The 144179-nt window shown below is 40.9% G+C and overlaps 2 protein-coding genes across 3 annotated transcripts; one reads left to right on the plus strand and one right to left on the minus strand.

Annotated features, from left to right (window-relative positions):
- Positions 1–15161: 15161 nt before the first annotated feature.
- Positions 15162–69383, plus strand: CXADR (CXADR cell adhesion molecule). 2 transcript variants are annotated; one of them, XM_037055556.1, is made up of 8 exons: positions 15162–15340; positions 37277–37443; positions 41342–41546; positions 47078–47233; positions 48169–48291; positions 48820–48958; positions 50471–50654; positions 68999–69383. In XM_037055556.1, the coding sequence occupies exons 1-8, from the start codon at positions 15298–15300 to the stop codon at positions 69038–69040; spliced, it is 1059 nt and encodes a 352-aa protein (XP_036911451.1). In that variant the 5' UTR covers positions 15162–15297; the 3' UTR covers positions 69041–69383. The 2 variants fall into 2 exon arrangements, with proteins under 2 accessions (XP_036911451.1, XP_036911450.1); XM_037055555.1 differs by lacking the exon at positions 68999–69383 and having other exon boundaries at positions 15163–15340; positions 50471–54733.
- Positions 69384–69510: 127 nt separating this feature from the next.
- BTG3 (BTG anti-proliferation factor 3) lies at positions 69511–85426 on the minus strand. The gene is made up of 5 exons (XM_037055557.1): positions 85224–85426; positions 82311–82488; positions 77070–77207; positions 72576–72786; positions 69511–70195 (listed from the first exon to the last, which is right to left on the minus strand). Exons 2-5 carry the CDS (start codon positions 82481–82483, stop codon positions 69953–69955), a joined length of 765 nt encoding a protein of 254 aa, XP_036911452.1. The 5' UTR covers positions 82484–82488; positions 85224–85426; the 3' UTR covers positions 69511–69952.
- Between the last annotated feature and the right edge of the window lie 58753 nt (positions 85427–144179).

Here is a 144179-nt window from a genome sequence, read left to right on the forward strand (position 1 = left end):
ATCTCTTGGCTTCTCAGTGTCTAAAGTTCTATGATATAGTAACATATTTGTCAGACAATAACATAAGGTGATTTAAAACTGTAAGAGGGGGAAACACAAATTAAATACAGTAACCGGTTACTTCATCTAACAAGACCGGGCAGACTTGGTAAATGTGGCACTCACATCCTCCCATAACCACACCAAAATTACAATTGAACTAAACCTGCCGTCATTCAGAACTGTCTCCAGTCCAGCTGAAAAGAAGTCCTGTAACTACAGACGTAAAGAAGTCACATCAAGACTGGAAGGAGAATCAGAGACCCGAACAGGCTGTTCCCACACCCAGGAGTGGCAGTTAAAAACTGGGAGGACATCGGGCTGTGGAGGTTCCTCCTGAGGAGGAAGGGGCCCCAGCCCCACAGTAGGGTTCACATCCCAGGGTCCCAGCGCCAGGAAGAGAAGTCCTGTAACTTCTGGCTGTGAAAACCAGCAGGGATTGGGCTGAGTGAGACCAAAGCCTTCTGGAGGAGTCCCCAGTACCTCTGGTAAAGGGCCTGCACAGACTTACCTGAACTCACTCCTGAACGCCAGCACTGGGGCAGCAGCTCAAAAGGTGACAAGAACATACAGGCAGGAACTGAGTTGTCTGGCTCTGGGACAAGGGCTAGAGGGGCAGCCTTCTCCCAGGCTGAAGTGCTGGCAGAGGCCATTGCTCTTCATGCAAAAGGTATGGGACACATGAGGCCAGCGCCTTTGAGAGATTTTTGGAAAGTCTGCAGTGTAAACCAAGACGAGACATTTGCATGGAAAAGCCACTGGCAAGGGCATGGGTGGGCCTGTAAATTGGGTTGGGGCAGTGTCTCGGGACTCTCCAGGGCAGGACAACAGTGTTCCCAAGTTAATGGAGACTCAGATATGGTGCCAGCTGACTCTGTGGAGTTGGCTTTGTTTCAAGGTCACGATGACATCATGGCAATTTCAGTAACTGTTCGTTTTCCTAGGTACGAGAAATCTCTCCCCCACAGCCATCAATACTAATGTGTTAGAAGTGATAAGTCATTGCTCCCGGAGGAATTCCAAATAGCTGGCAGTCAGGGCACAAGGGGAGAAAATCTATTTTTATATCCTTTACAGCAGGCATGTCAGACTCATTTTCACGGGGGCCACATCAGTGTCGTGGTTGCCTTCAAACGGCCGAATATAATTTCCATTCCACAACAGTTAAGGAGTAGTTACATTTATACAGTCCTAAAATTATTTTGGCCCTTTGAAGGCAACCCCGAGGCTGATGTGGCCCCCACAAAAATGAGTTGGGCACCCCTGCATTTACAGCAACTAAGGTGGGAGTCCACACTCAAGAAACAAACAAAATGTAAAATAAAACAGACTACTGTGCTCTTCCTATAGGACTTTTTTTAGATGGCTTTACTGGGATCAAATCAAGGTTCACAGCTCAATCAATTTGGGAAGATCCTTCTCGGTTTGTTTGGGCTGCTACACAAAACAAAAACAGCATAGACTGAGGGCCTTAAATAACGAACAGTTCTGGAGCCTGGCTAGCCCAAGATCAAGGTGCAGGCACGTTCCATATGCGGCAACGGCCCGCCTTCTAGTTCGCAGACGGCCTCCTTCTCACTGTGTCCTCACGTGCAGGAAAGAGCTGGGAAGCTCTCTTAGGCCTCTTTTTTTCTTACTACTATTTTAAAATTTTTTCAATTCCAGTTGACAATTCAACATTATATTAGTTTCAGATTTATTCTGTGGCCTTTTTTATAAGGGCACTGAGTCCATTTATGAGTGATACAGGGTGCAGCCAAGAGCGGGGCCCGAAAAAGGGATTTGGAATGGGGTCCAGAACTCAGGGTGTCCAGGAAATATTAGAAAGACATATAAGATGTCCTCACTCCTTCCCCATGCCCCCCGACCCCAGCCCTGTCAGGTATGAGTTGGGGGAAGGGACAAGCAGAGCTGTTTTGTACAGCCACAGCTTTGTGGCTAACCTCTGTCCTGGTCATTTAACATATCTATAACCTTTAACTGGCTGCATAGATATGTTAAATAGCTGTGGCCAGTGCTCTGAGCCAGGGGATGGAAAGAGACTTCCACCCAACAGGTAACTGGGGGGCAGGTCCCCCTAGTTACAGCGCCTGCATGAGAACTTGGAGAAGACTGGCTCCAGGACATGGGGCCACACCTGCCCAGATTCACAATGGCAGCCCAATAAACCTGGAAGGATACAGGAATGCTGGCAAGTGTAGCCGGTTGTCGGAGGAGTCAGAAATGGGACTGCAGAGGAGGATTGGAATGGAGATTTAAACCCAGACAGACCTAGCAGCCACTGAGAGAGAGCCACACACTTCTGGCAGAGTGGGGACCCCCACAGCTGGGGTAGAGAAAACCACCATGAGGCTTTAGCAGAGAATTGCCAGTTGGCTTTGCCAGAGTGGCGACCCTACCCACCCCACAGCTTTGCCCGGAGAGCCACGTGCTTTTGGTCAAATTAGGGATTCCCTCATTGCTTTGCCAGGAAAAGAGATCCACGCAGTTTGGCCAGAGTGCAGACCCCTGCAGTTCTTGTGGAGAGAAGAACCATGCAGTTTTGGCCAGAATGGGGACCCCTGCAGCTTTGGTAGAAGAGACCCATGTGGCTTTGGGGTGCTCCCTTTGGCTGCATGGCCTGGGAAGCAGGAGAGACTTTGCCTGGAAGAAGGGTGAAAGAATTCTTGCCAGTAGGCCATGAGAAGGTGCCACATGGCTTTGGATTAATTAGAGATCTTGCCTGGATGACGATACAGCTGACGGTGCCAGCGGCCTGAAACACAGACCTGTGCTTCTTCTCCAGAGTTATGGTACCCTGAATTAAGGCAGCGGGGAGAAGGAAGCACTGTGGGCATCTGTGGGTATCCTAAAGGACTTTGATATTTTAATGAAGACATTAGGTCACTACTTTAAGTCTGTATAGCATTAAATAAACATTTCTTTTCCTTTTCACAAATCTCTGGCATTTAGAGACATCTTTCCTATCTGGTGACGGACAATCGAGCCCAGTAAGGGGTCCTTTCAGTAATAGTATATCATGACCCCTCTTGGCCCTGTATGTGTGCCCTTCGTTCTGTAACAGTTTTCGGTGCCCCTGGGTGGGCCAATAATTGCACCCCCCCACCTGTGTTCTGTAACATGAGGACTCATCCCTCATGACCTAATCATCTCCCAAAGACCCTACCTTCAATACCACCCCATTAGGGGTTAGGACTTCAACATCCAGATTTTGGGAGGGACACAGACCTTTAATCTCTGGCAACGCTATTCTTCAGTCCCCAGGTCTGTCTCTGACACAACATTTTTACCACCGTGTTCTAGTTATACAACCTGCTGCAAGAACACCTGCCCCTTCCTCCTTCACACCTGAGGCCAGCCAACAACGTCACCCATTCCTCCACCAAGAACATGGTGTTTTAATTTAACTACGGGCTCGCCATCTGAATCTCACAGTATTTTCTTCCAGAAGGCTGTCTAAAGTGGGTAATTCCCTGGCCTCTTCCCTCCCCATGACCCCATATTCACTTTCTAGTAAGCGGAGACAAAGTAACATTTTTCCATAGAACAGCCTAGATCCTCAAAGACAGAAAGTGCCTTTTGGCACTTCAGGTGGAACTTTTGGATCCTAAGAAATCAAATGCAAAATCATGTACACACATGTACTCCTTGCTTTTTCCAGTGAGAGAACCCATAACTTGAATTAAATTCTCCATGTGGCTGATAACCAAAAAACAACAGAAGCTATAGAGGCATGGCCCATATTCACTCGGCATTTACTGTTCCTGTGTTTTCTATGGGTCAGAACCAAAGACTGGCTGACTGCCTGGAGACTTTCTCCACCTGTAGGAGTATGCTGGACCCCTAAAGATGGGGAATGCTGGAGAGTTAATATCCCTGGGAACAGCCTTCAGCCATCGACAGATAAACACCCTCGACAGCTCCTCAGACTTCACCTGAGACAACTCCACAACTCACCCTATGTAATCTCCCAGGACCTTACACTGGGAATGACCCATTACCACAGAGTCAATCTGCTCATCAACGTACTTTCTATTGGGGTTCTCCCAATAGAAGGTCTCTATGGTCTCACTTCCCCACTTCTCTTCTTGTGCTACTTGGAATCACCTTCTAAATGAAAACATGCACTCAGATCTATACCTCAGGGTCAGCCAGAGTCAAACCTCTGCCCTTTCGGTTCCCATATAGGTCAACCATTCTGGCTTCACTTAGGTTACCACACTCTGCGCAACCAATACTAAAATCAGAATACCTGCTTCTATTCATCTTTAGAAACATCCTTGTTAAACATCCTTCCTGCAATGGTCACATTAAACCCTCACTAAAACCTCGCTACACTACATACCACAGTAGAGTAGCTTAGGAAGAAAAATACACTACTTTTTCTGGTATTTTAGGCATTGTTACTTAAAAACGCTCAGCAACCCTTTGGGGTCTCAGGGGAAAAATAAAAGAAGTCAAAAAGGATTTGACTCAAGCTATCAGGAGGCTGCATGTTTATTTCCTCAGTCTGTTGAAGATTATATACTACTTCGGTTTATTCGTTTTCTGACTTGAACTGAGGGCCTTCCTGCTTATTACCTCCAGGTAATAAGGACTCTCATCCTTCTCAAGAGCAATCGGCATTTCAGTGGTGTTCTAAGAAGTCAGGCCCTGGAATCTGCAGGCATATCTTTAGGCAGCTGACTTTTTGCAGTTGTGCAGACCAAACCCAATTAACCATTTTGAGTTGTCATCTGAGTTTCTGTCTGAGTTGCCAGTGTTCATCCGTTTGATTCTTCTCCCATCCGCTGAGCAATGTGAGCGCATGAAGGAGCATCGGCACAAAAGGAATGCTGGGAAGCCCGCCGCCCTGGTCGAGAGCCATGTGGGACCACTCACCAAAAGTCCATTTCACTCCTTAATCAAGCAAGTAGGAAATGTATAGTAATGAAATAAACAACTCAAGAAAAGTATGGCCTAACATATCTGCAGGACACAGTGTGGAAAATTACTACCACGTTGCCCTGGCTGGTAAGGCTCAGTCGGTTGGAATGTCATCCCGTGCACTGAAGCATCGTGGGTTCGCATCAGGGCACATCGCTGGGTTGTGGGTTCAGTCCGGGTCAGGGGACGTAGGAGAGGCAACAGAATGATGTTTCTCTTTGTGTTGATGTTTCTTTCCCCTCTTCCTCCCTTCCCCTCTCTCTAAAGTCAGTGGGCATGCCTTCTGGTGAGGATTAAAAAGAGAAAATGAAAATTGCTATCATGTTAACTACCCCCAGCTATGCATCCAATGCATTTCTACTAGGTCAAGCCAGAGTGTACTTCCTCTCTGTTGGAATTACACGAAAACTAAAATGCTACAAACTGCACCTGCCTAAATGCTTTTTTAAAAAAGATTTTATTTATTTACTTTTAGAGTGGGGAAGGGAGAGGGAAAGAGAAATATCAGTGTGCAAGAAATACATTGGTCTGTGGTCTATCGCACGCCCACAACTGGGGACCTAGCCTACAACCCAGGCATGCACCCCCAGGGTGACCCTTCCATTCATAGGCCCACTCTCAATCCACTGAGCCACACTAGCAGGACCTAAATGCTTTTTAAATGAATTAATGTTAAATATGTTTAAGTGTTCTTTCCTCAGTTTTAAGTTGCTACAAAGGGTCAACTGACATCCCCACCTCCACACAACCTCCCTTGCCAAACTGAAGTTTGACTGACTGACAGAACAGAAATTAATAGCCCGTAAGTGACACTCACTGTATTCCGTGCTCGCTTAGCTATAGCAGCTACAGGGAAATGGAAAATAAAAAAAGCAACAAAAAGAATCACCAAATCAGCCACCACGTATTTTTATATGCAAAAAGGTTTACATAAAAGTGAAAGTATAATGCTCAGCAATGACAAGAATGCTTTTTAATAAAGAGAAACTTCTGACATCTTTCAAATGCTTTTGAATTAGGAATGCTTAACTGACCTTTAAACTCTAAAAGTAGAAACAGGTAAGATTACCTTAACAACATGCCCATCTATGCAATAGGAAATTTCTTCCCTACCAGAGATTTACAAATTTCCTAGTGCTTCAGAGCTTGAATTGTGAGTTGGGATAGTATGTTCTCACTTTTAGCAATCCAAAATTAGGAAAATCCAATATCCCCATGAATGGCTGTCCTAGCCAAGAAGTCACCTGGTGGTCCAAAGAATAGCCTTTCTGTGCCCACTCCCATTGCCCCTGGGCATCCACCCCCTACCCAACACCTTCACACACACGCTTTACCTTCCTTCTCCTTCACTACTGATTGGCAGAATGCATGGCTGACAAAATTTCTGTTCCTCAATTCCAATGTGTGTATTGTGTGGGTGGGGATGTTTTTTCACAGCACGAAGCAATTCTCAGACATCAGCTCAGTGTCCTACAAGTCATCTCAATTCTGATACTATCTATCCAGGGATTATGTCAGATTCCACAGGTTAAGAGCTCAGTCCTACAAGATGCCCTCACCATCACTGCAAACCACTTTAAGAGGCCAGTTGCAAGACCAGATTATCTGACAAACTGGCTGTAAATTGGAGGCTCCAACAACCCCCATCTCGGGTTTGTTTAATTTGTTGGAACAGACTTCAGAGGCCAGCTGCGAGCCTGGCTGTCACCTCATTAACATAAGCCCTGTGGTGATGAGAAGCCTGCTGTACAAAATAAGATGTCCATTGCATATTTATGGCTCTAAAGCTTCTCAGAAACTTAGGGCAAGAGATCAAGTATTATAACAAAAGATGTTCCCATTGCTCTTATAACTCAGGAAATTCAAAGAGTTTTGGGATCTGTGAGTCAGGGATCATGGGTGAAGATCAAATATATACACAAACAAATAACTTTTGGTCATCTGAATAATCAAATGTGTGTGTCTGTATACACAATTTATACACACATATATCTATATCTATTTTATAAATCACAGTATCACAGCTGGTATCTTCCCAAACCCATTAATAAGGCTGCCAAAGCTGCCTGGGATATGTGGTCTCGGCTTTTCATTCTTGCCGACTCACCACTCCTGCTACTCACTCTTTCACTCCAACCAGGGTCCTTTGCTACAATTTTCCCCATCAGCATCTATCCATGCTAGATCCCTTTTCCCTGCCCGAAAGATCTGCCAGCTCTCCCTCTCACTTCTTTAAAAGCCAGCATAGTCCCATCTCCCTAAAGCTACAAACAATACTGCTTCCTCATGTTAATATATGCAGCTTGCCCTTAAACGTTCTAGGCTCCATTGTTCCTGGGAAGAGGATAAGGTTTGGCAAAGAAACCCGGGCTCCCAGTTCCACATTTGAGAGAGAGAGAGGTTGCTTTTGGAGTGCAGAGTTGGCCTGATGAATGCAAGTCCCCAAAGAGGGATTTTCATGAATGACATTTCATCTTCTCTGTCTGCAACATTATAGTCTAGATGGGTGTGTACGGGTTTCCTTGGAAAATTAACCACATTTGCAGCGTGGCTGCAATAAGACTTACAACCGATATACAAAGCAAACTAATTCCTCAAAGGAGCGTGATCTAGGTTCCGAAATCTAGATCTCCAGCCAGGTCAGCTCTCTTTCTGGCATCGCTACTTGGATGCCCCTCAGGCGCCAAAAACCTAACATTTACACTCCAGGAAACCTGCTTGTCCTCCGGTCCTACTTAGTTAATAGCACCCTTATCCACGGATTGCCCGAACCTAGAAACCTAAGAAGGCTTTGATTGTTTCCTGTTCCTCACGGTCTATATCCAATGGAGCTCAAATCCTGCTAGTTCTTTCTCCAAAACATCTCCCCAACCCTCTCACTGCCACAACTTGAGTTCCGGCCCCATTCAGCTTTTACTATAACAATGTCAATAATGTTTCAATGATCTTTCTTTTGTTTCTTCCTTCTCCAGATCTATCCTTGATACTGCCTCCACGAGGTTTTGTTCTGCATTCCCTCCCCCCCCGCCCCCAAACACAGATAGGATTATGACAGGCCCTGTTTAAAATGAAAAACAACACAACAACGACAACACACACACATACCCCAACCTTGGTTGTTTCTTCTGCTAAATCGAAAAGCCTGAGGAGGGGTTCCTGCCCAGCATGGGTTATACTTGAACCACCACCCGGTACATCCAAGGCTTTGGCTGGCAGTGATTCTCCGGAAGCCTCAGAAGTGAGCCATTCCATAAGGCAGGAAACAGACTGGTCAAATGCATTAGCCCTCTCTCAGTCTTCCTTAGACACCGCAGAAGAATCTATAGTGAGCCCTTCCTGACCATTCGAGTTAACGTGTGAAGGTGACGAGAAGCTGAGAAGCCAAAGGGACATATAAAGAGAGAAGTCCATTTCTTGGGTTCAAGTGGGTATTCCTGCTATCAAAATAATCCACTGGCTTCCCTGTCTAACCTCACATTTCCAAAGAGCAGAAATAAATTTGGTGATAAATTGCAGTAAATCCCCTGAATCACTGTTTTTATTGAGCTCTCCTTCTTTCACTATTTTCCTAATTTGTCTGTTTTCCTCTCACTAGAGTTTTAAGGGTTTTAATTAAGTTATTAAGATATTCTGTACATTCTCTTATTCAAATATATTACAATAACAATTTTTAAAGATGATCATTTTCTTCCTGATTATCACTCCAAGTTGAAGCTCAGGATTTGGGTTCAAATTCTAAAAGAACACTCTTTCTATTTTTTTTAAAGATTTTATTTATTTGTCTTTAGAGAGGAAGGGAAGGAGAGAAGGAGAGAAATATCAATGTATGGTTGCTTCTTGTGAGTCCCCTGCTGGGAACTGGCCTGCCACCCAGGCATGTGGCCTGACTGGGAATCGAACCGCGATCGTGTGGTTCGCAGGCCCGCGCTCAATCCACTGAGCTACACCAGCCAGGCCCACTCTTTCTAAAATCTGAATTACCTCCACAACAAATATGTTTTGAGCCCATACTTAACATCAAGCACTACATTAGGTGCTGGGGTGACAGTGGGAAGGAAAACAGACATGCTCCCTGCCTCATGGAGCCTACAGTCGGGTAAGTGGAATAGGCATTAGTCACACAGCCAAATAACACCTTCAAGCATAAAACTGCAACAGTGGCAACTGCTGTGGGAAGGAGAGGTACCTGGTACTTTGAGAGACTGTAATGCTAGAATTTGATTTAATCAGGCTTCTCTTAGGGACACTTGATCTGAAATGGGAAGGATGGCTAGGAGATATCCACCAGGGGAGGTCAAGTATTACAGGCAGAGGGGACAGCATCTGCACAGTGTCCCCCGCCTACAGGGGTCAGGGAGTATGCGATGAGCTTGGAGAAGTGCATAAGACACCCGAAGCCCCTGAAGAGCACGTCTTCACTGGGAGGGAATACACGCTACTCATTACGGTCTAATCCAGGGAAAGAGAGACTCATTCTGAATCCCATCTGACTCTCAAAATGCCTCGTTAACACCTTAACACCTCCATGGCTGTAGTTGCTGTACCTATAACTGGTTTAATAGAGATATTTTAAGGAACAATGAGTCACAATTGCTTCGTTCTTTGAACTCCTTGGGTGAAAGATAGTATATGGCCTATAAATGTAAAACATTGTTATTACATATCAGACAGAGAGCCATCTCCAGCCAAAAAGGAACCAGCAAGACGTAAAATATATGGAGGCTCCATCCACTTCTGTAATATTAAAGTTTGTAATCTGGGTATAAATGAAATGGGCTTAATGCTGGGGTAAGCACAGCATCTTCGATCTAAAAAGCCCAGAGCACTATGCAAACATTGTCACCTGTTCTCAAAACACCCTGTTGTTACATCGCTAACACCAGCCATTATAATTCCTTCTTCCTGAGGATTATGATAGTCACAGAGTTTAATTCTCTTTCTAAAGGTCACCACCAAAATTAGTGTAAAAATCCCAGAAAGAGGACAAGCTCTCCGGGCTTATTCTACTGGTCCCATGTCGTTTCATCCAAACAAGCCACCAAAGCACCTCAAAGCCAAACTACACACTACCGAACTGTGGAGACGAAGGAAGAGCTTAAATAAAACAAGCAACACACTTTTATTTCGAGGTAAATCTCTCTCTCTGTCTTATCTTTAGTGCAGGGAATATTTAGTACTTCGTAACAGATTGATTTGGCTTAAGAAGAAAAGCAGAGAAAAGAGACTAGAGATGAAGGCGCCCTCAGAATAGGGAATGGGCCTAAAGAGGTGAAATAGAGACAGAGAAGAGAGGGAAATTTGTAAGTTCACTTTTTCCCTTCCTTTTCAAAAGAAACCTTTCATATCATTGGCATCATCAGAACAAACTATCCCAGGGGCGGAGAGAGGGAGGGAGACAGGCAATGCCCAGAGCCAGCTTATTCAGAGCCTGTAACATCATTTTCATTTCTTTCAAAATCAAAATAAACAATGTGATCTGGTGTGGCGTAAATTTGCCTTTGCACCAACATCACCATGACAGACCATTTTAAATCTTTTGAGATGAGAGAGGTCCACAAAGGCAAGAGTACCTAGGGCCCCTGAAAGTCAGAATATGGCTCTGGAAATGCCCTACTTTAGGTATTTTGAGGAATTTGCATTATTAAGAATCTCAAAAACATTCTGGGTCACTGGCTAAAGGTTGATTTTAAATAGTACATATCTGCCATCACACTAAAAAAGGTTTGTATTTACAAGTTCATTTGCTTAGAGGTAAAAAAAAAAAANACACTACCGAACTGTGGAGACGAAGGAAGAGCTTAAATAAAACAAGCAACACACTTTTATTTCGAGGTAAATCTCTCTCTCTGTCTTATCTTTAGTGCAGGGAATATTTAGTACTTCGTAACAGATTGATTTGGCTTAAGAAGAAAAGCAGAGAAAAGAGACTAGAGATGAAGGCGCCCTCAGAATAGGGAATGGGCCTAAGGAGGTGAAATAGAGACAGAGAAGAGAGGGAAATTTGTAAGTTCACTTTTCCCTTCCTTTTCAAAAGAAACCTTTCATATCATTGGCATCATCAGAACAACCTATCCCAGGGGCGGAGAGAGGGAGGGAGACAGGCAATGCCCAAGAGCCAGCTTATTCAGAGCCTGTAACATCATTTTCATTTCTTTCAAAATCAAAATAAACAATGTGATCTGGTGTGGCATAAATTTGCCTTTGCACCAACATCGCCATAACAGACCATTTAAAATCTTTTTTGAGATGAGAGAGGTCCACAAAGGCAAGAGTACCTAGGGCCCCTGAAAGTCAGAATGTGGCTCTGGAAATGCCCTAATTTAGGTATTTTGAGGAATTTGCATTATTAAGAATCTCAAAAACATTCTGGGTAACTGGCTAAAGGTTGATTTTAAATATTACATATCTGCCATCACACTAAAAGGGTTTGTATTTACAAGTTCATTTGCTTAGAGGTAAAAAAAAAAAAAAAAAAAGGACTTGGATGGTATTAATCCATGAAACCAATGTTCTTGGGAACCTATGTAGAACACCTGGTGAGAAACCTTCATTTCTTGCTAAGAACAGCACTACCATTTTCTTGAACACATGAACATCATCCGGGGAGGCATGAGAGTGAACCCAGAAAAGTCAGAGTCGTGCTGCCTGTCACTACCAGAACCCGTAAGTAGAGACAAGGATTGCGTCTTTGTGGGCGCTGAATCACCTTAGCACCTCTTTTCACACTGGCCTTCTTATCAGGCCAAGGAGAGGCAGGTAAGGGAATTGGGGAAAAGGCTAATTGGAAAGGGATGGGGGATGGTGGCGATTTTCCTTGTACTTCTCTATCTGTTGATGGACAACTCAGAGGCCATCTCCATTCCTTATAGATCCTCGGGCACAAAGGCTGAATGGCTTGTGGTTCTATTCCAGTTCCTGAAATAACAGCTTTCCACCTGCATTAAGCACGGAAGCCGATTAACTAAGGCTAAAATCTTTAACTCCTGAGTTTCCCTATAAAAAGAAAATTTCTTTTAAAAAAAGTGTATTGCTTCTCATGCCTTCCTATTCCAGGCTGAGAAGAGGTGAAAAATCCTTAAATTCTTCAATATAAGTCAAACTTTGATGTGTGGGTGTGTTAAAAAAAAAACATTACTGATGAGAGCTCTTTGGGAGGACAGATGCTATGTTACCCTGAGTTATTTATGTCTCTTTAATTACTACCTTCATAATGGGCCAGGAATCACCTTTCTGTTGGTTTAGAGGCTATATAATGAGGAGTGCCTGGTGCTTTACTAAGACAGGGCCATTCATTTACTGACTGCACGATTTGTTGGTTTGATTTGAGGATACCAACCAATCAATAATGCATGTTCCAGAGTTAAAGAGATTTTTCTATTGCAGCTTCCAAGAGATCATTTCTTTTCTTTTGTTCTTATTTTGAGGGTACATGTATTAAAAAGCTGGGTAGCGTGAAATAAGGAAGGACCTAGCACAGAAGAAGCAACGGGAGTAAACTTAGGCAGGGCAGCTTTGGCTCTCTAGAAACGTCATAGGAAAGAAGTGAGCCAAGGCAGGGCTGCTGCTGGCTCACTGGGGAGTCAGGTAAAAGGGGCCTTGGGGACAGGTTCAGGGGAGTAGCCTGGGACAGCTGTTGCTGCCCACTGCTCCCCTGGCTGCAAGTCTCTCGGGGTCCCTTAGAGTTTAGGAGATGCATGCCTGTGGGGGAAGGGAAGGGTGCTGGCATGCTCCCTGGAGGGAAGTTGCTGAAACATGCTTTCTAGACTGAAAATAGCTACAAAAGCTTATTAAAGTGTCACTAAGAAGTTTCAGACAACTGCATAATTTTAGCTACTGTTTATACGAAGTAGTCACAAACCTAAGTCCAAAGATGACTTTATGAAACTAATTTGTGTTCAGTAATATGAAGTACAAAACATTAGCACTGTAAAATTTACATTTTAAAAGTACATTCTAAAACAATAAATTAAGCTGTGGCCGAGTAGCTAAGTTGGTTGGAGCATCGTCCCCATATGCCAAGGTTATGGGTTCAATTCCAGGTCAGGGCACATACAAGAAAGAATCAACCAATGAATGCATAGGTAATGGTACAATCAATGGTACAATAAATCAGTGTTTCTCTTTCTCTCTCTCTCCCCTTTCCTATCCCCCTAAAATCAAAAAATAAAAAAGAATTAAAAGAGAAATTAAGATAAAATAATTTAGATACTTTAGATACTATTTAAATACTTTAGATACTATCTAAAAATATTTAGATACTTTTTATAACACAGCAATGTGTTAATATGGGGGTTGGTAAAACTAGGTTTACAGTTGTGAGTCTGTGAAACAGAGTTTATTCTTGTACTACTATTTTATTAATTATTGTATTTTCCATATGAACAACTGTAAACCGACTTTTGACCACCCCGTATATGAACTGAATATACGCAATTCAACAAACACTAGGGAACCTGTTGTGATGGGCTGTGCTTCCAAGACTGCCAGAGATAAATAATGTGCCTTTTTGGCCTTCTAGAAATATTCAGTCATAGAAGTGATGGAGAACTATGAAAATGTTTACCACAAAAGGAGGCAAAGGGTAAGATTGTTTTATTTCTAAAGTACCAGAAGGAGAGAGACTCAGGAGAAAATCCCTTTAAGTGATTTCTGAAGATTTCCTCTAGTGAGTGGTTGAGATGATCCTGAGGTTTGGGTTTAATTTCTCCCCAGGAGAGGAGACACTCCGGGTGGTGGCACCTTTGTAACAAACATGTAGTGTGCTTTGAAGTGATTCATGTTAGAAAAGTTTTTCATAAAACTGTCTGAAATGGACGGGAACAACTAATGCTTCATTAGAGAACTTCATACAGTATAATACGGCAAGTAAAAATTCAAGTTCCAAATATTTTATACCACCATTCATGTCCAGGAGAATACCTGTGTCCTCAATCAATAGGAAGTCCCTAGCGGTTACCGTTCCCTTTTCCTTAATCAGGGCTCGTGGAGTGCGGCTCAGGTATTGGTACTTTGTAAAAGTTCTCCAGAGAATTTTAACATGCAGCGGGGTTTGCAAACTACCAGGCTATATTGCAGTTGGTAGTTTTGGTTTTCCTGATACCTACCTGACTTCTCTTTTCCAGTTCGGCTTCCACTTTCCTACTTACTTACCATTGTAGCCGACACACGGTTCCAAGCATTCTTTTCTGCATTATCTCATCTAATTTTCATAACTACCTCTGAGGCAGGCGCTGTTTCTAAGTAACTTACCCAGTCATTGCCCCATTTCAGAGCCCGGGAAACCACCCAGCGCACAACGCTGCTTCTCCCCTGAACTTCATTCGCGACACGGATCTGTTGGGAACGCCAATGTCTCAGCAGCTAGAAGTAAACGTTACCTGAAAAGAGCAACCCAAGATCAAGCGGCAAAATGACACAAGAAGACTCACAGCAGGCACCAAAAGGCTAAAGGGGCGTGGCTGGGTTGACCCGGCGACTCGAGCTCTCTTATTCCCCACTCCAAAAACCCCCAGCCCCCCAAACTTTAACCATCTTCGGCCAATTTCAGGGCTAGAAGAACCTTTAAACACAAGTCGGGGAAAGCCAGTCCGGGTACTTCCCCCAAATCCGTAGCTGAAGTTGAGAGGTTCGATCATCCCTGGAAATGGAGAAAAGCCTTTCCGAGGCTTCTCTATCAGCGCCCCTGCCTCAAAGAGCTGGAAGCAAATGCCGGGGCCGCCAATTCACTCCCCAGGGTCCCGGGCGGTAGCTCTGGTCCCTGCAGCAAACCGCCAGAGAAAAGGGACGCGTTTCTCTCTGCGCTCAACCCGCTCCCAAGGGAGGGTGAGCGCAGGCGGGGCCGGATGAGAAATCAGCCCAGCGGGTGCCCAGGCAGGCCGGCGACTCCGGTCCGGTGTCGCCCCCAGAAGCAAGGGCTCACAGTTAGTTGTCTGGGGAGAGGGGCTGGCCGGGCCCTGGGACACGAGTCCCCGTTTAGCCGAATGTATGGAGGCGGGCACCGCAGCTCAGGCTTGCACAACGGGCTGCCCGCGCTCCTCTCCACCCGGCGCGGTGCGCCCGGGAGTTCCCGATTGGGAGGGTCGGGTTCAGCCCGCGCGGAGCCCGGCGCCCGGTTGCCATGTCAACCCCACGCGCCTGACCGAGCCCTCGGGTGCGGCGGGACTCCGCCGCTGCCGGAAGTGACGATTTCACCTGCGGAGCGGGGCGGAGAGAGGCTGCGGTGCAGAGGTGCGGCAGCTGCCAGCCAGTCCGGAGCGCGCCAGGCGCCGGGAGACTCGGACTCCGGGCGAGAGCCCCCCACCTGCAGTCGCCGCCCACGGCCGCGCCGCCACCATGGCGCTTCTGCTGCGCTTCCTGCTCCTGTGCGGGGCCGCCGGTGAGTGGAGGCGATGCGGTCCCTGGTGTCCCCACTGCCCGGCCACCCCCCGGGCGCTGGCTGCCTGCAGCTACCCGGGAACAATGCGGCGTGGGGGAGGGGGCGGGCGCGATTTGGGGTCGCTGCGGCAGTGGTGGCCGGGCGGGCGGATTTGCAGGGTGATTTTGCCCGGCTGGGTGCGAGAGCCGAGAAGGTGGAGGGGCTCGGAAGGTGGAGGAAGCCACGCGGGGGCGTGAGGGGTTTCGGGTGGGGAAGGTCGGCGGAGCGCGGGGCTGAGCCCTGGGATGAGGCGCGCGGTGGGTGGGCGCGGCGTGCGGGGTCTGCGCCTGCGGTTGCTGCCGCTCCATTCTTCGCCGCCAGTTCGGGCTTTGCTTCCTTCGCTCCTGCCCTGCCCCTGTTAGCAGCCGCGTGGAGCCCGTGCAGGGTTACCCGATTGCCAAAGCCTTGAGCGGCGAGTTTTCAGGTGCGGAGCCGTCCAAGCGAGGAGACTGAATTACAAACGCCATGATTAAATGGTCACTAAGCCCGAGGCCGTCCAAGCTCCCTCTAGGAAAGAGGCGCGGAGGGAACGGCGCCCGAACGTTCTCGGTCTGGACGGGGAGGCGAGCCTCTGACCGGGCGGTGACTCAGAAGCAGACGTTGTCCTAAGCAGGTCCCTGCAAAACTGCGGTCTCGATTGGCGCAGTCCCGGGGCAAAGTGCGAGGGGGGAGTCGGTAACCCCGATGAGGTCGTTCATTTTGGAGATAGCACGGGGTGACCAGTATAGGGTAATTTCTAAAGGAATAGCTAAATAGTACATTTTTCTGTTGTGCCTTTATTAGAAGGGAAAAGGAGGCATTTAGAAAAATCTGTGGAACATTAGGAAACATAATCATTTCGTATTTTAAAAAATCGGATCCATTTCCTTGTCAGTTTTTACACAACTGATGTTGTTTGTAAAAAAAAAGAATTTGTCTCATTGTATATATAAAAAAATACCCCTAAGTGGGACCCTAGGAGGCACACAGTAGCCTCTGGAAGGATAGTTTGTTTTTTTTTTTAAGCGCTCCAAAGCAGGGTCGGGCAGCCCTTTCTGTTGGGATGGCTCTGTACGTCCTGTTGAAATGGCAATGCCATTGTTGGTGCCACAGCTGCGAGCCTGGCTCATGGGACCGACGTTCTATTACCAAGTCTAATCATCAGTCTGAGTCTATGGCACTACCTTCACCTTTTGGATACATGTCATTGGGACTTGGCTGAAATTTGCAAATCAGTCTTCTGGAGAAGATGAAGGGTCAGCAGCCAGTTTACCCCGCACGTTCCCGTTTCTGTTTTGTCAAGGACTAACCCGAAGTTGAAACGGAGACCACGAAGTTTGTGTCCTCTGTGGAAAGAAGTCTTTTAGTCTTGCATCTGAACCGCAGAAGTGGAAGAACAAAAACCACGAAGAGGGATTTTTTCCTAGGAATATCGGGATAGCGGTCTGGTTTTTTTCTGGATGCCTCACTTTGGTAGGCACAGTCTCAACCAAGGACATCTTCATTCTTACAGTTATGGTGCTCCTCAAGTGTGCAGCGGGAGACAGTGTACATTCTCATTGCAGGTCTATTGTCTTTAGCTGAACAAGACAACTGTGTTTAACTTTCCAGCTTAGTAGATGGCTCAAAAGCTATGCGATTGAGGCATGGTCCTGACTGGTTTTTTCCTGCCACTCCTTGTCCCTTTAGAATCTGTTGCTGTGAACTCCAGTGAGTGTTGGCATGACCCTACAATTGGCAAAACAAGGAGGGGGCTTACATAGTTTAAAAATCGCGGGGTTATGAGGGGTAGAGCTGTCTCTGTGTAGGTTGTAAGGAGGTTCTGGCAAACTCTTGTTGCTGGTGGAACTCCTCCTGATGCCCTTTAATTGCCAGCCTAGTAGCAAGTCATACTGCAGTGCTAGTGAAGGTAGTAGAAGTGGTAGTAGAACATTAGCAATGGTGGTGAAAGTAAAGCCTTGATTGAGCAGTTGTTGAATACCAGGCATTGTTCCGGGGCGGGGGGCACATATACTCAATCTACCTAGCAATCCTAGAGGGTGTGTGTTATGATGATCCCCATTGTAGAGAGGGGAAACTGAGGCACAGAGTGGTTCTATAACTTGCCAAGATCACAGATGCCCTCCTTAATCCTTGCTCTTGTGACTATGCTCGCCTGCCTCTAAAGCAGCTACTGTCTGTACGCTTTGATTACCTCTAATCCACGTCCTAAATTTCTGTTATGGGGTATGAGTCATTTATTTGGCATGGCTGTGTGCCACGTACAAAAGTTTTTATTACTAGCCTTTTAAATCCTTTATCTTTGTTGAAACCTGGAGGATCCAGGGCTTAGACTGGTGCTGTCGCCTGATGTGGCTCATGTTCTGGCGGTGGCAGCGGCAGCAGCTGGGATCCTGTTAGAGTTTGGGGTGTTGCTATTTTTTCACACTGTCGACATGAGTGGAGCTAAAAATGTACTGGCCACTTGTGATGCCCGCTGATGGCAGCGGTCCCCTGTCTTCTCCGTGTGCCTCAGTTGCATTATGTGTCAAGAATGAGGGTCCTGCTGTCTCAGACTTGTTGAGGAGCAACGTGAGATGTGAATCTTTCTGTTTTGCTGAAGTCTTTTCATTCGTGTATGTACATTGAAGATTATTAGATGTGAACTTGATCCTTCCATATACCTCTCTCTTGATATGTACGTTCCTGCCATTATACCAACCACCAGAGCCAAAGTTGCCTCTCCTCCGAGGCCAGCCACTTTCTGTTGGCTCCTTAACCCATCGGTTGTGGGGTCTCCATCAATCACTCCACGTATCTCATTGCACTAGGTCAGAGGGCAGGGGGCTTACCTGTGTTGTTTCCTGTTACAGTCCCAGGCAGTGTTGGCTCATGGCACGAAGCAGATAGCTAAGTGTTCAGCAAGTGTTGCCGACTGAAAGTTTTCGGCCACTTTGCCAGGAGGCCCATATGTACGATGCAGCTCTTGTCCGTTCCATCTCTCTCTCTCGGTTTTTGTAGGGGTCATTTCACTAGACCTGCCTCCTTTGGTTGTTAGTCTGGAGAAGTTAAGCAGTCCCTTTATCTCTGGCCTCATTGTTCTGTTCCACACCCTCCCGCCTCTGCTTGGGTTGCCAGGAGTGATGATGCCGTGGGCCAGATCCATTTGTTTTTAGGAGCTCCTTAACACCTACTGTGGCTCTTCCCCACCCTGTTAACCTGTGTTACACTGCCTTCTACATTAGGACCCTGCAGTGTCAGCCTTCCCCATGATTTGGCTCATAGTCCTCTTCTCAGTCTCTGTCTTAAAACTTGGTGACCTTGCCTGTTCATTACTCTACGCTCCAAATCATTGCTAGTGACTTAAAAAGATTGCAGCTCAGCCCATCTTTCCTTTGAGTCATGGGCCTTTATTTCCGACTGCTTAACGTGCAACTTCTAGCTGAGTACACTGCAATACCTCGGGCTCATCCGTTAATTAATATATTAAGTGATCCAATCCTTTACATATTTACGGCCTCCTGTTTACTGTGCTTGCCCCAGGGGCTCTTACATTAGTCTAGGACCTCTAGCTGCAGGTTTGATGACCCCAGCAGAAGGTGCAGCTCTTGAAAATCACCAAGGTCTGGAAGGATGTGATGTCCCTTGGGAGTCAAGAAGTTCAGTGCAGACAAGTGTAAAGCATCTCTCCAGCACTTCGCAAACTTTTGACGTGCACTGGAGTCATCCCTAGAAGGAAATGTGGGGCGGGGCCTGAGATCTGACATTTTAACCAGTTCCTTATATATCACTGCTGACCACACTCTCGGTTGGGCAGAGATGTAGAGGCTGTTCCAAGAGCTTATAAGGGGATGAGAAATGATAGACATCCATCAGGTTAAAGTGCCTCTCCCCCTCCCCCACAGTGCCACCAAGAAGTGAGGTTACACCCTGATACCATTGTCTTGAATGACGCAGAACTCCAGAGCAGTTCCGGAGGCAGGCAGAACTGATGGATCCAATGCAGGTCTCCATCTGGGATGACCTGGACATGAACAGTTTCTGTTGAAACGCACAGCAGAGTGGTGTTGGGCTTCCTCTTTGATCTGGAAAGTTGTTTTGGGGGAGATGCAGTAGAACCTGATAGGACTGGTTGACTGAGTGGCTAGAAAAAGTTGGAGAGAAGCCATAGGATGTTGGGCTTGAATGGATGGTGATGTCACCACCCTACAGGGGATAAAGCAAAGAGGAACAAGTTTTAGAGAGGTGACAGTAAGCTTAAGTTTAAACAGGTTGTATTTGAGGTGCCTGAGGGGAATGAAGGTGGCAATATCCAGTAAAGGAGATTTACACAAAGGACTGGATCCAGGAGAAAGGCAAGGATCTGTGATAGAGAATTGAGAGTCACTGGTGATAGATAGCATCTATGGAAGGTTGGCCAGGACAAGCCAGAAGGACTAAAAGACAAGAGGAAACAACAGGCACATCTAGCAAGTAAACAGAAGGTGAGCAACAGAGAACTGGAGGGCAAGGGGATCTCAGACAACTCACACGGAAATGAGGCCAGTGGGTCTTCCTGCTAGGAGATTGTTAAGAAAAATCGGGACATCCATTAATTCCATAGGGAGGACAGTTTTGGCGGCAGTGAGAGTGAAGCTGGGTTGTAATAGATTTAGGAGGGGGCATCTGGTAAGTGGAGAGTGAGAAATGCACTGTCTGTGCACTTGCAGTTGTCTTGACAATGATGCTTTGCTCATGTGGCCATAACTCCAAGGGCAGACGCAGGCACAGGGGAGAATGTAGAAGTCAGCAGGTAGGGACTCATTTAGCTGCCAGCCACCCAGGCCAGGAACCTTGTTCTTCCTTTCCCTCTGTGGTCCCAGTTTCCTCCATTTACCCAAACGTTGGAGTTTCTCACTGTATGATTTCAGCTGCCACTGAAGTCCTTACAGCCTGCAGTCTGTCTCTAGACTGTTCTCCAAGCTTCGCCCGTAGTTTCCAACCACCCATTTTGGCCACCTCTGTTTAGACTTGGAACAGGCGCCTCTAGTTAAACCTGTCTGCATACCACTGTTGCCTCTCACATTAAATGGCATTTCATCCACCAAAATGCCCAGGCGGTCGTCTTTCTTGTCTCTTCCTAGCCTTCCACCTGTTTGTAGTCAGTCAGTATTGAAGTCGTTTATATCTCTGCAGCCACCCTTCAAGGTTATACCAGCATCTCTTCGGGTGGTTAAAATAGCTCCCTATCGGCGTCCTACTGCAAGAGCACTTCCTGATACTGGAGTGTGTGGTAGCACGTATCGAGTATGCCTTTATTGGGATTGTTTTCCTTCACCAAGGCTGCACATTTTGTGAGGTCGGGGGTTGTCTGTTTATTGTTCACTGCATTCCCGGTATATGGCACAGTGCATGGTAATGAGTAAGTGGGGAAAGGTGAACTAGACGGTTCGGGTTTGTGGGCTTGAGAAAAAACACCTAGCGGGGAAAGAGCATTTGAAGATCAAGAATAGGTAGGTGGTGGAAGAGGTGAGCAGGGCTGGCCCCAGTGTCCTGCACAGTCAGCTTTGTCACGTGTCCTCCGTTCAGTAGTGGAGAGAATTTATACCACTCCAGTTTCATTTTAATCTCTTGTTTGCAGCCTGTAGTCCCCACCCCGCCTGTGTTTCCAACTTTCCTCTATCACGCACAGATCATTATTGGGTGTAATTAAATAAAGGCGAGAATTGAAACTGAGTTTTTGATTTGGTTCGTTTGGTGGCCAGCAAGCAGTGGACGTGAACTTTACAATAGTTATTAAAGTAACCCAGCAAGTAACTAAAATTTATCTAACTTAAATGAGCTATAGCTCTATTTTACTGTCTTTCACCTATCTTGTATTATTTAAGAAAACAAATCTAGTATTCTGGAATCATTGTTAGATTGGTGCTGGAATTGGGTTTGGTTTCTGTTGATGAGTGTGGTGCTAGGTGGAGGTGAAAAGCAGTAAACTTTCTAGCTCCAGTTCCCTGCCTTATTTTCTGCTGGGTTTCCTCAGTGGGGCTGACAGTACAAATGGTGGCGTGTGGGGGTCGGGCCTGGAGGCGCCACCTTGCCGCGGTGAAGTGTTCCGTACAGGAAGCCGATGCAGAATTCCTGCTTTGCTTTTTTTTCTCTTGGGGCTCAATGAGTGGTATTTCTTTGTAATTTGTACAATTTGTTAAATCCATTCCTATCTCCATGTAAAATAAATCGGGAAGTTGAAAATATTTCTACATTCAGGGGCCAAGTGTGACTTCACGAGATATGTTATCTCTTTTGTGGTCTCCCACTGGCCTTTTCTGAGGCCTTTCGTCCCTCACCTCCTTGACTCACCCATTCTGGTTTCTGATAGTTAGCTACCGTATTTTTGGACTAGAGACACACTTCCTTCCCCTGCCCCCCAAATTTGGGAGAAATAATGGTTATTAATGCTGCTGTTGAGTGTTGTTTACATTTGCATTGGTGAAATATTATGTCATTTATGTTATTAAATATTTTACCACACTTTTTGCTTCAAAAATTTTTTTCCTACTTCCCTCCTCTAAAACCAAGGTGCGACTTATGGTCTGAAAATAGGGTAGTTAGAGTTTAAGCCTTAAAGTCCTTAACTTGACTCAGCAGTATTTGCTCTGCATTTCAATGGTTAGGCTGCTCTTGGAAGAAAAGACTATCGTGACCTGTGGACAAATGGAAGGAGATAGTAAATCTATTTTTAGGGTGGGTGTGAGAGCAGTTCCATGGCTTAGTTTGCCCCTTGATAGCTGCTGAGAAAAAGAATTAACAGTCCAATGAACCTGCGTTTGTACCTACTGAGGCAGTGCAACTTTCTTTGGAAACTGTTAAATTATTCTCATTCTTTTGATACGGCACCAGTTGGAATGGGAATGACTATTGTCATTTACTTCCAAGAGCTGAAAGTGTATATAGATTTAGTGAAGAAACAATATAACTAATTGTTACTTTTTCACCTTCCCATAAGGTAGATCAGAAATTTTCAACTGTGCTACAAGAATTTCTAAAACGTGCAGCACCTATTTATTTAGTCAGGGCCACTGACCTCTTTTAACTTAGATTTTCAAATTTAAAAAAAAAAGCCAACACAACAGTAGCCATCTGGTGTAAAAGAGTTATATCTTTTTTTTTTAGTCACATTAGCAAAAAATATATTTTTTGATGTGCTGCAGAATTTTAGTAATTAGTTTATGTGTGCCATGAGATGAAAAAGTTTGAAAACGACGGGTAGAGGTACGTTCTCTGTGAGTTTTATAGCTTTGTCCAAAGGAAGGGTGGAGTGCTCTCAAGGAATCTCAAGGAACGTTCAGGTACCGTGAACCAAAAGTGTTCAGCCACGTCTTTGTTAAGTCATTACAGCAGCTCTACCTGACCCTACTTAGTCTCTCTGATTCCCAGTGAAGAGCGCTTTGAACTCCTGAATAGCAGACAGTTCCCCTGGGTGTTTTCTCTCATAGACCAGACAAAAACTTTCGAGTGTTTTGTTTGGGGTGGTTCTACAGCAAGAATTGAGAAGACTTGTTAACCTACTTGGTAGTACAGTGTGAAATCCGAGAGTTCTGGAATGAACTGGTAACTCTGGGCTAGAAAAGCGATCTTATTTTTTTTAAGACAGTTTCACACGCATCTCATTTGTCAAGTGAATCCACTCTCCTGATAACCTTGAAGTAGGAATAACACTTCATATTAGTCTTTTTTATTAATATTTTTTCTGTCCTGCCGTAAGCAGCTCCACAGATGTTATGTGAGTGGTGGGGTTCAGGTGGAATTGGAGTTCTCAGGCTCCTCCTCACCCCCAACAGGTACACCTGGTAGGAATATTGAGACCAGAAGTGGGAGACATTCTAGATTTTCAAGAAATTTTGTTTAACCCCAAATGAACAAAGTATTCCCGTGGGTGATCAAAGTGAACATTAATGAGATTAATTTTTATACTAAGTCTTAGAGTTCTGGTCAATATTTGACCTATAGCGCATCTCAATGTGCACTGGCCGCATTTCAAGTGCTCAGTAGCCGAATATGGCTAGCACCTCCTCTGTTGGTCAGCATGTGTCTAGAACTTGGAGTGTTAGCTCCAGGTGCCTTCCAGCATAACGGGTATCAGAACATCCAACTAACTAAAAAAGCGTGGGTGTGGTGTGCTGTCAGAATAGCTTTGTCAAACGGGACATGCCTTCAGAGATGCTCTGCTGAAATGGTAACTCAAAAGCGATTATTTGGATTACATGTGGTTCCTGTTGGCAGTGAGCTAAATAAAATCTCTTGTTTCTTACTTAGTTTCTTGTAATTATCAGAGCATTTGTAACTTATACACAAAATTATATCAGCTGTCCTTATGGATTAGTTATATGCATTTACATTTTAGGTATAAAGCAGAAAAAATATATGCACAGAAATCCCATTTTTAACTTGCCTTTGGGTGAATAAATTAATTTATGGGAAAAATACAGATGGAATGGCCTGTGGTGATGGTTGCTAGGGAAATTTAAATTTACTTTGGGATATTAGAAAATAATTAATGCAAAAAGAAGAGAAAGGAGTTAATGCCAAGATTGAGACAATCAAGTCAGACATGCTTATAACAGGGGTGGTTTTCTTATTGTAATTAACCCTTCCTTTATTAACTTTGGGATTTTCCATAAAGAGATAACATTATTTACTCATTTTGCTCTTATTTCTGTTTTCTGTGTTCTCATCTTCACCTGATTTTTTTTCTTCTTTTGCACCAAGTACTCAGTCACTCACTGTTCCCGTCTCGTGCTGATTGAAGGAAAAGAGCCTGAGCTTTTTATGGGCAAGGAAGAAAAGGCAGCTTTCTTAAAATGGAACGATGTGGATTATCCTTTGAAGGTGGTGAAAATATTCCCCATGGCAACGGATCTGTTTTACCCATAATGCATAGTACCCTATTTGCATTTGTTTTGCCTGAGAATTTTGAAAATAACAGCATCTGTGTATTAGAGAACATGGGGAAGATAATATGCTACACAGACTGAAAAAAAAAGGCTGAGACTTAATTTTGATCAGAATTGAAATTTTAATGCTTTCCTGAGATGAGTGAGGGGAGTAGGAAAGGGGTGGACCCCTATCCCATACAACCAATACTTGAAATCTGTCTGCATGTTCAGATTCTTAACTCCTCTTGTCTGGCTTTTAATTATAATTTATATTTTCCCTGGCCCTGATTTACAAATTACATATTAAATATTTCTTATGGAGTACCTCAATCTCTGTGGGTGAAGTTTGCAGGTAAATAAATGCACAATGTGTACATATGGACAAGGTGTTGAAATAAGTCCTTTGGGAGATCTGAGGCAGATATTACAATACTGTCAGCAAGCTTCAATCTGGAGGCAGGAGTCAGCAGAACAGGGAAGGGGTCAGATTGCTGCCCGTGAAAATGGGTTCTTGTGGTGTCACGAGAAATAATTTCAAAGGGCACATGCATAGTGGAAGTTTAAGCATAGTGGTAAGATTTACTGGAATGAAGGGAAGTGATATAACCTCAGGCATGTAGAGGGTGTGCAGGCTGTAGCAGCGACTGCCCCGAGATTCCTGATCATCCTCAATATATTCTCTTGTTTCCCAGAACTAGTGAGCTCTTTCAAAGTACCCAATCCACTTCCTGGCCGCCCCCGCCCCCGCCCCTCCTTCCCACTTGGGTTGGGCCCTCCCCTCAACCAGTCTCTCTCCTGGACCAAGGGTTCCAGGGCCTCATCCAGTTGGATCCTTTTCCCAGGCCCGGCCCTTCCCCTTTATGTCACCATTTTGGCTCCTACTGCCCTGCCTCAAGGTAGAAGGACTTCCCCCACACCATCTTAATTTCTACTGTGTATGTGCCCAGTAAAGAAATTCCACCCCACCCCCAGTAACCCCAGTACTGGCCAGCAGTCCTGGGGAGATTTTTCCTGTCTGCTTTGGGGATTAAGTCCTGAGGGTGGAGACTGTGGCGGCCTCCTGGGGAGCCTGTGAATGCTTCAACTTCCTAGTGAAGCAGGCTTAATGTCCAGTTCAGCTCCCTAGTAGATTGGGCTTGATATCTGATTCAGCTCCCTAGTTTATGAGGCTTAAAGATGTCTGATTCCCTTTGCTTTTTTCCTTTGTTAATAACTAGCTAACTACCAACACTAACAAGGTCACATGTGCTATGTAGTGTGAAAAACATGGTTTTCTGATTGTTATCTTGGGGCCCCACAGGCTTCTGCTGATCATTTCCCCGTCTACCTTGTTACCGACTCCTCTGCCCTTGAGTCTCCTGCTTGCACCAGAATTCTGGTTTCTTCTCCACATTGACCAAGAAATGCCTTGCCATTATCAGGGAGGAGGGAACTTGCCTCTGTCCTCAAGGCTCTTTAGGCTGGTCTCACAGGTATATCCACCTGAGACATATTAACAAGACAAAACCCAATTTAATACCTATGTATGCACCGAAGCCCCACATGTAAGAGAGTCAGAGCTCCCATATACATGATTCTCAGCAACAGAGTTAAAATGATGTATGGATGGCATTCAAAGGATGTAAGGATAACATAGGGTGCTTGTGGCTTCAGACATGCTCTACGCTTCTTATTTTAGAAAAAAACTTCTTTTCCTTGACCGCACATCACAGTTCACTAATCTTCTCCTGTTCCAGACGGCCTCAGAAGTTCCTCAAAAACAGTAGTCACTTCTGTCTTTACTCCTAAATGTCACCTCCGTAGTCAGATACTTCCCATTGCCCCTTCCCACAAAGCCTTCACTAAGTCAGGTCAGGCCTAGGTGACCGATGGTGTTCTGATTGCCAAACCTAGTAGATACATTTCGGTGTCAGTTATTTACATAACAGATTTTGAATTCTTCCTATGTGGAGTAAGTGTGAGAGGGCAAAGGTTAGAAGATACCTTCCCAATACTACAGGAGTTTATCCTAGTGGGAGTGGCAGGCTTATAGAATGACAGTGAATTATCACACCAGACACTGTTTATTGAAAGGATCACACAAAGCTAGGCTGGCCATTCTAATGCTTCACCCCCATTTTTTTAAAATCTAATCCCTGCTTCTAATGAAGCAAGCATTATTACTATTCATTCCCACTGTAAAGAAAACCTTAATACTTAAAAAGGCTAGAAACTTGCCGGTGGCCAAGCAGTTAGCTCAGTTTGAAATCGAAGCCAGATCTGACTTTACAGCCCACGCTGTTAATGGGCAGAACAGCGTCCATCATTCAGTTTGCCACTGTTTCAGAAATGTCTGCACTTGTGGGGTGAGTTCCTCAGAGAACTGCTGCCGCTGCCTTCGAGGTCTGGGCGGAGGGGCGGGGGTGGGTGTCAGGGGGAAGCTTCTTGTTGGTTGATTTATTAATGGTCTGACTTCAGGACATATTTAGATGTGCAATAGATCATTCAATTCCACACCCTTCATTTATGCTTGAGCCCTAGAGAAGCAACGTGTCCAAAATGATCAAGCCTTGCTTGTGAAAAAGTTGACAATGGATCCCTAGTCTGGTATTTATTTCTGTATGACAAAAAAGTTCACCCAAACTCCTGAACCATGTGCTACCTAAAATGATGTCTCCTTATACACTTTAAGTAAAGGAGAATAGTATAAATTCCAAACCCACATCCACCATGGTGATTGGAGTGGGATCTAATAACATACTATGTTTTATAGTGATTTTTAAAAGAGATTATATTTACTTATTTTTAGAGAGTGGGAAATGCAGGGAAAAAAGAGAAGAAGAGAAACATCAACGTGAGAGAGAACCATCTACATGATTTCCTCTTGTATATGCCCGACTCCTAACTGAACCCGCAATCTGGCCATGTGCCCTGACCGGGAATCGAACCAGTGACCTTTTGCTTTGTGGGATGATGCCCAACCGACCCCCATCAGTCAGGGCCACAGTGGTTTTTCAAATGAAATCTCCCGTGTCCCTGGGTGTGTACTGTCACACTGCTACTTACAGGATGATCGCGGCTTGGGAGCCTGGTCACCTGCATTTCTATCTTGCTCTCTGCTTGGTAGCTTGAATACCTTTTGGTGTCTCTGTTCCTTCATTTTATAATAGGGGTAGTACTAGTACCTCCCTCAGAGTTGTTATGAGAATTGAAAGAATTGATGTGTTTGAAGCGTTTTGAAAAATGCCTGGCACATAAGTACTCAGTCACTACTAGTTACTGTTTATTGTTAAGGTGATGGTTTCCAGCTCAGTTGATTTCCTGGGTGCCTGCTTTTTAATTTCTTTTTGTAGGTAGAGAGCTGGAAATTTGTATTTTTAAAAAAATTCATAGAAAATCAAGTAAGCATATTAATGTAGCTTCTCATTGTTATTAATTTATTTCTACATACGGATTAACATACTATACTGAGTTAGCTCTTAGACAGCAAAGACTACCCTGGGTAGTCTAACATACTACCCATACTACCCAGGGTAGACTAACATACTACCCTGAAGTTAGCTCTTAGACAGCAAAGACCCTACCACATTTGGCTGTGTATAATGTGCACTTTTTGCCCAGATTTTTGAGGAAAGAATAAGGATGCGCATTATACATGGGTATAATGATTTCATGCAATGGGTGCATTAATGGGTATGATAATCCTGTGCATAATGTACACAGAAACGTGGGCGCGCATTATACATGGCCAAAAACGGTCACTTATACCTTCCTTAAGTGTTTTCTTTACTACCCCCATAAAATGAAAGTTTATTTGGAGCAGTTAATTAGTATTAACATATGTAAAGTGTCTTACTTTTTGCTTTTTGCTTTCTGGAGACACTCACTACTTAGGTGACTCTTAAAGATGGCTAAGCTCAAGAGTACTTCCTGGTGAGAGTGAAGTCAGCACAGGTTGGAGTTAATATCTGGTGGAAAGAGAAAGGAAATGATCCCAGTAACACGGTGGTTGCATTTTTAAGAGTTTGAAATATCCCAGGGATTTGCTTGCTAACACTGACTTCTGCCATATTTATCAAACACACGACAAAATTATACTTGTCCCAGTTAATAAACATACCAGTCTGATCTGTGCATTTTATTTCTTAACATTTCTCTAGTGGATCATTTCTTACCATTGTATTTTTTGTTTTTGTTTGTATGTTGACATTTATTTTTGCATACTATAGAATATAATATACAAGCTATTATTTTATTCTAAAGCATACAGAATATGTATAAAATTTATAAACTGAAACTAATGCATTTCAAACACAAAAGTTTGCAAACGTGTTACAAACAAAAAATGTACGTCTAGAAAATGTTATCCATACATCATTTTAATATTAACAGTTAAAACTATTTGAATTAGTCATGAAAATAAGTCCCTGCCCTCGAGGAAGACCTCAAAGTTATAAAAAAAAAGGTAGGGTTATTCAAATTGGAGATAGAGAAAAAAATTATTATTGTGTTTGTTCGATATTCTCATAGATCTATTTTTTCCTTTTTATTGGATTTATTGGGGTGACACTAGTTGACAAAATTGTACAGGTTTTAGGTGCACAATTCTATAGCACATCACCTGTACACTGTGTTGTGTGTTACCATACAAGTCAAGTCTCCACCCATCACCGTTTACTTCCCTATATCCTCCTTCACCTCCCCTTCTCCCTTCCCCCCTGCAATCACCAAACTCTTGTCCATGTCCATGAATATTTTCTTTTTTGCTCAACCCCTCCACCCCATCCCAGTCCAACAGCTGTCAGCCTACCCTCTATCTATGAGTCTGTCTCTATTTTGCTTGTTAGTTCATTTTGGTCATGAGATTTCACATATGAGTGAGATCACATGGTATTTGTCTTTCTCTGGCTTATTTCCCTTAGCATAATGCTCTCCGGGTCTATCCGTGCTGTTGCGAAGGGTAAGGTTTCCTTTCTTACGGCCTAGTAGTGTTCCACTGTTTAAATAGAATACTACTTTTTTATCCGCTCATCTACTGATGGACATTTGGGTGTGCTGTCAGACACACCTCTGGCTACTGCAGATAGCATTGCAACAAACATAGGGATGTATAGATTTTTTCGAGTTAGTGTTTCAGGTTTCTTCAGATAAATTACCAGAGGTGGAATCGCTGCATTATAAGGCAGTGTCATTTTTAATTTTTTGAGGTAGCTCCATACTGCTTTCCATAGTGGCTGCATCAGTCTGCATCCCCATCAGCTGTACATGAATTTCTCACTTCTCCACATCCTCACCAACACTTATTGATAATGGCCATTTGCAGGTGTGAGGTGATATTTCATTGTGGTTTTAATTTGCATTTATCTGATTAGTGACATGCACATCTTTTTATATGTCTATTGACCATCTATATAGCCTCTTTGGAGAAGTGTCTATTCAGGTTCTTTGTCCAATTTTTAGTTCAATTGTTTGGTTTTTTGGTGTTGAGCTTTATAAATTCCTTATAAATTTTGGATATTAATCCCTTATCAGATGTATCAGCAAAATATCTTCTTCCATCCAGCGGGTTGTCTTTTCATTCTGTTGATGTGCAAACACTCTTTAATTTGATGTAGTCCCATTTATTTGTTTTTTATTTGTTTGCTTGTTTTCCTTATCCAAGGAGATATATCAGAAAAGATTTCGTTATGAGAAATATGTGAGATTTTACTACCTCTGTTTTTTTCTAGGATTTTCAAGTTTTACTTTTAAGTCTTCAATGCATTTTGAGGTGTTTTTTTTTTTAAGATTTTATTTATCGTTTAGAGAGAGGAGAAGGAAGGAAGGGAGGGAAACATCAATGTGTGATTGCCTCTTGCACGCCCCCTACTGGGGGCCTGGCCCGCAACCCAGGTATGTGCCCTGACTGGGAATCAAACTGGTGACCCTTTGGTTCTCAGGCTGGCACTCAATCCACTGAGCCACACCAGCCAGGGCATGAGTTTATTCTTGTGTATAGTATGACAAGGTGGTCTAGTTTCTCTCTCTCTCTCTCTGTCTTCCTCTCTTTTACACGTATCTGTCCAATTTTCCCAACACCGTTTCTTTAATAGACTATCTTTACCCCATTGTATGTTTTTGCCTTCTTCGTCACATGTTGACTGTAAAAGTATGAGTTCATTTCTTGGATCTTTATTCTGTTCCATTGATCTATGTCTGTTTTTATGCCAGTACCTTTACTTTGTGTTTTTATGTAAGTTTCCTGTATTCTATATGATCTGAACTCAACAGTCCAAATGAATGTGCCCCATTTAAAATAATAAATCCTTATGACATTCTTTGACATTTCTCAAAATTCTCAATATCAAATCAATTTTTTATTGCAACTGACATTAAGGTCCTAATATACAACTTTCCAAGAAACCAAAGAAATATACAGGACTTTAGGTCTTAAATTGTTATTTTTATTTCTAATTTTTCTTTACTTTCTCTTGGTTAATATCTTTGGAATGACTCCAGATGTGTTGAGAAACCACACTTCAGTTTGTAATAGTTTTCTGTTTCATGTTTGTTGTTCTAGAGATAGCTGAAAGACAGGCAGCTTTTCTTCATCCATGGTTTGTGAGTCCAGAATATTCACACATGAATATTTTCCTTAAGGTCATATTTCGCTCATGTTAGCATAATTGTATATAAAATTGCAATAAAATGTTAGCAAATTCTCACCAGATTTGCTAACATTACCTGTAATGTGGATATTAAAATAACAAGGAATCCTCTGTTCTAATTAGCACGTGACAGGCTTGCTCACCTCCCTCTGAGCCGTAGCTCCTGTCTGCTGGGCTTCATTGTTCCACCTCTGTGCTTCCCTGGACACAAGGTCTTCCCCTGGCCCCCCTCTCTGTGCTGTGCCCACCAGGTCTGTGGTCTTTCCTCTCCCACCAGTACTCCCCTTTCAAGAGCTCCTTCACCTTCCCTCTGCTCCCAGTGCCCGCCCTCCCTCTGCTCGCAGCTTAGCGGTTAACCACAGGTCCGAAGGGCTTACTAAACAAGGCTTAGGAACCTCCCCTCCGGAGATAACGCCCTGAAAATCTGCTGAGTGATCTTCTGTGCTCCAGGGCAGGGGCCTATAAACAGCTATATACAAAAGAGCCTTTATGTAATAGGGGGGCTAGGGAAACCCTAGGAGAGGAGGTGGTAGGTAGGAGTCCATAGGTAATGGCTGGAGGTGATCTCAGGGGGAGGAAGTGGGCCTTTTAGATCCGGAAAGCAGGCCCGGCACTAGTGCTCCACAAACAGGGACTTTGCCCTTCCCCCTGAGTGCTTTCTCTGATCGCTTTGATTTCCTTGTATGATTGGCCCCAGGCCTCCAGAACATTACAGTCCCATCTTTAAGAGGTAACAGTCTTACTTTATTTTCACCTGCTTTTAGACACATCACAACTTAATTTTTCTCCGCTGTTTTCAAGTGGATCATCTTTCACCTCGGGTAGCTTCTCTTTCCCATCTTTGATATGAAGGTACTTGTGCCCCCTGACATTTTTATTTCTTATCTATTAACTAAGTTGCTGAAATCTTGCTTTGCTAAAGGAAACCAATGGCAATCATGGTCTTTGGCTTCAAAATCGTATGCGAAATACTCACTCTGGGCACAGGGTGGGAAAGACCTCACCTGTCACCTCTTGCATTCTGTGCACAGACGTGATTTGACTATGCACATGCCATTGCTGATCAGACTTCGCATTTTTCTGTCTTGCGGGTGCAGGTAAATACACAGAAAGCATATTTCAGAGCCTTCCTTTTGTTTGTGTCCTCAGTGATAGAATAACAGAAAACCTTCCTTCATTCAGCAAGTGTGTGTTGAATGCAAGCTGGTTGTTTTTCTAACCTAAAATATTTTAATATAGTTAAGTCTCTTTTTCCCATCATAGCTTCTGTGTGATTCTCCTCTATTTTTCTCTAAGGCTTTCCTCACTCAAAACATTATTAAGAATTCTCCCATGTTTCCTTCTCCCTTTTTTTTTATACCAATCGCCGTTTCATGAGCACTTTCTATAATGTTAAGATTGTTATAAGGGGGAAGAAATGCTGAAGACCATCCCAGCTAACACGTAGCTTAGACTTGAAAATAGTATTAAAGAAATCAAGGCAGGTGATCTGTTTCAAGCATTGCCTTTTTTCTCCCGTTGTAGTTAGTGCTTTCCAGGATCTCCAGTTCTCCATTCTCAGGGTAGAAACATCTCTAAGGCCTTAGTAGTAGATGGACAACATGAAGGGCTAAAAAATGCATTCATGAAATTGTCATTTTGATGCTCAGATAGAAGTCAGACTGGGTGGAAGAGAAACTTGACAGATCCAAGATTTGGAGTTGGGCGATGTTACTTAGGTGTGTCCTGCAAGGACTTGTTGACAGTGTGCTTGTCATACTCTGAATATAAGTTTGAATAAAGTCATAAAGAGATTTGTTATTTGATTAATTTTCAGACTCTGTTTGATTGTACAATTTAAATGATCATGTAGTTTCATAAATAGATCAGGAAAGAATTCCCAGAGACACTTCAAGGAGACCAAATGTTTGCCTTTTGAATATAGTCACTAATATTGTAATAACTGTGTATGGTACGAGGTGGGTACTTGAAATATCGGGGCAATCACTGTAAAGTGTGTGATTGTCTAACCACTATGCTGTACTCCTGAAACTAATACAAAATCATATAGAATGTCAACTGTAATCGAAAGATATTGATACAGTTTTTTTTTAAAGTGCTTTTTGGCTCCTCCAGTGTGTCTGTTGCGTACACATCAACACTCCAAAAACGGCCTCAGTGCTGAGAGGCCCCTTCAGTGTTGCTAGGAAACCTTGTAACTACTTTGTATGACCTTGAGATTTTAATTCATTTCCAGTGTAATACATTGAAGAACAGTCAAATGTTTGAAACATTTTTTGGAAAAGACGCACTGAAAGACATTTAAAAGTCTGTTTAAAATTTCTTTAGCAATGTACACGTTAAGAACTTCTCAGTCTAAAGCAAGAATAGGCAAGCACCTTTCTTAAAAATCTCAGTTCTCAAAAAACATCGGCAGTTAACAGTTTGGTATATAACTTTCCAGATTATTTTTATACCTGTGTAACTATTTCCTAAGGTGCTTTTTTAAAGATAAAAAACACTTTAGGTGCTTTTTAAAGATAATTTTTATCTGTCAACTAAGAACGAAGGATACTATTATGTAAACAAAGTTGTGTTTTATTCTAGTGACTTGTGTAGGTAGAAATATTGAGATCAGGATTAGGGTTTGGATCTAGACACATTTAAATATCTTTTGTCATTAAAGTTTTTAATTGGAGTTTTACAAAATAAAAACCCTAAAGTACAGAGTAAGCAGAAAGTTTTCATTGTTTTTTTAATAGCAAGTTTTCATTTTCATCTTTACCCCTATATTTTGGGGCAATGCCTTTGTTCATTTTGGAATGAAATTTTCATTCTGGAGTGTACTCAGATTGTTTTCATCTTACCTAACACATCAAGTGTTACTACTGAGATTGATTAAATGCAGGTGACAAATCGTAGTAGCTGTAGAAGGAGATCTTCAAGTGGCAGGAGTAATGGAAGGCTGGCAGACTAGTGCTCCTTCAGCATTTCTGAAGTTGATCAAATGTATGATCTAGTCACCAATTCTTCTCTACCAATGTGCAAGGAACTACAACAGGACACAGAGGCACCCACAGTTCTCCCAACCCTGATGGAGCTAAGAATGATTTGATGGTAAATCAGCATTTATAAAAAAAAAACAAAACAAGGTAGCCCTGGCTGAAGTGGTTCAGTGGGTTAGCACTGGCCTATGAACCGAAGAGTCACTGGTTCAATTCCCAGTCAGGGCCCATGCGTGGGTTGCAGGCCAGGTTTCCAGGAGGGGGTGCGTGTGAGGCAACCCCACATTGATGTTTCTCTCCCTCTCTTTCACCCTCTCTTCCCCTCTCTAAGAATAAATAAATAAAATTGTTAAAAAAAATAAAAAAACCAAGGTGGGTGCTGTGGGCAGAAGAGAGTTAGGTACTAAGCCCATCCACATCTAGAAGCTGTGACAAAACTGTGGAGGCCACCTGAGTTGGCTTCACAGTAAAGCTTGTAAAAGAAAAATACCCAGAATAGTGTATGTAAGGTCAAAAGGGTGCTGTGGAGAGCATCAAGTAAAGTGCATACTGTGCGCATTTGTAGAAAAACAGAAATCACTGTACGCTGGGGAAGGAGCAGAATGCTCCCTTGGTGAATGAGGTAGGAATTGAATTGAGTTTATTAACGATGATATAAAATATCTATTCAGAGGATTGAATATTAGTTCAGGAGAAACACTTGAGATCACACACATAAATATCAAATCACATAATTTTAAGAAGAAAGAAATATGGGTATGCAATGCAGATTGGAGTAGAATGGACATTTCTGGCAATATTAAGTAGTCCCTTTGGGTTGAATAGGCGGATCTGGATGGTGTATCATCAGGCTTTGCTGTGTAACAAACCCACCCAAACTGTAGAAACTCAAAATAAAAATGCATGTTAGTTCCTGATTCTGTGAGTTGCTGGTTTAGTCCAGACTTAGAGGGGAAGTTCTGGGCTCACTCGCGGCCTGTATAGACAGCTGTCTGGACCACGGGAGAGTTGTGGGGAGTTGCAGCTGTTGTTCAAACACATCAGTTCTCTTCCATGTGATAAGTTCATTTGGTGGCAGGGGTTTGAGAGAACCAGAGTAGGAGCAGCAAGGCCTCGTGAGGCCTAGCCTCAGAATAGCAGCACTTATGCTGTATTCTGTGGGTCAACGGGCCAGCCTTTGATTTAAGGGGGCACAGAGTCTGTGTCTAGTTTTAATGGGCTGTTTAAGGGGTGCTCTTAAATGTGATTAAAAGCTTAAGATGGTGCTTGAATGTAAATGATCTTGACTGTAACTTGACTTCACTTTTGTTTTCACCCTTTTGGCTTCAACTTTATTAACTTTTTAAAAAGAATCCTTACCCAAGGATATGCTTATTGCTTTTAGAGAAAGAAAGAAAGGAAGAGAAATATCGATGTGAGAGAGAACATTATCAGTTGCCTCCTGCACATAGCCTGACCAAGGATTGAACCCACAACCTTTGGGAGTACAGGATGATACTTCACCACTAAGCCACTGGCCAGGGCTATTAACATTTTATTACAAGTGATAGTGTGCTAACAGAAAAGACCATAGGGTGGCTAGCAACTTAATTCTTCATTCGTGGTTTATTCTGTCAGAATTTTTTGTGGAGAATTAGGATTTGGATTTACTTTAAATTTTTCTCTACTGCTTTTATTTTTATGGTGAGAGCAGAGGAAGAGCCAGGATCTGTGTACCACCATCTTAGTGCTTCCGGCCTCTTGCTGGTCATTGTCCAGCCTTGGAAGTTAGTATCTGCTGTTTAGTTGAAACTTTGGTTCTGCATACATTAGATATTTGAATCATACATCAGAAAATGTCATCTAAAAGTGCTATGCAGACTTTTAGGGTGTAAATAATAAAAAAATTAAGTTTTGTGTGATAGTTGATTTATAGACAAAATCTTCATTTTATACCCAGTTAGCTTGTTGAAACTTCAGTCGCATTAAGTTGTGAACAGACCTATGTTTATGTGTAAAGGCATATGAACAAAATTGCTTTTTTTGAAAAACACAATGTGAATTGATTAAACTTGGTGTTTTTACTCTTATACAGATCAAGAAACCGTGCCATTGTGCTCACAGGTTACTTTTACCTTTTAGGCATGGAAAAGAAATTAGTTTTGTTGTAAACCATTAGCAGCCAAGAGACTTATTATTTTAAATGTTTACTTTTTTATTCAATGTATTCGGGTGACATTGGTTCATACAATTACATAGGTTTCATGGGTACAATTCTGTAGTACATCATCTTTATATTGTATTGTGTGTTCAGCACCCCAAGTGAAGAGGAAGACTTGTTTTAGTTCTTATAATGTTTCAGTGGGACTAAGCCATCTCTTGAAAACTCAATCAGAAGAGTATTGTGGAATTTTGTTTGGGGCTCAGGACATCTTATTTTGCCTTTTATGTATTTTTCAAGTATTGCTCTTTAACATTAATTTTCCTTAAGTGTGATCTAAATGGAAGTGTTATACAAATTTCAGAATGTTGGAATTTTAAGATGTATTTTTAAAAATATATAATAAATATGACTGACTTTTTCAGAAGGACGATAGAAAGGAATGAAGAAAATATCTTAAATATAATATTGATATCCACTATTTTGGTGAATTTAAACTATATAAATGGACAGCTTACCCTTTTTTGGATTGTCATCAAAATTTATTGCTTAGAACTAGACAACAACTTTTTCCCAGTTCTATTGAGATGTAATGGACATACAGCATTGTATAAGCTAAAGACGGTCAACGTGATTTGACATGTGCATATTGTAAAATAATCACCACGATAAGTTTGGTTAACATCTATTAGTTCATATAGACACACACACAAAGACAAGAAAAAGAAAAAGATTTCATTTTCTTGTCATGACAGTTCTTCAGATGTACTCTCTTAGCTTAGAAATATTTTAAAGCACTTAATAAAAGTTACAGAATCAAATTTAATAAAAATCTAGAATTAAAGAAGTCTTGGCAACAAAATGTGTCAAAATTCTTCAGCATGCCTCCCAGCGGTGGGGAATTCCCAGCGTGTGTGTGGCACCCAGGCAAGTGCGAGGAATGTGGCCTTGAACTCATGACACAGCTGGCCTTTCAGAGACTCCAGCTTAATTCAGTTTTAAACAACTGCTTGGATATAAGGCACCCTCTACACTTAGAAACCTATATTCCTATAAAGTTGGCAAGTTCCCAGTGCTCTGTAAGGAAATTTTATTGAATGACATAGATATTGTCATTCTAATTGTATAAAGGCACAAACTAAAAACCGGGCACCGCTGAGTGTGAACTCTTTTACTCCGGTCCCAAGTCACCTCCTGTTTCCACCACATCCTGTGTTCCTTCTGAACAGGCTGGTGTGCTGAGTGCAGACATTTAGTCCATGTGCATATTTTTTCCCCAGATGTGACCAGCAGTTTGAGTATCACCAGTCCTGAACACATGATTGAAAAGGCCAAAGGGGAAACTGCCTATTTGCCATGCAAATTCACCCAGAGCCCGGAGGACCAGGGGCCATTGGACATTGAGTGGCTGCTGTCACCAGCTGATAATCAGAAGGTGGATCAAGTGGTGAGTTTGCGGCGTGCTCGCTCACGCGGCAGATGTTTCTGGAACTTGTCTTCAGTGCCCATCACTGTGCTGACCACAGAGGTGTGGGGGGACATGCCTTGTGAACCTTCTGAAAATCTGGATTACAAAGTGTAGGTATGTCAGGAAGTTGTGGGGCTAACATGGTAGCGTGGCGGAAACATGCATAATACATGTTAAGGAACAGTGAGGAAGCTGGAGTTTTGAAAAGCTGAGAGCATTGAATTTGTAACTTTAACTCAAGGATTCTGATACCAGTAAAAGACTCTTCAGGTATAACAGTACACGGCACGGTTACATGCTGTTGCAAAGTCTGCTCTCTATGTTATTTCAGGTAAACATCCTGTGTACTGAATTTCTTTAAAAGCAAAGCAAAGTGTTCTTAGCAAAACAGCAATTTATGAAATATTTAGTGCTCATTTAAAAAATTAAATATCAAAATATTGTTACAGAAAATTTTTAAATTACAAAGTAATAAGAGACAATGTAAAAAGTTGGAAAGGCAAAAGTAGCACAAAAGAGGAAAATTGCCTCCTTTTAATTGTACCAGAGTAGTTTACTTAATGTAGAATCTTGTGTATTAGCTTCATTTGGCACATTGAATTAAAAATGAACTCAGTGCTAATAAATTATATTAGATCAGGAAGAGAAAAATAAATCTGCATATTTGAGGAATATGGTAATTTAGTTGAATCTTGGACAGCCCAGGTTTGAACTGTGTAGGTCTGCTTGTATGTGGATTTTTTTTTTCAATAAATGCTCTAAATGTATTTTCTCATCCTTATGATTTTCTTAATGACATTTTATTTTCTCTAGCTTATTTATTGTAAGAACATAGTATATAGTACATATAACATACAAAATATGTGTGAATTGACTGTTTCTGTTACAGGTAATGCTTCTCAGTCAGCAGTGGGCTATTAGCAGTTAAGTTTGGGGGCAACCAAAAGTAATGTGGAGATTTTCAACAGGGGGGTGGGTATACGTACACATATTTGTGTATATGTGTATGTGTACGTACGTGTTTGCATATATATATATATATATTTAGAAGAGAAGTTTTATTTTTACTTATGGTCCACATAAAAGAAGGGGTTATTCAGCTATTTAATGGCTAAACAGTGCAGTTAAATAATTACTATTATTGGCATGTTTTCAGGCAGTTTGCCCATGATGTCATTGTAAAGGAAATAATTAAGGTGCTTTCCCAAGTTCAGAGTGACTAGGGCCACACCCTCCAAGGGCATACCTTTGCCCTGATTCTGCTCCTGGAAATTCTTTCCATCTCCCTACGCAAAATAAATTGAAATTAGTCACTGTGTCTGCTCAGCCCAGACACCCTGTTCCCTCCTTCCTTGCCTTGCTCTTCCCATCCCCTCCCCCGCCACAGCAGGGCCAGCACCCAGACCGCAGGCTTCTATCCAAGGTCCTGCGTACCCTCATGCCCTTGGCAGTGCAGGGTCCATCTCCCTTTCAAGTCCAGGACTCTACTCATGGTCAAGATGAGTAGATAGAGAGGGCAGGTGTTAAATGCCTCTGGCTTAAGAATTATGAGTGAAGCCATAAGCAGGTGCTTCTAGAGACTGAGACACCCAGTGTGTGTCTGTAGTCTTGTGTGTCCACTCATGGGAGGGGGACCTGAAGTCTTCTGTTGAGTGGTAGACACAGCCTTGCTTCCCACAGGACTTACGGGTTAAAAAACTAGCCTCGTGGTGTAAAACACAGTAACATCTGGTCAGAAGAAAGCTAGCAGGTTTAGGGAGAGACTGGCACAGAAGAAAATGCTTTCATAGACTTGAGCTACCTTATGTGTTAGCTAAGCCCTTATTTTAGTATATTTGCGCTAGTAGGCAGTGTGGTGGGGGACTGGGCTGGAGCAATTTCCATCCTTCCTCCCTGTGTGATTTCTTTAGTCAGCAGACCGTTACCATGTACTGTGTCCTTACTGTGTGCTCTGCAGTGTTTCATATACTGAAATTATATATATTTAAGCCTTAAAGCAGCACCCTAAAATGAGAATTATTGTTCTATGCATCAAGAGGAGAAAACAGAGGCCCAGAGATTTGAAGGAACATGCCCAGAGCCACACAACTGGCAACATCACAGCTGTTGTTTGAACCCAGGTTTCTCTGCCCCTCCCCACCCTCAACCCGCACCTCGTTATCCTCGGCAGCATTCGGTGCTGCCTCCCATGTTTCGGAGCCTTTGTTTCCTCAAATGGGAACAAAGACACCTACCTCTTAAGACTGTAATGAGAATTCACTGAAATGCTGTGTGCACAAGTGTCTTGTAAGCCTACACGTCATCTCAAAGGGATGTGGTTGGCCTCTTAGCTGCGTGACCCTGCACTAGCTGATGTGTGAGCGCTCTTTCCTAGAGCTAAAGGCAAAAATGTGGACAGTACCACCGCCTGCAGGGTTGTGAAGGGGAATCAAATGCCTCCTAAACAGCAGTTCCGCATTTCTTAATTTCCCCTTTTTATAACACTGCTTTTGTGGGAAAATACCAAGAGAGTTTACAAAATGAACTTAACAGCGGGGACACAGCTCTTATTTGTCAGGCCCTCTTCTAGAGACTGTGAAAGTGTGTGTGTGGCAAAGTGAGGGATTGAAAGTGCAATAGATTGGACTTTCTGGGGCGTCCACAGTTACATACCAAGAAAGACAGGGAAGCCTCTGCTGAGGAGTTCTTGGTGTTGCTGTTGACACGTGGGTGTGGCGAGAAATGCAGCAAATGCAGTCCCGGCTGTTTCCAGAGTTAGCTGTGGACCCTTCCACTGTTTACTTAGCAAACTGCGACTGAGTGCTTCCTAGAAGCAGACACTTAGTGTTTATATAAATAAAAGATCTTTAGTGAATTAAGACTGGGGGTCAGCATGGTAGGGAGGTGACAGTACAGAAAAGAACCCAAGTCCCTGCCCTCAAGAAATTCCTACATAGGACATTTATTCTGGTTGTACGGTCATTCATAATTAACATCTGGGATAAAAAAAATTATTTGCCGAGTATAGACTGTAGTCTGTTTTCTGATTATTGTTTGATTAGCACCACTGGTCTTTGGGCCTCGGGTCACAGGTGACCAGAATGAAGGATTTTGTTAGCAAATGTGAAAAAATTATCCAGCATATGTTAAATTCATTTTAGTTGTAGTTAGAGGTGACTCTTATACCAGTAATTCTCTTCCACGTCAGGTTTACCACAGAATTGATTTTCCCACTAGATTCAGCCTTTAGTATTTCCATTAAAGCCTGTAACTGGCTCGGGAAGCTCAGGGGAATCGGGGAAGGGCCTCTGCTCTTACTCACAGGGGTTCACTGGAAGGTCCTGTTAGCCTGGGCACGCATCTTAGGAGGCTTATTTTAGGATTTTTATTTATCAGGGTCTAGAATGTTCAAGTATTAGCTATTAACTCTCCAACTTAGTATTCAGGCAAAAAAAAATGACTTTTTTGGCTTTTGTTACATGTCACAGGTAAGCCCTTTTGGGGGAGTGGTGGTGGTGTGTACTTAATTTCATACCCTTGATCAGCACACATACTGCAGCCTTAAGGTCACTGAGAAATAGATCATACAGCAATTCACAAGCCCGCGTTCTTGTCCAGTTTCACGGATTCAACTCTAATTCAGGGCTGTATCGCCTAATCATGTTGGATCTTGGTTTCGGTGAAATGGGAGTGTGGCCGTACTCAAGGATCACCTTGATGTCTTAACGTTTCCTTAATCTTGCTTTGAATACTTGTAGATTTCATCATGATAGGTGTTCCCATTCTTTTCTTTTCTTTTTTTTGGATCCCGTAGTAGCAATAGTGTCTCCAGAGCACCTTTAATGAGGCAGGTTTTGCTTTGTTGTTCTTTTCCTGTCTCACTTTGGTTTTCTTTTAGATTATCATATATTCTGGTGACAAAGTTTATGACAACTACTATCAAGACCTGAAAGGACGAGTACATTTCACGAGCAGTGATGTCAAATCCGGTGATGCATCAATAAATGTAACCAATTTACAGTTGTCAGACATTGGCACATATCAGTGCAAAGTGAAAAAAGCCCCTGGTGTGGGAAATAAGAAGATTCAGCTGGCAGTTCTTGGTAAGTTCTTTCCATGAATGTTACTTATTAACAGGGGGGGCAGTCCCGGTAGGATAGTAGCAGCATTTATGTGAGACAGAGCTTCATTTTTTAGAGTGATAATTTTAAACATTTGAAGTAATACTATATTTGAAATAACATTTAAAACGTGAAGCTAGCAGACTTTTTTTGGATCGACAAAATAAGCGAAGCAGCTTATTCGCGAAGTGGATAAAAGAGTTTGAAAGTAGATGAAAAGGTTCTTTGATACAGAAGAAGAGCCCCAAGCCAGGAGTCAGGGGGGCCAGGTTTTGTTTCTCTTTTTGTTTTTTGTGTTGTCCTCAGATTTGTCCTGAGAATTAAAAAGCATCTTCATTTCCTGGGCTCCAGCCTACCTTTGTAAAGCACCGCAAGATGTAACTATCATTAAATCTATACTTGATCTCACTCAGTTCAAAATTGTTACGTGGACCAAAAACTTTTTCAAATTGCATTGCCCAAAGAATAGATGAGGTTTCTATGACGACTAGTTGGAGTACTATAATGGAGGAGGTGGAGTATGTTAGAGGAATATTGAATTGGGATAAGACCACTGCACATCAGAGTCATTTATCCTCCGTGAGAATCACAGATTTTCATGCTGAAAGTAAGGGGATTTGCCACATGGTCACTCGGGTGGGTATCCTGTAGCTCTCTCTAGGAGATAAGTGTTAAGATTTCACAAACTCTCTAAGACTGGGAAGTTTTTTGCCCCTCTCTGAAATCAAGACAGGTATCCCCCACATCAACTTCTCCCTCATTCCTTCCGTATTAGAGAACTAATTGGGGGGGGGTAAGCATATTGGGTTCCAGACTCATTTTGAACATCACTGTCTTCTAAAGAATGACTGTCAGCGCAGGAACAAGAGTGTAGATTTCCGTGCGCTCCAGCGGCAACGTCAGGGGTTGTCTTGGTTGGAAAGGTGGCCTTCCGCTGGCAACATCATTAGTGGGCACACAAGGGTCCTGGTAAAGGTAGTTCATTCTACATGGCACCCATGCAAAATACGTCCTGTGGTGTGAAAGCAAGTGAACCTGATCAAGAAACCAGGAAAAGGAATATTATAATATTGAAGATTCTGGGTTTCTGTGTCTACACCCAGTGAGCATGGAGTTACCTTTCTTTTTGATAAATGTGAAGGCAGTTACAAGTTTAATAAGTTGTCTGAACTCATGTCTCAGACCCAGGCACACCTGGGATTATAACCCTGACTATATATCTTCTTTGAACACTACTCTCCGAAAGCACTGAGTTAAGATATATATGGAACTTTAACTGGTTCACGATGTACCAAACAGAGTATACCAGTTTATCAGATTTTTTCTTGTGAAATTCCTGTTTGATGGGGGCAGGGATACTATGGGGGTAGGATTGGCACATATTCCCAGAAGGAGTGTAAATGAGCTGTGTGTGTGTGTGTGTATGTGAGAGAGAGAGAGAGAGAGAAAGAGAGAGATTTTATAAGACCAGGTTCTGGGTTGAATTCACAGGTTTCCACTGAAGGGACTGTTATAGCACGAGGCTGCTTGTGACCCAAAAGGAACCAGATTGGACAATGGTATGGCCAAGCACACTGGTGGCAGCAGCCGTGACTGTCGGGCAGGAGGAATGGCTCTTTCGCATTAAATGTCACAACCCCAACATTTAATTCCTCAGAACGGATCGGTGGGAAGCACTGACTCAGTAACGTCTTTTGTTAACTCTGTGGGGAATCACCATGGCCAAGTAAACCCTGCTTTCAGACCAGAGAGGAGACAGAGAAGGGTTAAATGTGGGTAAGAAGAGAAAGCAGGAAGTCACCCCTAAGAGCAGTGGAGATGACTAACACTCAAGAGGACAGACTTGCTTGCAGCACCCTCTTCCCTGTTTTCACATGAGTCATGCTATTGGAGAAACTACTAGAATTTTCTCTTGAAAGTGACACTTGGACGGAAGTGCATCTCTTAGCTTTTCCTGAAGATGCTCCTTAGGCAGTCTGTGTGGGGGGAGACAAATGAAGTGCCCTTTAGGAACCAGACTGAGTGCTCGTCCAGTGGAGCTCTTGCTGGGTTCCCTCTCGGAGGCTCTGCATGAACTTGGATACGTTTGTGGGAAATCTGGAGGACATGCCACCCCTCTGCTGTTTGCGGAGGAATGAGTCATGGAGCCCCATGCGCGGCTGTGGACATGACCCGGAGGTGACTGTTAGCTGCCTGGGAGTGAGGTGCGACCTGTTATCGCAGCATGCTCCACTCCCCGGGCCGTCCCTGTGGGTACAGCTCAATAAAGAAGCCGAATGGGGGTGATGGTAAGAAAGGGAATTAGTGGAGAACCCGCAGGAGTAGCTGGTACTGCAGCCACACCAGAGCCTTTGCCTGCAGCTCTGAAAGGGCTTCTTCCTGAGGCCTTTTGGTATAAAGAGGCCGGGCTGTTTAAAGGGGAGAGCGTTCCTAGCGAACGGTCTCCAGGACGGTGCCTGATGTCGAGTCTCATTGTTAATCATAATCACTTGGTTTATGTTTTATCTGACGGGTTAGTCCACTGCCAGCATACAATTTTTCCTTCCGTAATTAAAAAACAATTGTGGGGAACCACTTTGAGAACATACAGATAGATGCCTTGTTTCTCCTCAGACTTTGCCCATTGATTTTTAGTGTTGATGCATGGAGTTTTTCTGGAGTCGGTGTTTTGAACCAAGCAAAGTAAGCATTCTTAGACAAGGGACACAATGCTAAAAGTGCACAGGGTGGGGTGAAAGTAGGTTTACAGTTCACATGGGAAATAATACAATAAATAATACAAGAATAAACTCTGTGTTTGGCGTACTCACAACTGTAAACCTACTTTGCCCCACCCTATATATCCTGTTTCATACGAGGACTTAGGGTGTGTTTTCTGTAGACCACTAACATAGAGGGGTGCTGATGCGATATATATATGAAGCACAACCTTACTACATTGGTGAGCCATTGGCCAGGCACAAGTTGACGGTCAGATACCCTTCCCTCAGTAGAACTATTATCTAAGCTAGTGATCATAGAGAAAGATATTCTGAAGACAATGGCCCGGGTATCCTGGAACACCAGACCAAAGAAACATTAGGAGATAAAACTTTGTTGTGTCCCTTTGTGGTTTTCTGTTTTTCAATCCAGACAAATGCCATGGGTAAAGAGTGAGTCTTTCCAGTAGCATAATGGTTAGGGTTGGAAAGCGGGGTGGGGGAGGCTACTCCCAGGTGACGCTCAGAAACCATGTTGGCAAAGTCGTGTTCTATCTGTGGATGGAGTATGTTGCAATCTCAGACTCAGTGGGGCCTTGGATTTCCCAAGCAGTCACTTCAGGTAACTGCTCATTGTTGGATGTGTTTGGTGTATGGGAAGGGGTACCTTTAATAGAAGAGATGAGGGTTGGGGTTAATGCGCTCTGTCACCAGTAGATACTTGGTGTACAAAGCAGTGCTTTCATGTCCCAATACTAGTTTATGGAATAAAGGATTTACTGGTAATTTGTAGAAATGAAGAACAAAGTTCATTTTGTTGAAGATTCACAGAATGAAATAATTTGCAAAACCCGTTTAAATGTCCACCTCATATGGTCTCCAGGGCAACTGATCAATCTAAAAAAAGAGACAGGTTTGCTTGGGAAATCCACAATGCAGTTAAATCCATTTGTTGGTCCTTAGGAAAAAGTACAAGTGGTAACAGATGAAGGGGAGAAATCCATCAGATTGAAGAATTATCAAGAAGTGGGTGATGAGATGAGATCATGACTGGCATCAGTGGTTAAAGATGCCCCACTGGAGATGATAGCTCCTGTCGGCCAGATTTGGAAAACAGTTTCTTTTAGAGCCAAACATACACATCCCATAAATGACCCAGCAATTACTGAGAAAAGGAAGACATTCCAGTATTTACATGAGTGTTCAAGCAGTGTTATTCATAATTGTGTACAACTGCAAAACCCATTCTCGTTTATTCCTAGTAGTAAGAGTGAAAACCCATCCAGGACTGAAAAGAATGAAAAGCAGTTCAGGCTAAAAAGAAAAAAGAAAACGTCCTGCCATTTATTAGGCTGTGAGGACAGATGCAGATACGGCCAGCGGGAGAGTGTAGCGGGGACATGGTTTCTCCCAAGGTCGTGGAGCTGCAGTAAACTATGGCTGTAGACAGATTACTGCTGTCTCCTCGGTGTCACCCCAGACCCGCCTTACACTACCCATCCCACACTGAGGAGGGTATGCAGTTGCTCAGTGGCCTTCGTTGCCAGTTCTCCTAATCCAGCCTCAGAAACAGCATCGGATTCAGAACCAATCTCTGCTTCTTTTAGAGTCTCCTAGAGTCTTTCAGAACCCCTCCTCTCTCGCTCCAGTGACACCCCCCAGCCCCTAATAGTGCCTTCCTCACTGGTCAGTCAGTCTTGTTTTGACAGACTACACACCTGTTCCTGGTCAGTTCAGTGAATCAGGCTTCAACAGCAGCCCAAAAGCTGGAATCAGTGTTCACCGACAGATGAGTGGATAGCTCAATTTGTGTTGTAGTCTGTGGAATACAACTCAGCCCTGAAAAAGAATGGACTTTTGAAAGAGACGACGTGAATCAATTTCTAAAGCCTTACAATGAATAAGGGAAGCAAGACTAAAGTAATACTGTGTTATAACTCTACTTCCACAACTCTAGAAACAGCAGAACTAATCTGTGGTGATGACCATCCCATGGGTGGCTCCTGGGGCCAGAGTCGTGGCTGAGATAACTGCACCCAGCACAAGGGCGGCTTACGAGAGGACCGGGGTGGTTTGCTTAACGGGGCGGGGAGTGGTGTACGTGCATGCACACACACACGTTTGTCTAACATGATCAACGCACACTATTAAAATGTGTTCATTTTATTGTGTGTACATTATTCTTTAATCAAATTCAGTAAGAGTATGAAATGCCAAGGTGTTAATCCAGTGTTGGGGTGAATTTCAGGTCATGGGGTTAACAGCTTCTTTAAACAGTGACCCAGAGAGACCTGGACTATAGTCTCCAATTTACGTTTTTGTAACACTGCTCTCTGGATGGTTTGGGGTTAATGGAATTGTGGCATATTAGTTGGTCCTTAATTTCACCAAGTGAATTGTCCCTGTTAGCAGCATTATTTATTATAAATCCCCTGACGGGCATGGTAATGGCGCCAGAGGGATGTGACCTGGCACACACTCCCATGTAGAGGGACCGGTTAGGACTGGAGGGGAAGAGGCCTGCTTGCTTTCCGGCATGTCCCGTGCAGTCAAGGGGCACAAAGCGGAAGCCTGAGACCCTGCCGTTCCTCCCCGTGCGGTGGCCGCTTGCCTGAGCCCAGTCTTGCCTGTGTTGTGTTGGACGAAGCTGGGAAACTGTTGTTGACACCCTGTGGTAGTCGTTCAGTCTTGTCGGCTCTGAGCCTGGAACACGTGATGAGGCGTCGGGGGTTCTGCAGCTCCATGTTTAAGTCATCCTCGTAAACATAAACTCTATTCTTTGGTGTAGAGTCATCATTTCTTTTCTTTTCTCAGTTAAGCCTTCGGGTACAAGATGTTATGTTGACGGATCAGAAGAAATTGGAAATGACTTTAAACTGAAGTGTGAACCAAAGGAAGGATCACTTCCGTTATTGTATGAATGGCAAAAGTTGTCCAACTCGCAGAAACTGCCCCCAGCATTGATAACAGGTACCGCTGATGAGATAGTTCGTACAATGTGCCATTGATTTGGGCTTAAACCTAATGGGGGGGGAGGCGTGTGAATATATATTTTTTAATCCCAACACACTTTCCCCTTTCTATACAGAGCAATCAGGATTTCATGGAAATTATTCAGTGTTTTATAATGACAACATACTATCATGTAGTATAAATAGATATATTTTTATAACAGTTTTACAGTTTTGGAAATTATAATTGGTTTCTTTGGAATGTATATATTTAATTGATGGCAATACTGACAAAAAATGTTCGTGATTGTAACTTAATGACTAAATTGTAGCAAGTCTTGGATCTTGAAAGTTTCTTGAGCCTAGATTCATGTTGAAGATACTATAATTTGCCCATGGTGTTTGTTAAAACAAAACAAAAACATCTCAAAAACACCTCTGTGACACTAACTATAAAGTTATGAATTAGTTGCTCTGTTATAACTGACCTGTTATCCAAACTGATCTACACTCTCCCCACCCTGGCTAGGTAGCATTTCTCTCAGCCTCTGTTTCTTTTTTTAAATTAGGACACAAACTGTGTGACCTCTTCTGGCTTTTTTCATGTATTTCTTTCCTCTTGGGGGTGGATGAAATGGCTTTTGCAAATCTTTCTATTGCACCAAAGAGCCTTTATGGCATGCAGTATTTTTTTATAATATGGCTCTGCTTCAGCCGAGACTCTCTGGGTGGAGACGGAGGTCGTGTTTATTTTTGCCTCGATGCAAATGACCTGGAGGCACAGTTGTTCGCATTCTGGAGACGTGCATGTGTCTGTGTGGCAGCTGGTTCTGCACCCAGCTTCAGCCTGTCACTTTTGCCTCGATTGTTAAACTTCCTAGGGTTTCCCTTTACTGAAAAACTCAGCCCTCCTGTAAAAATGGGCTTTGCTGCGCCCCGCCTTTCTTTTCCTAGAAATGAATTCACCTGTCATATCTGTAAAAAACGCCACGACTGAGTACTCTGGGTTATACAGTTGTACAGTCCGCAACAGAGTGGGCTCTGATCAGTGCGAGCTACGCCTGGACGTTGTTCCTCGTGAGTATCTTCTTTCTCTTTCTTGTGATCATGTTCGTTTCCCTTATCTCTGTATGGCCCACTTTGGTTCAGTCCTCAAGGGCATAATGAGGACAAGGGGATGCACATTGTGAGCAGAGCACTTTATGGTTTGGTTATTAGCTTTCCTAAGTCACAAAAGGAAAAATTACATTTTATTAATGAAATGAAACCTTCATTACTGTAGCACCATTAAGAAGATGGGTTGTCAGATCAACTCTTACACCATATTTTGCCATTACATTAAAAAGTACAAACTATTCAGAGCGTTCTTATATGCCAACTCAGATAGCTGGGAATAGTGAAGTCTTTTAATCTGGTGTGATCACATTTATGTTTGAAATAGATTCTACAGTTCTTTGGTGGATTTTCCCCTGGACCAAAACACTAATTAATTTGTCCTTAAAGTTAATATGTGGAATGAAATCGATCTGTCCCTGTGTATCCTTATCTTCAATATGACTAAATATGTTTTTTTAATATTATTTTCTTATGAACATACTGTTCTAGCTTCAAACAGAGCTGGGACAATTGCAGGAGCTGTTATAGGAACGTTGCTTGCACTGGTGATCATTTTTTTAATCGTCTTTTGCTGTCATAAAAAGCACAGAGAAAAAAAATACGAAAAGGAAGTTCATCATGATATCAGGTAATTAAGTAACACAAGAGTTGACTGGCATTTACTAAGTTTATTATATCTGAAGGCATTAGTTCTCTTAACCCTGCAAAGCATGTACCCCTGTGAGAGTTGAATAAAAGCTATAGCTCTTCCCATCAACACATTTGAAAACTTCTACTTCCAATTTCAAATATGCAATTCAGCTAACCTCCACTGTGTCTTTCCCAAGCCCCTTTCCAATTCTGGACCCTATTTTAATAACTACTCCGTAATGGCTTATCTCACGACCGTCTTCCCCAAATACAGTGTTGATACGAAGTTTTCAACAACAACAAAAAAAGAACAAGATGTTGAGATTTTTTAAAAAGACCTGATTGTGCCCTGGCTGGTTTGGCTCCATTAGTTCGAGTATCAGTCTATAAACCAGAAGGTCATAGATTCGGTTTCGGTCAGAAAACATACTGGGTTGTGAGTTTAGTCTCTTGTTGGGGCGCACACTAGAGGCAGCTCATCGATGTTTCTCTCTCACATTGATGTTTGTCTTCCTCTTTCCCTTCCTTCCCTTATCTCTAAAATCAATAATATGCCCTCGGGTGAGGAACTAAAAAAAAAAAAAGACCTGATTGTATCAAGTGAGATAAGTAGTATTTTTTGTTAACATTCTAAACCAGTAGATCTTAACCACAAGTATATGTTGGATTATAGAACTTTAAAAAATAACAACATATGACTTAAGTAACGCCCAGGAATTGATATTTGGTGGGTACAGGGTGCAGTCTGGGCATATGCAGTCTATATTTTTTAAATGGCACCAGAGGTAATTCAGGTAGATATTCTTTGTCAGTTTGTGGTGTAAAATTTCTTATGCCTGAATTCCCATTTTTTGCAGACTTGAATCTGCTGGGTATTCAGCTAAGGTATTAGATAAGTACCTTGCATAACAGGGATTTTTTTTTCTTTTTTTGGTATAACTATATCTAGGTGTCAGTGCTTTATCAACTATAAAGTGTTATATGACTCTAATTAGATTATTTTGATTAGTTGTACTGGAATATGAAAATATTTGAGGCCTGTTCCTTGTAAGACAACATAATAGAATAATAAATTACTGTAAAAACTACCTTTTAGTACTCATGAGGATAGGTACTCTGTAAATCTTAACTTTGGGAGAAACACACAGTTAGTGACATTGTGTTTTATTGCTCTTGCCCTTTTGTGTGCCACACACACTTTTTTAAAGGATTTTATTTATTCATTTTTAGAGAGAGGGGAAGAGCAGGAGAGAGAGGGAGAGAAACATCAATGTGTGGTTCTGCTGGGAACCGGCCTGCAACCCGAGCATGTGCCATGACCAGGAATTGAACCGCGATCCTTTGATTCGCAGGCCCATGCTCAATCCACTGAGCTACACCAGCCAGGACCCCACACACACTTTTATATACTTAACACTTAAGTAGCTTCTACCCATGAGTCATAGGTTACTAAATTGTAGGTTTCCAGAAACTTATTCTTGGAGCTTTTATTGGGATCTTTGCTTTCCAGGGAAGACGTGCCTCCTCCAAAGAGCCGGACGTCCACCGCCAGAAGCTACATGGGCAGCAATCACTCATCCCTGGGGTCCATGTCTCCTTCCAACATGGAAGGCTATTCCAAGACTCAGTATAACCAAGTACCAAGCGAAGATTTTGACCGAGCTCCTCAGAGCCCGACTCTCCCGCCTGCTAAGGTAGCTGCCCCTAATCTCAGTAGGATGGGAGCAGTGCCCGTGATGATTCCCGCACAGAGCAAGGACGGGTCTATAGTATAGCACCTCTGTGCCTTCCATCTCTGTGCTCCAGGCCTCTCTTCTTCTGTCAAAATAGGAAAATCTGTGCTGTTCCAAATATCGCCACCAGCCTCCGTAGATCAAAAAGTGAACCAGAAGCTGTAGGAAATACCTTTCAAAAAGTTTTGTGTGGTTTTATCAAAATAGTAAAGGCATTAAAGCTACTAAAGAGAAATCTGCCATCTGAGAAAGATTTCCTTTAAGAGATTGACTTTGTAGGTTTCTAAATATCAATAGTAAGATGGATGCAGCACTTTGGATATGAAATCATAGAGGAAGAAATTGGTGAACTTCCGTGCACACCAAGTTGATACTTGAATCATCTGAAAGTAGGGCTTTATTATTTCTACCATTATTTTTAGGACCCCTTTCTCAATTTACGACTGAAAATGGGTAAAGATACTTTATGACAAAAACTCTTATATACCTTTATGTTCTTGTTTTTATAGCTCCTTAGAAAACTCTGAAGATGTTCAGAATAGCTCTGATAACATTTAAAAAAAACACTACAGTGTTCTAAAAATGACTAGTTTACTTTTCAAGTCATTCATAAACCTTGTTTATGAAATGACTTGTTAAGTATTTGATTGATACACTGCTTCAGGCAACAGAGATGTGGTGAGCTCTTTTATATGTTAAAATAAAAGAGCATCTGTGGATTTATATAGAAAGTTTGCTGTCTGTCGCTACGTAGAGCAATGACACCAGCATTTCAATAGTGAGGATGGATTTCAGGGATGAGTGATCGACACCTGAAGGCTTTCGGTCAGAATGGTGGCTGGCCAGATCGAAGACAGAGTATTTTGCAGTTCCCAAATTAAGTACTGGTTCTCTCTGCTTTAGGTCATATTTTTCTAATAAGAAAAATGATAACGCCTTTATTGTTTGACAGGTGCAGGTTGAAATTTCCTAATTATTGGTTCCAAATTTTAAAAGGGTTTTACTGGTTCAGCATTTTGTTGCTGTTTTTGGATGGTGTTGCATGTTGTGTGCCCTAGAAAAATGTAATCCCGAATTTGCCTTCCCGAATGCAGTTCCTGGAGGATGTTTGCTTCCTAGACTTAGAATGACGAAAGACTTCTTAGGCTGGTGCCCTCCGTCAGTTGTGTATTCCAGACGTGGAGGATGTACAATTGCCTGTTGTATGGCCAACATGTCTGTGGTTGCGAAAAATCAAGTGGCGCTTTGAAAAGTGTGAGTCTTAGTTTTGTGAGAGTGATTTATTCTGTAAAAAGAAAAAGAAGGAAACGAAAGGAAAAGGAGTAAAAAGAATGCTCCTAACTGCCAAATGTGTTAAATACTGTTTTAGTAAAAGAAAGTGAATTTATTGTATTTCCCTTAAGATTGTGAGGGAGTGTGGGTGTAGTAGCATGAGCCAACAGTTTCTTTGTGGTAAGTGAGGTCTGCAATAAATTATTTCACTAGCTCTAAAACCTTTTCCCTAGATTTTTTAGGGAGTTGGTTTCTGTTCATCTTTTTGGGTGCTGTGGTGGCTCATGCTGTATTATAAATTAATGTTGGCATGAATTTATGATTAGGAAGAGTATTATGTACATTTTTAATGGTAAATTTAAGCTGAATGCCTGTGTAATGGATTAGTGTATACTTTTACATATACGGAAGCATTTTTTAAATAGATGTTTAGCCTTACACAATACTGGTTTTCTACTTGGTGTTAACATTTTCATTTGTGCCTTTTGGGTAATTTAATTTTTATTATGAATTTCTGGTGCCTATGAGCTAGCTATCACCTAAAAGGTGCTTAGAGGTGAAGGTACTGTCCCTAAAAGCGCATCACTGTGACACTTTTCTATCCCCACTTTCAGTTTGCATCTTCTTTTCTATTCCTCCTGGATGCAAGTTACCAGATTGTGTTATTCATAAAGATTTTAGAATTTCAACACCCCTGACGCTCTTTTACTGTGTTTCTGATTTTATAACAGTAACTATTTTTGCACTCCAGATGTCTGGTCTGTTTTGTATAGAACAAATTTATATAATAGTATAAGAAATAACAGCACAAACTTTAATAAACAACTTTTGGTCTTTTCCATTAGTTTTCATGTAATGAAGATTATGCTATCAATGTGAGTAGAAATTAACTACCACAAAAAATGGACGTATGTAAGGTTATCCTGGCCTTAGATTTCATAGTTGGTCTAGGATTTAGCTATAAGTATGTCAGATTCTCTTCCAGAAGCACTTTTAGTTCAGGTCCATTCCGGCTATACCCGAGAAACATGCTCCTAAAAACCAGTCATGTAACCTGAAGAGACACCTACTGGGCATGATGAAGTTTGAAGGGCAGAATTAAGTTTTAAACTACGTCTTCAGCTGCTGTCATTGTAAGTTTCAGTTAATCCAACAGTCAGATAGTTCTGATTGACTTCTTAAGTAATTCTCACTGATATTTTCAGTTGAACCAGAGATCACATATTTGTTCTAGAACTGTGACTGGTAAGCATCAGGTGATTCCACAAAAATTGTTATCAGGCATTTCCGTTAGAGTTTAACATCATCAAGTCAAGGATGACACTGCATCTTTGAGGCAAAAGTAGGTGATTCCACTTTACACCTAAGAGATGCGGCAGCCTCTTGTTGAGTCACACAGGATAACTCGAAGTGAAACCACACGAGATGTAGTTCTGTGTTTTGAATATATAGTTTGCAGGTAATCATTTTCTTATTGGCAACTTTTCCTAATATTCTCATTAGAAGGAAAAAACAAAACAAAACCCTGCCGTGAAATTGTTCCAATGGAAACACAGCCAGAGTGTGTCTTAGGGGAAGGTTAATGAAACACAGCTAGATTATTGGTATGAATTAATGTCTGATTTTTATTAGAATGATAATTTTCAAGGTTGAGTATTGTAAATTGGGAGTAAGTGAAGGGGCAAGTAAACATCTTGATTAAATACAAAAAGAACTCATTGCATGAAGTTGGGTATCAAATTCGATAATGTATGGCTTTTTAAAATAACCATTCTCTGTCTCTTTCTGTGAGTGCAGCATGTAAATTTGAAGCTATATAAATGTGTAAAGTTTTTCCTAATTTCTTTTCATCGCCACAGTGTTTAGGGCTTTCAGATGCCTTATTCCAGTGTGAACAGAAAAGGTTCATATTATATGGTTAATGCTTTGATGTGTCATGTGAGTAGTTTGTAGAAAACGTTGGCACCATTTTTACTTCTTAGTGACTTGTGATGTTATATTATTATATATATATGTACATAAATCTTTGTAATATTCTGTGTTTAGTATAAATGTTCTGGGCAAGTTTTAGTATTTCAAATGCCTTTCAAATGCCTTTGGATATTCTCACAATAAAGGCAACATGTTCTGCAGTTGGATTTTTTCTTGTTTGCCTATTCTGGCACTAAAATATGGTCCATAACTGAACACAAGTTCTACTTATTAATGTTATAGAAGCAGGGAAGAAGAATAAATTTGTGAATTGCAGTTCTGTGTATCTTATGGATAATAACACCAGCAAGAATTTGATCTTACAGATAGTAACACCAGCAAATATTTGCTGCCTCTGGCTTCTCACTGTGAGTTAAAAATCAAGTTTTACAAAATTGCCTGTTTTGTAATTTAAGAGTGTGGAGAATATCTGTTGGATTTGCATTGTTCTAGAACACTAAAATCTCCAATCAAGGAAGACTTGGTGTTTTCCACTTTGAATGACATGAGCATTAAGGAACCGCAATTCACTGATTCCCTTCTTCTCATCCCTAACTGTGAATTTTTGTAATAGATACACTTGTACTACTGAGAAAAATATTTTGACACTTCATATATGCAAGTAGAGAATCGATAGTGTCAGTTTCAAAAATGATTTTTGTATTTAAAGTTTCTGGCTTGAATATCCAATGGTGCAGCAGATTTTGAAGTTTGTAAGAACAAAATTTGGTTAAAAAAGCAAGAACTTGCTCTAGTTTTGTGACCTTGTGTACTTTTAAAATAAAATCAAGAAAGTAGTTTTCTGCCTCATGGTGTGGCTTCATTGTGCCTTCAAAAAAATGTCTATTTTATAAAGCTTCAGTTTCATGTTCCTCTCTGTTTCTCGAGTCCAGGTTTTCTTCCCCGACCCCCTGAATCCTCTATTAAACAGAATGAAGGTCAGAAAAATCACACATCAATGGAAACATGTGAAACATACATATATGTTTCCCCACTCTGCAGTTACATGACTGTACATGGCATAGTATTTGGGGTTGAAACTCCAAAGTTTGGTGCTCATTTCACAGTGTTTTACAGTGCAAAATCAAAGCAGTATTCAGCTTCATTAAAAAATGTGCATGCAGCCCTGGCTGGTGTAGCTCAGTGGATTGAGCACGGGCTGTGAACCAAAGGGTCGCAGTTCGATTCCCAGTCAGGGCACATGCCTGGTTTGCATGCCAGGTCCCCAGTGAGAGGCAATCACATATTGATGTTTCTCTCCCTCTCTTTCTCCTTCCCTTCCCCTCTCTCTAAAAATAAAAAAAAAAGAAAGAAAATATTTAAAATGTACATGCATATGTGTACAAAACATATCTGGTTCTGGCTTAAAGCTACATTCATTGACTTCAAACATTGATTTCAGAAACAAACAGGATGGATAGTAATGTGTCTGTAAGAAGACGCTGTTAGAACTATTTTGTTTGTAAAATACTATAATTTCTCAATATTTTGGGCTGAATAGTTCTTTGTTGTGGGGGACTGTCCTGTTCATTATAGGTTGTTGGGTGTCATTCCTGGTCTCTACCTACTAGGGGTCAGCAGCCTTCTTCCCCCCCCCACCCCCCACAAATGTGACAACCAAAAGTGTCTCCAGATGTATCCCATTGTCCCCTGGGGTAGAGGGCAAAATCCCCCACCTCCCAGGTGTAGAACAACAGGTTTATACTAACATTAAATATTCCACTCAGAGATTAGAATGAGAAGAGCATAGGCCTTGGAGTCCGACATGTTTGAACACCACACTCATTGCTAAATACTTTAAACTTCAATTTCCTAGTTCTTAAAATGGGGATAAAAATACCTACATCACGGGATGTTGGTAGATTTTAAAGAAATAAAATTGATATAATGAAAAGTCTTTGCATTTGTCCCTGGTAGCTGGGGGGCTGAACATAATACACATATTTTCAAGGAACCAAGATTACAATAAAATACACTAAGTTCAACTATTGAGTATAATTTAATGCCTTTAATTTAGACCATATTTGAATCTTGCAGTTCTAAAAGCCAGATCGTATTTCTGGTTCATTAAATACCAAATGGCAAAACCGATGTAATGGAAACAAAACTGTATGTAAAGTAATTTGTTATTAAATAAAAGCGGTTTCGTTTTAAGTCTTAAGGCATAATCAAGTGTGTTTCTAAATGTAATAAAGGCAACAGAGAAAGATTTAGAAAGCTGTCCTAAGAAGTCAGCTCAGTTTTTCTTGGTGGTATTTCCAAAGTATAAATCAAGTGATTTGTTAAATGATTTTCTTCTATATTTGATAACTGTAGGGGGAAAAAGTTGTCCTAGGGTAACTACAGAAAAAGAAGAATTTCACGAGTTAATGAAGGACTGAGAAATTTCAGTCTAGTTCATCAAGGACTAGCTCTTTGATCAGTTCGCTTCTCGTGTCACTGCTGAGCTGTGAAAGTTCTAAGTAGTGAAGAATGAGAGAGGTGGAAGAAGCTCCAGGAAATACCGAGGTAAAAGCCTAATGCTGGTCCCCTTCCAGGAGGGGTCCTAGAAGCCATCATGTTCTTTTCTTGCCCTGAGTCATTGTCCCCAGTCCTAGTGGATGGGTTGTCTTAAAATGGAGATAGAAACATGTTAACATCCAGATCTTCTTTATCTGGTACAAAAGGTCTCTTATGATCCACTCCACTTCTCTCTGGTGTGTTTTCTCCACTCCTCCAGGTGCAGCTCTGCACAGTGGGGTCTCACAACTGGCAACCATGCAGCTTCCTCAACCACACAGCAGCCCCTCCGCGTTTACCTTCCCGGGGTGTGTTTGCTCGACAAGTCTGAGTCCAAACACGCTCTCCTTTAAGTCATTTTTTTCTGATTCATACCCAGGCCCCCCCCATTCACATGCTAATTTAGGGGTATGTCTGAGCCTTCAGTATTGCCAGTACAGGTCTTCTATGTATTTATTCCAATTGCTTAACACATTTAATATATCCTCTTTATGAGTTTGAACAGAATTCACTTTTATCTCTAGTTCCTAACTTATATATTATAGCTCAGTTAATAATGAACTTTTAGAAAAGAAATGGCATTGGGGGCAAGAATGCATTCAATAAGTTCATATGATTTGGTCTGTAAGACACCTGGTCTGGTTTCTTCCCAAAAGGCCGTCTTGAGAGAGAAAAAGTGAGTGTGAGTACATATGGTGAGAAAGTCTACACATGGCTTGAAAAGGGAACTTGCACAAATACAGAATGTGATGACCTGACTCAACCGGAGCCAACTTAAAAAAAGAAAAAAATGAATTATGAAAACTTGAGGAAGTGGAAGAACATTTTAGAAAGAAATTTCTAACGCTCTCTTTAGATTCTGAGGCGGTTTGGAGCGAAGCCTGTGGCTATTCGCTCTCAGCCTTTCACAACCGGCCCTTTACTACCACGCTTACACGTGCATGTCCATTTTTTTCTTCAAAAAAATAAGGTTTTAGACACACTGGTTTTTTAATTGAACATATCCTCTCAGATTATTTTACACCTATGTTATCTATTTTCTATTATCTGTGCATCTATCTACCTATCTTACCTTTTTTAAACTGTAATGTTTCCATCAGAGTGATAACATTGTAACTTCTTTAACCAGCCTCCAATTGATAGCCGTTTAAATTGACCCCATCTTTTTGATGTAGTGAATAAAATTACAAGCAGTATGTGTGTACAATGTATACTTTATTATGCGTATGTGTAAATATATCTTTATGGTAAATTTCTAGGGGGCATGTTGGTGAGTATAGAGTATTTCTATAACTATTATTAAAATAGCTTTGTCAGTGTGGTAGCAGCTGACGCTCACAGTGGATGAGTGCCGCTCTTTCCCCAGTCCTCACCAATATATTCTTATCCAACCGTTTGATCTTGCCCAATCTCCAAGAGGAAAATTATCTCATGGTTTAAAATTCTGTTACTTGTTTAGTTGAGCATCTTATATTTAAAAACCATTTGAGAACTATGTTCCTGTGATTGGCCCATTTTTCTTTGATATACTGCTAAGTTGGAGCTCATAAATATATTAAAATTAGCCCTGTGTGATATGAACATTTTTTTTTTGCTAGGTTATCCTTTTCCTTGAACTTTGTTTATAGTCTTACCTTCTGACCATGTAATCCTAATTCTCCCTAAACTGTCATATTGGTTCAACCTGACTTCTCCCTCCTTGAAGTTGTACCCTCAAAGGAAGATGAGGATCGCCGATCTCTCTTTTCACATATTTGTTTCCTTTCCCTAAGCAGATGGGATTCCTCAAAGGTGGAGGGAGCATCTTTGCATTTAAATCTTCCAGTAATGCTCTGGCCAGAGTGGCTCAGTTGGATGGAGTGTCGTCCCATAAACTGAAAATTTGCAGGTTTGATTCCCAGTCAGGGCACATACCCAGGTTGTGAGTTATTTCCCCAACGGGGGCGCTTACCAAACGCAACCAATCAATCTCTCTCTCTCTCTCTCTCTCTCTCTTCCCCTCCCCGCCCCCAACCTACCTTCTCTGAAAACAATGAAAACAAAATGTCCTCAGGTGAGGCATGAATGAATGAATGAGTGAATGAATGAATAAATAAAGTTCAACACGTAATAGATTCTCAGTAGTCTTTCCCGATGATTGCCGCAGCTCTGGCTACGCTCCTGTCCAGCCATCCCCGCGTGTATTCCCGTCACAAAGTGTTTCTTAATTTATCTTTGGTTTCTTTGAGTTTCTGGAGTTTTTGCCTAAAGCAGTTTTATGAAATCAGCACAAACTAAACTGATGAAGAAAATTAGAGATATGGCACTTGAAAAGATGTGTCGAGGTCACGGGTTAAGCCAGCTGTCACACAGCATTTCAAGTTGCATGTTGGCTACAGGCAGTGTGCTCTTTCAATGTTGCTAAGTAGGTCGTTTTCTTCTCACAAACTCCAGAACTGTCAACAATGAGGACATTTCCGGGGAACATTTGGATGACCTTGCAATTCTGAGAGGAGACAGTAGAACAGATAGAAAAAGATTTGCAACCTGTTGGAGCATTTTAGTCCGCCAGCTTTAGCCTCCGCGGGGCATTTCATCTGGTGACAAGGAGGGTGCATTTTAGTAGTCCACAGAAATAACAAAACACGCAGTGAAATAATTCTGTGAAAAGAAACATGATCTCTGCCCGACCAGCTAAAAGATACTATCTGCTGTGTCCAGAGCAAAGTAAAGCCGCAACCCCAACAGGGCTTTATGAACATGTTTATGTGCCTTCGGTTTAAACTTTTCGTAATAAGAGAAACGTATTTGTGATACAGTTAAGAAAATTTACAGAGCAGTTCAAATTTCATAAAAACACCCCCCTGAAAAAACATCTATAGGCGATGGCATCTAGTTTAATATCATTGTATGACAAAAATCAGGATCCAGAAAGGTTTTGTTTTTTTCAAGGCCACGGTTAGAAACAAAATGCAGGTCTCGTGAATCCTGGTCCAGTATTTTTCTAGGAGCCTTGAGTCCTTGGCAGTCTCAGCCCTGGGAGAATGATAGGAAAGGAACGAAGGGAAGAGTCAGAGTGTATGGTCACATAATTTGAAGATGTGAAACACTGCATCCCGACACCAATTTTTTTAACACAATTTTTAACTGTTGCACAGTATTCATATGTGCCTTAATTGATTTAACCCATCTTTATCATTAGATATTAAGCTGCAGGTCAGTTTTGGAAATGTCTTTTCGATCTAGATATATACCATACCACCTTTGTTGATAATAGAATGGGGGGAAGGGATTTACTCTCTGACTTTACTCTCTCTGACCACCCACTCCCCTCCCTGCAACACTATCCTGGGAGCAGGCCAGGGAAAGCGGGCTCACTCTGGCCTAACCTGTGCCCTCTGCACCCTGTGCGGAACTTGCTCACCCGAGCCAAGGGCACAAGTGAGCATCAACAGCCCACTCTTCTCAGGGATGCCCGTGGGGTCCCCAGCAGGGTGGATGATTGACAAGAGCCTGCTTTGTTTGGTACCAAGCCTGTTTATGCTTGTTGTGTTGCCGATTGCATAATTTGAGTAAGTTGTACATAATTTGGGCAAAAGTACTAGACATGGTGAAGATAACATGTCTGAGGAAATGACTGCTGGCAATTGCTTTCAAAATATGTTGTTTTCACTCACTTCGAGGAAACCAAACTTTACATTAAGATTGATATATGATGGATGGAGGTTATAAAGAAAACAGACACTCCTAACTCCAGGCCTATATTCTAAGAAAAATTCTCTACATCAAAAATTCTCTACATCAAAATTCTCTACATAAAAAATTCTCTACATCAAAAATATATTGGCGACTGAAAGTATACCGATATATTTTAAACATTTTAAAATGTTTAAAGGATGTATAGTTTTTCATGGCTTTTCACTTAAACTTTTTTGATTGGCACTACTAATTGTGTCAGGAAAGAGGGATTTTACTGTAAATCTGCATGCCAAATTCCTATTAAAGATCTATATTTTAACTTTTTGTGGGTATTCCTTTCCAGATTTCACAGTATCAAGTATCACAACTAGTATTTTCACAGTTATTTACCAAAGATCTTCTTAACTATCAATATCAGATCTTAAGTATTGTCCGTCTTATCATTGGGGAGCAGCAGAAAATATGAAATAGTGAGGTTTCACTTAGTAAATACTCAGATGAAAAAAGTGAATTTTACATTTTTCATGTTCTAGTCCCTTTAGACAAAGTTCAAAAATTTTAAATATACTTTCAAGTTTAATCAGTAAATTTGTTTCTTTAGAAGAAACGTTTAATGAATGATCTATAAGGTATGGAAGCAATGTTTTTTTCCACATTGAATTAAGTGAAATAAACTAATCAGTCAACTAATTGCACTTTCTGTTGTTTTACAGCTTATCAATTTGACTCTAAAAAAATTGTTGTCTATATTTTCTATGTGTGATTTCAAAAAGTTGGCAACTTTCTTATAAGATCAATTTGTCTATTTCTGAACTTGAATAATCCCTTCCCCCCATTCTATTATCGACAAAGGTGGTATGGTATATATCTAGATCGAAAAGACATTTCCAAAACTGACCTGCAGCTCAATATCTAATGATAAAGATGGGTTAAATCAATTAAGGCACATACATATGAATACTGTGCAACAGTTAAAAATTGTGTTAAAAAATTAGTGTCATGATGCAGTGTTTCACATCTTCAAATTATGTGACCATAAAATGAATGTATTTGATATCATGACAAAACAGTATGGGAGAATGTAAATTAAAAGCTCCCTCTTTAAACATTCCCCTTCCACTAAAATATTACCAGTGGTTATCTTTGCTAGAGAGAGTATAGGTGATATGAATGGTTCTTCTCTGCTTTTAACGTTTTTCCTTAAATTAACATTACTTGTATTAACAAAAATAATTCTAATAATTTTTATGTATAATTATGGCATATGTGTATAATTATGTATATAATTAAGTTAAAATTCTTAATTGCCAATGACAATTCCTATGTGTAGATCCATAGGAAAAGCAGTGATTTAAACTAAGCACTAACACTTATCATGGAGAAGAGAGAGGTTAATATTTGTGAATACAACTTTTAGCATGGAAGTTGGAAAAGAATACCTGATGCCCCCTTGTGGCCGATAATTTTTCAAAGGTGATTTGTTTCTTTTTCACTGAAACCCTGTTTAAACCAAAAAAATCCCAAAATATCTATTCTATTGCTTTCCAAATGACATAAAAATAGAAAAACACTATCATTAACAATTTAAGGGGAGCCATAATTCCCCTTGTTAATGATAGGAGACTAGAACCATGACTCCAGTCCTCTGTCCAGCTCCTAAAAGCAGGCGCTGTTGAAGTCACGCTGCTTGGATTTGAAGTTCCTATCACTTGGGGCAACTTGCAGGAATACTCCAAGACTCAGTTTCAATAATAAACCTGTTAAATTCTATTATTATCCTCATTTTTGCATCTATTTTCACCTTTCATACAATATGATGGGCATTTTTGCACATCATTAGTCTCAGATTATTCTTGATTGTCCATGTGCTCTTACATAGTATGAACTATAATCTTTATTATGGCAAGTAGTGCTGCATCAATTGTACATTGATATTTATAGATTTGCAAAAGTATTTCCATGGGTTATCTTCTGGATGTACAGAATTTGAATTACCAGGCAAGAGAACATAGACATTAAGAAGTTTTTGATGTTGTCAATTGCCTTCCACAAAGAATGCAAACCACAATCTTTTTAATGGGTCAGCTTGTTAGGTGAAAAATGGTTTTTCATGGTTTCAGCTTTTATTCCCCTTGTTATCAGTGTGCCATCAGCACACCTTCTGTTTTTAGCCACTTGTATTTCTTTGTATTTAGTTCTGCTAAATAAGTATATGTAAAAGATATATTTTGTGTATTAAGAATGTTAATTAACTTTTAGACATTTTTTTGGAAATTTTCTCCCTCTTTGGGAGTTTTTTAACTTAAGTTGTGATGTTTTTTGATATGCAGTTTCAAAATTTTCAATTCCAAATCAGCAATCTTTCTGTCATTGTGGGGAATATTTTCCTAAGCTAAAGCTTGTAAATATCTCATGTATTTCCTGTGTATTTTTATAGTTTCATAATTTATATTTTATCTTTATGTAGAACTTTCATGGTTTGAAGTAGGAATTTAAGTTTTAAAAACTCATAACCAAATATTTAGTTTACTACTAATTTTGTATTAGTGAATATTTTCAATTTGTAAATACACATTCACATACATTAAACTTCTATATATAGTTATTAATTGCCTAATGTTTCTATCAACAGCATACCACATATACATATAGCAGTGACATCACATACAGCCTAATTGTTTAGCAGGCTGTATTATCTAGGTTTGTGTAAGCGAACTCTAATATTCACAGGACAAAGTAACCTAATGATACATTTCTCAGAATGTATTCCCCTTGTTATGGGGCACAGAACACATGACTGTATAAATATTTCTGGTTCTGTACTCGTAATTCTATCAGTAGTGTATTAGTTCATTCCTAGGTTATACTTTAGAGTATATATTATTTATAAATTACAAGGAAAGACAGTCCCTGTCCACTGTTCTTAAAAAAAATTCTTTGTTACTCTTGAAAATTATTCTTCCATGTAAACTTAAGTCAGGTTTTTGAGTTCCATTAAAATTCCATTGAGATCTTCATTATGATTTATGTTGACTTTACATATTAATTTGGAAAGTAATATTTTTATAGTATTGAGTCAATTTATTATTATTTTTCATTTTTTAAATATATTTTGTTGATTATACCATTACAGTTGTTCTATTCCCCCCTTCATTCCCCTCCATCCTGCACCCCCCCACCATTCCCCCCCTTTAGTTTATGACCACGTGTCTCAAGTTCTGTAGATTCTATATTTCCCCTACTATTCTTGCCCTCCCCCCTGTTTTCTACCTACTGTCTATGCTATTTTCTGTACCTTCTCCTCCCTTCTCCTCCTCCCACTCCCCTGTTGCTAACCCTCCATGTGTTCATTTCTATGGTTCCACTCCCGATCTAGCTGTCCTCTTGGTTTGCTTTTGTTTTAGGTGTGGTTGTTAATAACTGTGAGTTTGCTGTCCTTTCACTGTTAATATTTTTCATCTTCTTTTTCTTATATAAGTCCCTTTAACATTTCATATAATAAGGGCTTGGTGATGATGAACTTGAATTTGGTCTTATCTGAGAAGCACTTTACCTGCCCTTCCATTCTAAATGAGAGCTTTGCTGGATAGAGCAATCGTGGCTGTAGGTCCTTGCCTTTCATGACTTGGAATACTTCTGTCCAGCCCCTTCTTGCATGTAAGGTCTCTTTTGCGAAATCCGCCGACAGTCTGATGGGAACTCCTTCGTAGGTGACTGTCCCCTTAGCTCTTGCTGCTTCTAGGATACTCTCCTTCATTTTAATCTTGGCTAATGTAATTATGATGTTCCTTGGTGTGTTCCTTCTTGGGTCCAACTTCTTTGGGACTCTCTGAGCTTCCTGAATTTCCTGGAAGTCTATTTTCTTTGCCAGATTGGGGAAGTTCTCCTTTATTATTTGTTCAAATAAGTTTTCCACTCATGGCTGTTCCTCTTCCCTTTCTGGTACCCCTATAATTCGGATGCTGGAACGTTTAAAGATGTCCTGAAGGTTCCTAAGCCTCTCCTCATTTTTTTGAATTCCTGTTTCTTCATTCTTTTCTGGTTGGATGTTTCATCCTTCCTTCTGGTCCACTCCATTGATTAGAGGCCCAGTTTCCTTTCCATCACTATTGGTTTCCTGTGCATTTCCCTTCATTTCAATTAGTTTAGCCTTCATATGTTCCTCTAATTTGTGACTAAAATCAACCAGTTCTGTGAGCATCCTGATCATCAGTATTTTGAACTGTGCGTCTAAGAGGTTCGCTATTTTTTTTTTTTTTCGCTTAGAGTTATTGACTCTGGGGCTTTGAGTTCTTCTTGAGCCATACTTTGGACTGTCGGTGCCTGTTACATAGGAGGAGTGGAGCCCTAGATATTCACCAGGGTGGGGCAACTCAGTCGCTGGGTTGTGACGCTGTACGTGGGGGCGGGGTCAAAGGAAAGCAATGGCGGTCCAGTCTGCTGCCTCCTGCCTTCGTGCAATAGAGGTCAGCCCGCTCCTTTGCACACTCACTGGGTTCACCGCTGGGGCCAGCGAGGTCCATCTCACTGCTCACTCCTCTGCTGGTTTAGCTGCGCGCTAATGTGTGACCGCAGCCAGCCTGCCCCGCACCCTCACTGGGTCCGTGCTGCCACCCCGATGCTACTCCGGCTGCCTGCGCGCCTGGGTAGGGGGATCTTTCGTGCCCAATCCTGCTCTGCTGCTGGCTCCGCCCCTCTTACTGGTCCTGGTTGAAAGGTGTGTTGTTTTTGTACTTCCATATAGTTCAATTTTCTGTTCTTTGGCTGCGTCTTTGTTTATCAAACCTTTGTTGTATTCAAACTTGGTTGTGGGAGAAGGCACAGTGTTTCCACCTACGCTTCCATCTTGGTGGAAGTCCGTATTGAGTCAATTTAGAAATGTGGTACATTCCTCTAGTCAGTTTTATTTCTCTTTTGGCAAATTTTTATAAATATTTCTCCTCTATCAGACTCACACCTTTCTGTTTATTTTTAAGTACTCAGTACTCTTTCTTAATAACAGCAGTTTATCTCCCACAAAGTACTATTTAATTTTTTTGTCGTGAAATCATATGGTACATAATTGGGAACACTACCACTCTATTACAAGCATTTATTATTTTGAAATATTTTCTTCTAGACACAGTATGATCAACAATAAAAAGTAACCACATTGCAACCATTTAACTCAGAAATGTAACAGATTGCCCTCAAAACGTACATGCAGTTTGGTTATCCGTGTTGTATAGTATTTAATAAAAATAAATCCACCAAACACGTCTTCAGTGCTTTTAAAAATGTTTCTTTTTACCCTTCCAGTTATAATAATTCTCAGTACAAAAATAATAATACTTAGCATACAAGCCTAGACTGAAATGTGCAGTGTAGAAAAATACAGTTTTCTGTATCTACCTGTCTTCCCCGGCCTCTGAGAACACTACTTTTAGCAAATGGGAATTTATTTTTTCAGTGTTGGTACCATCCTAGACATAGTATTTTCTCTACTTGCAATATTTCCCCAACTTGCAACATTCTATTCCATGGTATTACAAATTCATCTTTTTGTGACTACATAGTTTCCGGTGTGTTTTTGAATAGACGTTTGTATTTTAACTGTTCATCTCTTGGTGGCTACTTGAGTTTTTGTTATTTTTGCTGTTATCTAGGTAAAAGTGCAATGAACACTTTTATTTAGACAATGGCCTCCTTGCTTCAGTAATCCTGTAGATGAATTTCTAGAAGTACAGCTGGTTGGTCCAAGAATATATGCATTTACTTCAGAAAAGTTACACTCCTTTAAACATGTACTAACACTGCATTATAATGTTTCCTCACACACTTTCAACATTGGGCATTTCTGATCTTACGATTGCCAAAATAAATCTGCTTTAATTACTAGTGAAGTTCATACAATTTATCAGTCATGACGCTAAATTGTATACTGAAGGTATCCACTAAACTTCTAGCCTGGTTAGAAACGCTTGGCATCTACATTCCCTATAGGTTTACTATATATTGTATATACATTAATATATGCAATATGTATTTTAAAACCCCCATTAAGCCAAGTCATGGATGTCTGTCATAATACTTAGTATTTTCAAGTCCTGTGAAATTCAAGCAAGGCTCCCAAGGCTTCCATACTTAACGAAGGTCGTTTCTTTAGTAAGCTCTTCCTTTTTTGAAGATAGAAGTAAAATTCAGCATTTTTGTGCTGTTCATGTGCATTAAGGAATAAAGAAGCCACCCTAAGCAGTGGTGTATCCACCACAAGTCCTAATGGTGAATTTTCTTTTTTAAAGGTTTATATTTATTTATTTTTAGAGAGGGGAGGGAAAGGAGTGAGAGGGCAACGCCAATATGTGGTTGCCTCTCACCCCACTGCACCACACACCGGGAACCTGGCCTGTGACTCAGCCATGTGCCCTGACTAGGAATTGAACCAGCAACGCTTTGGTTCACAAGCTGGCACTCAATCCACTGAGCCACACCAGCCAGGGTGTGAATTTGCTTTAAGGGTTAGATGTCCTCCCTTTTAAATTATATGTGAAAGAGCAAAGGATCCTGGAAGATGCCTAGTGTTACTGAACTGGGAGGCAGGAGATGCTTTCTGCAGTGAATAGGTGTGCACGTTTTGAACAGGAATGTAGAGCCTCCTCCACTAGTGCTCGTGTGACAGTTTTCCAGTACGAGTTGGTGCCATAAAGCTCCATCTGTCATGCAGGGACGTTGTTTACCAGTGCACTTCCTCACAACTGGAATGCGTACTCTAGAGAATACATGAGAACATGGTACACTATGTTACATCACAGATAACTAAGAAAAAAAGGAATTAAAGCTTGTGATAAACTTGGGCCTTACTCATACCACTAATTTTCTGTGATCTTTCTCCTTGACCCATGTTACAGCTTTGTCATCTCAACTGGGCTGTAATTTCTCACACAATCTGATTTAGTTCAAGCAAATAAAATGACTATCAGGTTATCAGTCAACCTTTTCAGAAATATCTGAATAGTGTGTGAAAAAGGAACTTTGTCAAGACCATTAGTCATTGATATTTTATGTTGCTTTCTCACTTGCTTAATAAAATCTTTCCATGTCTTCCCTTTTTATTCAAGTCTGGCTTGATGTTGAACATTCTCACAAGTTTCAAGAAGTGGTAGACTTTCTAAGTAATGAAATTAATAAAGGGATCAAGAGCATGGGCTTTACAAAGCACAGCTTGGTTTTAAGTTAGGGCTTTCTTACTTAGCTCTCTGTGATTCTAGGTTTTTTTCCCTCTGAAAGTCCTCATCTTCACTGAAATAATACTGATACCTACCTCATGGGATTATTACATGGAATCAACAAGTTACTGGCACATAGTAATATAATATTAAAAAAGTTAGTTTTACCTGCAGAAGGGCTACCCTGGCAAGGCAAATGCACATCATATGTGTTTGTAAATATTTCCCCCTCTTCCTGATCATTAAATTATTTTAACAGGGATAGCTGAGTAGAAAGTCAACATGAATGCTTTATTACCTTGAAATTATAGGAGTTTGCTGAAAAGTTAAATACTTTGAGACAAATATTACACTAAAAAGCCAGAAGTGTTGTACTTATTGATGTAATAAAATTTACCAAGTTTTTAAAAATTTCTGTGTTCAACCTCTAAAGTTAGAACTTATGAGTTACATCTACAAATACAAAAGAATTAAGACAATTATCATTCACTCACAAACCACTCCTGTTAAAAACAGCCTGATAAGGCTTTCAAGCTATTATACAGCCACATTTGTGATTAGAACAGTCCTAGTCATGTAAGAGAAACTTCATCTTATGACTTAGTCCTCTTTGCCACTGAAAGTTAGAAACTTTTATATCCCATGCTTACTAGACTTACTTGAAGACCCAGGTGTTGAGAAAGATGATCTTCATTAGGAATGGACTGGAAAAACTATATTGAAAAAGCTTTCTTTTGAATTAATTTTAGAAGGTTGGGGGGGTGGACTGTCAATAGTTGGAAATCTCTACAGGTAGTTCATCTAATATGCAAATTCAAAGTTAGCATTTCCCCCTAGGCACCCTGCCATTTAGTTATCAGCACAAATAAAGAGATGTAGACTTTACAGTATCCTATGTGGAAAGGTCTGGATACTAGTGAAAATACTTCCTTTTTAACAGTATGGTAGTATACTTCTGATTTTCCCAACAAGCTTCTAATCACATGAGCCAACTAAATGCTAACTCCATGACAAAAAATACTTGAAATCTGTCACCTTTTGACCACAGAGGTCGTCAAATTGACCACAAAGCTGCCATTATCACATAAAACTCTCTCCAATAAGGGTAGTTTTAAAGATTAAAACTTCTATACAACTAATCTGCCTGGTGATGCTAATTACCACTAGAAAAGTAAACTGCAATTCCAACAGGCATCCACTATACGCAGGGGTAGGCAAAAGTAGGTTTAGCTTACTGTATGCTATATACAAGGATAATAAACTTTCATGTACTCACAACTATAAACCTACTTTTGCCAACCTCCCGTATTTCCGGGGGGAAAGTAGATATTGTTTGGATGTTAATAATTGTGTATGTCTTATCAAAGAGTACAAGAACATTAAAACAAGTATCTAAGGTTTAAAGCTGAGTATTATGTTGATTTTTGCAACATACTTTAAAATCTTTTGAGCTACGTATCCTTGATTTGTTTACTTCTCTGGTATCCTATACCTCACTAGAACTTAGCAGAAAAAACAGGAATATTTAAAATGGCCAAGGCCACCTAACAATTTATTGGCAAATAATGCTTTTTCTAAGTTAAATAATTTAGATGTGGGAGATGGAAAAAATTATTGATCATAGTATTTTAAAATTTACTTGGGAACCAAATTCTTATACCTTCTTTTCTCTTTTTGTAGTCTGAATACACTTGCAAGACTGATGGAATTACAGTGGTATAAAAATCAAGAACTACTGAAGAATCCAAAGTACTGTTCTATCTGGTTTATTTTTGGACATCCAGTAAAGACTTGAACGTGTTGGGCAAAAGCATACTGCACAGAAATTAGAGTTGCTGAAAGGACATTTCTGTTTTACGCAACAGCGTTATTCACGTAAGTCAAATGTCATACCAAATTAGTGTAGGCCAAATTCCTGGTTAGGAAAATTCTATGTACAGTGACTTGAATATTTTGAAAGATGTTTTATTATGGTTATATTTTCAATGAGCTACTAACAAATTTTAGACTTTTTGTAAACATCTTTTGATTCTATAGCCTTTAGGGGAAAGTATGTTTTTTTAAAAAGTTGATTTTTTTAAAGGAAAATGAAAATGTTTACCTTTTTTCTTTGCTAAATGTTTAATTAAACAGTGAAGTGAAACATCCCCTCTGCTCTCCCTTTTTAATGCACAGAACAGAAGAAGCACACATTGTCATGCCTCAAACTACTTTTTATTTGCAACTACATGATTTCACACAATTCTTCTAAACAGTAACATAAAATATATTTCCTTGTGTATAAATAACTTACATACTCTCCACCACAAAGTAAATGCTCAAAGGTGCTAGAACAGATCGTCCACTCCTACAGTGTTCTTGTATGCAACAGAGTTGATGCACAACATATAAATACGCAAGTCCAATATTAAAAACTCAGGCACTTGACTAACTTGAATAAAGTTTCTCAAACTATATCAATATATCTAAAGTGCATATATTTTTTAAGAAAGATTATTCTCAATAACTTCTCTATAAAAATAAGTTTGATGGTTTAACCCATCTAACTTTACTACTATGAGTATGAACTTTTAACTTTTAATATGTAATCAGGCTTATTCTACCTTCTCTCAACACCAATAGAATCAAAAGCAGCTAATGAGGTGCTAACATGTGCGGATTAATCCAGTGATTCCGGTCACAGTGCATTCCAGGAGGAGGCACCCATGTTACTGGAATTGGACGATATGGTTTATTATTCTTCCTTCCCTGATTTGGATAACCAAATGGAACAGGAGGAGGGTAGTGACTCTGATGGCCATTCCCTCTGTACATTCCTGGCTTTCTTCTGGGCAAAGGGTGCCATATTGGAAGAGGTGGGAATATCAGTTCTGAAATCTGTTAAGAGAAAACAGTAAGTCGATTCAAAGAAAAAAGTTAGTCATGTTATGTAAAAACCATGTGAATTTTCAGATTCCTCATAAAAGAAAAACAAAACCACTCACCCAAAGAGTGACATTCCTAAGGTTAAGTCTAAATGTAGGATGGGGGAAAGTAGGTTTATAGTTTTGAGTACATAAGAGTTCATTCTTTTATTATTTATAAATTGTTGTATTATTTTCCATATACACAACTGTAATCCTTTTGCCCCCACCCTGTATGTTAAAAACAGGCGATCAACCAGTGTTTTCTGAATAAGTGAAAATGAATAAACTCAAACATAGGCCTCTGAAGCAACCAGCAGAAACCTCCCTATATTTTCTCCCCCAAACACCAAGAGATTTAGCTTTTATTTTTAGGTCTATGATCCATCCCAAATTAAAATTTTTCTGTGTATGGTGTCAGATACCCATTAGGTGGTTCTTCTCCTCTAAAAAAAAAAAAAAAAAAATTAAAACCGGCCATTTGCACCAGCTTTCTACCCAATGTCATTTACCAGGCTTTTCTGTCATGAAATTTGTTAGTGGACAGAATGTAAAAAAGAAATGTTTTACTTAAAAAACACAACAGACTTTCATTTCCTGTTATAATTTTATCCTAACAGTCTTTGAATGTGGGTGGAAAATAAATACAATTTAATTTTAAAGTAAAATCTAAATATTAAAAGGCAATTTAATTGTAAAATATTAGCAGCAATCAGTTCAAGTTAAGATTTATATTCTTGCTTTGTTAAATAACTAACAAAATTCTGAGGTAAAATTGGACATACCTGAATGAATACCAGGCAATTTAACAATGGTAATTTGCAATATATAACAAATTATGAAAAAGGAAAAAAAAGCCCACCATATTTAAGGCAAAGGTCCTAAAAATGTTACTTACTATATACAGAATCTCTCAAAAAGAATACAAAAATAACTGGGAATTATTAGAAGGGCACAGGATGAGTGGTTGGATGTAGAGGAAATGCTTGTCACTATTACACTTTTATCCTGTTTGATGTTGTTTTTAAAAGCAGGTGCATGTGTTATCTTGTAATACACATATGTACATATACAATATAGTAATCTTTAGAACTAGTTTTCCTCTAAAACTTAGGAAGGATAATGCAACTAAAAAATGAGAAAGGAGAAATAAAAAATGAAGTTACATTGAGAGAATTTTCATTATATAAATATGTTAACTTTAAAGGTTTAGTTTTTCATATTCAAAACTGGTAACTCTTATTTCTTTCTAATTTATTAAGGTCTAAATTCTCATTTCAGCACAAACTCAACTCTACTGTAAACCTGGTATATTTCATTAAGTCTAATTAAGGCCAAATTAATAAAAACAAGTATATTTCAAAGTATACAGTTGACCCATGAACAATATGGGGGTTGGGTACACTGCCTTCTCCCATAAACACTGATGTGTTAACTTCTGACTCCCCTAAAAGCTTAACCCATTGTCACTTGGTATCAGCAGGGGATTGGTTCCAGGACCCCAGAGATACCCAAATCTGCAAATACTCAAGTCCTCTGTATAAAACGGCACAGATTAATGCCTATGGTCAGTCCTCCACATCCTCAAACTCCCAATCTTGGACTAAAAACAGTGTAGGTACTTACTGGGGGGGGAAAAAAAAATCCACATTAAGTAGACTCCTGTAATTATACCGGTATCATGCAAGGGTTAGCTGTGCTTAAAATTAGAAAAATGTTCAAGTACAGAGTAAGACTCAACTCAAAGATTTCTTTAAACATTTTTTACTCCAAAATATCTTTTCCGTTGAGAACTACTGTTGTAAAGAATTTTTATAGGTATATTAAATGCTCTTAGGCATGTGGGGTATAAATAGTAAATAACTGAACATATCCTGTGTGTGTCTGCCCAGTAGCGATGTAACTCTTCAACTGTTTAAGTGAAGGAGATACTATTTTGGCTTCAGTGGAAATTAATTAAAATATAATTTAGTGAGATTTCTCTTAGAACATGGAAAAGTAGAGAACAATAAAGTAAAACCCAAAGGTATGAACTAGAAGTGCTAGAGATTACAAAAAATGAGTGGCTATTTTTGAATATAGTAAGGATTTTAAAAATACCAGGAACATTTTATCACATTTGTTTTTCTCTCTGCCACACACTCTTTGAAACATGTTTATTCTACTTATTGAGTCGTAAACCCAACCTTTGATAAAGTGACTCGGGATGCCTAGTTACATCTCAGACGAACAACTTCATGTGGAAAGATGAGAACTGTAATCCAGAATCTCAAATCAGAGAAACCTTGGGCAACATGGAATGACTTGGCAAGCCCTCCTCATGGACCTTCAATATAAAGCTGTTTCATGGTTACCTGGTACATAGGGCCTGGGGTTGCAGTCACTGAACTGGATTTCACTTTCATTTCCTTACTCGTCGTTTCTTCATCTGAAGAAGAGGATCCTGAATGATAATCAGAGGTAACTTTATCAAGGGCCCTGGTAACTTTCTTCGAGATCTCATCCTTGTTCTCATCCTCATTTTCAAAGCTGGCAACAATGAAAGCATTGTTTTTTTCTCCATACCTAAGAATTAAAAAAAAAAAAATCTTACAAATCTTGAAGTCCATCAACAAAGCAAGAAATATGCACAGAAACAATTAAGCTGGTCTGGACATGTCACTGTTCCAGAGCAAAGAAGGGACCCTTCTAGAACTTGATCTTACATATATAATATACTAACCTAGCTTCATACCAGCAGGCAGGCCATGGTTTTCTAACTTCTGATCCACTGAATTTCAGGTAAAAGTAACTCTATTCTCTTTTCAGTTTTTTTTTCTACTGTCTCCTAAACACTTATTTAAAACATCAAAAGGAAATTCATTGTTTTGATTACATTTTATACATATCATTAAAGTAAAATCTAATATATTTTAACTGATCCCTATAATACAGATCCTAATAATTCAAGTCACAAATCAATTAGATATTTATGACATTTACTTTTATCATGATTAAACACAAAGGGCCCTGTGTTTCCTATATTCAGACAAAAATAAGAACTGAAGCAACTGCTGAGGTTAAAGAAAAAACAGTGGTTGAGGAAATAAAGGGGTTTTGCTTGAACTATACTGCATACTATACTCATAGTGATTCCTAGCGTAACTAGTCACTTCTCATTTCAATTTTTTTAAAGAGTCAAATAAACCTTTTTATCCTTCCAAAATGTTTTTAAAGACTTGATCTAAGAAAAACTGTTGTCAAAATATGTAACTTTGGCTGTTGGTTATTTAAAAAGGAAAACAATTTCTGCAATAAGGGAAAATAGCACAGTAAACAGTAAAAGTAGTCATTTTCATTCAAAGGCCAAAAGAAAAATCCAAAAATTTATTTAAATAGATTGTATAACATAAACACAATGAAACAATTTCTAGCAAATATTAGGACAGATATTAACTGTTAAGTAGTTCTTACACAATATATAATTAAAGTTAGAAAAAGTGATTCTAAGCTTAAAAAACATAAATACAATTTCAATAAAAACAAATTTAACTATAATTGACACCAATTAACTTCATTCCAAATAACTTGTCTCAACTTATTTCTGAATGAAGATATTTACAATAGAGTAAGCAGCCTAACTGTAGTAACACCTTTGAAAGTTTATATAGAAATCAAGTAGTCCCGTAGGTGAGTTGTGTGTATTCACATAGCTGTGCTATCTTCCATTTGCACAGGCTGAATTGGGCCATAAATGCTACCCGAACATGGTGCGTTAACTCCCTCTTCTCTTCTTTTTCAGTTTACCTCATAAAAGGAGTTGCTACAGGATGGCAGAAAAAGCACTGGACAAGTTTCTGGTTCTGGCTGGGCCATTAACTAGCTCTGCGGCTATAGAGGCAGGTAATTTAGTCTCTCCAGACCTCAGGCCTCGGTTTCCTATTTGCTGTGTGAGGAAACTGGAGCTGGCTAGCTATCAGTTGGTCTTCTGCTGGTGACTCTTTTTAGTATCAGAAGCCTATACAGTTGGGCAAATTCCTCACAACACAGAATTCATGTATTATATAATTGCAAGTTTACTTAGCATAGGGTCTTTTGCAATGGAAATTTTCCCTTCTGTCCTCTCTAGCATTTAAAGGCTAGGCAAATCATGATACTATCAAAGGTTAATTCACATGTTAATGTCAATATAAACAATGGGCTTAGGCCTACCTTCAATTTTGTCCTCTAAAGGAGTCAAAATTCAAGCAAAACAGAAAGGAAATTTGAGAAAAATCCTTGCCTTTATAAAAACAGAAACCTAAATCAGGGGCAGACATCTAATGATTGAAGGATCAGCTGTATTAACTCAAATTTCTTTGACATGCAAGTTCAATTAGGTTCTACATCTTTCCTTTTGTAGTATTTTGGTATGAGTATTCTCTTCATGGTAAGTAAAGTTGCTTTACTATATTACAGTTACATTAGAATGTATAGTTAATTCCTTAGAATTAGTAGTGAACAACATTTAAACTTTCCACTTTTCATTGATACACTACTAAAACATTAGATCAATTTAGTTAATTTGAGACAAATCAATAGTATCTAAGGTTCTTTATCAGATAAAGAAAGGATCACAGAAAAATTTTTTTAAGTTATAAAAATATACTGAGTAGATAATAAAATTGCCAAATTCTCCTTATTGGAAAGATGTGTTATCTATTCTGTATTCTCCCAAATATTTCACTAACCTTTTTAAGTACATACCACTCTGCACCCTTCCAATTTTTTATCTTGATGAAGTAACTCAGACTATGAAGAATGTTATCTTTGAGTGCATTTCAATTGTTTTCACAACCTTCGTTAGTCTCTAGTTATTGTTGTTATTCAGATATTTACTATTATATAACTAACTGCTAGAAGAAATTTGTTTTAATTTTCAGTTATTTCCTTATAGTTTGGTCCAAAAGCACTAATCGCTATCTCGATCTCCCCTATTAACTTATGGTATCATTATCTACTGAATTGCTAACCATCTTTCTTTTGGGGGTTATCACTGAACGAGGGCCCCACATTCTGAAGGTGCTTTCTATTATCCATGAAAAAATAAAGCACATCTCAGCCATTATTTGGCAAAATTTTGATCATGTATAAATTAGAAACCTACTGAATACAAAGATTTTCTTATATTAACCAGATAGATGAAAGCACAGTGACTTTTCATTATCTGGCATCATAATAACATACCCACTTAGGTAGAAATGTCCATATAACTAAAACTTTTATCTTCAGGTGCCATGGTTTAAACATTTCAAATAAATATATCCAAAATGCTTGTATAATTACCCAACTTCTTAAACATTCTTGGACATAGAAACTTTTTCCTAATGATTTAAGGTCATTGTATTAAATATTCATTATTTGACTGTGTAATAACACATTTGGACCAACTCTTTAGCTTCTTCACACCCACCTCTATGTCAGACCATTACCATTTTTTTTTTTTTGTAGCCTGACTACTATGAGCAACCCCCTTTCAAATGCTGCTTACAATCCTGGATTAGTTGAAAAACTACACAACTACTTAAAGAACTGTATTTAATAAGGAAGGGGTCCACCAGCATCTAAGTGCAGGCCTAATAAAAATGCAAGCAATTTAATACAATAGTTTTGTGATAGCTTATTTTTCTCATATACTGAGGTCTTTCTGCCAGTGGTCAGTGGTCCATCTCCAGTCTGACCCTGGCCTCAGTTGAGTCCTTATTTAGTCTAGGGCATGCCAGAAAATTCAGCCAAAGAACAACCACAAATTTTTTGACATGTCTTCACCTCCACTTTCATTGTTGGCAATCAAGTCAAAGGCTATTATTAATGTGAACATTTGGAATGTATTAGGGTTGTATCATAAAGCATCTCTACTACAGTCAATAGGCAAATTGCTCCTCAAAATTAAAGAGAAATAATCCTAAAGAAAGAACTATAGTAAATTACTCACTGGGGGTTCCAAGCATCTGCTCATCCTGTTCCTCCTGCCTGGAAAGGTCCTTCCCACCTTGTCACCTAGTCAAGTGCAACTCATCCTTCCCCAATAGGCTCAAGTATCAAATCACCTACTCAAATAGTCTTTTCTGACTCAGCAGAGCACTAATTCTCTCCATTGTGCCATCAACCACTGCATTTTATACATATTCCTATTGCATCACAAATCATTCTCTGCTGTAATCTGCTTATTCTTTCTTCTAATTTATTACATTTTGAACTACCTGAAGGACAAATGACACTTCCATTTTTAGAAATGCCACAACTAAGAAGCCTGGCCCACAACTGAGTATTTTTAAAATGAATGGATACAATCAGATTTCAGACCTACCACTCACCTTTTACAATTCTGTTCATTAGGAGACAAAAAAACAATTTTCATTATGAAAACAAAACCATAAAAACATCAATCAGTCACTTAAAAATCAAAAAGGGAGGCAAAGACAAACAGAAACAGAGACCAACTGAAATTTATTATCCAGTATTATTTGAGATTAGCTTATTTTCTAATTTGAAGACATGAAAGACAAGTACACCACCAATGAAAGCAGAACTGACCTACAGGAGTCTAGGTGTCTCAATTTTATTTCTTGATCTACAACAAACTTCTTTACAATGTTACAGAAAAACCCTCTCCAATCAAGTTTCTTTAGTTTCTTTATCTAGAAAACAGAAACGTAACCAGTTCCTTCTTATCACCCCACAGAAAGTACTTTACAAAATCCACATCTCAGGAAGCCAAGCAACCACCTTCTGGCCATAAAACTACACAGGCAGGCAGTACCTAAAAGAATTTCATGAAGTCAATTCCAGAATGGTAATAAGATCAACCACCAAATTCAAAAACTCACCGACAGCACACCTCACATGGGTCCACCCATAAAGTGAGTTCCTTTGGCAAACCCAGGTCACTGTACAAGATGCAGCTGTTCTCACAGGCTTTCAACACGTCCGGATCAACTCTCTGAAACTTGTTAACACGAATGCATCTACAATAAAGTGGAATCACGTTAATAGCTTTAACTGAATCATGATTGTAAGCATCATTACAGCTTTTAGTATTTGTCAATATGAATGAGGGGAAAAAATCCTTGTAGAGAACTCCGGAGTGTATCTATCCTAGATAATAAATGGGAACTAAGACTACCCAGGCTGGTAAAAAGAAATGGGCATCTGTGTGAGCCCAGGGAAATCATTAAAACCGATTCTACTTAAAAACAAAACAAAACAAAACAAACAAGCAAAAAAAAACACCCTGATTCTACTTCATTCTACCTAGAAACTATTCAACATGTACATTATATGAGCAAGGAGTATGAAAGTTGTATGAAATTACTTAGAGCTCTAAAGGTACATGTTTTCATAGGCTAATTTCATAAATAACAAAACCTCCAACAAAAGATCTTAACCAGTGTTTCAAATAGTATGTGGAAATTCTCACGACAAATTTTGATCTGTGATTGCCTTGCTTATACATGCCAGATAATAAAGTAAGTGTTAAGAAGGATGTCCTTTGTCTTACCTGTAACTGTTGTATAAAACTAGAACTAGTCAAGGACACAGAACCAAACTTAAGATTAAAATATAATCCAAAGTATTATTGGTTTATTTCATTCAAATTGTTATGCAAGTGTTTTATTTTTAATAGTTGTCAAAATAAGTGAGAAAGTGTTCAAAGATGCCTCCCAATACAAATGCAAAATACACATTAAAATGAGCATTCTACTTATATAGATAAATTGTATTTGCAATGAAAGTACTTATTGCCAACAACTAAGAAATCAAGAGAACCCAAGTTTTAGTACTAGCCCTAGAACTAGTACTGGGTGAAGTTAGATTAAACCATTTCAACCCTTTCTCAGACCCAGAGCTCACGGTATGGAAAACACAATGTAATAGTGTTTCCCATAGTAATCACACCACAAATATAAGGACATCAATAGAATAACGTGCCATTTAAAGTTTTACAAGTTAAATCATTTTATTAGTTGATTTATATTTTCATTTTTAATGGTGAAAAATATTCTCATTTAATAGCTAATATGCATATTTAAATACAGTAGACCCTTGAACAACAAGGGTCTGAATTATTTGGTCCATTTATATGCAAATTTCAGTAACCACCTGTAAATTATTTCAGTTCAGTCCTGAAGAGTCCATGGATTCACCAGACCAACTATATGTAATGATCTATGCCACTTTATAGAATGAACTTGAGCATCCACAGATTTTGGTATCAAGGGAAGTCCTGGAACCAGTTCTCTGGGGATACTGAGGGCAACTTAAATTTGGGGAGGGATATCAAAAAGTATACACATATTTTGGACTGTGAAGGGGTCAGCATCCCTAATCCCCCTATTATTCAAGGGTCAACTATAAATAACAACTCTTATCTAAAGATTTACTGTGCAATGGACAATTTCCTAAATGCTCGGCATGTGTTAACTAACTCTTTTAAGTTTCTTAATTATCTTGACCTAGATACTATTTTCCCCATTTTAAGAAAGGAGAACAAAGAGAATTTTAGTTACATGCCCACAGTCACAAAGCTTAAAAGTGGTGATTCCAGGGTTCAAATATAGACCATCAGATTCCAATGATACCCTATTCGATCCGTACCTATCTTATCACTAACAATTTAGGAAATTCAGAGCAAAAAAAAAAAAAAATCATTGTACAGCATGCCTGATGCTTTCTGTTCCTTTCTATAAGATGGTCCTGTTATACATTCTAATGCCGTGTAGGTTCATTAAAAAAATGCCTGGCTGATGTACTAAGTGGATTGGATGCCAGCTTGCGAACCCAAAGGTCCCTGGTTGGGGTGGGGGTATATGAGAGGCAACCGATGTTTCTCTCCCTCCCTGCCCCCCTCTCTATAAATACATTTTTTAAAACGCCCATGTAGCCCTCACCAGGTAGTTTAGTTGGTTTGAGTGTCATCCCATACATCAGAAAAGGTTGCAGGTTCAATTCCCAGTCATGACGTGTATTGAAAGGGAACTGTGTATGGGAGGGTACTGATTGATATTTCTCTCTCCCCCCTCCCTCCCTTCCTCTCTAAAAATCAATAAACATATTCTCAGGTGAGAATTTAAAAAGTTCCAAAGCCCTGGCTGGCGTAGCTCAGTGGATTGAGTGCGGGCCTGCGAACCAGACGGTCGAGGTTCGATTCCCAGTCAGGGCACATTCCTGGGTTGCAGGCCGGTTCCTTGCAGGCTAACTACCAGCAGGGGACGCACAAAAGGCAACCATACATTGATGTTTCTCTCCCTCTCTCCTTCCCCTCTAAAGATAAATAAATAAATAAAATCTTTAAAAAAAAAAAAAAGTTCCATGAGTACCAGAATCAAAAGAAGTTAAGGGTAATCTTAATATGTGTTTTTGCTATGTACTGATATAGGCTATATTCTTAAAAATATGTATCTGCTCCCCAGTTGGTATAGCTCAGTAGATTGAGTGCAGGCCTGTGAACCAAAGAGTCACCAGTTCAATTCCCAGCCAAAACAAATGCCTGGGTTATGGGCCAGGACCCCAATAGGGGGGTGCACAAGAGGCAACCACACAATGTTTTTCTCCCTCTCTCTCTAAAAATAAAACCTTTAAAAAATATATGTATCTGCTTTAACAAAATTTACATACCTTACATATTTTATGCTGTTTTCACTCTATATACTATGACTACTTATCCATTAACCACTCTTCAAAACAATATTTTAAACATGGTGTAAAAATAGTCCTATTAATTAATATCACCAGTTTAGTTCTTCCCATTTTTTTTGCAATTTATAAAGTGTAAGAAACATCCATATTTATACATATTTGTCCACATTTCTAATTAAGTTCCAAAAATAGATTTTTAGGAGACTTAACTGTTCAAGAGTATGGATATATATTTTTATTTTTTTCATTCATTTATCTTTAGAGGAGAAGGGAAAGAGAGGAGAGAAATATCAATGTATGGTTGCCTCTCGTGAGTCCCCTGCTAGGAACTGGCCTGCACACCAGGCATGTGCCCTGACTGGGAATCGAACTGTGATCATGTGGTTCACAGGCCCCCACTCAATCCACTGAGCTACATCAGCCAGGGCAAGAGTATGGATATTTTTTACAGATGTAATACCAAATTGTCCTCCAAAAGCATCTATCTGTATATACTGCAAAGAAACAATTTTAATTTATAAACACNTCAATGTATGGTTGCCTCTCGTGAGTCCCCTGCTAGGAACTGGCCTGCACACCAGGCATATGCCCTGACTGGGAATCGATCTGTGATCATGTGGTTCACAGGCCCCCACTCAATCCACTGAGCTACATCAGCCAGGGCAAGAGTATGGATATTTTTTACAGATGTAATACCAAATTGTCCTCCAAAAGCATCTATCTGTATATACTGCAAAGAAACAATTTTAATTTATAAACACTTTAGAAGAAAAAGAACACTTCCAACCTACTCTATGGATTGAAGAGTATACTAACTCTGGTTAATCCTATCCTTGATTTATTTTTACAATAGTTAACGACCTAGCATTAAGTCTGTTTTCTACTTCAAAGACAACTTCAAAATGACTTAATAATGATACTTCTGATCACATGCCAATTTAATCCTTTTTGGCTAACATCTTTTCTCTCAAGTTTTTAGAATGGAAAAGAAATTATAAACTGTGTGACCTTTAAGCATTTAACTTGACAGTGTTTCCTTCTCTCAGTAATATGGTGGCTCGGCACTTGCATACACCTTCATCCAATGTCAATTACATACACGTAAAAGCCTCAATAGCTCTAACTCACAACGCTGTTTACTATATCAATAATGAAGATATGCAGAAAAAATTGAGAATCAAGTGACAAGATAAAAAATAACTTGAGACTATTTTATACAGAACATCCACATTTCTGCTTTAACCGACCATATTTCCAATTTACCAAGAAAGCTCTTGGGTAAAAACAAAGGAGAAAATAACATCACTTTGATTCTTTTTTCAGTAGAACACACACTCACCTAACTTTTAGCAAATGAGAGATAAATTGTATCTTCACCTACCATGTACATTCTTTGAACAGTCTTGCACTTGTAAGAGCTTGGTGACTAAAAGGAGGTCCTTTTAACATCATGGCACAGAAGTGCTGGTTTGTGGAGAAAACTTTCAGGATAACAATATCCATAAATAAAAGAATTTCTGTATTCATGATAGCCACGGCTATTCCACTTTAATTTTTTTTGTGGCCACATCCAGAAATTGGGCAAGGTTTAACCAATGAGTTTTGCAGAACATTCTCAATCTAGGTTCCCGAGCAGTCAACATCAACAGCAGGGAGTAAGCGTGCCAGGACATGTTCCACAGGAGTCTGTTCTTCTTTACTTTAAGCTATAAATGTAACTTATAACCCAGAGTACAAGACAGCTACAAGTGAGAATTACCTTCCCTTTCGGAGTAGGGTGTACAGAAAGCCCATGAGAATTTAGGATCAGTTATATCTGAGTTCAAATCTCAAAGCTAATATTTACCAGTTGTGAATCATAGATAAGTTGTCTTCACCTATGAAATAGTTGCAGTGGCTTCTATAATAAAGAATTATGCATAGTATAAATAAAGTTAATTCTGTGTGAAGAATGTATTCAGTATCATCTTGATTCCCATTTGCCATAAAATTTTTTAAAACATGTAACATGTTTTACATGTAAACATGTAACATGTTACTTTTAGATTCAAGGAGACCCATTTTTCTCAACTCCTACCATGCCCATTTATGGGTGATAGCTTTAGTATACCCCTAGAATTGTGAAAAACCCCAAGTACCTGTGATAACAGAGGAATGTACTCAACTAGGAGCCAAACTATAACCACAAGAAGACTAACTCCTATGAGCCAAAAGTATCTGCCTCCCAAGTCCAGGCAAGGGGGACTGCAAAAAATGCATGTATTTTAAAATAAGTAAGGAAAAAATACCAAGACACCCCAGAGTTCTGCTTTTGCAGATAAACTATGAAAGGCATGGACTGGACCCATTCAGTCCTTTGGCCTTGCACTCATTTTAGAAACTGATCAGCCTCTTCACTTAGTCCAATCTAATTGTCCAATCTAATCCTTTACCTGTAGGCCTGTCCCTTTGAAGGTTTTTCAGGATACCAGTGATTTTTGTATTTTTCTTGAAGTATCAGAGTCAACTTCTCAGCAAATCTCTCAACTGCCTCTTTCTTCAACTTATCATGTTTTCGAACTAGCCTTGTGAAAAAGAAGACAACAGCAGCAATTTCGTTCTTCATTTTCCCTGCAAAGATAAAGTAGTTTTTCTCAAAATAAAATATAAGAAATGGAAGATAAAGCTCTGCAAAATATCCCTCCTTGCAGCTCCCCTTCTTCTTTCCAATTTTATCTTGTTTCATTGGCTCATATCTGCAGTGGAGAACAATCACTATTTATGCTACGAAGACTTTATAAAATACTATTTAAGAACAAAGTTGCATAATTCCATTTATATTAAATGGAGCAGGTAAATCTATATAGATACAAAGTAGATTAGTGGCTTAATGGGGCACTAGGATCAGAGAGAAAGGAGGGGTGATGTCGAATAGTACAGGGTTTCTTTTGAGGTTATGAGAATATCCTAAAATTGTGATAATGGTTCTTCAACATTATGAATATACTAAAACAAACAAACTGTACATTCTAAACCCATGAATTATATGGCATGTGAATTATATTTCCATAAAGCTGCTATACTCCAGTATAGAGTGTTTGTAAGCATTCTTTCAGGAACAGACATGACAAAAAGAGTAACTCTATGAGAACACATTTAAGAGAATGAAAACTTAGTGTCATCTATAGAAAATCAAACTAAAAGAAATAATCAGAGATTTAGATGCATTTTGGAAGTGCCTCAAGGAGGATTCTTTAAATGGCAGATCTGATTTATCATTGATTAATCCATAAAGGCAAAAACAACCATGCCCTGGGATTGTTTCGATGTATATTCTGTCTTTATAGGATGAGCTCATTCACTTGGCTGAAGTAACTTGGAGTTATTCAGATGCTGCATTTACTAAACAACATCACCTTTTTCAAAGCCAATTATTAAAGACTTACAGCCTCTGCTATGTTTAGTGTAAAACCCAACTAACCTGATACTTTGTGTTCTCTCACATTCAAAAAATAAAGGTGATTGTTAGCTTCCTTTTTCTTTTCTTAAACTTGCTCTTAAAAGTCTCTCTTCATAATATGATTCCTCTACTTCTTGTGCAAATTCAAACAAGGGATGTCACTGTGAAATAAATTCTATATAGTTATCTGAGAGGTGTGCTGGCAGCCATAGCCACCCTGATCCTGGATGGGAAGACACCCAAACCTTCCTCCTGGAATCCTAGAATGCCAAATCCACTTTCTGTGGCCAGGTACCAGGCACCAGGCTGCACGCACACACAACCCTCCCACAAACGCTATGGAGCCTCTTCCTGAAAAAATGGGAGCCATTCCCATTTTATAAAGCTGTATGCATAACCACCTTAGGAAGGAAATGAAAACCCACTGAGTTTTAACATACGGTTTGGGATAAAAGTTGGAGATGGAAGTACACTAGCCTCCACACCACCGAACAAAACAAGGAACCACACTCAAGAAAAGTGCTGAATCTGTAACTAGATCATTCTCCTCATTCACTAAGTTGGCCAACTGTGCTCTACAGAGTTGAGTTTGGGGTTTTGCTTTCCCTTTTATTTTTGCTCCGTTTGGTATCAAGAAGAAAAGGAAGGAAATAACCACTTAGTGGTTGCTGCTGGTTGTAACACAAGATGAGTCACACGGAATTACTTTTCTTCAGTTCGAAGGAATGATGCCCGGAACAGCTGAAAAGTGACCCCCGCCCCCGGGCGGTAGGGGCTCTCGAGGAGCAGCACCAGAAGGAGAAGCGAGGGGGAGCCGTCACCAAGTCGGGCCGAGAAACCAGAGGCCAACAGGGGCCGCGGGACCTCAGGCGCCCGGTGAGTGGCCGCAACTCCTCCGCCCACAGCGAGAGCGAAAAGCTCCCATTTTAAACATCGCACAGTGACGTCACCCCGGGACGTCGTCAGCGCCCAGGCTGCTCCGCAAGTTGTACTTTGTTCCAGCGGCTCCCGGCTCCCCGGGGCGTGCACGGAGCCCAGAAGAGAGCCCAGCCGCGTCTTCCGGGAGTTTAAAACTTCGTACTCTTCCCCTCCTTGTAACGCAAGGCGAAGCGCGACCATTTCTGGAAACAGTGTCTCTCCTGCTAGACGCCCAAGGTTGAGGATGCGGGCGCCTGGCAGTGGGCGATGCGGGCGCCCCGGACCAGCCCCGGCGGCGGGGCGAGGCGGGCTCCGGACGCGGGGGACCGAGATCCCCGCAGGGCCGGGACCCGGACCCTCTGGGCCGCCAGACCTGCCTCTAAGCCCTCACGCTCGGCTCTCTGAGCGCGAGGTGAGTAGGCACCAAACACCTCCACCCGCTCCCCAAAGGACGACCCGAGAGCGCGTCCGACTAGTGCAATCGGGGCTGCCCCGAGTTCAGGGGGAAGGGCCCGGCGGGGCGCGCCCCCTCCCCAGTCTGCCCGCGGGCGCGCCGCCCCCAGCCCGGTCCGGGCCTGGTTCGAGGACCCCGCTCCCCTCTGGCGGGACCCTTGGACAGCCGAGGTCTCCGGCTCCAGACGCCGCGCGGACGCAGGAGCGGGCGGCGGGGGGTGGGAAGGCGCGGGGCGGCCGCCCACCCCCAGGGGGAAGGAAGGAAACGTGGCAGCCGCCTCAAGGCGGGGTCTCCTCTGTTGCGATCCCGCCGAGGATCCCTCGGAAACCCCGCCGGCAGCCCCCGCAGTCCCCAGCCCTTTCTTCGCGCCAGCCGGAGCCGATGCAACTCAGTTCGATCTCTCCGCCCGGTTCTCCGTCGCGCGCCTCCCTCCCTCAGCGAGCCTTCGACGTGGCCGCAGGGGCGCCCGGACCACCCCCCCCCTCCGTGTCCACTGTCCCACCGTGCCCGTCTCCCCCGGCCCAGCCTCCTCACCGCCGCCGCCGTGGCTCTGGAGCCGTAGATAAGGTAGACCTGACCGTCTTCAGGCGGGGAACCAACAGCGCCGCCTCAGGGGGCCGCCGCTCGGCGGCAAGGAGCGCAGCGAGCTGGGTCCGGCTCGCGGCTCCCGCGTCGTCGGGCCAGTGAGCGCGAGCGAGTGCAACCCTGAGGTAGCGAGCTGGGGGCTCGGGCCGGAAGAGGGGAGGGGCGATGACCCGGGAAAGGGTTGGCGCGGCGCGGGACGGGCTCGCGCGCCTCGGGGGCGGGCCCTGGGGGCGGGGCTTGGTGAGAGCCCGCCCCCGAAACCCGGGCAAGACGAACCCGAGGACCTGCTAGTCCGACGTCGAGGGTAGCCACGAGGTGTAGTGCATACGTGTTGTGAGGACCGATTTGATCCCTGCTGTCCGCCTGTTTGCTGTGGAGTGTTTGGGATTGCACGGGCCACGTCCTTGGATTGTCTGGGTTTCGGCTTCCCTCCTTTGGTCTCTCCTTGCTCCTCTGTGCCTTGACATCCTCTACCTTGAGAGTGGGAGCTCTAAATCCAGATCTGTAGACCTCCATTTCTCTAGTACCAGGGTTTGAAGGAGAGGAGTGGCGGGAGCGACATGGACCCTGTGGAAGGGAAGCTGCGTTTATAGGCTGATCCTTGACCTTGCTGTGGTAACTGCAGGCATGTCAACTGCGCAGCTGCCATGTTAATTTTAGGTCATTTTGAGCGCCTAGTTGGGCTTGGGCAGGTGGCTCCCTCAGAGCAGGGACTACCTGTTGTGTGTGCCCCCCCACCCCCTCCTGGCACTGAGCAGTGTCTTCCATAAAGGAGGGGGGCTCCTGGGGTGTTGGCTGAATGAATGAAACCTTGAGAGTCCAGCCTTTCTGCTTTTGCGATCCTTATATTCAAACATTTCCCAGATACAGAGCTTCATCTTTGAGCAAATACAAATATGGAAAAGGTACATTAACTTTCTGAAGAAAGCGAGGAACATCTTTTTAACTTTTTATATTGAATTGGAACCATGGTGTTCGTTTTGTGAAAGAACTTGAATACACTAAACGGGCCCCCAAAATACAAAGATATTTCTACTCTTAAAAAATTACTATTGAAAGAATGAGTTTTCACTCTTTCCTGATGAAACATGTTGTAAATCATGCAAGAGCTGATTGGTCAACTTATAGCTTGACCAGATTTCTCACAGTCCAATAGGCCTTTGAGGTCGTATTCAGCCCAGTTTCAATGGGCTGAAACTCAGTTTCAATGTTTCTCTTCATGAATACTTTAAATGTTTATTATTGACATTAGTAATTACAGCTTATTAGCAATCCAAAATAATAACTTTTAAGCAAAAATAGATATGCAATCCCCAGACCAGTACATTACACTTTATTTTGTAAAAAAGTATACTCTTCTACCTAGAGCTATTGGACTGGGCAATTTAAAGAGAGTACTGATATTCGTATCCTGAAATATTCTAGAAGATATGAGGGTGTTTTCATTCTAAACTCATAACAATCTGATTGAGGTTATTTACCAACACAGGTTTTTATTGCTGCAATTTCATAAAACAGCGAGGAAGCCACAAACATTACTCAAAATTTGTTCTAAAATTCCTATAGTTCAAGATAGCTATTTTGTGTAATGTTTAGAAATCTGTGGCCCACATGATCCAGACTTAGAGCAGTACCATTTCCAAAAAACACAGGCAAGTATCTGAAATCTGATTTCAAAGTAAATTTTTAAGGTTCTCTTAGCCTGAACACTGAAGCATATAAGTAACAAACAACACATCTTAAACACTTCTCTTTTTTCTCCTCCACTGTTCTCACACAAGGTAGCTGCTTGTGTGCTTTCAAACTGTGGCCAGGTCTTCAGATCTTTTCTCCCAGCTCTTTTTTTTTTTCATTAGTTGGAATCACAAAAGCCCCAAGGAATTGGTCTATCAAGGCAGGACCCTTCTCTTTAAGAAGCTAAAGAAGGAGAGCAGAGCTGAAGCAAACAATCACACAATAAAATGTAATTTTCCTTTCATGGCTGATTCATTTGCACAGTGAAATCTAAATGTTCACTAAGAGTGTTTGTTAATAGATCTAGTTTGCTTTTAGCACAAGTGGTTTCTTTTGAAAATGAGCCACCTTAATAGGGCAGGGGTTTTAAAATCACACACATCATGTGGTTGTATCCCAAAGTCACAGTAAACAACTCATACACAATCCCAAAGTTATAAATAGCTTTCAAAATCAGGGCTTATTTCCCCCACAAAATAACTGTAACTCTTTAAAATCTGTTCGTCCTTTGAGTTTAGAGGAGTTAGGTTTTAAGAACAGATTAATCTCAGGTACCATCTTTATCCACATGTCAAGTTGGAATCTGAATACAAAATTGTTACTTTTATAGTAGACAGAGAGAGTTCTGTTGTATACCATCAGGAAAAAGTGTGCAGCCTTTGGGGATCATTGGAGGTTTAGCAAGTTAGTGGCATTAAAACTTTTTAATTCTAAAAACATTTCAGCCCTGCTGGTGCAGCTCAGTGGATTGAGTGCCAGCCTGTGAACCAAAAGGCCATTGGTTCGATTCCCAGTTGAGTTGCATGCCTGCCTGGGTTGCAACCCAGGTCCCCAGTTGGGGGTATGTGGGAGGCAACCAATTAATGTTTCTCTACACATTGCTGTTTCTCTTCCTCCCTCCCTCCCTCCCTCCCTCCCTCCCTCCCTCCCTCCCTCTCCTCTCTCTAAAAGTAAATAAATAAAACCTTAAAAAAACACTTCAATATATTTCTTCATAGTTTTCCAATATTTAACTAGTTGGCTTAATTAAAATAAATTAAATCTATTTTATTTGCTTCAATTTCCTAAATCTCAATAAACTGGCAGTGGTTATAACAACAAGCATACAGAAAATTTGTAATCTTCATTATTTTCTTCATTACATCATGCAATGAAACTGACTTCCAACAGTCACACACAAATTCTCTTGACGAATGAGGCAATGGAAACTGGACACACCAACTTTGTGTTTCCTGCCGCAACCATTCTCCAAACATGTCCTATCTTTTCCAGAAAATGTGTTTATCCAACTTCTCAGTTTCTTTGTTGGCAATTGGTTAGGATTTGTCAATTTCTGTGAATGAGATTTGTTACCAGGCAAAATGGGGTTCAACCATCTGGCACTGTAGACAACCATAACACAATAATTTATGGGGAAGGAAAAGGGTTTTTGTTAACAGGGTGCTCATTTGGGGGGAGTGGAAGCTGCCGTGCTCCAAGCGATTCTCTTCTGCAAAACACAGAAATCCCCTTGTTCCTGAAAAGGACAAATTGAAACCCATGCCCAGAAACCCCCCTTCATTCTTGTGTGCCTTTTTGGTGTCTGAGGCTGCTACAGGAAGGGGTCTCCATCGCTCCAGCTCTAGGCGTTCTCTTTCTCCGGAGTGCATACTTGTGAGGCCAGTGTCTCTATTGCCCCGCCACAGCTTCCTCCCTCTCCCAGGGCTCAGATGTACTGCCAGATCACTGAAGCCAGTCGTTTGAGGGGCTCCGTCCCCTGGGCCCCGCATCCAAGGCTACTCAAACCCCTGGGACCAGAGGGCTTTCCTGGGAGTAGTCTGGGAACTGTGGTGCACAGCACAGGGCCACAGCATCCCTCAGGCCTGCCACTGGTGGGGCATGAGTCCTGTGTGATCCTGCTCCGCCCCATGCCAGCAGGGCAATGCAAGAGCCACCAGTGGGACGCAGTATCTGTTACCCCACTCTGGGAGCACAGCCTGTCATGTTGGCTTGGGGTTCCTCACTTCCTAGCAATCTGCCCAGAACCCCCACCCCATTATGGGTTAAGAAAATGTATAGGTGGTCTGCACATTGTGGACTCAAGTAGAGCTTCGTATTAAAAACTCCTGATTAAAAGTTTCCTGCTTGTTAGGGAAGGTACCATTGACAATACTCTCTTGTTCTCCATACCAGCAGAGCAACTGAATTCTGTTAACGAGTGGTACACAAGTGTTTTCCCTTATTGTTGGGAACCACCCTGCCCTGCCTGGTTTCAGGAGCTGTAACCCCCCATGGCTAAGGCTGAGTGAGCAACCTTCCGACCATAAGCCACTAAGGAGACAAAGCATATCTCCCTGGCAGGGGCACTGCCTCTGCTCCTTTTACTTCACCCTGCCTGACCCCCAGTGCTTGATCAGTTAGCCAATGACAGGTAAGATTCCTCAAGGGAGGGATGACCTAAAATAGGCATGATCATGGGGAACCCCCAGGGAAGGACTTGGGGGGCTACAGAAAAAGGGGATGATGGACCCTTGCCTCTTGGCTTTGACATAGCCTGAGCCCTCATTCTGTCTGCAAGAAGTCTTCTAATCTCTTGGCTGCCTTACTCCCCTGGCGCCTGATTTAAGCCCGAAACAATGCTGGAGGTGGGTGCGGCCCTGTGCTGGAAAGGGCAGATTCCTAGGGCCTAAGAAAGAATGCATAAAATCCTGTGAAACCTACTTTGCTGATACCCTCCATTCAAATGATGAGGGTCCAAGCTTGAAATAAGTTTATTTCCCCAAAGTTTTATGGCCCTTTAGCTATCTGACCCTGACTCAGAATGAGCCCTCAGAATTCTTTGAATGTTATCTGTTTGATCATTACTGCCTGACAATGATTGATGGGCTTATTCTGAGAATGTGGGTCTTTGGAATTGCTGGTTGCTTACGGATTATAACACTGCTCTGTGCACTATGACGCATTTGCAAATTATTTTCCCAAGGTCGTGTGAGAGACCAGCAAGTGGCAAGCTTTTTGGGTTCTATAGTGGTCCTAACTAAAAACAAAGGGGGAAATATAGTAGACCGTTCTGTGTGGCCTGGGCCCAGCTCCTACTCGGAGATGCACAGGACCCACACCCACGGATAGGTTCTCCCGTGGGTAATCAGGCCTGCATTGTACCTAGACTGCTACGAGACTTGCTTTTGATAAAACTCCCTCACCCTGAATTGATGCAGCAAATGTTTTCTGCATATGTTTAAAGTAACTTCCTAAAATCTATACTAAACTTTCCAAGGGCAAGTGTAACCAGTTCAACCACTTTTCCCTTTGCATTTGCAAATATCCTTCTTCTGTGATGTGATTAGCGGCATCCTCTCCTTTGTTTTCTGTAAAAAGTAACCACCTAAAGTGAACCTCTGCATAGGAAATGAGTACCATCGTGTAATATGCCCAGAAAAGGCAATAAAAGCTTGTCCAGGCAAGGGTCGGGGCACTCTCCTCTTGAGAGGGTGGCTGAGGCGCTCTGAGGCTTTTTCTCCTCTTGAGAGAGAGCCATGCTGTCCCTTTTCCTCCACAGGACTCTGTAGTCCATGTGAATTTCTCATATCTCATCCACAATGTGTTGGACCCCACCAGCCGGGCGGTCTGCATCACTTATTCCATGTAACAAATTAAGAACATAATTACATACAATTAGCAAAAGGTTCAGAATATTATATAAAAAATAATTGCCTTGAAATATAACTATTAGGGTTCTTTGAGAAATAGTATGCATATATGGAGAGAGAGATTTCTTTTAGGGAATTGGCTCATGCGATTATGGGAATTGGCAAGTCCCAAATCCGTGGGGCAGGCTGGCAGCGTGAAAACCCAAGCATGAGTTGAAAGAGTTGAAGGTGCAGTCTTGAGTCTGGAATTCATAGGCAGGATTTCACTTACTATCTTAAAGAAGTAATATTCATTCTACTTCAAAAAAAAACAAACAAACTTTTTTCATTGGTTTTAGAGAGAGAGAGAGAGAAATAGAGAAAGAGAGAGGGAGGGAGAGAGGAAGGTGGGGAAAGGAGAGAAGAGGGAAACATTGATTTGTTTTTCCACTTATTTATTCATTCATTAGTTTTTTTATTGTATGTGCCCTGACCAGAGATTGAACCTGCAACCTTAGCACATCAGACCATCACTGTAACCAACTGAACTACCAAGCCAGGGCTGAAAAACTTCAGTTTTTACTATTAAAGCCTTCAGCTTATCAAGGCCCCCTCACATTATTGAGGGTAATCTCTTTTATATAAAACACATTGGTTATAAATGTTAATCACATCTACAAAATACCCATCATAGCAATATCTAGTCTCAGTGTTTGACCAAACAACTGGGTACCACGGTCTAGCCCAAGTCGACACATAAAATTAACCATCACAACAACCTTCATTGAATAGTATTCCCTCAAAGGCACAAGATGAGTAGGCTTAAATATATAAATCTCTTAGTGAATGACATAAAGCATGCCCTCTTTAAGAAAACAAGTCCTCATGCTTTGCTTTTCTCGGTTCTTCTCAGTCAGTTGTGTGGTGGTGGGCAGTATGGGCATGGGGAGGTAGTACTGTATGGCATTTTTCAAGAGCCCTCTTCTGCATAACCATGTCAAATATTTGTGCTGGAGCACTGGGAACAGTGTGCCCATTAGGATAAAAAAATGAACACACAAATTGCTCACAATCTATGGAAGGTAGACATGTGGACAATCTACATATTACAAGTTGTATTATAAATTAGGTGCCACATAAAGATATAAAGTCAGTAGTGTTGTAGGTATATCAAAGGGTCTAGGTCTGGTTGTGCTCCCAGCCGAAAGGAAGTTTCTCGGACTGGCGGAGCTGCATTGCAAACATTCCTTACTGTTTTTTCAGTACAAGCAGGTAGACAGGGAGAGACCATAAACACAAGGAAATTGTTTCCAAGGCAGAGTCACTCCTTTTATGTGGGCCATGTCAGTGGCACCACAGAGATGGCTAGAACTGAATTCACACAGCAAGTCCTGACATTTCATGTCCTAATTAGGGTGGTTGTGGATAAGATTTAAAAATCTGTTCTGTCAGCAGATGATCCAATGAAGTGTTACCCTAAAGAGCATGTAACCAGCCCACACCTGGTCCAGGAGAAGCCCAAAACGTGGAGCTAAAGTTACCACGTTAATAATTATTTGTGACATGGTTGGCAAAAATAGTTTGTAATTGTGCTTGTAAGAGTACTTTAGGCAGTTGATTACAGCAGATCACGTTTTTCTCTACCTTGTAAGAAGGTTTCAACAACTCTTACTTTTTTGTGTGATACAAAAAGCATGTACACGGAGAGATTTATGACAGAGGGGGTTTCGGGATTGTTGTTTGTTTGTTTTTTTTTCACGAGCCTAAAGCACTCACAAGTACTTCTCTTTCTTTTTCAGGAAAAAAGTTGGTGAGAATAATACACTAGCTATGACCCATTTCATTAGCAACACCGGAAAACACAATGCAGGCTGTATGTGTGAAGGAAACAGAGAGTGGAAAGAAATTGTTGTGTTCATATTCTTTCTGTTTTGTTTTGCCTTTGTTTTCAGTTGCAGACATTTAAATATGGAATTTTTATAGTGTTGAGAAACCAAAATGAATTGGAAGAATACTACTCCCCACCAGATTTTCAGCATAAATGTTATATAAAAATATATATAATTCTAGGGCATTAAAATGTCTCAGAGCAACAGCTGTAGGGAGACTATAATTCATTATTTTTTGGATATGGGTATGTAGCTTATGCAAATTTCAATGGACCCTCACAACTATATGATGAGTGTTTAATTTGGAAGACCTTAAATTAGTGGTAACTATTTGGGATTTTCAATGATAGTGTGGATTTCATTCCGTTTTATTACTTTTAAGTCAGGTAACTCATTAAATACATAACTAAATATTTTTAGAATATTTGGTTTTGAGATCATTCATATATTCGTATTTACAAATCAGAAAATAAAATACAATCTAGGAGAGATTTTCAAAAAGGGATAAGCCACAAAGCACTGCTCCTCTCTCCTTACAGACATTTCCTCAGCATCTGAACTTACTTTCTATCTGGCTTTGACCACTCAATGTGGGAAGACCTCCTAATTAAGAGTTCCAGCTCCAGACAATTTTCTGAATTCCAGACTTGTGCATCTAACAGCTTAATGATTATCTCCACTTAGATGTCTGATAGGCATTTCATTCATAACATGTCCCAAAGTGAACACTTGTTTGCCCCTGCCTCTCAACCCCCACTAAATTTCCTCCTCCTGAATTGTTTGTTATTTCATCTCAGTACAATTCTTCCACCCTTGGTGAAGGTGAATGATTTTGGAGTCAACAAACACCTCTCTTCACTCAACACCTAGCAGGCCATCGATGAGCACATCTTCTTGACTCATCCTTTGATTTTCAACTGTTTTTGCCCCACTCAATTGGCCTTACAGTGCTCTACAAGGCCACACAGTGGTTGTCATCTCAATTCATCTTCTTCCAGTCCATCCTCGTCATTTATATAGTCTCCCCTCATTTCAATCAAGTGTCACGATCTGTATTAGTTTTCTATTGCTACCATAACAAATGAGCACAATTTGCCACAGACTGAGCAGCTTAAAACAATACAAACTTATTATCTCACAGTCCTGTCGGTCAGAAGTTGGCTTGGCTTGGCTGTTTCTTCTGGTTATTGGCAGAACCCTACACCTTGTATTTGTAGGAATGAGTTCCCTGTTTCCTTGTTGGCAGTCAACTAGGGGCTACTCTTAGCTCCCAGAGCCTTCTTCTCCCTGGTCTTTGCTCATGGGACCCTACATCACAGAGTCAGCAACAGTGAATGGTATTCTTCTCACACTTCTAATGGCTCTGATTTTCCCTTCTACTGAATCTAAAGTGAACTGAATTTGAGAAAATAGAGACATCATGTGCAGACATTATGAGAGTTGTAAAAAAAGTAATATCGTATTAAGAGGAGAATGGAAATCTGAAGAGTAAAATGTATTAACCCACTAAACTGGTTATTGTTACATTGGCATTGTAGGTTCTTTGGCTGAAATATCGAACTGACAATTGTTTCTAAAGGAAAGGATAGATTATGACACTGTAGAATCATGTAGAATTCAGGAATAAATAGTTCCGTATAGTTTTAGAGTTTGTTGCTTTTATAGTCTTAGATGATAGAACAGTTGAACTGAAAATGTTGTGCTCTTACCCATTTTCATTGCTCCACTGCTCTCCACGCTTTTTTGCTTTTTGGTTGGCTAGCACACTACTTTATTTTAAGCCAAGTATTTGAAAGTGTCAAATGAAAGTACTGCTGCAGCCAGGTGGCAGCTGACTTTGTTTCTACTTAAGTGTGAGATAGCACTCACAGATGTCAACCTGTATTCTTTTTTAGTGAAGCCATTTTTATGAGTTCCAAATACACTAAAACACTTCCAGAATCACCTCTGAAAACTTATTCTACGGTAATAAATGCAGGTTCCAGCCACACCTCATATATATCAAATATCCATTCTCAGAGATCGGGGGAATCAACATGACAGTATTAACAATTTTAACTCCAAAATTCACTTTTGGTATTGTTTTAATTTTATACATTTCTCTACAGGTTGTCACTTTATATATTTCTCCACATGACTGCCATCTATGACAGCCTGTAACTAAAGACATTTGTCTGTGCTCCTTAACCACCCCAAGTGCGATAGACTAGATGCCACTTGATTATGATGACAATAAAGGAAGGTGAAATTTATTCTCTGCCATTTTAAAATTGTCTGGATTTGGGTAAAAATGACTAATTTATTTCCAGTTTGAGTAGCACAGAGTAAAAGATTCAGAGTAGACCATTTGAGGCTGACAAAATTTACACATCATTCCGAGAATAAAGGGTCTGAGTTAATCTGTGAAATACAGAGTTTAAGGTTCACCTGGAAACAAGGGAATACAATGTGAATTGACAGCCTTAGGAAAGGTCAAGAATAGGAAGCACCATGAAAAGAACTATAAAAAAGAACAGATAAGGAACGTATGCAGAATAACACAGTTGCATGTTGGTTTTGGAAGCTCAGCTAAAAAGGGATTAGGACAAATTGGTCAACGTTTCCCAGAAGTGACATTTGGGAGACAAAGCCAAGTTGGCGATTCAGGTGGTCATTAGTTGTATAACTTCTACTTAAAACTGAGGGAAGAGACTTGGGTCAGAGCCTGTGTTGACAGGTATGAAAGTCTGAAGGAGGGAAACTCCGGTTCTGGCTTGAGCAGTGGTCAAGATGGCCTCAAGCTTTAAATCTAGTTTTTTAATCCTGTGCTACGGTAATTGTATAGCGTGAGAGCACACCTGGAATTTTCTTTGACTCTCTGAAGTTGGTGTTTCAAAATGGCCTCACACACGCTAGTAAAGACTAGCTGGTCTTTTGGAGTGATGGTGTGTTCTGCAGTGAGTGAACAGAAGAGGACAAAAAGTTCAGGAGGTCAGGAACCCAAAAGTATGATTTTTTTAAAGGAGAAATGTCATCTCTCTTAAATCCTATATAGCAACAGACCCCTGTAAGGAGCATTTGCCATTTAAGATCGTCCAGGGATAAGGTAGGGGTACCTCATTCTATCATAGCTAAATGTATGACAAAGTACTTTTCAACACTTTGTAAAATTTTGTTCATGTTGCCTATCTTTTGAATTCTGGCTTTATACACTAAAAAAAGATAAACTAAACAGGGCTCTTTGGGGACTAAGATCCTTATATGCATAGAGATCTTACTGTAAAGAAGGAATCAGACTATAAAAATACTGGAGGGAGGTTTTCAGACACAGCTAGAGAGAGGTCAGCTAGTGACCTCAAACTAGTTATTTCCGCTTAGAATGCTGTATCCGTTTTAGTTTACTTACATACTCTCTTAAACTTTGCTTGCCCTGGGGATCAGTAGGGAAGAATACTGGTGGTGTTTTATGCATGTGCCATGTCAAAGACTACATTTTGGAGGACTGCAGAAAGAAGAGAAAATAGAAGTATCTGTAATCAGCAGTAGGGACATGCTAAATGCTTCATTACTGGTCCTGGATGGTGAAAGGCGAAACTCTTTTACAGCCCTTGATTTCTTGAACACAACCATAACAATCTGGTAGTAATCTTCTCTAATAGAGATATGTAAATTACAGAAAGTTGGATTCTATAGAGAAGAAATAAATAGATAATATCCCCAAATTAATAACACTAGGGAAAAAAACCTACAGAAAGACCTAAAGAGAATTTTTAAGATAGAACTGGAAGGGGTCCTTAGAAATTATTTCCTTCAATAGCCTTTTGAAGATGTCAAGGCTAAGACCTAGAGAGGTAAAGTTACCTACCCAAAAGCTGCTTAGTAGCAGACCCCGTACTAAAGTTTTAGGTCACCAGATTTGCAGTTCACTGCATTTTCTGGAGCTCCTAAAAATTGATGTTATTACTCTTTGCTCAATTAAAGCATAATTAGAAGCATCAACTATTTGTAAAATATCTTCTATACAATAAGATATTCTTCTTCTTATTTATTAATAAATTGACCTCTGTATTAATTTGTTAGTAAATAGGATTTTTTTCTTTCTGTCTATGTTATGCTTTGCTAGAAAGTAATCTCATGCCATGCCCTTAGCCCATCCCATTTCATTCTTACCTGGTGTTTGAAGGATGGAGTCACTCAGGCATTTCCCAAGCTGTGACAATGATTAATTTGCTTTAAAAATATTTCAAATATAAAAGTTTTTTGAGCTGCAAAATTTACTTTAGTAACACTGGTTTTTCTTAGAGATGTTTCTCATCTTTTATCCAGTAATCATACTCCTAGAAATGACTTTCTAGAAAAATACTTAAAAAAAAGACAAATACCCTCCAACTTTGTTCTTTTTTTCCAAGTTGTTTTGGCTACTCAGGATCTTTTGCATTTTCATATAAACTTTAAAATTAGCTTGCAACTTTCATAAAGTAGCATGCTGGAATTTTGACTTGGGTGCCTTGAATCTATAATTACTTTGGAGAGAACTGATATCTTAAAAATATTGAGTCTATAAACATGGACTCAATACATCTCTATTGAGTATATATCTCAATTTATTTTGGTATTTATCTCTATTTATTTAGGTATTTCATTTTTCTTAGCAGTGTTTAGTTGGATGAATCATAAACATCTTTTATCAAATGTGTTCTTTTTTAAAACTTTACTTATACATTTCTAGAGTGAGGGGAAGGGAGGGGGAAAAGGAGGGAGAGAAACATCCATGTGAGAGAGAAACATCGATGGGTCGTGTCTTGCACTCACCAACCAGGAACTGAACCTGTGACTCCTGTCCTACGGGTTGATGTCCAACCAACAGAGCCACACTGGCCAGGGCTCAAATTTATTCTTAAGTTATTTTAATTTTTGATGCCATTATAAATGGTAAATTTTAACCACTGATATTTATTGCTAATATATAGAAATACAATTGGTTTTTGTAAATTGACTTTGAACCCTACCATCTTAGTAATAGCTTATTTTCAGATTCTTCAGGATTTTTTTCGTATATGACCACCTCATTTGTGAATAAACAGAGATTTGTGTCTTTACAATCTGTTCTCTTTTGTTTCTTTCTCTCACCTTCTTGTGCTATTAGAATGGTCAGTACAGTGTTGAAAAGAAATTGTAGGAGTGAACATTCCTGCCTTGTTTCCCATTTTAAGGATGCGTTCAGTCTTTCACCATTGAATATGATACTAGCTATAGAATTTTATCTTTATTTTAATAATTTTTGTTTTTCAATTACAGTTAATGTACAATATTATATTATTTTCAGGTGCACAACTCAGGGATTACACATTTAAATAACTTATGAAGTTATCACCCTGGTATATCTGCTACTCATCTGACACCATACATAATTATTATAACATTATTGACTACATTCCTTATACTGTACTTTACATGTACATGACTATTTTGTAGTTACCAATTTGTAATTCTTAATCTCTGCACCTTTTTCACCCATTCCCCCAACACCCCTTTCATCTGGCAACCATCAAAATGTTCTATGAGTCTGTTTATGGTCTGCTTGTTTTATAAGTTTGTTTTTTAGATTCCATATATCAGTGAAGTGATATGGTATTTATCTTTCTGTCTCTGGTTTATATCACTCAGCACAATACCCTCTATGTCCTTCATGTTGTTGTAAATGGCAAGGTTTTATTCTTTTTTTTATGGCCAAGTCATATTTCATGGTATATGTATGTACCACTTCTTCTTTATCCATTCCTCAATTGATGGACACTTAGATTGCTTCCATATCTAGGTTATTGTAAATAATGCTGCAATGAATATATGGATGTGTATGTCTTTTTGATTTAGTGTTTTAGCCAGAAGTGGAATTGCTGGCTTCTTTGTTGTCTCTTGCTATAGCCTTTGTTTTAAAGTCTATTTTCTCTGGTATAAGTTTTGCTATCCCAGCATTTTTTTATATCCATTTTTATGCAATATCTTTTCCCATCCCTTTACTTTCAGTATGTATGTGTCTTTGGATCCGAAGTGAGTCTCTTGTAGACAGTATATGTAAAGGTCTTATTTTGTTATCCATTCAGCCATCCTGTGTCTTTTGATTGGAGTCTTTAATCCATTTGCATTTAAAGTTACTGTTGTGGTTATTGCTGGTGTGTATGTGTGTGTGTGTGTGTGTGTGTGTAAGGGGGCTAAATGGTAATGGAAAAAAATACAGTAAAGACTTTGAAAAAAGGAACTGTTGTTAGATATGTATTTATTGTCATTTTATTATTCATATTTTAAAAATCTTTTTTAAGTTCTTCTGAAAGACATTTAGTTCTTCTTTTAACATTTCTTGTAATACTGGTTTGCTGATGACAAACGTCTTTAACTTTTCTTGTCTGGGAAACAGTCTTTCGATTCTTGTTTTTTAACATGGATTTTAGAGAGAGGGAAAGAGAAGAGGAGAGAGAGAGAGACATTGTCTTGTTGTTCTAATTATTTACCCATTTGTTGGTTGTTTCTTGCATGTGCCCTGACTGGGGATTGAACCCATAACTGTGGCATATCCAGATGATGCTCTAACTAATGAGCTAACCAGGAAGGGCTGTCCTTCGATTGTAAATGATAGCTCTGCTGGATAGAGTAATCTTTGTTGTAGACTCCAGAGTTAATCACTTCAAATATTTTGTGCTAGCCCCTTCTGACCTGCAAAGATACTGTTTTCGGTTTTTTTTTCTTACTAAAATTTTTATATTTTTGTTTATACTTTAAAGCTATGTAATCTTTTCTGGGGCCCCTGGTGCCCATGGGTGTGGTCTATGTGATTTGTGGGGAGAATTGCCTTTTCCATGCCACCCAGATTCTCTGGCCCACTTTCTAGGATAAAGTGGGTTTTTCTATCTTTATTTTAAAGTATCCTATCTCTTTGTGGANGGATAGAGTAATCTTTGTTGTAGACTCCAGATTTAATCACTTCAAATATTTTGTGCTAGCCCCTTCTGACCTGCAAAGATACTGTTTTCGTTTTTTTTTTCTTACTAAAATTTTTATATTTTTGTTTATACTTTAAAGCTATGTAATCTTTTCTGGGGCTCCTGGTGCCCATGGGTGTGGTCTATGTGATTTGTGGGGAGAATTGCCTTTTCCATGCCACCCAGATTCTCTGGCCCACTTTCTAGGATAAAGTGGGTTTTTCTATCTTTATTTTAAAGTATCCTATCTCTTTGTGGAAGTTTTCACTGATTTCATCTACTCTTCCTCTAAGTTATGGAATATCCTTATAACCAGTGTTTTGAACTCTGCATCTGGTAGATTGTCTCCATTTTATTTAGTTCTTTTTCTGGAATTTTGTTCTGCCCTTTCATTTGGGCCACGTTTCTTTGTCTCCTCCTTTTGGCAGGCTCCCCTGTGTTTATTTCTATGTGTCAGGTAGAGCTGCAACATCTCAAAGTCTTGGTAGAGTGGCCATATGTAATAGGTGTCCTGAAGGGCCCAGTGGCACAACCTTCCAGGTCACTCAAGCTGGGCCCTCTGTGTCCACCCCCTGTGTGGGCTCTGTGCACCCTCCTGTTGTAGTTGAGCCTTAATTGCTGTTGGCACATTAGTGGGAGGGATTTACCCCCAAGGCCCATGGGGTGTAGAGGGGACTGGCTGAGACAGCAGTGGAGGAGCTGCTGTGCAGGGGCCAACTCCAAGGAGCAGGACTTACTTCAGCGGGGCTCAAAAGCCAGCTAAGATCTCCCCTTGGGTGTGGTGCTTTGGTGTGGTCTGAAGCTGACCACAGGGCTTCCAGGGAGGTACTGGCCAATATCAGCCACCTGCATGAACTACAAAGGAATCTGCAGATAGTTTCTGCTTGTACTGGCCTTGGAGGTACCCCTGAGAGGCCAAGCCTGGAACAGAAGCCAGGTAGTTCAGGGCCTGAGGCCATTTAGCAAGAGGTATGAGCACACTGAGACCAGAGTAGATGCTGCATGTTTGGGGTTTGTGAACCTTTGGGGAATTTTAAGAAAGCCTGAGGCAAGACTTTGAAAAGTCTTTTCAATGAGGCATTTGAAAAGCCATGGGAAATCACTTGGGTGGGCCAAAAGTTGGGTGGGGCAGGGTGGCTCAGGGAATCACCAGGGTGGGGCCAATTGTGTTATCCAGGTTAATGGAGACTCTTATATGGTGCCCACCTGCTGGTTCCACTGGGGCAGGAGGGAGGTCTCACCAAAAAAACAACGGCCTCTGCCAGGACTTCCACCTGGGAGGAAGTTGCTCTCTCAACTCCCACCCCAAAGCCAGACAATTCAGCTTCTGCCCATGCGTCCCTCACGTCTTTCTAGCCACTGCCCAGTGCTGTAGCTCAGAGGCAGTGAGTCCGAGCAAGTCTGTGCATGGGCCCTTTCAGAGGAAGGTTATCTGTGGCATCAGTTCTTAGAAGTGAGGTTGCTGGATCAAAGTTATTTACTTTCTTAAAGTTGAAGTAGATATTGACTACATCATTCTCCATAGGCTGTGTGCTAATTTACACTCATCAGCAAGGTTTGAGTCAGTTTCCAGTTATTCCTGACAATACGATATTTAATTCTTTTTCTCGCCTTTGCCAGTTTGATAATTGAAAAAATTATTTCATTGAAGTTCTAATTTGTGGTTTTCCTACTTTAAGTGAGGGTGCATATCTTTTCAAATGTTTAACGCCGTATTTCCTTTTCTGTGAATTGTTAGCTATCTCCCTTGCCTATTGTGATACTGATTTATAATAAAAAAATATACGGGGTCTTTTACTACAAAATCATAAGCATGTAATTCTATAACATAACAATATCACACTCAACCACGCCATATGACATTTAGGTGAAATGTTCAAATTGAAATGATAAACCATTGCACCCATATTATCACTCTACAAATCACATTCAAGCAGGTGTTACTTCTGCTGGACCCTGTATTTTGGTCTTGGTTCCTGTTTTTAGCACAGACCTAAGACCCTTAGAATTTCTTAAGGGATGAAAGCAATATAAGTGGTTTCTGTTATGTTAATAAGGTGACATTGGCACTTAAGGTTGGGGGCTGATTGCCAGGAGAACCAATCATGTAATTAGAGTGTTGGGATCTTCAGTCTCACCCCTTCCTGACCTCCAGAGAGGGGAGAGGAAAGGGGCTGGAGGTTGAATCATTCATCAGTCACCAATGACTTAAGCAATCGTGCCTGGGGGAAGCTCCATTAAAAATCCAAAAGGAGAAGATTTGAAGAGTTCCTGGCTTGGTGAATGGTGCTGGACCCTAAACTTCACAAGGACAGAAACAGCTGCTTCGTTTAGGAACCTTGCCCTATATATCTTTTCATCTGGCTGTTAATTGTATCCTTTAATATCCTTTGTAATAAACCTATAATCTAGTGAGTAAACATGTTTCCCAAGTTCTGTGAGCTGCTCTAGCACGTTCATTGAACCCAAGGAGGAGGTTGTGGGAACCTCTGATTTATAGCTTTTCTGTCAGAACCACAAGTAACAGATGACCTGGTGATTGGAATCAGAAGTGGAGGGTAGTCTTGTGGGACTGAGCTTTTAACCTATGGAATCTGATGTTCTCTCTGGGTAGAAAATGTCAGAATTGAGTTGAAGTGCAGAACACGTGGCCAATATCACAGAATTGCTTGGTGGTGTGGGTGAAACCTGCCACAGGTTAGAGTTCAGTGCAGAACTCTTATCTAGTTTCCTATTTTATTGCAGATCTTTGTATAATAAAGAAAATAGACCTCTACTGAAATATGAGCTGCACTATATATTTTTTCTTAGTTGAATTGCCACTTGGTTTTGGTGTTTCTCATGCAGAATAATTTTATTTGCATTGTAGTTTATCAATCTTTCCATTTTGCTGTCTACATCTTATATTATACCTATACTTTCCCTATTGTAAGATAATTTTTAAAATTTCTGTTTTCCATGGTGACTATAGTTAATAATACAGTACTGTGTTGCATATTTGAAAGTTGCTAAAGGAATAGATGTAAAAAGGTCTCATCACAAGAAAAAAATTGTAAGTAGGTGACAGACATTAACTGGACTTAGTATGATAATCACTTTGCAATACATGCAGATACTGAATCGTTATGTTGTATATTCCTGAAATTGATATAATGCTCTATGTCAATTAGATCTCAACTTAAAAAAAGGGAATTCAGCCCTGGCTGGTGTAGCTCAGTGGATTGAGCGCAGGCCTGTGAACCACACAATCCCGGTTCAATTCCCAGTCAGGGCACATGCCTGGGTTGCAGGCCAGTTCCCAGCACGGGACTCACGAGAGGCAATCATATGTTGCTATTTCTCTCCTTCTCTCCTTCCCTTCCTCTCTAAAGATAAATAAATTAAAATAAATTAAAAAAGGAATTCACATTAGTTTTGGTAGAAAAGAAATATTTAAAATATGTTCCATTTTTATAAAACTTGACTAGGAGCTTTTCAAAATTCCACTTAATGTGAACTTTGTCACAAAGTTCACATTTCAAATGACAACCAAATAGTTCCTTTGTTTCTTCTGGCACTTTAATTTTTGTGTGTTTATTTTTATGCATAAGTCTTGGGTCCACCAAGAATCCTGGTCTTTCTAACTCCTTCTGCTATGGGGGAATCACTTCAATGCTAATGGCCTCCTGGACCAACCACCACCATCTCTGTTCTCCTTTGCTAAGAAAACTTTCTCCTTTCCCGCCTCTCCCCAGTGCATCTCAGAGCCTGTGAGATCCTTCTTCTTTTCCAAAAATTTAAAGCTTTCATATTCCACTTCCTCATCACTATCTCTTATCTTCCTAGGTCTCTTGCTCTCTTAATTTGAGTGCAAATTTATAATAGTTTCATCAAGATCGTTGCGGGTGCTGCTTTGCCTGCAAGTCCCCTGGTCCACCACAGATGAAAGTAACACTACCAAGACATGATCTGCTTGGGGAGGAAAGGTGGCCAGTTTCTCAGAGGAAAAAGGCCTGGAACCCCCTCCTCCTGGGGCTTTTATTGGGTTGTAATACACAGGAATGCAGGGCAGCAAGGATCAAACAGTAGATAACATTTCAAAGAAATCTGAGGGCTTAGTCTGAGTCAGAGTCTGTCAGGAAGAGAGTTGCAGAAACTTTGGGAGACATACTCATTTCCTCTCGGACCCTTATCATATGAATGAAAGCACTCTTAGCAGAGCAGATTTCACAGGTTTATCAGGAAGTCTTTGTGATGCCAGATTTCCCCTGGATACCGCTCTAGCAAGGCAAGGAGCTACACCCCTCCCCATCAGGTTTTCAGGCTTCAATGGATTACAGCCAGGAAGCGCTTCTCCCAGAGGACATGGGGATTTGGACTATGTCACATAGCCAGGGGGCAAGGGTCCATTGCTTCCTCTTTGTCACAGCCCCCCAAGTTCTTCCATGATGGCCTCCCAAGTGATCGTATCTGGCTTAGGTTGCCCCCCGCTGTGAGGAGTCTTACCTGTCTCTGAGACTACTGACCATGCTTTGGGGGCAAGCGGAGGAAACTGAGGCAGCATTCGCTACCAGAGACAAGCTTTTGTCTCCTGTGGCTCGCATTCTGGAGGTCACTCACTCAGTCTTAGCCATGGGGGGTAGTTACAATTCCTGAAACTAGACAGAGCGGTTCCCAACAGATCTTGGACCCTTAACATCTCTCTTTTTTCTCATATTGTCTGCCTCTCCTAGACAGGACCACGTAATGATTTTCCTCCACCCCAAACACGTTTTCCTCTATTGGCCTCTTGCTCAATTAAAAAAAAAAAGTTCTATTTTACAGTTGCATTTATATAAAGGTAAATATAATATATTCAACATTTTCTTCAGCCTTACAGACTATTTTTCTTCTGTTTCTGAAAGAAAGTGAAATGTGTTTATGGGCCCTGAGCTCTGTGCCTTGAGCACCATTCAGCCTTTCTCATACTGAGTAACTGCTTTAATCACTTCCTCGACACCATTCTCTGCTCTTTGGGCCCCCCTTTTTTTTCTGTGCATTTGCACTGGCACAACTCAAACCTGTATTCATCTTCCGAGCTCTCATTTTGGAGAAAAATCATAAAGGAGATTGGTGCCATCACAATGGGTCTATGACATGAAGCGCACCCTTAGCACTGCTGAACTAGTTTTATACATGTTTCCAACCAATTATCTATTTCATTCCTTATGTTTGCTGTTCCAAATCATTTGGTATTTTGCTTACCTGAGAGGAAATACAACATGAACTCTTAACTCCCCATTCTTCTGCATTCAATTAGCTTTGGCCGAATAACAAAACATTCCAAGATTCAGTGGGTTAAAACAAATTTTTTTTTTCTTAAGATTTCGTGGGTTGACAGGCACAGCTGGGAAGTTCTCATTTGGGGTCTGTCATGCAATTTAGCTTAACCCACAGTCAGTTTGACCTATAGACAACTGAAGATTTGACTGAGCCGGATACCCAAGATGTCACTCCCACATGGCTGGCAACCGGTGCTCATTACAAGTGAGGAGCTCGGGTGGGACTCCATTGGCTGTTCACACAGGGTGGCTGGGTCTGAAAGGGAAAGGCCCAGGAGCAAGCATTCCAAATCTAGGTCATAGGCCATGGAAGTCCCAGCATGGAAGTTGGTTCTGCATTCCGTCAATCAAGCAAATCACTAAGAACCACCTAATTCAAGGGTAGGAGGAAGAATCCATCTTTTGATGGAGGAGTGGTGCAGTTACATTACTGAAGAGCTTAGGGATGGAAAATGCAATCTTCCATATGTTAACATAAAACTGGTTGCTTCTACACCCATTTTTACTTTCTTCATCCCCATCTCCGAGGAAATGGTATCTGTTCATAGCTAATCTTTTAACATAGTAGCTAACTTGTGCTTAGCCTTGCCCACCTCTTCAGAGAACTTATTTGATGAAGTATCCCTCCTCTTGTGTGTTCAGTCTTTTTCCTCTACTGGTTGTTTTCTTACGACTATCCTCAAGTCTCTTCCCTTAAAAATAAAAATTTATTTTTGCCTCATATTCAACTCTAAATAATTGCCTTATATTTCTCTATATACAAACACAATTTTTGAAAATTGGATCTATCATCGATTTTGTCATTTCTGACTTCCCGTTCACTGCTCAGTCTGCTGCATACTGGATAGGGACGGCCATCCCTAACAGCATACTGAAACTATTCTTGTGGTTATTGAAGACTTTATGATTCTCTAATCCAACAGGCACTTTAAAATCTTTATGTCAAATTTTGGTAATATTTAAAGATGTCGGTTACTACGTTGGTCTTGAGATGATGCATGGCTTTTTATTCCTCTACTGATTGTCTATATGACTTCTTGTCTCTTTATAGGTAGTGAAGTCTTAGCGAATGAAAGGAAAGAATGGGATAGTATGCCAGTTTCCTGTGGCTCCGTGATACCACACATTTAGTGGTTTAAAACAATAAGCTTATTGTCTCTCAGCTTTGGAGGCCAGAAGTCCAAAATCAGTACCACTAGACTGAAATCAAGATGTCACGAGGTTCTAAGGGGGAATAAATTTCTTTTCTCTTCCAGCTTCTGCTACTGGCGTTCCTTTGCTTGTGATGATGACTCCAGTCTTCGAGGCCAGCGTCTTTAAGTCTCTTTGTTCATCTTCACATTGCCTTTTTCTTTGGGGTTGTCAAATCTCCCCCTGCCTCTTTCACATAAGGACATATGTGACAGTGTTTAAGGCTCACACAGGTAACTCAGGACAATCTCCTCATCTCAAGATCCTTAATTTAATCACATCAAATTCTTTTCCGAATAAGGTAACATATACAGGTTCCAGGGACTAGGGCAGAGTATATCTTGGGGTCCTATTTCCTAGTCTATCATAGATGAAGAAGAAAAACTAGTAATTCAAAACCTTACAGAAGGTCCTGGATAACTGGCTGAGATGGGCCTAGCTAATATAAGCAAATACCATGAATTTCAAAAGAAGAATGGAAATTATTGAGGATAGTGTTTGCTTGTTTTTCTTTTAAAGGCTGGAGACTGAAGTCTGGAAGAATATAGATGACAACTCTTGAAGATTTAGGACTAGTAAAAGGGAAAGGCTGTCATGGAATGAGCTAGAAGGGAAAGAATCAGGAGAAAGCTAAATTTCAGGTAAGACAAGAAAGTTAAAGTAGCTCTTGATGAGTACCTACCTTGACATAGCAGTAATAGTGAAGCCTTGTTAATAAGGAAAGAGAACACTATCACTCAATGTGAAACATAACTTGTTCAAGCTAATAGTATAAATCATTAGTCATGGTTTTCAAGTTATTATCCTAGAATACATATTATATAACTAATGCATACTTAATTAATTAAAAGACTACCAAAGTTCCAGACAATAGTACTTTGCTATGCCCTTCCTTCAGGAACTTTAATTAAAAGGACTCACTTGAATTAATGATCTAATGAACATAATGATCTTAAGAAAGACTTGCAGTCTGATTTCCTCTAACTGGAGAAAAATGTCCCAGGAGACTCAGCTGAGCTCTGACTTATCAAGACAAGCACACTTGGTTGTGTAACTAAGTAGTCCTTCAGATACACAGCTCCTTCTTTCTCATTTATATGCCTTTTTCTTCTTTATTTCTCATCTAAAATGATAAAAGTTTAAAAAGCAATCAATTGTTCATAAGAGTAAAATTGTATTTCCAATTACATGACACAAATTTGCTTTGAAATGTGGGGAAAAGATTGTTAGTGTTGACCACGATAGACTGAAATTCAAAAAGAAGAAAGGCAAAAATGCACCATAATTGCCCCTGCATCTGAGGCTATTATTGATTTCTTCCCCACCATCTTGTCAACCAGAAAGCGAAGGGAGAAAAATACAAGTTCAGAGGGACCAGCTACTCAGGTATCAGGCAGAAGCTTCATGTGAAAATTCCTGCCTCCTTAAAAACATTTAAAGGAAGCAGCTTGTTCTCATGTCGGAATCATTATTTTCACGGTCTGAGTTCATCCTCTGGAGTCCCCACCTCCTCGGAAGGGCACGCTCTGTGCAATTTCTAAGAAGTGCTTCTTCAATGGGAGGGATTTATGTTAAGTTGGTTCAGGAGAGGTAGACAATTGTGGAGCCTTTTTAATGGACTACAAAAGACTGTCGAGTAATTAAATAGATTTCTTTTCCCTTAGACTGTTCCATGGTTTTAAAAACACTCCACTGAGCATGTAAAATCAATTTCCATTACTGGCCTTGACCTTTGCAGTTTTATAAACATGTTTCTTCCCTGGGTTTGGAATGTGGCTCAAAGGCAATAATAGAAAACTGGAGGATGAGACAGATCATTGTAATAAGTTACTGCTTTTACAGTAAAAGTCTTCTTTTCATACAGGCATCCATTCATCTGCTTCTGTTATAAATATAATTATATAAATACCTGCTTCTTTATACTATATATGTTTATGTAGTATTCCTATTAAAGGCAGGATTTTTAATTTTTATTAGTCTACACTAAAAAAAATTGTACCTGGTTTTCACTGTTAAAGCTATTTTTCCCATTCCCATTCCAAGAAGTAGCCACGCCATTGTGTTTCTTCGCCCCAGGGACTTTGGGATGCTGAAAGGAACGCAGATATTGCAGAGGACAGCTTCATTCCTTTGTGTTGGTTTTGGTTTTGGAACACTAGACCCATTGTGGGGATTATGCCACAATGGGTCTCACTCGGAGAGGAAGAGGAGAAAGATGAGGGCTTTTGAAGGGGTGGAAATAAAACTGGCCACGAGCAAGTAACTTCTTGAGAGGAGCAGGAGGGGGTGGGGATCTGGGTGGTTTCCGAAGAAGGAGACACAGGGCTTGCTGCTACCTTCCAGTTGGGTGGGAGGCGACTGGATTACGATGTTAGGAGGAAGGGACTCTAGGAGCCAAGGTCTCAGGAATTGAGATAACAGAGACCTTTGTTCAAGCTTGTCCATGAGCACAACTGAGCCAAGCAGTGGGCACCAGTGGAGACCACAAGCCTTCAAGGGTTCAGAATGCAGAAGACATCCCCACCCCCAGCCTTTCAAACACCTGGAAATGGGAGCGGAGGCGGGCAGTCTAGAAATGACCAGAATGGAATTTCCTGCCAGGCAATTTCTGCTCTAAGAGCTCAATTTGATATAAACAAAATAAAGAAATGTGGTATTTCTTACACCCAGAGTTTTTGTGAAATTTTCATTCTTGATTTCTTAGTTTCAGTCATTATCTATTAATATTAATATGTCCCACTTTAGAAGATGAATTTCCTTTAGTTCCCTACACCCCTCCCAATCACATACATTCCTTTTTGCTCATCTTTCTAACATAGTATAGTTATTTTATAATTAGGTTAGAGAAAAAATATTGTGTTACTATGCTGATGTACATGCTGTTCATAGCTATGCCTTATAGAATACAATGATTTATACAAGTAAGATTATTTCTCCCACTGACAACTGTGTTTTCTCTGGATTAAATAATTGTCTGAAATTTTTTTGATTAGTTTTCTACCTCTTCCTAATTGAAACTTTCTACCATTTGCTTAAATCTCTTCTTGCTGTGTTCAGACACAAGTTATTTTGGCATTTCCTGAAGCACACGAACTTGCCCTAACCAGAAAGGCTATCCTCAGGGCCTCCACATGACCATGACCATGGAATTACTCTTGACCAGAGTTCTGTGATTCTCTCCACTTTGTCTCTCCTGTGGGGTTCCTATCTCCAGGGGCTCACCTTTTTTTTCTTTGTTTCCCCATTGTGAATTCAGCACAACCTCAAAGTGGCTATCTGAGAGAGGCTACAGGTGATATAAAATTTTTGATGCCCTGAATGTGTGAAAATGTCCTAATTCTTCCCTCATACTTAATTGATAGTTTGGCTGAATATGGACATCTATGTTGAAAAATACCTTCTTCACAATTGTTAAGGTATTGCTTTTATGTTTCCAGTGTAGTGTTGAGGAATTCAAAGCTACTTGAATTACTGACTTTTTTAGATGACCACCTCCCTCCCACACCCTTACCTTCAGGCTTGCCTTTGTCTTCATGTTTTAACATTTCACAATGACGACTTTGGTGTGGTTCATTCCCAACGCTACCTGGATGAATATTCTGGACTCACTTTCACACTGAATATGAGGTCATTTTGTTCCAGAAAGTTAGTTCGAATGTTTCTTAAGTAATTTGCTCCTCTCATTTTTATGTCATAGTTCTTAAGTATTCCTTTTATCTGAATGTTGAATTTGTGAACTTGCCCTCTAATTTTCTAATTTTTTTCCTCTTTTCCATTTTTTGACTCTTTTTATGCTCTGCTTTCTGAGAGATTTCTTCAGTTTTAACTTTTAACAATTTATTGACTTTTTCATTTATGCCATTATTTTATTTTTGAAATTTCTAATATGTTATATATTTACTTATGATATTTTATAGTAAACTATCCTTGTTTCATAGACATGATATCTTCTCTTACCTTCATAAAGATATGAATGATAATATATATTTTTTCTCTGTATTGTCTCTGTTTCTCCCAGTTTGCTTAAACTGTAGCTCAGTTCTCTATTTTTCATATTAAAAGATGTCCAGGATACTTGGTGATCCCTTGTGCTGACACGCATTTAGGAGTGTGGCATGCTCAGGGTATGAGAGTGGATACTGTTGACTTTGCTGTAGGGAGACCTGTCTGGGTCACTGTTGTTAGAGCTCTGTGTGATGACGGGGTGTTATATATTGACACTGTCCAATACCATAACCACTAGTACACCTGACTGTTAATAATTTGAAATATGGCTAGGGCTACTGAGGAACTGATGCTCTACTTTACTTAATTTAATTGAACCTAAATTTTAATGTAAATCACTATAAGTGGCTAGTGAGTACTGTATTAACAATGCAAGTCCAGGCTTTCTCTTTGAATATTTTTTTGGTGTGTATGTGAATTGGGTGGATTCATTGGAGAAATAACTTTGAGCTGCTTTCTGGCCCAATTGGTAGCATCCTGAGAGCCAGGTAGACGAAGAGGAGGAGGGGGCATGGATGGGTTTTGTTTTCCCTACACCAACGTTCACCTAATCTTAATTTTCTGTCTTGTATTGCACCCCACCTCCCAGCTCTCCTAGAGCCCCATGTTTCAGCATTTCTAAAAAATAAACTTCGAGGATTTTGCTAGGTGTGGAGAGGAGATTTGAGGCTCTAACTGCCTCTTGTTTTCTGCTCCGCTTTCAGTCCACTTCCTAAGCCTCCCAGTGTCTCCAGTTCTCAAGACTTGTGTGTAATTAAATGCTTCTGAGCTTTCCTACCATCTTGGGACCCAGCACTCTTGACCCTGGCACATCAATTGCCTTTCATTAATCTTCCCAACTATCAAATTTTGAAGCTGTCTTGTTTTTACTTATTCTTTGTCCTTATGATTTGGTGTCCTGGAAAAAAATTCTTGACCACATTTCCTTGGGGTTTCAGACAAGTATAAAACACAAACAAGTATTCTTCAGTCACTCGGTCCCCTTTACTTCACAGTTAGTTTATTTCACAGGTGTGTTTTCTTAGTTTGTTCAGGCTGCTATATAATAAAAGTATCATAGACTAAATGGCTTAACCAACATTTATTTCTCACAGTTCTGCAGGCCAGGAAATTCAATAACATAGCACTGGTGTTTTGTGAGGACACTAATCCCATTCCTGAGGGCTCCACCCTCATGACCTAATCACGTTTCAAAGGCCCCACCTCCTAATGCCATCACTTTTGGGTTAGAATTTTAATACAGGGCTCAGCACAAATAACACCCCTTTTTATTACAGAATCTCTTATTACAAAATCATAAGCATGTAATCCTGTAACATAATAACATCACATTTAGACATACCATATGACATTTTAGGTGAAATGTTCAAATTAAAACAATAAATTTTTACACCCATATTATTACACTACCAACCACACTCAAGCAGGCCTTATTTCTGCTAGACCTGACATGAATTTTGAGGAGATCCAAACATTCAATCCATACCACATGCTTATATTTACAATCATGCCAATCTAATTGCTTAGTATACTGCTTTTTATGTTGATCTTTAAAAGAATTATTTATAATGTCACCCAGTTGGTATAATTTAGAACTCATGCCTCTATGAATTATTTCAGATCTATATAAAATATTTTTAATACTTTATTTACTTATCTTTAGAGAGGAAGGGAAGGAGAGAAGGAGAAAAACATCAATGTATGGTTGCCTCTCATGAGTTCCCTGCTGGGAACTGGCCTGCAAACCAGGCATGTGCCCTGACTGGGAATCGAACCGCGATACTCTGGTTCGCAGGCCCGTGCTCAATCCACTGAGCTACACCAGCCAGGGCCTATATAAAATATTTTTGTCTCTGTTCTTTAGCTGACTTCTAGAAGCGTTTGAACTTGTACTTATTGGGACTGAATTGGAATAATTGAATAGACCTCCCATAACAGGAAAGACTTTGCACAGGTTCACATATAAGGTGAGATTCTTTATCTCCAAGAAAAAATGAAGAAAAATGATACCTTTTATTCACATATATGAAATTAGGTTTTCAAAATAATTACATAGACCTCCTATAACAGAAGAAACTTTGTAAAGACTCAAATATAGGGTGATTCCTTTTATTTCCATGGCATAATTTTGGAAAAATATTATTTATATTCAAATTCCAATGGTATTTATGCAAATCTGCACAAAATATAAAGCATGTTTCTCCTCGCACTAAGAAAAAGGGCAATAATTTATGAGGGTTGCATTTTCCTGGGGGTGCATATTGAAATTATTCTAACTAATACAAGACGAGGTGCTATTGATTGTTCACCCATGTTTATGGAATTGCGTGTAAGTTCAATATATAAAGGGATCTATGACAAGAGAGATCAACAAAATCATGGGTAGAGTAAGCAATTTACTTTACAAAGTGATACATTTTAAACTTGTATTGCGGTTTGGACTTTTTATAGAGCTGGATATTTTATTTTCCTCATTTTCTAAATGAAAGCTGACTTTTCTTGCAAAATGAAGATGGCCGCTCAGCTCCTACCCTCCACTGGTGAGTCTAGGCAGGGTCCACGTGTGGAACTTCCAAAGGGCCCAGTCTTCTTTGAGAATGTGACCTTGCAGAATGAGCAACTAGTGCTGCCTGATTTTTCTAGCATGTCCTTTGGGTGCTAAAATGAATCTCTTCTCAATGGATCAGTCTTCTGTTTTTGTTAAATCGACAGTTTGGCGTCTGTGTAAATCTTAGCAGTTGGCAAATCCTGTTTGTGTCTGTTTTGCTGTTTAAGTTCTGGTTGAAGTTTTTGTTCCCCACATTGTCCTTCCTTTTCCCTACCCTGCCTCGAATCTGCACCACGTGGTTTAGAATCCAATTCTATAGTGTTGTTTTGTCGTTGCTTGCTTCGGACAGCTCTGAATCCTCCTCCCCCTCCACCACTCTCCCCATCTAAGTGAATTGCGGTGGTTCAGAAGACAAAATCATGTGTAGTATATCTTTGTAACCTGCACAGTGGCGCTCAGGTTAGACTTTCTCATTGAGAGAAGACCGGGACACGTGCTATCATTTATCTTGCACCTCCTCTGTTCCAAGTGCCATGTAGACATGTTCCATATTATTTCTCATGCTTACAAAGATGCTGCAAAAGGACTGGTATTTTTACCTCATTTCTCAGTTGAATATGACACTCAGAGAAGACAATGAACTTGCATATAGTTGTTAAGTATCAGCAGGATTTGAACCCAGGGTGAATCTGGGATTTGAACCTATGTTCTTTCTGTTATCACAATCCACTCAGCTCATTCACAGAGCGCACAAAGAGTCCAACCAAGCATATTTGACTTAGCTCTCATCTTGATTTGTAATTTGAACTACTAACCCAGATGGAATTCAAATCCTATCTTGCTGACTTCCAATGTTAGCTCTGCAGCTTTCTTAATTAGACGACCAACTTTCCGAGGAAAAGTACTTGTCTTTTTAGGGCCATTGGAGTCTGGTGGTGGCTGCGAAGTGTCAAGATATTGATGAACAGCCTGCTTCCGAAGCCCGGGATTTTCCCCGAGTCTAACAATGGCCTGGCTGTTGCAGTAACGTAGGGCCTGTAACTTGTCCCTTCCTTTTCTTCTCTGCATTTCATCACTCCCACATTTTTAAAACAGCATTTTGTCTATGATACAATAATGGGCAAGCAGTCTGAGTTTTCAAAGGACAAGTAAGTGCCAGGCATGTGCTATTTGCCCTGGAAATATATAAATTCCTGGTTTTAGAGATTTCAGTGACTTTCTGAGAGAGAGAGAGAGAGAGAGAGAGAGCACCGCTGCTCTTAAGAAAGGCCACCAATGGGAGTGATTTCTGGTGATGCAATGCTGATATTTTAGTACCATCCTGGAGAAGGGAAGAGGGGGGTTTCTTTGGAGCCAGATGAACTCATAATTAGTTCTCACCCAGGCTGCTTAAGCAATTATGGTGAAACCAAATCACATTACTTTTTTCTCCTGCTCTTGATAAAAGCCTCAGTCCTGCTCCTTCTGCTCCATAGGGCACTTGGCTGGTCATTATTTCTAATACCACAGATGCTGTGCTTTGCTTTTGTTTCCAGGCTCCAACTGTCACTGTGTAAAATAAGAAGTGTGGGGGGAATAACGTACACCTCTCGGTCTCACTACTTCAGAGGCACCTAGCAACCCTGTCTCCAGGCAGGCTGCACGCATCTCCCTGGTAGTTTATTGCCCACTCACAGCAGAGGCGGTGTGCTCTCTGTAAATAGCCTACATTTTTGCCGGTGCCAGCTTGGCGGTGGGGTGGTGGTGTCATTTGGTGTCCTCAGGGACGTTTGCTTCTTGTTCTGGGAAGACTAGGGCAAAGCCATGACTATGTCCCCAAAGCTGTTTGTGGAATCAGAAATTAGGTTAAGCAGTTCCGTACTTGGGGTTGCGTAGTCTGAAATCAAAGCAATGGTTTTCAACCTTTGTGTTTTTGTTCCCCAGTCTTTGTCACATTTCTGACAGAACCTTCCATAATGTTCATGACATTCTTTCCTAAAGGATGTTTCCCAAGTGTATCTATATGATGAGCAACCTTCCTGGCTATTTTGTCCATCTACCAACCTACCCAACAATGCCATGCACATCCACCATCCCCACAGTTTACATCATAGCCACTCTCCACCTCCAAAATATCAGTTGGGCTGAAGAGAGCCCTGCACTGGCTTACCCACCAGCCACGTGGACATTTCATTTTAGGCTCACAGACCACAGGGCATTAAATATGGATGTTGAGGCTTGTTTGCTTTCTGTGCATCAGGGATTTTTTAAATGTTGTTTCTTTACTACTCGTATCTCATCTGAATTTTAACTCTCCCCAGAGTAAAAGCCTTAGAGAGTGGAAGTCACATCTCTTCTAGAGGGAACCCAAGCTTTCCCTGTGATGAGTGATCCAAAAATGGCAGGACTTGGGCTCCTAGGTATATAAAGCTTGAGTTGAGAAACTGGGAATGCTGCTAGGTAGAGAAGTAATCCCAAGACACCAGGAAGGGAATAAGTTTTAACCTCCAAGAGTCATTCCCTCATTCATTCACCAAACAACTATTGAATTCCCAATGAAAAATCTTATTGACAAGCTCATAGTCTGGGGATATTTTAATAAGAACAACAATTAAGAACAGTGTCGGATTTGTTGTGATACAAGTACTTACAAAGTGCTTTGAGAGCAGATGGGGATGGGTTCCCTGGGGAGATGGGAAGGGGTAATGAGTGATACTAATATTATTTAATTTTTAATAAAAGTTATGATTAACAACTAAATCACAGCAGTCCTGAAACTCTAGCACTTTGCTGTCATGAGCTGGTGTGGACTACGTGCAGCACATCATGAGATAAAGGTGAAGTTGCAAAGTATAGCTATGTCTTGTGTCCGTGCTGAGGAATTTGGACTCGTTCCAAGAGGCAGGATAATTTGAAATATTACCTAGTGGTTTTGTTGTTCTTGTTTTATGTAATTTTTTATCTTCTACCACCAACGAAGGTGCTTAACTTTTGCTTTTCCTTGTCTCAGATACTTTGCTTTGCGGGCTAGAAACCAAATATTTCTAAAGAACCAGGCTTGGCATAGGACCACCTGGATGCAGTCAAGGTGAAGATCAAAGGTGAGCCTTGTAAGCTGAGACCACAGAGCTCATTCTTGAATATTCTATATGAGATTTCTGTACTTTTCAGAGGATCCTTTGTGGAAGGAGGGAGCCCAATAATAAGACTGAAATTGAGTTTCTCATTGACTAAATAGAAGAGGGCTCAGCATCATTTAACTACTTTAGGGAAGTTAAGAGAAGTGATGTCTCTTTCATTCTAGTGTTGCAGAATAAAACTGATACCCACTATAGTGTGAGTGATATACATTTTAAACCAGAAATATAACCTGATTGTATCTAAATTTTGGAAGGATAAGTATCACACATGTAGAGAAGGAATTGGAAGGAGGAGACCTTATTGAAAAATGAGACCAGTTAGGTGTGAGCATCGGCCATAATAAAGAGAGTAACTAGGGTAGTCTCTGGGCATAAAGAGGAGAGGACAGGTTTTACAACATTTCACAGGTTAAATAACAAAGCGTGTGAATACAAGTTTGAGGACCTAAAATATGAGTTGTCATGAAAAAATTCAATAAAGATTAAATAAAAATAAAAGTAAGAAAGTAAGGATTTCATAATAATATTTATCAATAGGATTGTTGTGAAGATGAAGAGATAATCTACAATACATTTAATGTGACCCTCTCATAATAAATTCTCCATAAATGTAACAATAAAAATAAATAAATATGAGGTGCTATGGCTTAGAAGCATATGCAACCCCATGCTTATGTTGGTTACTGCTTGTCAGGCACAGTGCCTCATACTTAGCAGGTACTTAATAAATAAATGTTGAATAAATGAAAGAGGGAATAAATTGGTACAAGACTCATGCACAAGCAAATACACATGTGTTCACTACATTAAAAATGAGTCTTGTCAATAGAATGGCAAGAAAGCACACATTGGGAGAAAATCTTTGCAAAAAATATATCTAATAAGGGATTCTTATCCAAAATATACTCTTAAAACTCAACAATAATAAAACAAACATCCTGACTGAAAAAAATGGCAAAAGACCTGAAAGACACCTCACCAAAGAAGATACATAAATAGTAAGTAAATAAACATAGGAAAAGATGCTCTACTTTATAGGTTATTAGGGAAATGTAAATTTAAACATGAAGGAGATACCACTACACACCTATGAGAATGGCCAAAAGCCTGACAACAACAAATGTTGACAAGGATGTGAAGCAGGAGGAACTCTCATTCATTACCAATCAGAATGCAAAATGGTGCAGACACTGTGGAAGACAGTTTATCAGTCTCTCGAAACACTAAACATAATCTTACTGAATCATCTAGCAATCAAATTCCTTAGTATTATGCAAAGGAGTTGAAAACATGTCCACACAAAGACCTGTGCATGAATGTTTGTAGGATAATTGCTAAAATTTGGAAGCAACCAAGATGTCCTTCAGTAAATAAAAGGATAAACAAACTGTAGTTCATCCAGACAATAGAATATTTTTCTGCACTAAAATAAAAGAGGTATCAAGCCATAAAAATATGGAGGAACCTTAAATGCATACTTCTAGTGAAAAAAGTCAATCTGAGAAGCTAAACACTGTATGACCTCAACCACAAGACACTATGGAAAAGGGGAAGACTATGCGACAATAAAATTAATGGTTACTGAGGCTGGGGTGATGGGGGAGGTCATCCCCTACCACAATTCATATGTTGAAGGATAAATAGGCAAAACACAGAAGACTTTTAGATCATTGAAACTATTCTGTTGTGACTATAGTGTTGGATATGTGTCACGATACATTTATCAAAACCCATAGGCTATATACACCAAGACTGAACCCTAATGTAACTGTGGACTTTGGATGATAAATATGTGTCAGTGTAGGTTCACCAGGTGCAACAAATGCACCCCTCTGGTGGGGGATGTTGATAGTGGGAGAGGTTGTGTGTGTGTGTGAAGACAGATGATCACGGGAAACCTCAGCACCTTCCACACTCAATTTTGCTATGAACCTAAAACTGGTCTAAAAAATAAAGTCTATTTAAAAGGGGGAAAAGGAGTCTGGAAGCTATCGTGAGGATTTATGACTCAGTGCCTGAGTGGTGGTTATGGAAACCAGTGCATTTCTGCACTGCCTGAATATGGCGTTCTAACCAGTAGACTGCGGGGTTTGTGTGAAGATCAATGAACCTGTTAGTGAAGACGAATACTAGTGTGGCAGGAGGAAAGTCAGCTACACAAGATTATTATGAGGTACATGTGAAAGATAGAGGGTGAGAATTTGAACCAACTTAACCCAGTTTACTACTCTATAAGTGTCAGATCATTTTGGACTTCATTAAAACTCTCCAACCCTTAAAGGCGGGGGGTGGGGGTGGGGGGAGTCAGCTCTGTGTTTCCAACCTGCCATCTTTCTACGAGGCAGTGGTAGCAAAAACACATTTCAGAGCATAATATTCTAAGCAAACAAAAATTTGCTAGCAAGCAGGCACAAAACAGTCACGCTGCCTGTGTTTACTTGGAATCTTTCCAGTCTCAACACTTGACGTAATGACCAGCATTTTCATGGAATGCTGTCTCCGAGATGACGACATGTGTTCTGATAGAGGGAAGGTCAGGCCCTTTGGTCAGATCAGATGACAGGATTGTCCAGTGATGGAAGAGGCATAGGGCCTTACCAGCTGTCCCCCTGGTATGAATTACTGGCCTGGAAGATGATAAATAATAAAACTTCTGGTGTTGATTTTGGCAAGAACACTATTGAATGCCACCTGGCCAGTTCTTAGGTTGTTAATTCTATTAGGCCACTTCATGTGTTTATTAATTCCTAGGGATTAAATTAGAATTAAATTGTTCACACAAGAGTTCTCAGTGTGTACATAGTGTGGTATTGTAAACCACTGTGACAATAGAACCGAAACAATCATCAAGAAATGGAGTTTAAGAAAGCTCCAATATCAGGATGAAACTATACTTCTGCTTTGTGTTGTACTAGTAACAACTGCACACATTTCCAGTTATTGTGCTGGAGAGAGTCAGCGTATAAGGGGCTTTAGAACATTTAAACAAAAACAGTCTTTAAAGCGTCATGGCTTCTTTCTGTGATTCCCCGTGAATAAAAGGTTTTCCATTAACAAAACCTTGATGTGAGGATTTATTTTTTATTTGATGGATTTATTTTTTTTTTTGCAACAAGAAGAGCCATGAGTACTATGGATGAGCAGAAAAATATCCCAGAGACAGGTTGTCATAGAAACTGTGCCAGGAGAGCAGCTACACAGGATAGAGTGTACCTTCTGAAGCCGAGAGAAGGAAGTGATCTTGAGGCTCCTCTTTTCATCAGTTCTGGGGAGTAAAGCTTCCGGGAATCTCATGGAAATTTTTGTCAGGGACAGCCAGGGTAGATGGGTACTAGGAGGCTGTGAGGCTGGTGATACACACCTCACGGGTCTTTTTTTAGGAGATTAAAATATATAAAATATATAAAACACCTACTATATATATTTCCTGAAAAATATTAATAATAACAATAATCTTTATGATCTCATGCAATCCTCAGAAGAGCCCTGTAAGGAAGATTAGTCATCACTCAGATTTTCCAGATGAGAAAATAGGGTGCAGAGAGATTGAATTGTTCAAGGTCACATGGTGAGTGGTGAGCTGGGACTCAAACACAAGGATCTGTGACGCTAGGGCCCTTTTCCTTAACTTCTTGGCTGGACTGAATGAGCAGGCGATCAGTAACTGGTGATAATTATGAAAGTGATTCTTTGGTGGTGAAATAGTAGGAGGAGTTTCAGTTGCCATGCAAGACATAGAAGACATATCATAACATTTGTTGACCTTGTTTTTTCCTAAAGTTTATTTTTCCTAAACCAGACAGAGGTGTCATCCTACAGGGCAACAACCAACTCCTTTGTTTCGTTCTTCCTTCCCGACTCCCCAGGGCAGAGCTCCACGTTGCCCCAACCAATCAGCGTCCTCCCACAGAGCGCAAAGGAAACCAGGAATCTCTCCTCTCTGCCCCCTCCTCCCCCGACCCCTGTTTCCTGAAGGAGAAGCTCATGGCTGGAGTTTCCTTACCATACCTTCCCTGATGATTCAAGATCCTATGGGCTGAATTGTGTCCTCCCCCTCCAGTTTATGTGTTGAAGTCTGTTAAAGAGAATACTGTTCATAACACTTATTAAAGAACAGTGAAGCAGACTTTATTCAAGGGGATTATCGCAATAGGTATAGGGGCCACTACAATGGGGTTTTGTAGTAGGGGAGAGAGATTGTCCCAGCTCCAGATATAAGGAAAAATGGGAATTTGTAGCCAAAAACTAGGGGGTGGGGGGGTGTCAGTGGATACGAAATTACTAACAGGAAACTTATGGGTAGGGGAGGATTCTGCTGAAATGGACCTAAGAGGATTTTTGCTAAAGGCAGGCCAGTTGAGCATTTCACTTGGCTAATGATGGGTGATTCTGGTTAAATTGACTTAATAAGATTCTTGCTAGAAATGAATTCTACAAGAAAAAGCACGAAAGCCCAACCAAGGTCAGGCCTAGTCAAAAAGCAAACTCAGAAGAGCCTGACCAAAACTTGGTCCAGGAGAGATCTTTGTCAAGTCCTAACCCTGCAGTGCTTACAAATGTGACTGTGTTGGAGAGAGGGCCTGTGAAGGGGTGATTAAGGTAAAATGAAGACATACGAGTGGACTCTGATTCAATATGAGTGGTGTTCTTCCTTATCAGAAAGGGGTGAATATACAGAGAGACGACCGTGTGAAGACACCTGAGGAAGGCAGCCATCTACAAGCAAAGGAGGGAGGCCTTTAGAAGATCCCAGCCTGACAACGCCTTAATCTTAAACTTCTAGACTGGAGAACTAAGAGGAAATAAATTCCTGTTGTTCGAGCTATCTAGTCAGTGGTACTTTGTTATAGCAGCTTTAGCAAACAGATACAGTCACTATAGTAACTAGAAGGGCACTGAGCATCAGTCAGTGTCCTTCAGCGGCCCGAGCATCAAAGTTTATTCAAACCAGTGTCACCATTTCCTCCTGGCATCTCCCCTGGACAGTCTGTGGCCGTGACTGTTTCACCATGGTTAACAGCCGTGCCGAATGTGAACGCACTGTGTAAAATGGCACATGTCCACCTTGGAAATGGCTCTAGGGAGGCTGTGTCCAGGAAAATGAATCAAAGTACATGCTTTCTTTTTGTTCTTGTGCCTGCCTCCCACTCGTCCAGGCTTTCCCAGGACTAGGGCCTTCCTCAGGGCTAACACGACACTTTGTTTATATCTGGATGCTGCTCTGCCATTAATTTTTTATATGTCTGTTTACTACTCCTGCCCCACCCCTAGTTAATCTCTGGCTACTAAGATTATGCCCATGAATTATTCATTGTATATTCTCAGCACCCACTGCAATTCCTGGTTCAAAGGAGGCAGTAATGCAGGTGGGGACTTCTTGAATGGGTATATATTTTTGAAATCTTTTCTTCCTTCTTTACCTCTGATGAGGAAGGTTTTGTACCACAGACTTAAGCGAAAGAAATCTTAAGTACATTGAACTTAATGTTATGAGCAGTGGTTAATATTATAAGGGAAAGGGTTTATTTTCATTTTAAATGTGCGCATCAGAAGACTCTAAAATGCCTAGGCCTCTTCTTATAAGAGAGAATGTAAGCGTAACAGAATTTGAGTTGTCTAGGCGACATGGTCATCACGAACTTTCAAGGAATCTTCCTGCCTTCTCCATTCCCGTGGTGGAGTCAGCACCCCGGGGAGAGAAATAGGCATTGTTGGGGGAAGGGGGAGAGAAAGGAGCCTGCAGAGAAAAGGGCTTCTCAGGCTCCCACTCAAGGCAGACTTTGTGGGGACTGTCGGACAACTCATCAGAAAAGGAACATTCACCTTGGACACTCTCTGGACTCCTTGTGGGTCTGTACTAGTTACTAGAAGAATTGTTTCTTTTTTAGTAATGAACTGTACCTCATTCTCCTCAGGCTTTGGGGGAGGAGAAGGGGAGATATATCTTGATCATCATGAACTGTATCCAGCTGCTCCTGTTGGTCCGAGGAAAACACTGCACCACTCATTCGCTCCTCAGTCCAGACAACGGGAGGTGCCTGGTCTATCATGGGTTCTGGTTGGAAGCAAAAGACAGTCCTTCAGAATACAGCCTTTCACCTGGCCACTCCAGAGACACAGTCCAAGGAAGGCCAATGTCTGAAAGTCTTAGTAGAAAGCTGGGTCATGAGTATCTGTTCTTTTTAGACAACAATAGCTGATGGACAAAGCGGGACGTGTAATGAACAACACAAGCTTTTGCACTACTTGGAATGCAGTCTGCCTTCAGGAGTTTACTGTTGGTGAGACCGTCGCCAACACCCCGCAGATCTGTGTCGGGAGCACCAAAGAAGCAGAGTCAGTCATTTGTGAAGAAGCAGAACAGTCCTTTATTAGACTTTGTGTAATATTAAAAAATGAGCACAAGTGAAGGTCAAACCTATCCTCCAGGTTCCTAATTATAATTCAGAGAGCCAGGAGGGAAAGAAAATGGAGAAAAAGCAAAAAATAAAAGAAGCTGCCTGGAGTGAGGGAACACTAAACAGAGACAGAAGATATTTCTGTCTTTGATGTCAAACATAGACATGGTAATTTTTTTCCCCTAAAGGCATTTAATTTTGTAGGATTGAATTCTTCTTTCTGATGCCTAGGAAAATCAACTGTTTGATCTCCTCTGGGCAGTTTGAAGGCTGTTTGTTTGTGGGTTGGGAACTTAATGCCACAAGAAGCGCTAAAATGCAACAACATGCCAACTTCGAATGATTCACAGCAGTCACAATGCAGGTCAGATGGTGCGTTTTGGGGTGTTAAAAAAATAAAAGAGTTACTTAAAAGTATATATCTAGAAAACACAAGACGTCTGTACTATTTATCATCCAGTGAAAGCTAAATAGCACTGGGGACGTGATTATTTTGTTATGGTTTGAAAAAACAAAAACAATTTCTTAATACTGGATTTTTTTTTTTTTTTTTGCTAATTGAAATGGTTTTGAAAATTGGCACGGAGGAGTGACAAGGGCCTTTTATGTGATTTATAAGGAAGATCAGTTGAAGAAAATTAGCTCCTACAGGAATAGGGTTGATAATGTGACATATACTCACTTTGATCTAAATTTAACATCTTCCCACATTTTCGATTTCCCGGTGCCCTTCTAGTTACTATAGTGATCATGCCTGGCAGACCAACATTTGATTCTTAGGTAACAGAGTACATTCACGGACTCCAGGGTGGGCGTTGGTAAAAATTCTATTTATTAAATATTATCTGCTTGAAAAAGCACCCCCCCCCCCAATATTTTAGGCTGGCTACATCTAATGAGGAGATTGAAATGCCTCCAAATACAAATTATACAAGGAGAATCAATAAGCATGTTTAGGCCCTAATTCTGAGTGTAAGAACCTTGACATGATGTCATAGCATTGCTGGGGAAACAAAAAATGAGGGTTCTAAAATAAGTACTTTTCAGCTGGGTCTGACCTAGAAAGTCACTCTCGATGTTTGATGAAGCTGTGGACAAAAATACGCCCTTAGTGCAGCATCTGTTCCGTCCAGTGTTGTATCCTATTCAATGTTTATTCTTCTTCTAAAATGAACAAATCCATGGTGTGGGAGTATTTTCTCCCGGAAGCAATTTGCATTAGAAACTTCCAGATAAACGCAGAAGAATCTCCCAACCATTGAAAGAACAAACAGTACTTCATTATACTACTCTTCATACTTAAAGAAATGTATTTTCTGCAGGATACAGAAAATATATTTCTGTATTTATTTATTAAGAAATATATTTATTTCTTATTTCAGCTTTCCAATAAAAACAGTGTACAGAGATTTGTACCCGAGTACCTCAGAGATACTCAGTTATTTACATTTCTAGGTATTGGCCCTATAGTGCAATCTTCCTGTGTTCAAGACAGCAATGAGTCCGTTGAAATGCTGGGCTGTGAAACAAGATCCCACACTTTTACACCTGCTTTCCCATCGCTACACAATAAGCAAACACAAATAAACAAACTGTAATGAAACAGACCAAAAATACACCAGAAAAGTGGGGAGTGACAAAAGGAGAGAGGGAATACTAAGAAACTGCAGTGTTGGAGCATGTTGAGAAAGCTCAAGTTTGTAGTGAACTCTTCCTAAGTGACCAGCCCTCATGACAGCTACAGTGAGGTTGTCATTATTGATCTCTCCATTCTACAGATGAGGAATTAAGGCTGATAGTGGTAAAGTAACTTGTGCAGGGGATCCCAGTTAAGCTTGTAAGTGGTGGGTCTTGTATATATTTAAAAACAACAGCAAAAACAACAAAAAGTCCAAGCAGTCAAGACCAACGGGTAGTTGGTCTCACAAGTGCCAAAATACAATCTAAGGGACCCATGGGACTTGCACTGTGGTCATCCAATGTGTTAACAAGGTCAAGTGGCCAGAACAGGTACCCAAAGCACCCCTTGAAAGGAGGCAACCAGCAATAAGGAAGTAGATTTGACTTTCATAAAGCTTTTTTGTTTCATGTAGAGGGATTTTTATGTGCCCTTCAGTAAAAATATTTACACTTATCAATATATAAGTGTAAATATTGGAAAGCACCCACAAATTGGAAAGCAGAGTAGATAGAAGTTTTGATCGCACCTGACATGCGAGAATATGGTAATGTTGGACTTTATGTTTTTTCCTTTTACAAAGTAGCCCCATGAACCGTAGATGGATGACAGATTTATTACTGCTCCTGGCAACTCAGACTGGGTGTCAGACAGTCATATTTCATTACAGTCCAGGGCAATTTTAGCAGTTCATCCTGCGAGTCCCAGCATATATTATTGATTATTTTTCCATATGAATCAATCATGGATGAAATGGAAGATAGAGCGGCCTCTTGTAAAATGAGTTGCATAAAATTTAATGGCCTTACCAAACTTCTGAATTTAGCAGGAAAGAGCAGTGACTGCAGCGTGCCGCAAGAGGGCACACTGGTACTTTTAAATATCAATGACTCTGCCAGCGAAGAGAGCACAGTTACAGACAGGACGGGGATTTCAGCTACAACCCAGTTGCTTTTCTGCGTTCACTAAATATCAGATCCAGAGGATTTGTTTTTAGTAGCTTTTGCGGGATTTGAAAAGAGTAATGTGTTTTTTTATTTTAGGCACATTGCTTTTTATATACATAGATTTTTTCCTATGAATATAAAATAGGGCTAATATTCTATTGGATATTAGATATATTGCTATCAGCAATATTGAAAGTTAAAATTTGGTGAAATCAGGGTTCACATTAGCAGCTGGGAAAAGATTCAGTGGAGGGAATTATGGCAAATTAATAGAGATTCAGATAATCTCTGTACTCCATCCCTCACACATGTAATGAGGTAATTCATTTTAAATAATATATATTAAAGAATGACTTTTTGTGGCAAGACTGTATCATTTGTACATTACCACTTTCATAACCAGTGAAATCTGAACATGGGATTGAAAAAAAGAATGTATATGTTGAACCCTAAAGCTACAGATTGAAAATAAAGAAAAATAGGTAAATGACAAAATCCTTACAGCATCCTTGGGTTGATACTTCCAGGATCAGAGGGAAAATTATAAATAATTTCACCGGAAATGTTTCTTTAGTCCAGGGATTGGAAAACTTGTTCTGTAACGGGCCAGACAGAAACTGCTTCTGGCTTTGCAGGCCACATGGTCTCTATCTAGTTCTGGCCACTCAGTTTTGCTACTGTAGCGTGAAAGCAGCCACAGACAAGCACATGAATGGACCCCATTGTGTTCCAATAAAATGTGATTTACAAAAATCGATGTCAGGCTAGGTTTGGCCCCCACACTGTAGTTGGCTGAAGCCTGCTTCAGTCTAGCTGTGGACCCTTTCATGGCAAAGGGGTAAGTGAGAAGGAGAAAGAAACTTGGAAAGAAACTGGACATAGGGACATACAAAGAGCCTCTACCTGGGAATCACAGGATATAAAAAGCTTCACCTCAGGTCTCAGGAGATGCTCAGCACTTCTTTAGAAAGGAGCCAGGAGAAAAACTGTCTTAGGAAAACATGTATTTTATTTCAGAAAATTCATGGAAACAGTTGCAGTGCCCACATCTAAAATAAATAAAGCCCAGAGGGTACAGTAAATCAAAGCTATCTAAGAGATGGGACGTTTGCCCTGAGCATCCGTAGCCCTGGCCTCCTTCAACACCAAGAAAGAAGCAAAATTTTGAGCCCCGAAGGAAACGGTACAGTTCTGCAACAAAACAATTGTGGGTGACAGATTAGCCCCAAGGATGGACTCTAATGTGCCTCAAGTCCCAGCTTAAGGCACACTGGAATTTTAAATATTTGGAAAATACATTGTACTGTTCATAGAAAGATCAGATCCATTCTCTAAGAGTGATAGACACATTATACTTTGATCTGCAAGAAAAGCATGTTGATTTCCATGAAATCAATTAATTAATTGCTGAGGAAAAAATCTTGGAGGAGTATATGCTAAGGTGGTTTCCAAGTCCTGCTGCAGAAAATTATCGAGGAGATTCAAAAGCACCACAGTTTCCCAGGTTTCTTTTCAGATCTGTCGGGTTAGATTTTCTGGAGCCTGTGGCCCAGGCATTTTGACAACACTGCCCAGTGGATGTCGGGAGTGACCAGGTGAGAGCATTATCCCAGGGGCTGGCGTTTGGGAACCACGGGGACAAAGGACAAACCCAGGATTTGAAGTTCAGCCATGCTGGGTTCAAATTCAAGCTCTGCTTTACATAAGTCATTAAGCTAGTGATGTAACATTTCCAGGCTTCAGAACAGTACCTGTTACATAGAGCCAACACTCACTTGGAAGGACTGGCTCAGCATCTGGTGTGGCTCTGTCAGACTTGAAGTATAAATGCTTTTGGCTCTGTGAAAAAGTGATTAAAGAAGACAATTTAGGTGCTATAGTCACATTTGTTTGTTTGTTTGTTTGTTTATTTATTTACTTCTATCATCAGGTGGATCTTTAATAGTTTAAAAACTAGGGGACTATAATAGAATACTAATCCTATAGAAGGAAGGTCAGAAACACTGGCCAAGGCAAATTTGTCTTCTTAACCCAACACTTAATTGGACTGCTCTCCTATATGTCAACTGGATCTGCTTTTAAGCCTCCGTTTTTTTTTAATTTATTTAATTATTTTTCAAGTACAGTTTCCTGTCTATTACTCCCATCCCATCCCACCCCCCTGTGCTCCCCCCTCCCTCCCATTTCCACCCTTCTTAGTTGTTGTCCATGTATCCTTTATATATGTTCGTCTAAATCCCTCCCCTATTTCCCCTGAAATTCCCTCCCCTCTCCCCTCTGGTCACTGTCCCCCTGTTCTCTATTTCAGTGTCTTTGGTTATATTTTGCTTGCTTGTTTGTTTTGTTGTTTAGTTTCCCGTTAAAGGTGAGATCATATGGTATTTGTCCTTCAACACCAAGTCTCCCTTTGACAATGGGAGTGTCTCTCTTGTGTCTTTCAGAAGTCTGTCTGTGAGATAAATTACAGTGTTATAATTTTTCCCATGGCTATCAAGAAAGTAAAGCACTTTTATGGATTACTACATTGTCAAGATTCTGCACATCTGATTGATATATCAAATGTAATCACGGAAATTTTTCAATATAAAAAAGGAAAATAGAAGCCCATACCAAAGTTAATGGGGGTGAACAACCGACAGAGCTGAATTCCAGAACGCAGTGGCGTTGCAGAGCTGGCCTTACAAAGAAAATGAAAGGTCTGTTTTGAGATGGTAGTTCTCTTGCTAAAGAAGCCTGAAAACTATTACTATTGAAAGGGCAGGTAATAAGGCTCTGAGCTTGGCCTTGCATTTCCACAGTCTCTAAGGGGAAGAAAGTCTGCCCAAGAACCGGATGTGAGTTGAGGGGTTGTGTTGAATGAAGAAAATGAATGGATGGTCGGCCACAAAATCTTCCTCACACGTAAGCAGGCAGTGGCCCTGTATGCCTGCCATCATGGCGGCCACTGCCTCTGTGCCTTCTTCGTTTGCTTCCACAAAAGACCTATGGACGTTTTTTAATATAAAAAGATCTCTGGTTCCTGACATGCCAGACCTATCAGCCTTGCTATTAAAGAGATCCTCTACACCCAGCCAGGCTAGGTGTGAGTCAGACGTATTTGGTACTTTATGAAGTAGACAGGCTCCTTCCAGGGAACTGCAAAATTGGGTGGAAGTCAGGAAGCTTTTAAGAGACAAACAGAAAATAGCTGATTGGCTAGGGCCACCTGGTCAACCTTGTTCCAGGTGCAAAGGCCCAGAGTTGGCTTGGTGTATGGGGGTTGATTGACAGGCTGTCCTGTGCTCCTGGTCTAGAGGAAGGACATGAAAAGGACATGAAATTATGTAAGTTTTGGTTTGCTGACATGCACGTTGGGCAAGATTAGCTTCATCTGGGGCCTAGAAAGTTATTCTCAACAGCTCTTTTCATCCCCTCTCCCCTTTCTTCATGAGGACAATGTAGCTGGACTTGCTCCACTCACCAGTGCATAGAATTTCACTAACAGCGAGACCATTTTAAAGAGGAAGATATGGAAGTTCAGAGAAGCTGAGAATGCTCTGGAGAAGCGTTTCTTCTCAAATTTGCTGAGAACTCTGGGTCCTGGTCCTCTCATCTCTACTCTTAGACACCAGCTGGGGAGAAACAACAGAAGGGCGATGTCAAGGCTCCAGCTGTCCCGTCATGTTCTAGCCTGTGCTAGCGTTCTTTGCTACTTGGCTTCAGGCAATTTCAAACTCTCCTTGGGTAACTTGGCTTTCTCTTCCAAATTCCTGATGAAGGTGAGCTTTGTTCTGACATGCAGGTGTAGGAGGGTGTTGCTTTTCTGGGAGAAGTTCAGGTGGCAGTAAATTGGGCCTCACCAGCTGCTCCTTTATTTATTTTTTTCTCTTTTCCCAGGTTTATCTGAACAAAGAAGAACATCACCTTCACTGAATCTGCAGTGTGGAAAATCACAAGCCAAAAAAAAAAGTAAAGAAAGAAAATTACAAGGCAACCTACCAATTGTTACTTGGCAGAAGACAGGGTTCCAAGAAGGGCTGGCGACTCCTTTCCCCTGGCCAGGGATGTTCTTCTTCCTTGTAAGCAGTCATTCATTGGCTCTTTGGGAAGAGGGGTTGTTCCTTCTTCCTGAACAACACACAAGGCTAAAACGAACGCATCAAGGACGGCAATAATTCCACAGTGCATGTTTTTAAAGCTCTCTCCATAGTAAGGAAGTATTTATGGAACAGAAGTGGAGTTTGGCAATCACTTCGTTACTTTGTTGAAAGAAGAAAGCCAGGAAGAAGAAAATTCCGGTGAAAGGAAGGGTTGCTTTAATTTACAAGTCCACGGTGGTTTCTTCAGTGGTTGTGGCTGGCAGGTCAGGAAGGCAAATCTGCATTTCGGGAGACTGTAGATTCTGCATTTGAGTCAAGTTTCTTTGGGAGTAAATCTGGGGTTTTTGTTGTATTCTAATTTAGAGTTGGGTGCTAGCCAAAGAAGGAATGAAGAATCCTACATCAGCAGGTTTATTGCTTAATTTCACTATCAGTTCTACTCATCAACTTTAAGCAGAACAAAGGAGACAGCTGTAATATTTCAAGGAATCAAAATAGAGTAATTGGACAGCATTTGAATATTAGAATGTCTTTCAGGACGCTGTAAGTTGAAAGACACCTCTAAGGTTCAACACTAAATCTGAAGCTTAACTTGTTCCCTTAAATCTATGAACGTCTCACAGAATCTCTGGAAAAATAAACATTTCAAAACCAAAACAGGGCAGTGTTATTTTTACCAAAAAAAAAAAAACTTCTTCAAGCCAAATACTATAGCAGTGCATGCTTGCTCTGTTCAGCTGAGTGTCTGTGCTGCTGAAGTGAGCGCCACATTTGTTCAAGTTAATCAGAAGTAAAATTGTTAAGTAAAGCTAAAATACTCATGTAGGGGCAAAAATGAGTGGCCTACCACTTACTTTTTATTTTCAGGTTAGCAGCCTTAAATGCAAAAAAAGTCTCATCTCTAAGGTCAACTATGAATGCCTTTTATTTTTCCAAAATAACATTTCAAAGGTTTACTTTGAAGTCCAAATAATAACATTACTTTTGGTGGTTGAAAATGATCATTTTGTACATTTCCAGTAACTTTCAATATCTGTGGTGGAGAAAATTCTTTCAAGCCAGGAGATAGGCTTTCAGGGCTGTTACTCACAGTGCTTTGTGCAAATGGGCTGTGACACACCGTGACATCATTTAGTAGTGGTGCTTCCTTGTGCAATGAACACTTTGAAGATTTAAAAATAGGTAGGAAGGGATGCATGAACAAAGTGCTAATCCAGCTAAAATACCACTTTAAAAAGCTAGAAACCCTGGCACTGTCTTTGGTTTTGTTCTCTCTGCCTCTAATCTGTGACAAAGTTCTCAGTCCCCACCTGTCTATTTTTTTCTGTCACTGTGTGCCCAATTCTTCATTGTCTCTCCCTCTGAACTACTGCAACAGCCTTCTAAAAGTTTCCCTGCACTTTCCCCTAGTTTTTGGAATTCATTCTTTTGGAACATAAACCAGATTATGTCATCCTCCTGCTGAAAAACTTTGGTTGCCACGACTTTAATGCTTCTGGTAAGGACCAGTATCTCTGGGGTTCTCTTTGCTTTGAAGTCAGACTTTCATGACAGTGAAGGTCCAGCCCTACAGAGAAGGGAGTTGCAGGATGGGACAGGTTGTAGCTTGGAATCTACCAGAAGCTGCGCGTCGATGGGGAAACTGGATTGCTGATGAGGACACTGGGCACATGGGGAGAGTGGGGGAAATGTTGAGGTCCCATGGACGTTAAGTGCCCAAGCACACTGGACGAACCCAGAGCCTACTCTCCGTCAGGTGTTGGGTAACCAGACTACTTCCCGTCCTGTTTGGAAACTCTCTCAGGTTGAGAAGACAAGTTTTAGGTCTCGGTGACATCAGCGGAGCAACACTAAGAAGGGCCTCCTCCATTCTCCACAGTCACGCTTCCCAGCCTGAGCTCATAACCTGAACTTCTCAGGAATGTTCCAGGGATCCATTACAAAGGGTCTGACCAGGTCTGACTCCCAGAAATGTGTATTTTAAACAATTTGCCAGGTAATTTTCTGTACCTGCTTCAGCACAGTTGTGGGGAACCAGTGTATTAGAGACGGGAAATCTCTATTCCTCACCCTGGCATTCAAGGCTGGCAACAACCAAGCTCCCTTCAGTCATCCTTCACTTTGCTGTTTTTTTTCTCTCTTTCCTAGTTCTTTTTTTAATATAATCATATAATTGTTAATCTTCATTTTGTTAATATGGTGAATCACCTTGATGCCGTTGCATGTATTGAACCATCCTTGTGCCCTGGAATGAACCCTGCTTGATTGGAATGTATTATCCTTTAAATGGACTGTTGTATTTGATTTGCTAGTATTTTTTGTTTTGTTTCTTATTTTTTTATTTTTCAGTTACAGTTGACTTTCAATATTATTTTGTATGGGTTCCAGGTGAACGGCATAGTGGTTAGACATCATATACTTCACATAGTGATCCCCTTGATATTTCCAGTACCCACCTGGCACCATACACAGTTAGTACAGTATCATTGACTACATTCCCTGTGCTGTACTCTACACCCTCAGGACTATTTCATAACTACCAATTTGTACCTCTTAATTTTCTTCCCTAGTTCTTGATGGTCCCACTCACTTCTTTACATTTGCTCATAGTTTTCTGTCCCTGTCTTCTTCGGTTGAAATATCATATAGCTACATCAAGATCCAACTGATCTGTTGTGGTTTTCCCTGATCTTACCAGTAGAATGAATTGCTTCTGTTATGCTTGCAAAGCACTTTGTTCATCCATTGGTATTTATCACGTTAAGTTATAGTCACAAGGGCGCGATACTCTGAGTCACACACCAGGACACATGATTTGGTGATCAGAATCATCTCAAATCGTCTAAGATCTCTGTCACAGTTACAGTTGCTTGCATTTCTTTCTCTGACAAAAATATGAGTTTTTGTAGACCAGAAATAGTGCTGAAGTCACCAGAACCCAAACAATCCTTAATATAGTACACAGGAGGTACCTAATAAATGTTGAATCATGGAGTATTGAGGCAAACAAGTCACTACCTTTGTGAGGGCCAAGGCGTTTTTAATATCACTCAGAAACTAGGAGCTCTAGACTCTTCTTAGAAGGTGAGTGAAGAGAGTTTTTTGCCTTTTTCTTTTTCTTTGTCATATTTCAAAGAAGATGGAGCATAAAGCATACTAAGACATCAGCAATTTGGGGCCAGAAACCTGACCTCCCAGAAGGTAAGGCAGGGACTGGAGTTGGCCATATAAGAATATATATATGATTCCAGGTCTCATAAAATGTACAGTCCGGTAGGGCAGATGGGCCAAAATAAGATAAACACATACACTATTTTCAAAATGATAAGTGCTTTTCCTAGGAAAGGAGTCAGACAATAAGGAAATGTACAAATCAGATGACTCAAGTAGTGCCATGAAGCAAATAAAAGGAACAATGTGTCCAAGAGGGACTGCTTGCTGGGGGGCGGGGGGCAGGATCAGAGCTTTCAGAAATGGCTCTTGTGTTGGGAAGTAGATGTGAGGAAAGAGCCAGGCGGACCAAAAGCTGGCAGAAAAGCTTTCCAAGAAGAGGAAATTTCTCGTGGCACAACCTGGAGATATGAATGAGCTTGAGTGTTTGAGAAACAGAAAGAGACATGGTGTGGCCAGAGGCGACACCATGGTGACATGGTGACAGAGGTGACACCATTGGTGACAGGGTGGCCAAGTGACTTAGCTAATTGGCTACTGCAGAGGAAGAAACCCTTGTGTGAAAGTTGACAGGTTATTTTAGACACGCTGAATCTAGGGATGGAGCATCCAAGTCGAAATGTTGAGTAAGAAATGGAATATCTGTGTCTAAAGCTTTGAGAGAAGTGTCTCAATCAGAGGTATAGACACTTGCCACCACCATGTAGGTGCTGGTTAAAATCACGAGAGTGGCTGAGATTACACAGAGAATGTGCTGCAAGAGCGGGCTGCGAATGGGCCCCTAGGAACAAGAATATTTTCAGAGTGGGTGGAGATAGCATAAGCAAAAAAAATGAAGAAGAATATCCAGCAATTTTTTTTACAGTAAAGGCAAATATGTTCATTAGATTATGGAAGGATACTGAGGCAGAATGTGGATACTGACTATTCGAGAAAGTTGGCAGAGAATGGAAGGAGGCAAATTACAAGGTTAGTAGAATATATTTGAGGGTGGGAGGAAAAGGATAGAAAAGAGAGATCGAATCTTTAAGAGAAAACAAAAAGTTGGGAGGGTGAGAGCTTGGAAGAAAAAATTGAGAGTTATGGATAAGTTGCCTTTAAATAGAAAGGACTCCTCATCTCTTAGCGTGAAATGAGGAAGTAAAAGTGCGGATGTCCACCTGTTTGCAGGCAAGGTGATCTGATTTAAAACTGAGAGGCTTTATGGGGGGTGGTCCCCATTGTCTTATTTAATCTAATTAGATAGTAAGAGGTTGTTAGTCCAAGAGCTCTGGGTGTGTGTGTATATACACGTGTGTGTGTATCTTTTAAATGCGTTTTAATTTTTTTATTGAGGTGAAATTTCACATAACATAAACTTAACTATTTTAGCATGAACAATTCGGTGGCATTTAGTACATTCATAACATTGTGCAGCCACTACCTGTGTCTAGTTCTGAAATATTTTCATCCTCTAAAAGGAGACTCCATATCCACTGGGCAGCTGTGCTCCATTCTCCCCTCCCCAAATCCTCTAGCAAACAGTAATCTGCTTTCGGTCTCTGTGGATTAACCTACTGTGGGTTTTTCCTACAAATGGAATCACATAATACATGACCTTTTAGATCTGGCTTCTCTTACGTAACATAGTGGTTTCAGGGTCTGGGTAGGTTACTGTATGTTTCAGAACTCCATTCCGATTTATGGCAAATAGGATTCCCTCAAAAATCTATGCCATGATTTGTTTATCCATTCATCCTTGGTTGGATGTTTGGGGTGTCTCCCATTTTTTAAAAACGCGGTAAACACAAAAATTTTACCATTGCTAACCTAAAAACTAAAAGGCCTTTCAAAGGGAAAAGCCACACACCTTTATTGAGATCAATAAGAACGGCTATTTGGGAAGCATTGATTCAGACAGAAGCCCAAATAATGTGTATTAGGAAACAAAGGGCATTTATGAGATGGAGGAGAATTACATCAATAGAAGGACAGCATGTCTGCTGGTGCTGATGACAAGCAATACATCTTCGATATTCAGTCCAGGAGTCAGCAGTCAGTAATCACCATAACTGCCTTGCTGTTATCTTTGCAAATAGCTTTTTGGGACACAGTGTTGCCCTAGCCTCAGTCCAAATACTATTTTTCCCTGTTTTAACTTTCCAAAGATTTTGAGATGTAAGTCATGCAAAGCAGTTTCTCTTGAATGGCAGCTTTGATTCTGTTTTAAAGGGGTTCCGTCTGTGTCACCGTTTACACTGTTTTAGCCAGTTTTAAGGATGCAGTACAGTACTGTTAACTACATGCACGTTGTTGTACAACCAGTCTCTAGAGCTTTTTCATCTTGTAAAACTAAAGCTCCACCCATTGAGCAACTGTTCACCCCCCTCCCCCCAGTGACCACATTCAGTTTTCTGTTGCCTTGAGTTTGACTACCGTAGGAGTCTCATGTAAGTGGAATCATGCAGTATCTGTCTTTTTGTGATCGTCTTATTTCACTTAGCAGAATGTCCTCAGGTTCACCATCGTTGTTGTGTATGGCAGGATTTCCTTCTTTGTTTAAGTCTGAGTAAGAGTCATTTATTGATATGAAATATATATGTATATATCATCAGGTACATGTATATCTGATCTATATCAATAAGAATGTTGACATTTCATCTAAATCTAGTTAAGGACTTTTATAAAAATACAATTATGAGTTCTTTGTACTGTCACAGAATCACTACTACCAATTGTCAACTGGAGAGCAGAATCGACAGCTCACTCTTGCTCTGTGGAGTAATTTTTGACATTGTGACATCAATATGTCATTATAGGGATGAAATTTACCAGTCATGATGGCTTGGAAGCTCAAGTGTAATGGTTACTGTATCCTCAATAAATAAATCAATTTTTCTAGATCAATAATATTGACACTTATATCAATAAGAATGACATTTTCTTTACCCACTCATTCATCAGGGGACTTTTAGGTTGTCCCCACCTCTTGGCTACTGTGAATACCGCTGCAGTGAATGTGGAGTATCAGGAAAACAATCACAAATGAGGAGAGTCGGGCAGAAACCTGACTGGATCAAAATATTTGATAGGAAAACAAACGATTCCAAGCCCAGGGTTTATTTAGTGGAAGAGTCTCAGCCAGTAGGCAGCTGTGGGTGGAGGACAGCTCCTTGTGCCTGCTCAGCGGGCCCCGTGCGAGGAGATTGAGTCAATTCTGAGACATCGAAAGGGAGTCTGTAATTAAGTGACCTCCTTTGTCTGACTGTGGAATAGGGTCGGGCAAAATCTGACCCCGGGGAGATGATCATCAGAGACTTCACTGCAAGGAGCAGGAGATGCGGGGGGCTGGGGACTCCAGCTAGTAGGGGTCCAGCGTGAGCGCTCAAGCCTCATCATTTTCCTCTTCAATCACTTTACTGACTTCTACCTCCCTCCTCTCCTTTCCTCTTCTCTTTTTTCTACCCTCGCTCTCACCCCACTCTCTCCAGTCTTCTTCTGTGGGAATTGTTTCTTTTTGGTCTTGATGGACCATATGCATAGAAAGTGGGTGGGGAGTAGCTGACTCCATTTGTCTTTGCTACACTGTTGTTATCTTTGTACTCTCAGTTCCCCACTGGTTTGCAGCCCTTGCCTCCTGCAGATGGATTGTGCTGAGGAGCTGCAACCTTGCAGAGTTTTCCAAGGCTGCACGACTGTTCTCGCTAAGGAATCTGTGGTCACTTGCTTCATCTTCTCCCAGGAAAGGGCCTATCTAGAAGGTTGGGACCAAGGCTCTCACCACCTGCTGAGCAAGTGTGAGCCTGCTTGAGGTTCTCCCTCCCCCCTCCCTCCCACTCCAGAGCTAAAGAGACAAGACAACCCACTGCACAGCCCCAGGCACATATAAACAGGGCCAGAAGGGAAGGTAAAAACTCAGCCCAATCACTGGGGCAGGCTTCCAACTCCCAAAACTTACACCACTCCCTTAATTGTCCTGTTGACACTTGACACTAAAAACACTTCTTATCAGAGTAGAGATCAAAGTCTTACGTTACTCCTGCTCTGTCCACTCTGGTCCACCTGACTGTCTTGCTTTAGTGAGGGTGTGTGTGCTAGCTCATGGCTGACATGGGTTCGGTGGTAATGGATTCATGACTAGCATGGCTTGAGCCCGCTCTTAGGAGTAGGGAGACTAGCTTCACCCTCCCCAGCCAGGGAAAGAAGACGGCAGGAGCCCTACCTGTGCTGTGTGTTGGCCAAGCCAGTGACAGTTGCTTCCTAGGCATTCATATCAGTTTGTTCCCCAATCAACAGGCCACTTGGGCAGTGATATATAAATTGAGCATGTATTCATGCTTTAATATTTTCCTTTATTTTTGCTTTTGTTGTTAAATTTCTCTATTGGAAATATCCATCCGCCTTTGCTTTGACCACAGGAAGCGGGGAAACAAAGTTTCGCTTTATGCCTAGACCTGCAGAGAGGATCCACATGGCACAGAAGTTTAGTTAGGTTTGGTTGCAGTAAGAAGAGCCCAAGAGCAGTAAGAATTCAAAAGGAGAGGTCTGGCCAGAGACCTCCCTGACCTTCTAGAGTTGTTTACAGCACAAGCCCATTTCTGTGTATTGCTTAGAGAATTTTTGTTTCATTTGGTTTGGAGTTGCAGGAATAGTTACTTCTGATTATACAACAGGTGGGTAGGGGTAGAACCGGGGGGGGGGGGGGGGGTGTCTTTGATGTGGCCAACAAGTCTGGGAATCCAACAAGTCTATGTTCTGGGAATTCCGAGGGGGAGCTCTGGACAGTTTCATACAGTAACCACTGAGCAGGTGTCCTTGCATGAGGTGCGTTTGGCTGCACCTGGAGGACGAACTTGGAAGGCTTAGCACCGCCCATGCATCCCATCCGTGAAGACAGGGTTTCAGGTCCTGGGCAACTGCACCAGATGTGAACTCTGGAAGCACAAGTCATCTGAAACTGTCTGTGTGTGAAATGTCTGTGTTGTTCCTTGTCTTCCAGAGGCTCATGTTAATTAATCCTCCTGCCAAAGGCCAACTACTCTTTAGGACCAGCCTAGGGTAATTCCTCTGGGCCAGCTCTGGGGGAGGAGTGGGCTGCGAATCACACTCAAAAGTCCAGAGAAACTCGGGCGGGAGGAACAAGGAGATCTTCATTCCCAAGCAGTTCGGGTTCCTACTCTTCTCTGACTTCAGGCCATTATACTGGAGGCCGTGCTGGATATACAACAGCACGGACGATACGCCTGTTGTAACCATGTGATCTCTGATACCTGGGAAGTAGGCTGGCCCCTGATGAATGAGGCTGACCTTTAGAGTCTTACAGGGAATTGAAAATGACATCTGCATCCCGGGAGAGGCTCAGAAAGGTTGTCTCCCAACACTTCTTAAAAGTGATCACTGAACTGGACAAAATCTCCAGGAGAGTTTTGGATGGTAGTTAAACGGCACCCCGGTCTCCAGTGTAAGGGAAGCAGAATCTCTGTCTCTGAAAGCAGAAGCCGGAGCACTCCGGCGGAACACCTTTCTGAGGGCTTGGTACACTATCATGTTTTTTTTAGCATTTCTTTTTCATTTATATCTGTTTTTTCCAAACTCTAAGATTGCCAAATGGGTGGCTGGAACCACATAAAATGTTTTTACCACGAAAGTGAATATCCAGATTTCCTGGAGCATGATGGTTAAGAGGGATATTATCAAAGATGTTTGTCTTAATAATAGCAGGTTCTAACTAAGAGCCCTCGTTAGGGTAATAGCTCAGTTTCAGATCTAATGTTTGAACCACATGAACATTTTTTCTTGCATATTAGGAAGGCATTCTTGTGTTAGTTTCTTTGGGTCTGCTGTAACAAAATACCGCAAACTGGGAGGCATAAGGCAAGAGAAAGTTATTCTCTTATAATTCTGGGGGCCAGAAGTCTAAAATCAAGGTGTCAGTAGGGTTGGATCCTTCTGGGAGTTCTCAGGGAGAATCTGTTCCACGCCCCTCTCTTCTGTCTCTGGTGGTTGCTGGCAATCAGCTTTCAAGCTGGTAGGTACATCACTTTGATTACTGATTTCATCTTTACCTGGTATCTTCCCCTGATGTGTGTCTGTGTGTCTCTCCATCTCTCCTTACAAGGACACAAGTCACTAGACTGAATGCCCACCCTAATTCGATATGACCTCATCTTAACTTGATTATATATGCAAAGACCCTATTTTCATGAGGTTATATTTACAGGTATTAGAATTATATTTACATATATGGGAATTAGGATTTCATCATATCTTTTTAGGAGACAGAATTCAACCCACAACACTCCCCAACAAAAATTCTAAAGCCAAACTCATGATCTTTTCCCTAAAGCTATACCTTAAATTTTCCAACCATTCATTTGGTCAACAAATATCGGACCCCTGCTGGACGTAACTGCGGCTCTATTACTGTGATAGCAGCAATCAATGGAGACCATGAAAATCATGTGTAGGTCTGACAGGAGCCTATATTTGACCACAACCCCGAAGTCCAAACCATTGTTATGTCGTGTTGAATTTGTTTCCTGAATATTTTTCCAACCTCACCCGCATCTTCTGAGCCCAAACTCCCACATTCTTTTGCTTCGACCATTGTAATTGACTTTTACTTGCAAATCATGTTCTCCTGCTGTCCAGACAGTTTCTATGTGGCAGCTGGATTCCCTCCTACCTCCCCCAACACACACACACACACCCCACTTCAGGACTTCTCAGTACTCTTAGAAGCCAAACTCCTAATCACGGTGTCATGATGAAGCTTTGGACGTGGGGCTCTCCCTCCCTGCCTGTACGGCTTTGACTCACCCCATGCCCCATTCCTCCCTGACCGAGGTCCAGCCACACTGGTCTTCTTTTAGTCTCTCACATTTTAAAATGCATGCAAATCGCTTGGGAATCTTGTTAAAATGCAGATTCACTTAGGTAGACCTGGGATGGGGCCTGAGACTCTGTGTCTCTAACCAGCAGCCAGGTGATGCCAGTCCTGCTGGTCCAGGCCTCTGCTTCGAATCCTAAGGTCTGTCCGTCCCCATGTTCTCTTGCGTATGCTGCTCCTGCTTTTCCTGAATATTCATTCCTCCTCTCTTCATTTGAACCCATTGTTCTGATCTCAATTTATTATCACTGCTCAGGAAATTCTTCCTCAATCTCCCCAACTAAGCCCAATCTTTTCAGCTCCACTAAGAAGTTTCATGGAATCCCAGTCAAATGCAATGTTTTCTCGGGACATTTTTTGATCAAATATTTATATCCCCCACTAGACTCCAGACTCCATGAAGGAGGGTCTGTGTCTGATTAGCATTGTATCCTCACAGCCCAACACGGTGTGGGACTCTCAGGACAGACACTCATTAAATATTTGTTGAAAGAGTCAATGAGTGGTACCCAACAAGTTTTCAAGTCCCTAACAGTTTCACCTGTCACTAGCAGAGTGAAGGAGTGACAATCATGTTGTCCTGGTGGATTTAGAACCTCAGAAGAAAATCGCTTTGTCTTTCATTTATTGTCACAGGGATTCTGCTACTTCGACTCTGGATTGCTTCTGATAATGTCCACAACATTTGCACACACTGAGTTTGTTTCTTCCTTGGCTATTCGACCCAAATGGTGACTTGGGGTTAATAAACATGTGTCTTTGCAAACAACAGCAATCCCCTCCGATTACTTCAAATAACAGGGGCTGACTGTAAAGATGTATGTGAAAATAAGGAAGATGGGGACCTCAGCTGGATAGGCAGTCCATTCAAACAACAGAGAACTACAGTTTTGTCTGGGGTTAGTTAAACACAGCTCTCTCACATTAGCCCTCATCACTATGCTAACAGGGTGAGTTTATTGCTCTCTCCTGCGTGGCCTCAGCACCAAGACAGCTCAGTTACTCTTCTCGTCTCTGTATGGCCTAGAGTGTCTTTTGGTTTCTGTTCTTTCCACCGCTTGGTAACCTCATTTCCACCTGTTAGCTCACAGTGGCTACCATTTCCTGGTCCTTGCGGCATCACTGCATCTGCCCTCTTAGCTCCTACTCCCTGGTACCTGCTGCTCAGACTCTCCATATACTCTGCATTCCATTCCAGAGGGGACTCAATTGCTTTGTTTAATCACTATTATTTTGTTCTGACTCTCGTGCCGTAACAAGCCTAAGCGACTGACAGACCCCTGCCAGGTTTGCTGCCAGTGAGTTGGTGCTCTCACTGGTGCATGCGTGTCAGAGCAGGGCAGTGTGCTCACAGGCAGTGGGGTGCTGCAAGCCGCCTACTAGTCTCCAAGAGCTGGGGGTAAAGTACTGGCAATTTTTTGAGCCCTGTTGTTAAATAGTCAATAGTTTCAAGTCAGGCAAGAGAGTAGTAGTATTTAGACCACAGACAGGAGAGACTACAGATCAACCCTCATTCATCCCCGACAGAGGCAATTTCATAGCCACAGCTAAATGGAGTAAAGAACATGGCTCACCCCCGGAAAGCATTCAGAGCTCTGTTCCCTTGGCTGTGTGGTTTCCATGCTGAGGTTCCCCCGGTAGGGGGGTGACGGGCAGATGCCTTGTGTGGCTTTACCTGGTCACTCCCAGGACTCCCAAAGTTGACACAAGCTCCTCTCATCATTGTTACCTCCTCAATTTCTGCTGTATTTATATTTTTGGTTGAGTTTTCCAGGAAACAACCAACTATGCATTTTACATATGAATAGAGATATACACTTGGAGTTCAAGGGCTTTTTTATTAGACGAGTAGATGAGGGGAGTGCCAGGTCTTTTTCTCTTTGTTTTCTTCCTCTTCGTTTTTTCCCTTTTCCTTTGGTTACAGTCCTTTTGATCCAACCTGTAACCTTGTAGAAAGGCATATGAAGAGGCTGGTAAATACAGGCTTAAAAGCAGTGGTATTTGGGGTCCCCTTCCTTCCTTCAAAATGGAGTGGAATCCTAGACAAAGCCATTTGCCTCTTGGGGGCTATAACTCTCCACAAAAACTCAGAGGTTCAAAAGTCTGACCTTGCTAAGAAAATGTCATTATCTGGTCTCCTTGCACTGGGAGAAATGGGCTTTTTATGGACTATTTTCCATTGTTTTTAAAGGAGAGAGAAAAGACTCTTCATTTAACTGCAGTGAAAATATGGACCTAATAGATGGAAAAATAACAGAATAATTCTTTTTTTAATTTTTAAAAATATTTTATTTTTATTTATTTTTTAGAGAGAGGGGACAGGAACGAAAAAGAGTGGGAGAGGAACATCAATGTGTGGTTGCCACTCTTGTGTCCCCTGCTGGGAACTGGCCGGCAACCCAGGCATGTGCCCTGACTGGGAATTGAACCAGCAACACTTTGCTTCACAGGCCCGTGCTCAATCCACTGAGCTACACCAGCCAGGGCAGAATAATTCTTAAGTTGAAGCAGACGCACCAAAACTCTCACCGAGGCTTTGTCCCTGAGAGCCATTGTAAAATCTCCTGTGCTCCGGGAAACACAGGCACCTCCAGAAGCCTCCTGAAAATTCTTTGTAATCTGGTTCACAATTTTGCGTCCCTGTCTTTCTCTGGTGCTCTCTTGGGTAAATATGCAGAGGACTGACGAGTAGGCCCGGGAAAGAGGGCAGTATCGTCAGGTACACTATGCGCAAGACTTACCCAGGCGTGTGCTCTTCTGTGCCCTGGAAGTACAGAGGTGAAGGGGAATTCTATTCCAATCTCCTCTTATATTCACGAGGAAAAGGGAGGCCCAGAGAATTTAACTGACTTGTCCATTATCACACAACCAGCTATCGAGTTGGGACTAGAAAACCAGACATTGTATTGTGACGATATCAGCTCACACTGTTATAAACACACACTTACCCACCTCTGCCTCATGCACCAGGTACTGTGCCAGGCACGGATAATCAAGAGCTGAATAACACAGAGGCGGTCTTAGCCTCGCGGAGCTGACTCAAAGCAGTCTGGTGAAAAGCGGTTCCCTGTGAGGGAGTGTGGCATCAGTAAGGTGACAATCAAACTGAAATTTTTCTCGGCGTAGTGTTACTTACCGAACCAGTGTTAAAGCCAATCGTTTCCTCTAGGATATTCTGATACCCAGAAAAGTCTGAGGGAGAAAGTTTGTTCTTTATCCCTGCTTTTGTTAGAGAAGCTAGAGATTAACTCCACAGGCTTTGTTTCTGTTATTTTGCTGCAGGCTTTTCTCTCGTTCTCAGAGAAACCTGAAAGCTGGCTAGTCCATCTCTATTCTTCACGCTAAGGTTGATAGCCCTAGAAAAGCTGTATTAATCTGATTTTGTTGTCAGGGAGAGTCCTTCACTCTGCTTCTTTTGGCTTTAAGCTTTTTATCCAAGTAGAACTGATTGTTAAGCAGGAGAAAAATTGAAAGGCAGATAAGTTGATATACAAATAAGGACAATTCTGGTGTGTTGGAATCAGTGTTTAGAAGAAGGTCCGGTGGAATGCCAAGTCAAGATATAATTAGAATTTCTGTATAAATATGTGAGCAGAAACATCAGATGGGAATGTATCAAGGTAAGCCATGTGGAATTGCCTATATTCAGCTCCTTTTGACCTACAAAAATGGCAATGTCCTATAAATTCAACCAAATATAGTCTATTGCATGCATCAAAATCAGTTTAATTTCATGTACATCTATTTATTTTGAGCAAATGTCCTATTAAGAGGTTTAGGCAGTTTTGCCTTTGCATGACTCAGTTCTCTTATTTGAAAAGTGGCAAATAATAATAGATTCTCTCATTCATAAAATCAGTTTCTCTAGTCTGGCACATGTTGGCTTACTACTCAGGTTTTCCGAAGGCAAACACCCTAGGTGTCACTTCCTCAGATCGGCTGGCTCATATCTTTAACCTGTTCCTTGGATTACTTAGGCCCTTCTTGCTAGACCTCTTAGTCACAGGCTGAAATCACTGCGTTAAAAGCCATCTGCAACTCAGCTCAGTGGCTCTGACACATTTAGATTGTGTTGGTCATCCTTAAGCTCCACCTTATTAGATCAGTGGTTCACACTCGGAGTCAGCAGGCGAGCTTTAAAGTATCCTGATGCCTGGCGTCTACCGTGGAGCTCCTGACTCGGTGGATTGTGAGAATGCCATGGCTTCAGTGTTTTGTTTTGGTTTTTTTTCGAAGCTTCTTAGGTGATTCTAATAGGCAGCTAGGGTTGAGAACCGAAGTGCCCTAAGAAATCTCTCCATATTTACCCATTTTGATTAGTGTTTCTCTTTCTCCACAAAGCTTCAGCATTCTGAGTACTTATCCCAGGTCATATTTATAACTTTTTGTCAGGTTTTTCACATGCAGCCCTTTCCATACCATTCCCTATCTTTCCGCATCAGTAGGTCAGTGAGAAAAAGGTTCTTTCCATTGGAAAGCCAGGGTGAGGGGTGAGAGGTGAGGGGGAAGCGGTGCTCAGAACAAGGCTGCTGACATTGGAGACTCTAGGGTATGTGGGTAGGGAAGGCTGGTGGTATTTGCCTATTCCCAATGGGAATCCCAACAAACTTGAATGTGGCAGTGAGAACTGCCCAGGAGAGACACAAGCTAAGCCTTTGAGGCCTCCCGAAATGTGCCCAGTGGGATCCCTGTGCCATGTCCTCAGTCTTGTGCCTCCCCTCCCTCACTCATCTGGTCCTCCGGCGAAACCTGCAATTCCGGACCCAAGTTCTCATACCATTGTTGGTGTCTTTGCTGGCCCAGTTTCCTCCTCATCACCTTGACAGCTGGAATTCTACCCAAATTCTGCCTGCTTCATGAGGCCTTTCCTGAGTCCACCCGCAGCCAGACTTGCATCCTGTTTGGAACTTTTATAACATCTGGCAGCAGGCAGAGTAGAAAGGGCAATGGACCGGTGACTAGACCCGCCTCTAGTTCTACACAAACCATAGTGTCCAAGCATCTACATTCACAGTAAGTATTTGTCCAATGATTAAATGATGGAATGAGTGAGTTTTCTTGTGTAAGGCACTTTTCTGAACCTCCCTTCATTTTGCTCTCTTTTAGGAAGGCAATTAAAAGGTTTTTCTTTCAATTACAGTTTATAGTCAATATTATTTTGTATTAGTTTCAGGTGTACAGCACAGTGATTAGACAGACCTCCATTTCTTTATCTGTATAACAGGGCCATTAAAAGGAGCTCCCCCCGCCCCAAAGTGTGGTCTTTGGAATGCCTGTGCCTAGCTGCACTGGGGCTCTTGTTTAAATGCTGGGTCTTGCCTTCCCCATCTGAACCAAAACTGCTGGAGAATCTGTTTGGCCTACACCCCAGGTAACTATTATGCTCAGAGAAATTGGAAAGCCACTGAGTCGGT

This window comes from Sturnira hondurensis, unplaced genomic scaffold (genome assembly GCF_014824575.4).
Source record: "Sturnira hondurensis isolate 20B ecotype Veracruz unplaced genomic scaffold, ASM1482457v3 Scaffold0008710, whole genome shotgun sequence".
Classification (NCBI taxonomy): Eukaryota; Metazoa; Chordata; class Mammalia; order Chiroptera; family Phyllostomidae; genus Sturnira; species Sturnira hondurensis.

What these genes read in the sequence shown, in the direction of transcription:
- BTG3 (XM_037055557.1), bottom strand. Translation starts at nt 82,483, where the DNA reads ATGAAGAACGAAATTGCTGCTGTTGTCTTCTTTTTCACAAGGCTAGTT. An exon ending in TCAAAGGGACAGGCCTACAG is followed by an intron (nt 77,208 to 82,310) that starts GTAAAGGATTAG and finishes ACTTTATTGTAG; the next exon opens with ATGCATTCGTGTTAACAAGT. An exon ending in CCCCAGGCCCTATGTACCAG is followed by an intron (nt 70,196 to 72,575) that starts GTAACCATGAAA and finishes TTCTCTTAACAG; the next exon opens with ATTTCAGAACTGATATTCCC.
- CXADR (XM_037055555.1), top strand. Translation starts at nt 15,298, where the DNA reads ATGGCGCTTCTGCTGCGCTTCCTGCTCCTGTGCGGGGCCGCCG. An exon ending in ACGCCTGGACGTTGTTCCTC is followed by an intron (nt 48,292 to 48,819) that starts GTGAGTATCTTC and finishes ATACTGTTCTAG; the next exon opens with CTTCAAACAGAGCTGGGACA. An exon ending in GAAGTTCATCATGATATCAG is followed by an intron (nt 48,959 to 50,470) that starts GTAATTAAGTAA and finishes TTTGCTTTCCAG; the next exon opens with GGAAGACGTGCCTCCTCCAA.